Below are 121,896 nucleotides of genomic sequence, written 5' to 3' on the forward strand. Positions count from 1 at the left end.
AATTTCTGGGTAGACAGCAAAACTGAGAAATAACTGGCAGTCAATTTCACCATAAAGGCAATGTCATCATGATTTCAGTGCAATCAGTTTCAGCCCCAAGTGCCCCAGTGAACCGTGAAGTGCAATTCTTGACAGACAGGAAATTGCTGACAGGAATAGAGGAGGTGGTAACAGTATGGATCACAACAGATCTGAGCCTTGAGGGTTATTACCATACATGCTGGATGATGGCAGACTAGCTAACACGACACAACAGAAACCCCACAGCTCATCGCAACTTAAATGTCTCTCCTCAACATTGAGCATCGTACAGCAATGGAAAATAACAGTAAGGGGGTTGGTTGTAACGTGCAAGAATCAGATCTGACTAGAACAGTCCATAACAAATCTCCATGCTTCATTTCCCAAGAAAATTATCTGCAATGAACCATCCACTGTGAGCAGACCAAGTAACAGCAGCTGTGTCAGTAGTGAGATGACCTTGTTTATCAGAAACACTGACTTCCTCAGACACATATTTGAGCTGTACAATGTTCACAAGCTACATTTCACATTCACATAGCTTTTTCCAGTGTGCCTGTCTCAGTGCACCTCACCCGAATCAAAGCTTGTACAGTGAAGGTGTTAAACACATCAAGTTACTTTGTGTATGAACAGACAAAAGGGTAACCACCGTGAAACATATCTGAAACCGATCATAAATTAAGGCTTTTGTAAACTGAAGTTAAAAAGAAAAAATGTCCCTGAAAGACAAAGTCAACATACAAAACTTAACTTTAACTTTTTATGAAAAGCAGTCAAGCTTACATGCACCAATGTTTAATGAAGCATGTGAAGAGAAACATGCATAGTCAGTAACATTGAAAAAAAAAAATCTATAGTTGGTTTTCCTGTCGTGGTTTTGGATACTGCTTCATCTTTCACTTTAAAGTGACTTGAGCTGATGGGTTTTGAATCTGTGCAGCATCCTTTTGCATAACTCAATCATCTCGCAGTGTCCTCAAGAGTTATAAGAGAATGTTAAAACACATTGAATTGCTGCATCTATTCCCATTAGTATGACCATGTTATTTACTTATATTTACCAATATCTGTCTGTGCACACAGTTTCAACCAGCACTCTCAGCAATTCTGAACGAATTTTGTTATAATATGTGCGAAGGATTTACACAACTGTATAAAAGTCCCTCACCAATAAGCATTATATTTCCATCATCTGGGCGGAGAGACACTACCTTCAGGTTAAATTTGTTTACTTGTAGTCTTATCAGCTAGACGACACTGAAGGTTTTGCTCGGCTTGTAATGTACTGAGGCCTGGAAACTATGATAAACTTACTGTGAAGGTACTTCGACAACTATCGCAATAAACTAAATTTGTTACTCAACCCTGGTATGATTAGGAAACGGTATTAAAGCGACTTGACATCGTGTGCGTTTTCAGCGGTTGTCCACAACACCAGTGTACCAGAGGAACTTTCAGTAAGGTTGTGTTACAGGTCAGTGGAGGAACATTTAAAAACACATTTAGCTTACAGGTTTGCTTTGTGGAGATGGAGTAGCTGTCAAACGCCGCAGCAGCGGAGCATATCATGTATCTACATGGGAGCCTGTCTTAAATATACACGCTGCCTTTTCCAGCGCAGCTAAACTTAACGTTTATCCAGTTGCCTTGAAATGGTTCAAACATCGGTGAATATCTGTGACTTCCGAGTCTATTAGCTACACTCCCACGGCTCTGGCGTGTGTTTGAAGACTGTTAGCGCTGTAATGTTAGTTTAACAGTCAGTAACTGTCAAAAAAAAACACATGCTGTTCTGCCATGAGAGTACTTCATTTGTGTCACCCAGAGGAAAGTAGCCTGACATCCAGTCAATAAGGCCTGGCTAACCTGGCCTATGTACACACTGTGACAATAAACACAGGTAAGGAGCCACAACCACAACAGTTATAACATTAGCCAGCTAGCTAGCAAGTTAGGTAGCCAGAGTCCAACTGGCTGATCCGATTAGCGCTAGCTCCACTGACGATCACTCAACACTTTCCTTTCGCTGTGAATCGGTGACAAACTTACCTGTGATATCGTGTAGGAAGCAAAGAATTAGAGTTAGTTTAACAAATATCATATCGAAATTCCCTGTAAGCCCAGTGAACCAGCAAAGCGACCAGGCGGTAACGTTGATTGCTTCTTGTTTCGTTTTTCTTTCACTTAAAGGTATAGCCGCCCTTCCTAGTTAGCTGGCTCTCATCACAAACACCGGCTGCGCCTGTCTCAGCAGCCAGCCCAACGTCAGACAGACACACACACACACACACACACACACACACACACACAGACAGACAGACAGACAGACAGACAGACAGGCCGACACACAGACAGACAGGCGCTCCTCCCTTCCGCTGTTGCCTGCCAAGAGAGCTTGGACGCACCCATCACCAAGCTACGATGGTAGTTATAGGTTGAGCGACTATAAAGAACAACAACAAATTACTTCTACACTAGATACACAAAAGAGCAACAAAACGCTGTGACATGAACTTCTCTGCAACCAACCTGAAAACATGCTGCAAGCTGCTATTCGAGCACTGTTTTCATCACTCACCATCACCCACCGACCAGTTGTTTACTGCCTTAAATCAGGACTTCCGTATTTACCATCTATTTCTAATTACTTTATATATATATATATATATATATATATATATATATATATATATATATATATATATATATATATATATATAGGCCTACTTTAAAATAGCATATAGTTATTTAGATATTTAAGAAAAATATCACTTTCTATCGAAGTTCTTCAACACACTTCAATTAATTGCAAAACTCACCCCCAATACATTTATAAAACAATACACATCTGATCTGATAGTTAAATGCTTTATTTAAATGCATTTTGCTGTTTGTTTTAAACCAGATTTCTTTTTATATGTTTGAATTTATTTTAAACTCTCTTTTATTGACATGTGCATTAGTAGGGTGCAGAGGTAAAAGAGATTCTCACTGGAACAACTTGTATGAATAAAGATATAATTATTGAGCAAGTAACCATTGTTTGCCATAGTTGCACAATTGTAAAAGATGGAAGTATTCTAGCTGTACAGGAAATCAGTTATTACACATTTCCTGAAAGTTTGGTATCTGTTAGATTAGAGATTGATCATTTTAGTCATTCACATTTCTTTTTTTCCCACCCATGAGGCCAATTGTTTATGAAAGCTCACAATACTAACACTAACTAAGTAGACAGCAGAATGATAAGAGAGTAGATGAAAATCACACAATTACAATTACAATTACTTTTACAAGCAGATGAAGTATGTTTACATACTGCTGCCAGCGGTGAAAAAAAAAAGTATTGATTTCCTGGTTGGTTTCGTTTGTCAGCCACAAGGCCACAAGTTATGTCAAGTCTCTGCACTTTACACAAATTATCTTTGAATAAAAACACTAACAACACACATAGATATGTGATTTGACACCGGTAAATCTTTTATAACGTGTCATTACAGTCCTCTCAGCCACCTCTTGTTGCTTCTGTGTCTGGTTGTATCAGATGTTTTATGTCCTAAGACCTGGCCAGGTCAAACAGACTGATGTGTGTCCCCATATTCTGCTGGAGGAAGGACTGTTATGCAGTCTGATAGAAAGTCTGATTTGATGTACCTGTACAGCTCTATCGGGAAAGAGTGCCCATGCTCCTCCTCTGTCCGGTCTAGGAATTGCTGCCACCCAGTGACTCTAAAATGTTACTGCATGTGGATTGACAGGCCAGTCAAAATAACCCCTTTACCCTGTGTCTATAGCCTATATGTGCACTGGAAGTCCGGAGAAATTAAACGCCCCAAATTTAGAAAACAGGAACATTTAAACGTTATAAAGGATTAGGGGGAACTCGAGTTCAAACCACCGTGGTTTAAACCAGTGGAAGCTGAGAAAGATAAGAGAAAGATGTTCGTGGTATCTTTGTTCAAACTCTCAACTAGTAACTTCCTCGTCGTTTCCAAAATCTCGAGAGATCTGGCTACGCGAGACTATACTGAGCTCACAAATGCGCGTACACGCGTACGTAAGCATAGTACGTAAGGCTGTCACGGCCACGGCAAGTTGTCTTTATGCTACGTTCAAGGACCCTCGTAATAAGGGGCCGTCAAATGTTCCAGCGGTTTGAAGATGCATTCAGATACACTGCTACACACTGTACAAATGTTTGAGATTATATTTTTTAAAGTTTAACAACTTATATACACTAACTCTTATCTTGCCTATGAGTTTGAAGATAGGCATGGTAAGTAATTAAATAGTGTCAAAATTCATGATAGACCACATGCTCTAGAAATCCGAAAGTCATCCGCCTCAGCTTTATATCCTTAGGACAGACTCGGTTATCAACATCAATAAAGCGTCTAAAATGAATAAAATGGTCACTGTCTGTCGGAAACACAGTTAACTCGAAGATACAGAATTCGGCCTTTTTTAATGAATCATCAATAAAAAGTAGCTAAAATCTATCCGTTGACTTATATAAATTTATAGGAAATAGTATAAAAATATGAAGACTTATCCCGGATGGGCAAAAACTGAGTAATTTTACAGAATACGAGGGCACCGAAACGCAGCACCGCCTGCCAGTTGGTTTTTCTACCGCCCCCTTGCTCGGCCTGAAAGCAATTCACTCTGATGACGTCACTCGCAGAGTTGTCATGGCGTCTTTGGGAACGAAGCTGCTGCTGCTGCAATTTAGCTAAAATCTGTCGACAGCCCGTAGATCGAAATGGAGAAAAATGCAAACCTGCATCGAGACACTGACGGAAGCTCTTTGTGTGCCACGATTGCGACAGAGATGGGTGATGTTGCGGTTGTCGGCGGAGTGAAAGGAACAGCCGAGAAATGCAAGAATAGTGAGGCTCCTCACAGTACTTTGGTTAACGTTAGTTGTAATGACAGCACCACAAATGTTGGTGCTCCCAGCGCCGCCAATGACACGTCCAGTGCCGGGAAGTCCGACGTGCCAGAAGCGGCCGAAGTCCTCTCCGTACAGGAGGGTAAGAAGAAGGACATCGAAGCGAGCGAATCGTGGTCGGGGTCTGGGGATCGGATAAGTAACGGGATGGGGCATGAGTCGGTGGTGGCTGCAGAAGATAGAGAGGGTGGTGCCTCAAAGTTAGTAAACAACAAAACCGATGGCCCGTCCTCACCTCCCGCTAAGGAGAGCACAGATGTTGGGGCTGAGGTTTTGGCATGTGGAGATAGTGAACCGTCAAAACTTGCCAAGCCGACTCATCTGTGTCCGGACAGTGCAATCACAGCAGACGTCAAGTTGGGGCTGTCCGGTGATCGCAGCTTATCGGAGGGTTTGCCGAGTGGGAGTGACCCCGATCCCAGCCTCGGCGGAGAGTCCCGAAGCATAGATTCACTAGAGTCCTTCTCCAACCTCAACTCATGCCCCAGCTCCGACCTGAACAGCGAGGGACTGGAGGACAGAGGGCTTGCCCTCGCTCTGCAGAACGAGTATGGGGCCGATGGGACAAAGACTTCGTGCATTAAGGACCGGTCCGCCGGCCAGTCTATATACCACATCAAGTGGATCAAGTGGAGGGAGGAGAATACGCCGATCATCACCCAAAACGAGAACGGCCCTTGTCCATTACTGGCAATTATGAATGTCCTTCTGCTTGCATGGAAGGTAAAGGCTCTAAGAACAGCATGGATCGATAGAAACTTAATTCTAACTTAATACAAATAGGCGTGTTTCATAAGGTAGCTCTGAGATCTATCAAGAGTTATTTTATGTAATTACAATTGAACATTTGTATAATTTAACATTTAGATTTGCTAAGGGTTAACATACACATCTAACAATAGATTTAGTTTATAAATCCTGGTTCCTGTCTATCCCTACGCTCGTCCTGTCAAGAAAATAATCTGTCAAGACATGTTCATATACGATTACTCAATTTTAGCATGAGATGTGGATTTATTTCAACATGTCAGCGCATGTTGAATGCTGAGGAGGGATGCAAGGTGTTTTACTGACTGAAGTCTCAACAATAAACGGTTTTGTCCTGTTTTGGTTAACTTTTGTTGCAGGGCATTGCCTGATAAACAAGTAATTAATGAATAAACAATGAGTGCCCGTGTGTCTCTGTTGCAGGTTAAAATGCCACCCATGATGGAAATTATAACTGCTGAGCAGCTCATGGAATATCTTGGTGAGTGTTTGTTGCCGTTAAGCCTGTTACACAAGAGCAAGTTGATGCATCATCATTGATCGAAGGGGAAAATGTAATGAGTTATTACGCCATGTAACCCCATTGAATCTGGTCCTCCTCTGTTTGTTTTTTCCACTTGGCTTGAACTGGCAGAAAATTACAAATTTATAAAGTCTAATAAATAAACTATATACCTCATTGGTCTGCTTTTACAGAGCCACAGCAAGTTGAATAAGTGTTGCCCACAAGTCCACACTTGTAAACATACTAAAATATAAAGCCACTGGCACAGAGTTCCAGCAACCTAGTAAACATTCTTGTGTTTCACATCCCCTCAAATGAGTGGATACATACAGTACTTAAGGTCAGATATATATATACACAAACATATATATATATAGAGGTAGAGACCAGAGCAGGGGAAACCCCATTGAGCCAACCCCCTGCTGTTGCAAAGGAAGATATCTCAAGAGATATCTATTCTTTCTGGCTGTCTCCTTCCCTCCATAACTAAAATTATTCTACAATATCAAAGCAGAGGGTCTGATTACAGCAGGGGCTCTTCAGAGGTAGAGCCAGTCCTCACTAGTGTCCCCTGTCAGCTCTATCAGGGCCTTCAGTATCCACTGGCATTAGAAGACTAAAATGTTCTACATCACAGCACTATATGTGAACTCCTGTTTTATGGCAGACTGTCCCTCACAGTGATTGTTGAGCTTATTTGTGTCTGTTAGCTGTCATGGCTCAAATAGTGATCCAAGTCTCATCTCTAAAAATCACAGTGAAATAATAAATAACGTTATCTTTATCACTTCATTAATTATCTTGTCTGGTACACAGAAGCATGAGTTCACCATAAGTTCACTTACAGCACACAAAGCTGAACTTGTGTAATGTCCAGGGGATGCTGGATGACTTCTAAACTCAGTACAGTTTGTCATAACACGTAGACACAAACAGCAGGGGTGACAATGGGTGATGAAGTTCAAATGTGTCATTTAAAGTCGGGGGGGGCAATCAGCAGCAGCATGACCATGATCCAAAGGCTGACAGATACAGACATTAAGGGAGGGCCAGAGTGAGTTCACAGTCCAGTGGAGAGCAGAACAGTTAGGGGTTTTTCCTTGTTGTCGACATACTGTAGTAAAACCACTCAGCTGGCTTGCCCCCTGCTGGAAAAAATCTTGACTTGCACTAAAATCTTCATCTAGGGTGACAGCATAACAACAAGTCAGAGGAGTTTTTTTTTTTTTAAACTGCCACCAGCAGCATGTCTATTGGTCAGTCCAATCATCTTGTGAAACTTAAGTTCATATGTCCCAGACCACAGCTACAGAGTTTATGAGCCTAACTCCACTTTTTTCAGTTAAAAAAGTGTATGTTTGCTGCGCAAAATCCTGAAAAACCTGCTCATTGTAACATTAACTATATTCTATGCTTACATAAGCTAGTTTAAGATTGGGCAGTTATTTCTCACAGCATGCGCACATAGAAATCATCATGCCTTTCTGGGTCAGCCATTACAATTATTAAAAAAAAATCATAAAGCCTTACTTACAAGAAAAAATACTTTTCAATGAATATACTGCATTCATTCTATTTGCTTTAGGAAAATACATGAGAGCATTTTTTTTAATCTCCGTGTGTATCTGTTTTCACTTAACGCTGATGACAAGAAGTCGATGGCATTCCTCAGAGTAATTCTCAGGAAAAGTTTGTGTTGACAGTGCAGCGTGATACTCTCGCCAGTTCCTAATACATTAATGATTCTCTGTGAAACTCTCTGAAAAATACTTACACCACAGTTTCAAAAGTCAGGAGTAGACCGCAATAAAACTTTCACAGCAATAGCAAGAATGTCTTTTCATGGCTTTTCTTGCCCTTCAAAGTGTGTGAAACGCTTTAAATGTTGCAGCATGTTTGTAGTGCTGAACAGAGCAGGAGCCAGACATCTGCCAGGCTGTGCTCTCTGCCACAGCCCGTGCTGCCACAGAGCTGAGTCGACACAGATCTCAGTTGTCACCACAGTGGACATGACTCAAAGGATCCTACATATTTGGCACAGCCTTTTCTAAAAAAAAAAACCCACAATGAGTATCCTCTACAATTGCTTAAGCTAGGAATCCATAGTAATAATCAGTGCCAAGCAAGTTGTTGTGATTGTTTCACTCTGCCAGTAAAATGTAACTCAACATATCTGGCAACCTATCTCTCTTTCTGTCCCTCTGCAGGAGACTACATTCTGGAAACCAAGCCTAAAGAGATATCAGAGGCTCAGCGGCTAAACTACGAGCAGGTAAGGCCTGCCTAATCAATGCGGAATATTATTATTAAACAGGCATGTGTTTTTGCCAATGTGTATGCATTTGTAAGCTGCTGACTGTTTATGGTACTTGAGGAGCGCAGGGCTTTTGGAATAGACTCGCTCTTTGTCTCCTCTCTCGCTTTCTGTGTCGGAACCATAACTATGCAAGTTTAACATGAGCTCTCACTGACACATTAAAAATTTTTCAGATGTTATATCGCAGCTGTTATTGATACATTTTCACCACAGATCACAATGTGCAACGCACACTTCTCTGATGTGGCACACAGACATTCAGTATAGCTGCATGCCTAAAGCAGGTTTGCACATTTACATAAAGGTAGCAGAGAAGGTCAGCAGATGTTCCATAATATGGAAATAAGCATTGGGTTGATTGCAAACCACATAAACGGCAGCTTAGCTTTTTTTCCATTGCTCTATAGGTTACATAAGATATGTCTTGCAAGGCCTGGGGAACAACAGGGGTCAGGAGTGTCAGATTATGTTGTTTCGCATGGCGGTGAATGCTTAGAGACGCATGGCTGGGTTCAGCTCCCAGCTATTACTGAGGCTGTGTGTGTGTGTGTGTGTGTGTTGCTCACCATGAGAGGCACTTGGAGATGGAGCTCCAGCTCCCCTGCTTCCTCCCTTCTCCACTGCCTGCCTATGGTGTGGGAGGTGCCCTGCCTCTCCTCCTTTTGCGTGGCAGAGCACCAGCACATCTGTGAATGATTTGAAGCCGCACTTGTCCCTCATTTAGAGAGGAGAAAAAAATAATATGCAGTCTCCTCACAGACGCTCACTGAATGGCTTTCTAAATTTACCTTGAGCCAAAATACAACCTCTTCAATAAATCAGTGGTGTCCTCAACGTGCAGAGTTAGAGTAAGGGAGTGGTTAGAGTTTGTGTTGCATAGTTATTATGGTGGTCTAATCCTAGACACTAGCCTGGGAGCTGTGTTGCATGTGGGTGTCCTCATGTCCGTGTGCTGTGGTTGACACAGTGTGTGAAGACTACAGTGGGCAGGGCTCTGGGATGCTGGAAGCTGGGATATAAAAGACGGCAAGTCTGTGAGATGTGTTTATGTACACATCAAACAAAAGGTTTCCTCCTCTGTGCATCCCAAAGAAATGTGTTTTCACCACTTATTGGATTGTTATGAAATACAACTGAAGCAGCCCAGACTTTTTAAAGAGCTGTAGGAGTTCATAACGGAAGTAGTTCTATTTATAAATTCAGCTCAAAAAACATAATCTGTCACAGGAGTGTATGAGGCTTAAAATAGCAGCTGCACGGCTGCTCTTTAGCTATTGTTAAATATTTACTCAGAGGAGCTGTGGAAGTGAGAGTGTAGTTTTGCTCTGCTTTTGTCTCCTTTTGTGGACCCAGCTCAACACCACTCTTATAAGGCAACTCATCCATGATGAGTGTTCAGCCATTGGAGGAAATGGGTTATCGTGTTAAAGAAGCCTCTTGTTTTAATTTGATGTAATTCATAGTAATGGGCGTTGTTCACTAATGTTTTTTAACCCTTTCCTTTGTTCTGACTAAAGCAAATAGAATCTCAATGTGGTTTTCAAAAAGCGTCACTCTCTGATCTTGCGTATGCCCTCAACCCTAGTCTGTTGTCACACATATCTGTTTGGTTGACGCCCTGCTAATCAAATTAAAGGCTTTCCAAATATAAATCCATGAGAAAGCAGACATTAACAGAGACAAAAACATAATGAGAAATTGCTGATGGTGATGTCAGAGATAAAGGAAATGGTTTGTCTTAATGGTTTGTCTTAAAGTAACAATCATGAAAGCTCATAAAAAGAAATACAGCTCAGTTTATTAGCTCTGTATACAGAGCGAAGCATTGAACGGATGAGTAACGGGAGAGGCTGTGCAGCTTGTGGTGCTGGATGCTGATTTAATTCAAGCAGGATCCATCTAATTATAAGATCAGAGATAAAGCTATACACAGGTTTATCAGTGTGTTAGGTACACGTGTTCATTTTAATGCAATCCCATTCGAAAAACTAGGAGCTGATTCACCTCTGCTGTTACTTTTAGGCCATAGTTAGTGGTGTCGTTGCACCGGATGGCATTATATTGACAGGTGTTCTGTCCTCCTTTTGTATTTAAATGGTGGCTGACAACATTACAAACATAAGATTATTTTGATGATACAGCTAACAAAAATGTGGAGCAGCAGTGGCTGCAGATGTGCTGCAGTTTACAAGACTTACAGTCTTTGGTCTTTGGCTCATTGATCTGCTGTGTATATTTTCTATAGATGTTTATATGAATGCAGAAAGACTCATCAACATACAAATGTCAGACAGTTCCATTCCCTAAAATCATCTTCATTGAGCAATGACTTAAATATTTTTGTGGTAGTATCAACCGTAGTATGTATTTCTTAACTAAAAACTTGCTCAATGGTGTTGCTTGGCAGAAACATTGGTGGAGAATGCAACATGGAGAAAGCAGCTCATTCCTCCAAATCTAGAAGCAAGGCCTCTTTCTTTTTCACACATTTATATAGTGTAAGACTTGACCATAGTTTAATTTGTTAGCTGCATTGTGCTTTAATGTGGGAACCGCTTCATGTGATCAACTGGGACCATCATAAAATGAAAGCCTTTCTTTATCTTGGAGCTGTAATACCATATTCTGTGAACTACCAGTTAATTTGATCTACTCGGGCTTTTGTTTTCAGGCAAATTTTGGTTGAAAGTGTTCAAAGTGAGAGAGAGGCAGACAGGCCTGACCATAAACACTTCCGCTGAAGACTGAAAGTGAAATACAGAAAGGCCTCAGCAGAGCACTGTGCTAATGTTATGCCGTGAAAATGCATCCAACACAAGCATCTGATCTCTGTGCGCTCATCTGCTGTTGGAGCCTTCTGCCCTAAAGGGAAGAGATGTGATCCATTACGCCGCCCCGCTAATCCTGCCATCACTGCTGCTCATGAGCATCCTAATCCGCACACTCAGATGGGCCAGCTGAAGGCTTTTCACCTCAGCTCTCTGCACCGGAGCTGGTGTAGCTCACTGCTTGTTGGATGTATAGTGTCTCTACTGAAAGAGAACTGAGTCCACACTCTGCACTGTCAACATTTGCAAATTTGTTTTTAAAATGATGGATTTTGTGACATTTGGAGTCATTACACCCATCGCACAACATGAAAGATGGTAAAAAGTCTTCAGTAAGAGGAAATGATGGATATTACATTTCATAGTACGTACTCACAAACAAAAGGTTTCCTCCTGATTCATATTCATATGCAAGCTAAGCAATACACAATAGTTGAAATTAGTATCACAGTATTAATAAGAATAGGTTTGTAGTATCAGTATGGCAGTATGGCAAATGAATGCAAATTCAGGTCATAGAATAATCAGACAAACTCTTCACACTAAAATAAACGCAGATCTAATGAATCTGCAGTTTGTATAATTATGGTATTTTTTGCTCTTGGGTAATTTTCCTTGTATTGCCACTGTCTCCAGTAGTGTATTGTGAAAGAGCTGAAATGAAATGGAAATTGCACACTCATAATAGAGTTGTAGGGCTCAGCTGTAAGGTTTATCTTGATCTCAGAGTTAAATGGCAGCAGAGGTTTAGAGCCAGCTGGGAAACATAGCTCTGAGGCATAATGCAACAATTAGTCTGTTTTGTTGGGTTCTCAGGTGTGTGCTGTATACATGTGGCATACTTAGGATGTGATGTGTGTATAAAGTATATTATATATGTAGTTCATTCTGTTCAACCCTTGAGTCACTTATTCAAAATAAAGGAAATCCTTTCTACATATGTATATTTTTGACAGCCTTTAAAAACATTCCCTCTACTACCAGAAAAAAAACACAGAAAGAACATATTCGATTCAGACCAGCAACATACATACAAGCACATTAATATCAGAATTAGTGTATTCATTTAGCAAAGCAAACAACAGAAGCAACAGAAGAAGAATTCCAACAAAGCAAGTTGTGCTTATCTGTATTACATATGTTAAATATTGACTGCATCTCACCGAATTGAACTGGCAAAATGAAAAGTCTTCTTTCCAGAGCCGTTTATAGTGGATTTTTTCAACATGAGAAGCAGGTGTAGACAGAAAAAGATGAAACCACCAGCCTTACAATCAATTCGGATGTTTTCAGAGTGAAAAGCAAAAGGCAGCAGAGTGGTATTTTCTTTGTAGTAGTTTTGTTTAGGCAACATGCATACCAGAGACAACAAATCCAGTTAAAACCCCACAGGAGTGGGGTGGTAGATTTATTTTATTGAAAGTTGTAAATACCCATAGCATTTTAGGGAAAGTGCAACTGTCACAACATTGAATGCAATGGTAAAATGTAGGGAACTGACTGGTTATAGTTCCATCAACAATTTGGTTTGGCTTAATTAAACCCAGAACAGCTATTCTTACACTATTTTGTGTTCTGTGTTTGAGGGTGTTCTGGGTTTTACTCAGTAAATGTATCTCGATGAGATGGTAAACCTGTCTCAGGCTTTATGCTTCCAGTCTTTGTTCTGTGTAATGTTACCTCCCTGGTGTGAAGCTGCATACTGTATATACTGCACATGAGGGAGCTAGGTTTCTGTCTACATTATCCAGTCTGGTACAATAGCACGGGCAGTGTGGATTCTGATGGTCTGAAGGGGTAATTATGTGAAAAATTGTGTGATCTTAATGCGGGCCTTCTGCTACAGTGACTCATCTCCCATCATCAGGACAGAAAGGCCCAACAAGTTACCAGAGTTAGTCATATAAAGTTGATATTTACTCACTAACTGACTTACTAAAAGAGTGAATTAAATGTGTTACCCATCCATTTTTATCTCCTCAACTAACTATGGCTTTCACTAGAGGTAGTAGTGACATCTGAGCTACAGGATGAACTCTGTAGTGGATTGTTACAGTGTGGAATAATTCTGCATCTTCATGTTAAAAGCATTAAAAGATGGACCAATATATTGTAGTGTCGTCTAAATGAACAGACTATAACCTTGAAATGGCCACAGGACTGAATCATCGGACATGAATGTATTAAAATTTGAACATTTTAGAGGTGGCCCGGTGGGCTGGAGGTTTAGGTTACTGATCACTTAGTCACAGTGTCGTCCATTCAAGTCCAGCGGAGGACTTTTGTTGAGTGTCATCCCTCCTTTCTCTCTCTCCCCTCCTTCCCTGCCATGTTTCTACTGTCCACCATCAAAAGTAAAGGAAAATCATACAAAGGCTGTGTTTATTGCAGAGCTATTGGACTACATTATATTGTCTCGTGTTCTTGTTATTTTGTCCACTCATAGTTAATATTATCATAGGGAAATATCATGTCTCATGATGATGAGTCTGAAAGCTTGCACAGAAATGTGATATCCTGGCAGAGACTTTTCCTGGCAGAGACTTCTCTTTCTCCCTGTGGTTGTAGGTTGATTGATGGTAAACAGAGTGAAACCTAATAAGTAAATATGAAAACTCAACTTAGTCACAATGAAATAATTGTAAAGCAGACAGATTTGACAAAACCAAATGAAGGGTTGAGTGTGTGCATAAATGGCTGCTAATGGTTTCTTGTAAAGGGAGAAAAATCAATCCTCAATATCTCCCACTATGCTGGCAGTGTACAGACAACCAGGAATAGTGTAAAAAATGGAACACAGCTTAAGGGCAACAGCTGGACTGGACACAACTCTTGGTTCTGTATAATGTTCACAATACATAAGCAAACATATTTTAGACTTGTGTGTGTAAACCTCAGGTTCACATCATTTAATCCCTCAGCTGCATTGTTATCACACAACCCTTATCTTTTTCCTCCTTGTTTCCTAGAACATGAGTGATGCCATGGCCGTGTTGCATAAACTGCAGACGGGTCTGGATGTGAATGTTAAGTTCACAGGGGTGCGGGTCTTTGAGTACACCCCAGAATGCATTGTGTTTGATCTGCTGGACATCCCCCTTTACCACGGATGGCTGGTTGATCCCCAGGTGAGATGGACCTTACCCATCGCAGCTGTTTTTCTGTGCCTCCCTAATAGCCAACCTGTTTTGTTGTGCTTCTGTCTATCCTCAACACATCTCTTTTTCAAATCCACTATACTGAAATACTGAAAACTGTGGTTGCTTTAACATCTGAAGTTGGGTTCATTTGGTCCAGATGAAGGGGAAAAAATTACAGACTTGCTTTGAAGTTCTTGTCTGGTTTTGTGTTCACACTAACTTATTACAAAAAAACCAGGTCAAGTAAACATGCGGTCTAACAGGCTGGAAGGTAACTCATTTTGTTACACCGGTGCGGGTTGTTTGTGCCGTGAAAACAAAGCAGACCACAGGGTTTTGTGACTGTAGATTTGCATGAATTCTGCCAGTCCTGAATTTTAAAAGAAGCAGTCTTACAAGCGTTATTAATATATTTGCCCTATCACTTGGTCGCACAAATACCACAAATCAAAAACTGAATAGGAGTTAAAGTGTCCTGCTTTGTGTCATAATCAGTTATTTTTCATGAGCTTTTCTTGACATCAGAGAACATGAATTAACACATCAGGTTTTGTAAAGTGCAGCACGACTTGCTGTTGGATTTCCCCACATGGATCACTTTAATGGTGATGACTGTGGCCAAAACTGTTCGATCAATATGTCGCTCCATATGAATTCATGCTTATAGCTTACACGCTCAATAAGGAATATAAGTTACCAAAAGGTAACCATATATCTGCCTTTTCCTTAATCTGAACCTAATAAACCAAACTGTAGATGTGAAAGCGCCTCAGCTTATGTCAAACAAACAGCGAGGTGTAGACACGTGTAATGTTTAGTTTTGTTTTGGTGACTGTCATCCTGCAACATCGGTGCTACAAAAGTCAAAACACAGTTTATTCTGGTGACTTATACTGAACTTTCTTGTGCCCTGTGGGTTTATTCATCTTGTCATGTCGTGTCATAAAGAGCTCCGAAATAAAGAGGTGGTTAGGAACATTATTAGTCAAAATTGAAACTTGATCTCGTATGTTATTTAAAAAAAAAAAAACAGACAGCTAGAAACAGGACTAAAACCTGGTGTTTGTACCATGTGAAATGGATACAGTAGTTGGTGTCAAATAGAGTGCGATCGTTTCGTTTTGTTCCCTTAACCACAATTATTGCACCATTAACCACCAAACATACATGTTACCATACCATATTTTCCTTGACGGCTCCTACAGCAGCAGATGGATTGTGTAAATTCAATAGTAGTTTAGCTTTAAAATTTAAACTACTGTCATAGCTACAACTACCTCACAATCCACAAACTAATAACTCCAAAGGTCTCTTGGAACCAGACTACCTCCTTTTCAGGTGGTCTAAATAAATAAAATTTGCAAGTAAATGTACCAGAGTTCAGTTGTACCAAAAAGTAATCAGGTTTACACAGTGATAAAAGTTTCAGCATGAACCCCTTGTTACCAGAATCTTTCTCTCCGTTATAAATTTTGTATAAATCTACTGTGGCTTTTAGTGAAACAGCACAAAAGCCTGGTGAATGTTTTCTCCCACAGTTTTTATCTTTGTTTGCAGATGCATGACATTGTCAAGGCAGTGGGCAACTGCAGCTACAACCAGCTGGTGGAGAAGATAATATCCTGCAAACAGTCAGAGAACAGCGAGCTGGCAGGTGAAGGTGGGTCCTTTCTCTCTTCACTCCCTGTACTTTCTGACCTGCCCCACTCCCCTCCTGCCCCCCCCCCCCCCCCCCCCCCATATCTTCCCTGTCATCCCCTGTGTTCTTGCCTGTGGGAGCAGAAAAAGAGAGACAGTAGTGCTTTTTGGGGAAAATGTTTTAAGAGAAAATCCTGAGCTTCAGAGCTACATCTTGATGAACATCCTCCTTCTATTAATTTTACATTACATAGTGAAGTCAACTATCCCCAGCTTCTTTGTTTCATATGTAGTGGCACAAGTGCAACTTTGCAGAGAAACAGCAGTGTCCACTTGCATTACATGAGATATATGTTTACTGGACCGTGTGGTGAAAACATATTCCACACAAAACCATGGACCAAGTTCAAATAAAACCAGGACGGATGTGGTTGCTCAGCAAATGACCCACCTCCACGGATCACCGTTTTCTCACCAGCTGTCAGTAACTTCTCAACTAAATATTTGCTAATTCAACACTAACTTTTCCTGAGCAGTTGTCAGCTGGGATGCTGCCAAGTCCAACAAATCAAGGCAGATGTCAATGATGATATTGATGTGGGAGGTTCACTCCTTTCCTATTTTATTTCGACATATACAGTATAGATTTGATTTAAGTGCTTTGCTGCTGATGCCACCCATCACTGCTTAAAGGAGCTGGATTTATATCCACTTTAGATGGGCCGACATAACTCTCAGAAAACTCGGAGAAAAGGAAACATCTCTGAGATCCGTTGTTCGGCTTTAATGTGCTTCAGTCTTCAGTCGTTAGTTTCTGTTTCCACCATTGTGGCTCATTCTAGGGTAGCTGCTTCTTTGTCTTTTTGAGTAGCACGCTGCGTTTGTGAGTGTTTGTTACAAGTTGAATGCTGTCCTGTCTTGCAGATGTTGATCGCCATCTGCTACTCGGCCTATATTGGGTTCACTATATTAACTGTGACCAGTTCATATTTGAGCAGGGATTGATTATAGTGTAGATGACTCATCCAGTGGTCTGTGGTCTAATGATGAAAATATTTGTAAATGAAAAAGAGAACCTACAAGCAGCCAGTGAAAGTTATTTTTTGCCCCTTGCTAAGCTAACTAATTAGTTATCTTAAAAACAATTTTAACTTGCAGGTCAGCAGGCAAGTGGCAGGTGAAGGGGAAGGTGAAGGTGAAATTAAAAGTATCACAATTGACACAGACAGAGTGTAGCTCAATTTCAATCAGTCAGATTTAAACCTGTCACTAAAATCATACACCCAAGATACAATAAATTATTCAAGGAACATTCATCATGGGTCCAAGTTTCTGCACTGGCTAATCAATCACTAATTCAATACCTCCTTTGTTTTTCTGTATGTCTCTTCCTCCCTCGCTCTCATCCTAGGCATTGTAGCAGAGCAGTTTCTGAGCAGCACAGCCACTCAGCTGACATACCACGGCTTATGTGAGCTCACATCCACTGTACAGGAGGGAGAGCTGTGTGTCTTTTTCAGGAATAACCACTTCAGCACTATGATCAAATACAAGGTAACCACACTAAAAAGTACTGACAACACTTTCACCATAACTGCTTGCATTGTTTGCATTAGTTAGATTGGGATTCATGTAGGGAGCTTTCAATAGAATTTTCTACAACTTCAATAGATCAGGAGAACATGGTATCATCTGTTCTTCCGCTCAGTTACGAGGTCCAGTTATTGTTTTTTGAGTAAGATATATTACCACCAGGTAAAACTAGATTTCTGCTTCTCTCTGGATCTTCATACAGATATCGGCAGAACTACCTTTGCGATCTTAAACAGACAGCTCTATGTTTTGTCTGTAAGCTAAACAGAATAAAGGCGCTTTAATTAAATGCGTGTCTGTGGGCTATTCAGTAAGAAATAGTTCAATTTTTGATAAATAGTTCATTTTCACAGAAAAGCCTTAGAGTAATGTTTAATTTAACATTTCGATCGAGTGATTATTTGAAGAAGATTCAGAAAAAGAAGTTTCTAGTTTAAGTGTTACCATCCACCTGTCAGAAAGTTTGGAAGCCCCTCATCTCTCTGTTTCTCTTCCTATTCTGCTAAAACTCCTTAGTACTTTCCACTAGTGCTCACTACGTAGACCCTACTGTAACACATTCGTCCAAACTAGTGACAGACATGTATTTATGTGTAACAGATATACAATATTAGATCAATCACTGTGACCCTCTAAGAGGTCCCATTCAGTGCACACATGCCTGCATCCCATCTGCAACAGCCCCGTGCCCACAGCAGCCTCGCCATATCATTGTAGCAGGGACAGACCTTTCCTGTTGTCTACAGGAGGAGAAGTGAAGTCTGCGTACTCTCATTCTGAATAGCCCAGTGTTGATGCCAATGTAAGCAAAGCTGTCTGTGTCATCTATAACGTTAGACAGAGCATCATCACAGCCTCTTGTAATCATTCAGCCGCAGACTTTTGCACCAACACATACATATAGTCACACATGATAAACGCCCATATGCAGGTTGTTTGGGTGTGTGCTAACAGTAGAAACTGTGACATCATGTGTGTGTGTGTGTATTGTGTAACACTGATAAGATATGTGTGTGTGGTTATTTCCTAGGGCCAGCTGTACCTCCTGGTTACAGACCAAGGTTTCCTGACGGAGGAGAAGGTCGTCTGGGAGAGTCTGCACAACGTTGACGGAGATGGCAACTTCTGTGACTCAGAGTTCCGGTTGCGGCCTCCTTCTGATCCAGAGACTGTGTACCGCGGCCAACAGGATCAGATAGACCAGGTCTGAGCACTGATGCAGGCAAGACTAGCAGAACCAGCATTTATCTACCATCACATCTTGATGTGCTTAACCACGATGTGCTTTCCACACCATCAGTGTACCAAAAAATTGAACTGTGCCCCATCCTGGGCTATAAAAGTGTGAGGGAAAGTTCCTAAATAATAGATGTGTTATGGCTCCCCACACAATCTTTTAGATGCACACACATCAGATGGCAGGCTGAATTTCACATCGCAGGGTTGCATGGTGCCCCCCTCCATTCTCATCCGTGGCTCGTTGTACAACACTAATTCCACACTGGCCCTTAAGCAATGTATTGGGTTTATGTCCCCCTATGCATTTTACTGTAATTCACAGCTGTTTGCTCATTGTTTGGCCAGAGTGGGCCAAACACAGAGCTCGCTGACAAATTGTCTGCCTTGTTCCCACACACACAGACTAGACCTGAACACGGGGGCTTTTACTTTTTATTGCTCACTCAGGCCCAACCCTCCTTATCTACAAGATAGGCTTGGTGAGAAAAATCTATTCAGGCAATTTATGCACTCATAATCAATACAGTTAGATTGGAGAAAACTTGTAATTCCCAGTGGGGAAATTGGGTCTTCACATTGACAAAGGACATAACATTGAGAAGAATAGAACATACTGAATATAATATGGATACATAATATATAATGGATAACTTATGATACAACAAATGAAAAGTGCTGAGTTAATAAGCAAGGAACTGGTTGTGGATTGTGGACTGGTCTATAACTTGTTGGCTGAAGAGCAACAACGCTCAGCTGTTGCATAATAAGAACACAGTTTATATACATAAGCATCACAATGGCAACATTGCTCATAAATCATGTGTCTCTCTCTTTGTGCATGTTCATGTGTGTTATCAGGACTATCTGATGGCGCTATCGCTCCAGCAGGAGCAGCAAAGCCAGGACTTACAGTGGGAGCAACTCCCCGAGGGGATCAGTGACCTAGAGCTGGCAAAAAAGCTTCAGGAGGAGGAGGACCGACGAGCCTCCCAGTACTACCAGGAGCAAGAGCAGGAGCAGGCGGCGGCAGTGGCAGCAGCAGCACAGGCACAGGTGGGGAGGGAGAGATCGAAGGGGATAGAAGCAGGTGGGAGAGGGAGGAGAAGCAGGACTTTGAACAAATGTTGGGCATTTAATGTGGCATAGTGGGAAGATGTTACCCTCTGGAAACAGATTGATGTCTGCATTAGAGAGTTTGAACTTTAAAGGAGGAATTGAAGATGAAAAGGGACAGAGGTATTCTTTTTTCTTGTAACGTTGCCACCCTTTACCATGAGGTCAGGACACAAGCTTTGTCTGTAGAGCAGTGTTGGTGCCTAGGACGGTCATTACACCTAATCGTTGCAGCGGCAAGAAAAAGAGTCCAGTCCAATGAACCCTTTGCAGTGATCTGCTTTTCTGCATTAATTGGTCATAAAATGTGATCGGATCATCACAAGTATAAACAGAGACAATGTGCTAAAGCTAATAATAGGCAATCATAATGTTTCATGTCTTTACTGAACACACCCTTTAAACACAGTGCTGCAGCTCTCTTGACATTGATCCAAAATTAACACCTTTGAGATAAATTTGGGAATTCATTTTCCCCTCAATGATGTCTCGGCCCAGAGGCATCAAAGCAGCCTCGCTGTGTTTTCATGGTGGCATGCAGTAGTGTATGGTGTTAAAAGGGTTTACACCATATGTAGAGCTGCATGTTCTTCCAGAACAATTCAACCTTTTTTTTCTTCAGTCCACAAAACATTCTCCCAGCAGCGCTGTGGAGTATCAAGCTGCTGTTTGGCAGCGGACAACAGCGGCTTCCTCCGTGGTGTCCATGGCAGGACAACCATGCACCGTGATTTGCGTATGGTAGACACATGAACAGAGATGTTAACCAGCTGTAATGATTCCCTATAAGTCTTTAGCCCTCTTATCTCAGGGTGTCTGTGTTGTGCTTTTGGAGTCATCTTAGCAGGATGCCCACTTCTAGGGAGAGTAGTCACAGAACTAAATCATCTTCACTTATAGACAGTTTGTCTGACTGTGGACTGATGAACATCTAAACTCTCTGAGATGACTTTATAACCCTTTCAGCTTTATGCAAACCAACAATTCCAATCTGGATTCGACACCAGATTTGATACTTCCTGACTCCGGTTAGCTTTTGCTGATGTCATGAGCTGAGGGGTTCACATGCTTTTTCCAGCCCTAGACTTAAAATGTTTGAATGATGTTTTCAACATGGACAAGAACAATACAATGATTAGTATTTCATTAGTTAAATTAGACTGAGTTTGTTGTGACCACATTTAAGACATAGTTTTACATAAATGCAGATAATTCCAAAGGGTTCACATACTTTTTCTAACCCCTCTATGTGAGATACACAGAATACTGATTAGACGATATCTATAAATGACATAATCAGAACCGATGTGGCATTGCACTTTTTTTTTAAGCTTGTCTGGGGTTTTTTGTTTCATTTTGTTTAGTTTTGCCATATTTTCAACCCAGACATATTTTTTTTCCAGATCAATAAGTAGGTTTGCTTTTAATATACACATCTGTATAATTATATTTCTTTTTCCCCTTTGGTCGTCTGTCCCGTTTGAGCAGCAGGGCCAGCAGGAACCTGCCGAGGGAGATGAGGCGGACAGAGGAGGTGCAGGAGCAGGTGGAGCAGCAGCTGGAGCTGTGACAGCAGCAGCAGCCGGAGCCACACCCAGCCCGGGAAAACAGTCCACTAGTGGGGAGCGCAAAGCCAAGAAAGAATCAAAGGATAAAGACAAATGTGTTATTTTGTAACATACAGCGTGTCTGTGTGAGTGTGCGTGTGAGTGTTTTGTGCATTTGCTTATCTGTGAGCACGGGGACAGCATTTGTTTCTCCATGGACTGGACACACAACGCGGAGCCCCCACTTGATGACAAACAAGGGAAGGAAACGATTGAGGGGAGACGCAACAAGACTAACAGAGGATCTGCTGTTCCCAAACCACTGGTGCCTGCTATCCTCTAAACCTAGACATCAGAGGAAGGGACACGACAACAACAACTACCCCTTATCTTTCATAGAGTCAGCCAAACTTTGTTACAAGTTGCACAGTGCACTATATTTGTGATGTGGGGTCAAGTTTATCTGGGGTGGTATATTTTATAGCAAAAGACATAATCTGAAGAAACAAAATGTCACACTTTCACCGTGTTCATTTCCAAAAACATCATTCATTTCACTAATTTTTCATTATTGCAGCTTATAAGCTTTTTTGTACTTATCAATATTTACAAAACATATTAGACAAACCCACTTTTTTTGGTTTTAGTTGAGTTTTTTAAGTTAGCTGTCGATGCCAAGATTCACATTTTATTTATCTGTGTAACAGGTAGTGTTTGGGAGCAGTTTTATGTTTGTTTTTTTGTAAGATGAAAGGGATTTTCTCATAATATTGCCTGTTGGAAATCAATGTAACACTATTTGTGTCCCCTCTGGATCACTATGTACCTAAGGGTTGCTTCATGCCAGATAGCTGCCAGATACTGTAGCTTCATAACAATACTCATCACAGCTTGCCCTGTTCAGATTTGCCTTAAGAATGGCAGTGTTGTATTCTGCTCTGTTTGAATGTGAATGTGTGTTTGTCTTCATGTGTATGGTGTGTACAGTACACGTGTGCTATGTGGTGTAATGGCGTGCGGTATACATGTCTCATTTACTGAGCATCACTGATGTAACAAGTTTCAAATCGGAAATGGCCAAATCTTTGACGCTGGATTAGTTGAGCTACGCATTCGGGAGATTTAATGTGTTTTATGTTGTGAATCTATTTCACAAAAAACACAACTAGCTTTTGGCGGATTAGATTTGTATTAGATCGCACCCAGTTTAGAGTGTATGGCAGTTCTGAAAGGCCCTTTTCTTCCTCACAGTCTCTTCTGGCAGCTTCCTGAAGAGATGCAGTGTGTGTGTGCAGGCACTATCTCGATCTCCTCTGTTAGATTCTGGATGTAAAAGTTCCACTGCAGGCAGGTTTTGAAAAGAAATACCACAGAATTTATTAATATGTTTGTAATATTCCTCTAAACCAGGAAAGCTCAGTTAATAATTGTGCTCATGTACTTTTCTTTTTCACAAACCCAAACTCCAAATCTGTTACAACATGAATTTCAACTCCTGTCGCAATGTTGAGCTCTGTTGGGTACATATTTTCCACCTTGTTCTCTTTGGTTCTCCCCAGGTTAATCCCAGTCACCTCCTCTTGCCCCTGTGTCGAATTAAGAGAGGGCTAAATTCATCTGTTATTTGTGGAAAATAAGGCTTATTGTGAAATTTCACAAACTGAGCAGCCCTGGAGGTCTTGGATATACACTCTGAATATTGAAATTCTGTGCTATGGCTTTTTTAACTTGTGTGCATTTCACTGCAGCATTGAGCTGCAAACACATGATGTACATATTTACTTAATGCATTCTTATTATGGATTTAGCTAGTGGTTTGTGCCATTATTGTATCATGGGACTGCCTCCTGAGAAACTTTTCTATCTATACATTCCAATTGGATGCCTTGACTCAAGCCTTCTATTACAGACTGAGGGAGACAGTTGTTACAGGAGGTCTTTGCAGTGCTTGTGAAGTAGTCTCCATCATTATTTTGTTCAGTGAGAACAAATTCAATGTGAGGACAGGACGATTACATGGAGGCAGCAGGCTACCTACTGAGTGGGAACCCTTTCTTATGGGTTTTGTGTGTTGGCTGGTGTTACAGTTTGAGCTCTGTGTTTGTTCGGCCCTGACAAGGGTATGTTTTGTGTATATATATATGTGACGCCTTACAACTTTTCAGCATATTTTATAGGACAACAGGAAACAGGCGTATTACCAGAATGAGACAATCCATGCATTTTTCACACGGACATCAAAAATACTCTCAGGCCTTTTATTGAAGGGACATATCCTCGAGTGTCTTTTTCAGATGGTATGCTTTGTAATGGCACAGTTCCTCGGCCTGTAGTCACTTTCTCCATCACAACTTTAAGTATCTATTTATCTATACTCACAGCAACTCTTTTGACACTTCGAAGGACTTAACACTATATTATTTAAGACCCTCGTTGTTGAACTTCACACTAGAAAAACAATGACTTAAGCTGCTCCTCACATTAACTTAGACTATCTGATAAAAATAAAATCCCCTTCAACAGGGTTAAGGAACATTGTTAACTGTGTACACTTCTCATTGACTCCTTAGCAGTTTTTTTTCCATGCAGCTTAAATTAGTAACATGTATAATCATAAGGTGAAAGCAAGAAGGCAGAGGGGAGGCTTTGTGGCAATATTGTGCTTTTTTGTGTCTGTCTTTACCAAGTTTCACCTCATTTATGTCTCAAGTGAACATGCTGATTACACATTCCAGTGGAAGCTTAAAAAATTTAACTTTGACTTAGGGCAGTTTGAATTGATTTGGAAGATTTTATGTTGGTTGTTGTTTGCAAGAGTGAAAAGAGCGCAAGCAACACATGCCACACATCATTATTATTATTTCAGATTTCCTACTGTGCATTAGCTTGCTATCCCTAGTCATTAATACCAGAATTTGATATTTTTGTTGTAATGTGTTTGTTTCACCCTAGTTCCTATGATGAATTGATCAGAAGGATATTGTGTGTTTAGTGTCTCAAAGTGGTTTCTTGTATGCCTTGTAAAAGTGATGGTGGGGTAAATGCTGTAAAATGAGTATTTTGACAAGGTGGTTGTTGAACATATAATCGTTGTAATTGGTTTTGCACTGTTACATTGATATGCACTAACAGAAGAGAAACATACCTCATTTTATACAGAACATAAATTGTGCTATTGTTCTTTGGGTACCTTTTAAAAACTAAATAATGGCCAAAAGAATTCTCTCAAGTGGTTGCTCTTAAGCCAGGTCAATAATATAAATTTGTAAAAGTATGAAAGGGCTGTTTAAATGTTTGGGCTTAAAATGATAAAAGGTAGTGCCACTTCAATAGAACTTGCTGCAATTTGATATATTCAGGTTAGTGGTACACCTATACCAGGCAAAAGGTTACCAGTACAAAGGCCTGAGTACCAGCACACAGCTCATAGATGATGATGAAGGTATGAATTACAAGAGATAGATGGATGTCATTTGAATTGCTTAACAGAAGCAGGTTTTCTACAAAGCACGGAAGAAAATATGTAGACAACACTGGTATCCATTCAATCAGCAAAAAATGGTGTAGGTGCACCCCTAATTCAGGTAATTATTTTTCCATCATTTAACCACACAATGTTCACAAACAAGGGCCATATGCCCAAACTTTAACATACAGAGAAAGGGGAAAAGGCTGCTTTATAAGTCTTGAGTGTTGTCATCTATGTAGCAGAGGGAAATGCTCATTCTTGTTGTATGAGATACACATCCAGAGTGCTGAACAATCTCAAGGGAGACATTTTCTTTAACGCAATATCAGACTCCCAGATTTTACTTTGCGGCGCATGTATAGTGTGGACTTAAAAGTTAGGCAGAGTTCAATTTTATTATTACCTACCCCAAGAACATTATTTCCACTGTGCGGCTCATTATGTTTATATTTCACACATAAAACATACAAGCAAAAGGAACGGGTTTGTGAATATGGAAGGATACTCATTTGTGTTGATTTCAATGTTCATCTATTTACATAAATGACCAAATAATGTATGTAGCCTTTCACATTACAGTCACATATTGTATATGGTGATATATATATAACAAAATGCCTTATAGACGAGGGACATTCAACCTGATTAGAAGTTACAAGGATAATAAAAAACTAAGATCAATAGTTGGTCTGTTGTCATTGTTTGTAATGAGCCCTGATCACTTTCAAGATCAATCTAAGAAATCTATAAAACATGAATTTCAGTGTCAAGGATCTATTGTCTGTTGCATCCCCACCCTTTTTATCCTAAAAGAACCAATTTCACAAAGTCTAAATTTTCTGCTGCTTTGACAGGATGCAGCCACATTACTTTAACTGTTTGTTTTTTTTTCCAGTCATTCAGTTAAGTCATTATTGCATTATGTTGACAGGGATATAAATACAAGAGCCCCAAAAGCACAGCAGCTTTGTGACTTACAAGTTAAATTTGAATACCATTGTCCCCATAACTAATGCTTATCTGTGGCTAATTCAATTGATTAGACATTTTCCTTACGATTAAAAAAACGTATGTCTGAGGTGCCTCAGATGACCACAAATGTCGGAGAAACTGCACGAGAAGTGCAAAAAAACGTGTATGAATAGAACAATATGGAGGAAGGCTAAGGAAGATTAACGTTTTACCACAAGGACCGCTAACACAGTCAGTGTAGTGTATGATACAGCAGCTGTGTCATACAAGACAAAGAAGGTTCAGCCAAGGCTCATCAAGTCCCCTGAAGCATTGTAAAAGTCACTTCAAGATGCTGCTCAAGTATAAAAAAAAAAACAGGCATCCTAATTGTTCACTGCTTTAGAGAATTAGTTTATATTTGATATTATAGTTTAATTTCCCCTGACAATCAACAACATATGATGAGAGCATGCCTGAGATAAGGTTTTGATTAAACATAAATGAAGACTTTTGACTGTGAAAAGGGCTTTTGGGCCATTAATTACAATCACAAAGCACTTTAAAACTATATATCTAGAAAATATTTACAAAATATATGACATTTTAGTTTAGATACATATTTATATTTTTTTATATGCCAGTCATTTTTCCAGTCTGCCAGATGGCTCCCCAACGCCTGACTACTGCAACTGTTTCACCACTTAATGTCAATGACAGTGGATCCTGCACTGTTACCTAAACTTATGGCTGTCTTTACATTTACATGTCATTTACTCATACACAAGTGAGGGACATTACTAAAGCTTCCCTCTTGTAGAGAGAGACCTCAATCATTTTTGTTTATCTTTCATGATACATGTTCCTAAATACAGCTGTTTTATAAAACTGCCACTAGTAGTATTCAGGCAGAGGAGTACTGGTTTTTGGCTCTATGGTAAAACAATGAAGTGGCCGTGTAGTAGATGTGAACATTGAGATGACAGGGAACATATACAATGTGAGAGACGGGTTGAGGAAAGTAACAGAGGTTTCCGGGACTCAACAATCAGCACAAGTCATTCTGCTTCTCACTTTTTTGTAATTTAATCAGGCTTTATCAACCAATTACAACAAGTGTTTAGGTAAAGTGTGTGTGTTGTGAGTCTAAGTATGAGTGAGCAGCCCTGCATGTGTAGTACTGGTTCAACTATAAAAAGGATATTAAAACTCAACAGTTTTTAAATGAAAAAATAAATAGAACTAAAATAAGCACTACAGAGGTACCACCTCACAGAGACAACGTGAGGGTTTAGTCACAGATGACAGAGTGCCTGCTCCACTACAGTGTCAACATCTGGAGTCCTTTCAAAGAGGAGATTTCATGTTGTGTGGATCATACTTTCACACACAAACAAAATGCAAACAAAGTACTTCTTGCTTGTATCATAAGGTTAAATGAAGCAAACAGACCCCAATATCATGCATCTTACAAAATCCCTGTAGGCTGAGAACCGACTGAAAAGCCCAAAGTACCAGATTTTCAGCCAAATGTCCACAATTACTGAAATAACAATAAGCACATATAAAACAATGTGTTGTGGTCCTTTCAGAGTGTGACATCACTGAATGCCCTGCAGGAACAGACTTTACAGTCAATTTTTATTTCAAAGACACAGGCCTGTATGTAATTCAACTCATGGCCTATGAGAGGTACTTTGCTACAATGCAGGCTGTTTTAGAGTTTGATGTTTTAGTAAATCCAAATAATCTTTCAAAAACATCAAACACCAAGTATGACTTTTACAAAAAAAAAAACACAAAAAAAAAAACAAACAAAAAAAAAACCCTATATCATCTGTGTCCTTGCAGAGAAATACCCAAATGAATGTCAAAATGTCACTTCATGAGCTCTAAAATACACTAAAATAAGACATAGTACACAGAAGAACTGAGTGTGACACCGGGCTCGAAAATGTACATACAACACTCAATTAGAGAAGTTGGTAACATCACTTGAAAACTTTACTTACAAAGACCAATGGCTGTACAATAGCTTCCTAAACACAAGTAAAACATATGCACATGTTTTTTTTAAATGGTAACAGCAGAACTGTCAGGAGAACTCTACACAGAGGTAAACACTTGTCTATACAAAATAAAATAGTGTTATCAACACCATGGCTACAAATGTGCCATCTAAAACAGTTGATAGTCTAAAAATAAAGAGTTCAGAAAATTCTCAGGTGCTTTAAAGTGGCAGAATTTGGCTGCAGTTAGTATTGCCGCTGAGTCCCTTTGAAGGGCTTGAATCCACCCACGTTTCCACCACTGGGAATGGAGTTGCTGGTGATCTGTACAATTCGGTTAATTCCAGATGATGAGTGACTGCGGAAAGAAAAAGTTCAAGTTTAAGGTGGCTGGGAACAAGAGTCACAGCAATCAGTTTTCCCATCATTTATTGATAGATCTGCTATACCTGGAAGGTGCCATCATGCTGCTCCGGGTGTCTCCCATCCTGCGATTATCAGGGAAGCCTCCGCCCTGAGAGCTTGAGCCACTGTGCCACTCCTTCCTTAGTCCCTGCTCCCTGCTGTGACGCTCCACCACGACCTGGCGACCAGAGCTGAATGGCTGCAGAGACGGAGGAGATTTGGAGTCAGGAGTCTTCTATGAATTGTGACATGCATAAGTGAGCTCTGGCTAAAGACTGAAACTTAGTGCTTACTCAGTCAAATATGATTAATCTTACAAGTGAAAACAAAACAATCTTGCAGATCTGTAAGACTGGACTAAGTTTGGATCAACAAGAATTACAACCCTGTTTCCAAAAAAGTTTGAGATACTGTAATGTGAAATGTTGTCCCATTCTTGCCTGATACAAGATTTCAACTGCTCAACAGTTTGTAGTCTCCTTTGTCATATTTATCGTTTCATGATGCCCCAAATGGGTGATAGGTTTGGACCGCAGGAAGGCCAGTTTAGCGTCCAGACTCTTCTACTAAGTAGCCATGTGATTGTAATGTGCTCAGAATGTGGTTTGGCATTGTCTTGCTGAAATATGCAAGGTCTTCTCTGAAAAAGACGTTGTCTGGATGGCAGCATATGTTGCTCCGAAACCTGTATATATATATCGCTCAGCATTAATGGTGCCTTCCCAGATGTGCAAGCAACCCAGGCCACGGGCACTGATGTACCCCCATACCATCCGGATGCTGGCTTTTGAACTGTGCGCTGATAACAAGCTGGATGGTCCCTCTCCTCTGTAGCCCAGACGACACAGTGTCCATGATTTCCAAAAACAAATTGAATTTTTGATACGTCAGACCACAGGACAGTTTTCCATTTCACCTCAGACCATCCTAAATGTGCTCAGATGCCGAGAACCCGGCGATGTTTCTGGATCATGTTTAAATATGGTTTCTTCTTTGCATGGTAGAGTTTCAACCTGCATTTGTTGATGAACCAATGAACTGTGTTCACAGACAATGGTTTTCAGAAGTGTTCCTGAGCCCATGCAGATTTCCATAATAGAATTGTCTCTGTTTTTAATGCAGTGCTGCCTGAGGCCCCAAAGATCATGGCCATCCAATATTGGTTTTCAGTCTTGTCTCTTGCACAGAGATTTCTCCAGATTCTCTGAATCTTTTAATAATATTATGAACTGTAGATGCTGAAATTCCCAGACTCTTTGCAATTTTACGTTGAGGAACATTATTCTTAAACTGTTGCACTATTTGCCCATGCAGTCTTTCACAGAGTCATGAACCTCTCCCCATCCTCACTGCACCTTTTGTTTGTTTGTTTGTTTTTTTTTTTGTTTTTTTTTTTTTAAGTATTACACAACTTTTCCAGTCTTTTGTTGCCCCTGTCCCAACTTTTAAACATGTTGCCACCAATTAAATATGGGTTTACATGATTCGAAAATCATCGGATTGTGTGTGTTTTTTTGTTTTTTTTTTTTTTTTTTTAATACATTTTACACAGTGTCCTGACTTTTTTAGAAACGGGTTTGTACTACTTTGCGGTTGTATGCCTCTGCCAATCAGTCCAGCTGTAGTTAATTAGTTTGTGAATTATGGCCAAAAACTTGTCTTGTGTGTCGTGTGTTATTATACCTCCGGCCACAGCTGATGTGGAGGCATAACAAAAACTGGAATGCTAAAAATTTTAAAATTTCATCCTGAGTACAGTGCTTTAATTTAAAATTTGTTTAAAAAAAAACAAAAAAAAAAACAAAACAAAATGATAAAGCAGCAAATATCTCCATTTTAAGACTGGAATCACTGAACACCTGTAATATGCTTGATAAATGACAATCGAAGATCAAAGCTGCAATTAGTTCTGTTTCTGTCAGTCGACTAATCATCAAATTATTGTTAATTTCAGATTCAGTTTTTAAAGAAGATTATTATTATTATTATTATTATTATTATTATTATTATTATTATTATTATTATTATTATTATTATTATTAAATTACAGATTATACAAAAATATTTTTGTATAACCTGTCAGTATCCTCTACCATTAGTACAGGAGAACCTAAGACATGCTTAACGTCAGCTGACCTGGTCACTCATCACCATGGGTCTTCCTCCATCTCTATCATTGAAGCTGCTCCTTCCACGGTTGGCCGAGGAGCCTCCTCTGAGTGCAGGGCCTGGACCCTCTCTGCCGGATCGCTCAGCACGCATACGCATAGGCCCTCTGCTCAAACCAGCAATACATCAGATGAGAGATTTAAAACAAATTACCTTTCATGAATTAGGTTTCACAGATTTTTCATGTTAAAGTGCATTCATTTTACCGTATATCTCCTTTGTTGGAGTTTATCCCTCCGTCATTCTTCCAACCATGCCCTCCATCCCTGGGTGTGCGGTTGTGTGACATGCCAGGTATTGCAGCTCTGGCTCCCATAGGGCGATCGTGCATGGGCACCGGTCGTCTCTCATCTCTGTCCCTGCGGTCAGTGTCCCGGAGTTCGGCACGTGGAGGAGGTGGTGGCTCAGGTCTGCGAACTGCTTCAAAGTTCTTGGGGTAGCGCTCAAAGCCAGAGCTCTCTCTGTGAGGTGCAGGGCGATTTTTTTTTACCTCTGGCTCACCATCAAATCGGTTACGTCTATCGACAAAACAAAGACCAAAAGATTAGCTACATCTCAAAAAGTCAAATCACCCAGTAGGCAACATAAAATAGTTTGTTAGGTCAGGAACACAAAGCTTTAGTACTGCGGACCGGAGGAGAGTACATACATGCTGTGTTCTGACATATTCTGAAAGCTTTCTGGGTCCACACGTTTACGTTCTTACCCAGTATTACCCAGCATCTAATACACAAATAAATCCTACTAAACTTCTTTTATAATAAGTGTTGCTCGCCCCCGAACAAGAAATTATGCGAGTCTGTGACTTCCACTTTCTATAGGTCTGTTTCAGAGCAGACATTTTGACTTGCTATTGCAGGTGTTACCAATAATATTAACAACCTGTTCTAATCAAGCGTCCCAGTAAGTTGTGCCAATGACCCAGCATGAACAACACCAGCACCCTAAAACTAACTGACTAATAATGTTACCACAATGGACTACCTCAGTTCCTATAGTTTCGACGCTTGTACCTGTCGTACGTGTTGGGCTGCTCAGCAGCAGCCTCTGGAAAGCGACCCCTCTCTCGTGGACTGAAGTTTGAAAAGCGGTTCGGCTGTCGGTTGTAGTTTGAGCCTTGGTTCACACGGACATCAGACTCAGACTGCATCTTCTTGTTGCCATTCCAATAGGGATCATCTCTCCGGCTGTAACATTAAATATGGACACTTGACACACCTCATGAGCTATGCTCTTGAATAGCAACACTTAGGTTTGTCCCTTCACAGGTATTCTTTGAGGTATTCTTTGAAGATGCATTCAATACTGTGCTTTAAGTTGTTTTACATTTTCTATTTAAACACAACATTATCTTTGCTTAAAGAGGGTTATGCACTGATGTAAATTTCAAGCACAAAGCAGCAAAACAATGAATATATGTAATGAATGGAAAGAACAAAAACTACAAGAAAAACAAGGAATATTATGGGAAGGAATATAAGTGACAATAATCAACTATACCCATGAAAAAACTAACTCTCTGGCAGACTCTCTGTATCTGGAGGTGATGTGGCCATCAACAGTGTAAACATATCCTATGTCTAGATGTGAGTTAATTTGATACCAGGGAAATCCTCCAAACAGTCATTAGTCAGGCAGAGTGAAGGCAGTGAAGATGAAGAGTCCAAAAAAGAATCTTAAGTATAACAACATTATTAGTTTAATTAAGGTACCAAAAGTCTACTTACAAGAAAAAGATGGATATCAATTTATCAAGTTTGACCCCAGTTTATCCCTTGCCAACTGTTTTGGACCCTACCAGGCAGCTCTCTCCATTTCCCTTTCTATGAGTATGTTAGGTCCTTGAGTTTACTTTGGTCCCTCAGTTCAACTGAATCCCTGATAATCAATATATTTCTTTGATAGGATACATTAATTACAAACAGAGAATAAAATAAAGCATTGAAGTTTGCGAAAAACAGCCTTAAGTCCCAATTGAAGTCCAACAATTTTAGTCATAATCACTCCACCGCCATGAAACTGCTGAGGGACAGAAATTCAAACAGTACATACCCATGTTCCACTTCACGGCCTCTTTTGAGGTTGTTTCTCTTTTCTTGCTCATAGCGGAGCTGTTCCTGCTGCCTCCGCAGCTCCTCACGTTCACGTGCCATGCGCTCTGCCTCCTTACGGCGTTCCTGAAAGAGGCAATATTAAAATACACTAATTAAAATTAGTTACTGAGAGGAGTGAATATCATCATACAGTTACATGCAGTAACAAAATAAAATGGCCGTAGGCTTTAACACCTTTACAGAACTTATTTGGAAGCATTTAAAAACAAGTGCCAAGTTACAATCCAATTAATGACTAACGGCTAATTCTTGCAGACAGTCATATAATGATGTCTATCCCCTTTTTACTGCCTTATACCTGAAATCCTGAGTGCAACATCATTACTAATCCCTGAGGTAGACTAATTCCAGAGAAACCTGAAGATTTGACTGTTTTTACAAGCAGCTGAATTTGTTCATGCTCACTGTACCTGTTCTATGCGGATTCTCTCTCTCTCTAGCCTCTCTCTCTCCAAGCGCTCCCTTTCGAGTTTTTGTCTCTCCATCTCTACTCTCTGGCGCTCCCTGAGCAGGTTCTCCCGTTCTTCACGCTCCCGCAACAGACGGACACGCTCACGCTCCCGTCGTTCTTGTTCGGCAATTTCACGTCGCCTAAAAACAAGAAAACTACCTTGTCTTACAATAATAATAATGATACAAGCACATCTTCATTTTTAATCTACAAAATAGGTGTGAACTGTGCTCTGTTCCAGGATACCTGCGCAACTCTACGGCTCTACGGACACGCTCCAGACGAGCCATCCGTTCACGCATCCTCTGCTCCTTCATCTTCTCAAATGGCAGAATGTCTTTGCCGTCCCCCTTGTTGATAAAAGGTCGCTGTTTGTCTTTCATCATCTCCAACTTTGAGGGGGAAATAGAAGTTCATGTTTAAAAAGAAAGCTTATAGGTGAAGCAAGAAAGTACAGTTATATGTCCAAGGTATCAAGAGTTTTATACCTCTTCAGGAGGAATCAACCATTTTGGTCGCCTTTGAATATTCATGTTGGGGGGCTGAAAAAAAGTTTCAAACAGAACTTCATTTAACATCTTCTGAAGACAAATTTTAAATATCCTTTAAAAATATAATCAAATCAAACACAAATAGGAAGGTCTTACTCTATCAAAATACCTTCCCCTTCTGAAAGGTCTCATTTTGCCAAAATTAAAATCTCCTTTGGTGTGATCAACCATCATCATCTTGCCTGGGCTCTTTGTCCCTATAGAAGAAAATAAAAATCAGTGAGAATAGACATACGTCTACTGATAAACTGAATTGGATTCTCTAAATTAGTGATGAGAAGAGGGATAAAACTTACGCCCATGCTTTCTGTCATCTTTCTTCAAAGCATCTTGTCCCAGGTTAGATGAAACAGACTCAGATTTTCCACTTTTGACCTCCTGCTTCTTGGATAAATCTTTGTCCTTTTCTGAAAGTTTATCTGATTTTTTCTCTTCTTTTTTGTAAGATGGCTGTGGTCTGTGTGTGAGGAGAACAAAGGGTTAAATGTGCTTTCAATCCAAAAATGTTTTACTTCTCAACTTTTTCAGTCACTCACTTATTCGTCCATTTCATCCCTGTGGAACTGCGCTTGTCACTTGATTTGCTGGACATTGCTTTGTCCTCTGCTTCTTTCTTTGAGGGCTCTTTTTTGAATGGATCATTTTTTGCCTGAAAAACAGCAGCAGACAAATCTAAATTTTTCACAGGTCCAATGTTTTTCTATAAATACAAGGATAGTATTAGACCAAACAAAGTCTCTTTGAAAACGATTTTACCTGCTTCCGAACTTACCCTTTCAACATAAATCTCCTGTCCATGGAGCTCTGTGCAGTCGAGATGGGAGACGCACCGTGTCACTTCTGTACTCGAAGACATAGTCACCAAGCCGTAACATTTTGAACCAGGACTGCGAGCATTTGTAACCACCTTGGCACTTAAAACCTGTTGCCAACAAATTTCATTTTAATATTTTTTTACGACGCTGAACATAAAATGACTGATATTTTCAACCATGTTCAAAATAAGCAACAAATAATTGCAAAAAATAAATAAAAAAAATTGCACATGTTCTTTACCTTCCCATATTTGCCGAACAGGTTCTTTAGATCAGCTGCTTTGGTGTTTGAGGACAGGCCACTCACCCATATGTTGCGAGAAGAGCTGCTGTTGCTGCTGACAACTCCTGATAAAGATATTTCCAAAACACATTCAGCAATTGCACTGAGCAATAAAAAAATTAATTAAAAAAAGATAAAAGTTGTGAAAAATGCTTCCCTTGGTTTATATCTAACTACATTTGGACAGTATCTTACCCTTTTCATCTTTTGCAGCTTTCCCATCTCTGTCTCTTGAAGAGCTACGAAGCAAATGTTGCAACAACAAACAGATGAAAATGAGGCAAGGTAAATGAAACCCTGCTGTAAAGTGATACAAGCAAACATCTAGTGGAACAAAAAACCCAACATATTTTGTACTTTTCAGGAAAAAAATCCTGTAGGCAAGGCGTGGATCTGAACCAATGTCTCAAAGGCTTCATTGCTTTTCCAGTGGTGAGATGGGTCAGGTTGTCAGCCAATTTTTTCCCTTGACCAATGAAATCTTCGGAGGTTTGTTCAACTTCACAGCGAATCATTTGACCAAAAAGAAAAAAAAACTGCCATCACGGGGACTAATGCTCTTTTACAATGCCTTGTGTGGAAACTGGAAAAGGCTTTAAAACAGCTGGAAAGGTCAAAGTAACAAAATAAGAGGCGTTTTCTCAGCTCCTGGTTAATGTCACAATTTAACCAACTTCAGAGAAATAAATCAAAGTAGTAAATGGCAGGATTAGGTACATCAGTGAACATATCCCTTATGGCAAAAAAAAAAAAAAAATCTTGAGGCTACCCACAATGTTGCGTTCTTAGTGAGCTGGACTTGGTAGTAGTATCAAAGAACTGACATAGAAAGACAAACCTCTTTGCTTGACCTGATGCCCCAGTAGTGGAGGGGCCTTTCTTCCCAGAATCCTTTTCTTTATCTCCCGTTTCAGCTTTCTTCAAGGAGTCTCGGCTGTCTTTCTTCATGGGCTCACACCTGGATCCATCATCTTTCTTACCACCTTTGTGGCCCTCTGTCTCTTGCGCCTTCATGTCATCATCTGGGCCCATCTCAGCAGAGGCCTCTGGCTCATCAGTGCCCTTCTCGGCCTCTGGATCTGGAAGTTTCACATGTTTACCTGTTTCCAGGAGATCGTCACCATCAACATCTAGGGTGATGGCATCTTCATTTGGGATTGAGACGGATAGGTGATCGTCCTCAGCTTCTTTAGAGGAATTCATGGCTTCAGCATCCATCTCAGCCAGTTCGGCCTCCACCTCTGGCTCAGCCTCCCCATCCACCTCTGGGTCAGCGTCCTCATCCATCTCTGGCTCAGCGTCGGCATCGACCTCTGGCTCAGCCTCCGCATCCACCTCTGGCTCAGGCTCTGAATCAGCCTCAGCCGCCACAGCTTCTGACTCTGGTTCAGCCTCAGCCAGGGCCTCAGCCTCAGGCTGAGCGAGGCTGTCCTCACTGGGTGCAGGCTTAGAATTTTCACGAGTACCATCATCTGTATCAGTTACATCTGAGGGATTTAATAAGGATAAACATGGCAAAACACAACTTTTAACATTCACATGTCGCATGTTACTTGACCTAAAAAAGTAGAATAGAAAGCACATTTAGTGTTAATGGTCATCGAGGGCGTAGACACCACAGGAAGACACAAAACACACAATCTTCACTGAAAATGGGGGGTGATTCAGTGCTCTTCATTTCTTGACACATGTAAAGTACTGATTCATTTTCAATTCACACTGAACGTGCAATTCCAGATGTTTCCTACAAAGTGTGGCAGTCCTCCAGGTTGGGATCTTGGACAAAGTTCAAATAAGGAAGAAAAACTCATCAGTTCATCCTTCAGTTTTCTCCATTATGCAAAATGCATCCCCAGCTGGTCAGTCTATGGAAAGTCATCTGAGTTTTAGGAAATCTTGAACATCTTCCAATGTTTCTTCAATAATCCATGTCATCAAAGTCTTATTAGCAGATTTCAGAACACTGAAAAATGATCTTTCATCATCGAATCCAACCTACTGTCATGTGTCCCGTCAACTGTACAAAACAGGAAAGTGTGTCGCTTTGGTAATGCGTCTGTCCTTGGCAGTCCCAGGCCGTGCTGTATGGCCTGTCTCTTCACTGCAGACATCATGCCGGGGTTGCAGTCAGCTGGTTTATATGCAACTTTAATGGATGTCTGTGATGACTGTATGAAGTCTCCTGTCTTTCAGCTGCCTCCTGACACAAGGCCTTTACAAACTGTTTTGAGGAGTCAAATTCCAGGCTTGTTCACAAGCCGTTTCACCAGGCAAGACATGTGATAACTCAGGTGTCTGATTCCTGTGGTAAACGGAGTGAAGTATTCAGGCCTACCCAGTGCGCTTGTCACTGGTCTGTCCAGTGTTGTCAATCAAAATGTCAACAAGAAAGTGCAATGATCCTCGAGTTCTACAAGTTGTTGCTTGTCCCAATTCATTGGATATAATAAAATGTCAACTTGTTGTGAACCTTCACTCTTCGTTTCCATGGGGAATGGGGGAAGTTGAATGTCATGGGCCATGGAAATCCACAGAAGCAAACAGAACTTTTCTTTAAAATATTTTGAGTAATCCCAGGAAATTGGGTACCTTAGTCTAGGCAACCCACATCCAATGATTCATTTGTGTACCAATTATGAAAAAAACTGGTGTTGGTCTTCAGAAATGTCTTCATCAAGCATGTCCTCATTGATCCATTTAACATATTGTGACCTAGACAGTGCAGTAGCTAGTAGAAGCATGAAATACCACTGCATCATCATAAGCTGTTAGCTGTAAAAAAGAAACCTTAGGTTAGCTTTGGGCATTAGTCTGCCAGCATACATACCTTTTTCTGATTCATACTCTTCAGTTTCCTAGAAAAGAGAACAATGAGGTGAGTCCAGATATGTTTCAATGCAATAAGCACAGCAAGAAAAAGTGGTTCTGATATTTTTATAGAAATTATTTCTTGCATTATCATTATTTTACTGCTTTTCCTATATAAATAGATATATGCTGCTATTTTATGACTCCATGATGCAATGCTACAGCTACAAGATGTATCTTAAAACTAAGTGCTGACAAATACTTTTTCCCATAAATCTTACAGAAATTTTTTACCCTGTATTCAATTATTGTGTGTTGAATGGAACCAAGGAAAAGGAGTCTCCAAACAATAATTCTAAGCATGTTAAAAACGGTAAAGTATCTTAAATGCTTCCTGTCATCCATTTTTTCCAGGCAACCAAGAACCCTTGTTGGAATAGATAGATGTTTGTGTGGGCTCCCTTGATGACCCGAACTTTTAAATAAGTTAAGATTTGAAGCAACATTGGTTCCAAACAATTCACCGCTAAATGTCTACACTCAACCATTTTCTACAAAAATGGCTTAAGACGATCACAGTGAGAAGTTCTTAGATGTGTATATAGACATTTTGGATGGAAAGGTAAAGAAGATGAAGACAAAAAAAACAATCACCTTGGAAAACACATCTTCTTCTGCTGTGGTGTCTGCATCTGAATCCATTTTTCTTCCTGAAATGTAAAAACAAAAACAGGAGAAAGGACAGAAGAAAAAAAAAAACATTAAAAAGATACGGACTTGCTTTGCCACCCTGTCTCATCAGTGAAATTATAAGCAAAATTACCTTTGGCTTTTCCACCTTTTCGAGGTGTATCACTTGAAAGCTGGATTTCAAAGTTTTCTGGGTCACCACCTTCATCCTCAACCGCCTTAAAAAATAACAAATAATTTAATTTAAAAAACAGTTGAAATCTTCCACGGATCACCATCGAACATCTTCATTCTTTGCTTTAATGTTCATAGTTCATCGCTATCAATCGAAAAAAAAAGAACACAAATCTGCTACAGCTCTGTTTAAATCCACACTAAAACATGCATAGTTCACCACGCATTTAACGCCACAGCATGCGACACATTATTTCAACAGCTGAACTCAATCACGTCGACTCAGCTGCTGTGCGGTCACTGTGCAGCGTTAATGCTAACAGCGAGTGCTCAATTTATTTGATAACGTACATAAAAGTTCACAAATATTCACATTATTCAAGTCTTTTCGATGCCTTTCGTGTCTGTTTTGACCGCTGCTCTCTTATTAACGCCAGCTTTATATCTTAAATAACGCCAGTTATGGTTCATGTATATTTTTTTTCCCGTTAATCACCCAAGAAGCTCACACACACTTCTTCGACGACAGGTACATGTGCAACTGTTTACCTCAAGTCTTGGTTAGTTAAGTTGACATATATAAAGATAAACTGAGTCGGCGGTCATGTCGATGGTTCACGTTGACTGGGTTTAGGAGAGCTGTAACAACATTAGCTAACGATAGCAACTCTGCATCGCATTCACTCTTTTTGGCATAAAATGGCTTCGATTTTAAGTTACCTGTCTCAGTCTTGCAAGAAGAACACTCTTTACACCAGAGGTGTCCAAATTCCTTCGCTTGAGCTCGGATTTAAGATCAACAACTCTTAATTCTGATATTTTCTTGGACTCTGTGGAAATGGCACCCGACGCCATTTTACCTCAAGCTTACATAGCAGTGCGCCTGCGCGTATTCAGACCGTTTTGCCAGTCCTCTTCTTCGCTGTCTCTATTTGTCGTCATTTAATACCACGCCGCCACATATCCCGGCGGAGGAACCAATGAATAAATAAATTAAAACAAATCCGTGTCCCAGGAACAAAATCTCAAACCACGGTCGCAATTCGACAAGTGAATTCTTAAAATCAGTGAAAATTAAAGCAGGGTAAACTGTGCGGGGTTTTTGTTGTGTTTTTTTTTTTGGTTTTTTGGCAAAGAGTGTTAACTTCAGGTAACCTTCAACTCAACCCTGCAGCATGATCTAATTACGAACACCCAAAATCAATACAAAATCACTATAAAAAATCATTTGGGGCAAATTGGTTCATGTATCAAATATGTTAATATTATTCTGTGTATTTTCAGACTGCTGGAAAGGCAAGGAGAGATCTTGCAGACTTCAATCATTAAATTACAAACTCTAATTTAACCCCAAAATTAATTCAGTCTAAATCACCCCCTCCTACTCAACACTACAACTTGATCTAATTATGAGTTGTAAAGTAATTACAATTATTTATAATCGTTCCTTTTATCTCAACACTGCAGCTTCTATCCAACACAGTTGGAACTGTGCACAGTGGGCACAGTTTTTAATTTAATTTCGAATGCTTTGCAGAAGAAGCTGAGAGGCTTCCTTTATAGCCTACAGCATTTTTGCTGTTACATACAAGCAGGTAAACAGGCCTTGTGATTTACAGTATGGAATATAATCTTTAGCAAAGAACTGAAAGTGTAGAGTCCAAAGACAGAGGGATTCCTCCCTTCTTCAGTCCACATGTGCCCAGCTGTTGCTATTACACAAATTATCCTCAGTTTCTTCCCTGGTCATCTGTTTTCAAAAGACATTTAGGATCTCCACCTAATCCTATACTAAATTTGCAACAGGTGTAAGTCTGCTGGCTAGTGTTCTGTATGATAAGCCTGATCTTGCCTTTGTTGTCTTACACCTGTACTTTGTCAGTCCTGCTCTAAATATCTTCTTGTTCCTATTCTGTAGCCATCGTCAAGTTATTTCATCACACTTTACAAGACAGAAATACGTTCCCTGTTCCTCTGGACCATAGGTCTCTGTTAAAGACTGAAGCAGACAGCACATCACGGATGCAGTCAATAATGTCTGTAATATGTGTTCGGGTGATGTCATTACCCTCTGGATAATATAATTCACAATGCTACACATATGCCCTAGTTATTCCTTACCATATATTGATAGGTAACAATTACTGTCATGCTGAAGGCCTGTCAGGTCAAAAATCCATTTTAATTCCATAACTTTACACTCAGACATGAGCTTCACCCCCAATGAATCTCACATGCTCGGCAATGTATGTGGCACTGAAATCTCACTGAAACTGAACATGACTTGTATTCATATAATCATAATAAAACATTACCAGCCATTTCATGTTTTTTTATTATATATGACCAGGTTTGCCACTGTCAATGTTTATGCACCAATTAAATCTTTACATTTTAATTACAGCTGGTAAAAGTCAGCAGCCGCATATACAGATGATAATTACATCCAAAGGTAACTGCTGCACCATCTCCAAATCCAAAGCATTGCCCTTCCCTCCCTATTTAAGTGTAAATCTCAGTCTACAGTGTGCTTGGCTGATGGTCTCCTGACGTAAACCTGAGGGATGCCCACGAGGGGTCACAAGATAAATACTGGGACAACTTACTTAAACATTAGAAATTAAATGATGTTTTGTTAATTTCACCAATATTTTCATTTTTCTTGTGAAGATTCATAGATTCATGTTAGATGTCTAGAATTTATCAATGAAATATGAATGAAATTAATCTTAAGAAGGGAGAACCCCTCACAACTTCAGGTGTCATATGTGACTTCATATTATTAACTAACATGTATTGTCAAGTCATTGTGTTTCTCTCTCACTATTGTTAATCACTTTATGACTCAATCTGTATTTGTCATAAATGAAAAGAAATCCTGTGTTAAAGGGGCTCATATGGTCTGTTCAATTTAAATATACTTATTTCTGCATTGTGTCAATATTCATGGTAGTGGGAAAAGTCACTGTTATGTGAATGGTTTTTCAGCAACAGCATTTCCGTGCAGCCTGGATAGGGATTGTTGGTGTATGTGTTACATGAATAATTTATACTTTGCAGGATTATTTATGCTTCTCAATGACAGTGTGTCATTTGTCAGATGTATTTAATAATAGATCATTTGATTCCTGCCTTCCATTTACCTTATCACGCCTCTGCTCTTGCTATAACATTAATTTGTGCAATTACAAATGGTGGAAAGCAGCTTTTCAAGAACTGCTTTTAAGTATAATTTGAGGTACTTTTCTATTACTTCATACTTCTACTTTACTACAGTTCAGAAGTCAATCCTCTACTTCTCCCCCCCCCCCCCCCCCCCTACATTTATCTGGCAACAATATTTACTAAGATTTTACAGAAGCCAGAGTTTTTCCAACTTGTTTGGTTTATGACCCCCTAGCAGTGGCTTATTCAGACTGTCATATTTTAGAGATCTATGAGTTGAATCACTCTTGTGTAGTAGTTTCACCAAGAGTGATTTCATCTATAAACTTCTTAGATGGTTTCATTTAAAGAACTGAGGCAGGTAAAATGATTGAATATTTCAAAAGAGCAAAGATTAGAGAAAAGTCCCCAAAAATTGAAAACAGATCTGTTTTTTCTTCTTTCATCTACCACTAATTATGTCATGGCCCCTCAGATTTATCTGGTGACCCCTAGAGGGGCCAACTCCTTGGCTGGTAACCAGCGGACTACATGTGAATATAAAGTAGTTTCAACACGGTCCACCTCAAGCAGCTTCAACAGTGAAATGAGAGATTCAGATTTCAGTCTCAGGAGACATTTCAGTTTTACATTTACTCTTGATACTCAAAGTAAATCGAGCTGATAATACTTTGACTTGAGTAGGATTTTGACTGCAGGTCTTTAATACAGACTTTAAAACATACTTTAATTGCAGCATATACACTGGTGTGTAACACTTCCTCCAGCCAATCACACATTTCTTGAGAATGATGTGTCAGGGTTTATCCAGGGCTCCTCTTTTATTTCCATGCATCCAACCTAAATCCACTAGTGGGCGCGCTAGGATTTGAAATAATGGATGAGAGGTGAAACATGCAAAACAATGATGCATCAATTCCCATCATCACCAGTGACACAGGAGTGCAGTGCTGAAATCACACGGCGTGTCTTGTGAGCTCTAGGAACAAGACGAGGAGAAAATATTGGGGTGGGTTTTTTTTCCCCCAAACCTTTTGCCTTGAGAGGAATAAAGTCAAGCTGTCGCAAAGTGTCGTAAAGTAGCAGATAGTTGACAGCGGAGTCGCGCCCCCTTGCGGCGCTCAGGGTAAAGACTGTATTTTCTCCAGCCGAGAGCCGAAGCCAGCGAGCAGACGACCTGCCGAGTAAACAACAGCGGATGCCTCGGAAGGCAGGAATGGGAACTTCGTCGAGGGCTAATAGTGAGACATTTCTATCTTGTCAAATACGAATGTGATAGAGAAGTCGTGGTGCTTTTTAAGAGTCGACAGGATTGATGTGCGAGTCAAAATGGCTGAGTATAATCGGGTATTTGATGGGTGAAGTGGAGCTAGCCTTTACGTTAGCCTAGCTCGTAGCTACCCAGGGCCCGTTGCCTTCGATTTTGCCTCTCGACTCAGCTCAGGACTGTGTTGTCAGTTTCTCTCTCCGGGCCACTAACGTCCTCGGACTGCGATTCATGCATAGGCCTGTCTAGTTGCAGCTACGGCTAACATTAGGATCACTGTCCGCTTTCAACGCCTGTCATTGTTTCCTACAGGATCTAACCTCACATGTTTGAAAAAGGACGGTGACACATTTTGAAAAAAGGACTTAGACCCAGGTACGTGTTGTCTTTGTTGTCTTCTGTCTGTAGTAATGTGTCAGGCTAGTTGGCTAGCCGTCCACTTTGGTTTCTCTTTTTTCGTTATGGAAATAACTGTAACTCAAGTTTCTAACACTGGATGTTCATATTTAAGTGCTTCTGCCTTAACATGAGTTTTATCTGGTCTTAGTCACACCAGCAGCGTTTGTGGGACACAGACAGACAGACAGACAGACAGCAGCTGATTGTAATTGTTAAGCGTTGTAGAAACTATGCTTAGCCTCAGTTTTAGGCTCGACATTGTCAAGGTAAATAAATCTACGAAGCTCTGTTTTTGCTGGCCTAATCAGAGTGGTTGGTGCTCGTTTCACAGACAGAAAGCACAGTGGGCATCGTTAGCAGCAGCAGCTCAGCAGTCCTTGCTCAGTCGTACATCTTAAACTGGTTTCCATTCCTGTTACACCATATATTTTCTTATAAAAGTTGTATCGAGTGGTTCAGTCGGTCGTAGCTGCATTATCTGTCGCTTATCCTTGTTCGACCCTCTTTATGAGAAATCTGTATTATTCAGGCTTGATGTGTGGAGATTTTTTTTTTCTTTCAGGGCTGTCCTCTGAGGCCCCTGTCCTCATGTATGTCATTGCGCAGCTTTCTCTGTGGCATCTGAAGTACTCTCACTCGTCAGTGAGTTGTATGTAAAAGCAGAAAGAGCATTATAGCAAGTGTTATTAATAGCAGACTCACTAAATTCAGTTTCACTAAATTGGCAACATCAGCCTCAAAAGCCCTGTTTCACAAAAGTTAAATGAAAACTAGCTCCTTATGAAATAAGCAGTGAATTAGGAATGCAGTGGCATTAATCTGTGTGTTTTTTTCCCCCCACCCTGTTAGCAAATGAAATGCATTGCAACTTACAGGAACATCATGCACACCTGTACAATCTAATGAAGTCCACTACAGTTAACCTGCAGCAAACACTACCAGGAATGTTGTTGTTACATTTTTTACTGAGACAGTGAGGGATCGAAAGTGAACGCAACTGTCTCCTGTGTCTGAAGGACACCATATGAGTCTTGAATTTGTAAACAACTGAGCTCCTCTGCAAAGGAATACAATGTTTTAAAATTATCTTCAGCACAGTAGTTGCATGTTCAAGTTTCCACCATGTTTGGCATTCAGGCTTTGTTTATAAGAAGTTTTATTTTAATGCAGATCAAATACATGTGGATTTTGACACTCTTTAGGTGTTTTTTTCAAAGCAGAACTAGGAAGCAAGACATCCAAGTTCCTTAATGTGTCTTCTTGTTTGCTAAATGTGTAGTCTCAGCAAACAATGTGGACACTACTGGCAAAGCATTGGTTTTATTTTCTTATGTTGTGTTACATCACATGTACTTCCAGATGGCTTCATGCAAAGGACCAGTACAATATGTTCCTAAATCAGCTGCTGAAGTAGTAATACCATGATTTTCTTTTCTTATCATCAAATCAAGAAGTGTGGTCAGCTTGTTGCTGTGTGTGGTATCACTACGTGCTTATAGTGCATAAGCCTGTCCTTGTGTCATTTTCTTTACACTGTCACTAACGTTAAGTGACTGTTTGCCAAAAAACAAAGTGCATTCAGTGAACATGCAGCACCCTGTGTGATTAATGACACAATGGTATCTGCTATAGAGATAGCCACAAAAATTTTGATAACTCCATCTAGGAGTGATCAAATTTAATGTGTCTGCTTTAGAATTTTTTGAAATCATTTGTACTATTTGCAATTGCATGAACACTGTGTGTGTGTGTGTTTGTTGCCCAAAATACACAGTTGGGATGTCTGTTGGATCAGTATTGGGGTACATCTTTTTAAGGATCTTTTAATGAATTATCATTATTATTATTAGCCATATAAAGCCTGATCTATTATGGATCTTTGGTGTGCTATAATCCTTTTCAATCCAGGTACACCACATGTGGAAAACAAATCCCTCTTATTATATTTCATTCTTGTTTCCAAATGTACAACAATACGATATCTTGCCCAAATGAATTGTTGTTGTATATGTGATATATTGCAAGAAGGCCATCTACTTTAAATCATGGTATCAGTGTAACTGAGGAGTACATGCAACAAAATTGCACAGTTTCTTAAAAGCAGCAGTCAGTAATCAGTAAATTAGTATTGCATTAAAAGGGCTTTCAGTTTTATTGACAGTTGCGGGCACAGAGACTTTGATTATTTCTGCCAATTTGGAAATACCAGTTCCTTCATATTGAAACCCTTGTCAATCCTAACACCACCGTTGGCTGGAAAAGCGTGCATCAGCCATGTGCCTTCTGAAAATACACATGGAGTCTTAACATGGACACAAACTTTTTGTTTCATAATTATGAAGCAGCCTAAATGGTATTTGGCAATGCAGGAATTTAGTGTTGCTCTGGGAGATCTTCCACCACTGTGAAAATCTTTGCACTGAAACCTACTTAAAGAGTCTTTCTCTAGTTAGTCACTTGTTGGTGCACACATTATATAGATGACTGTCCCAGTGTCTTGACATAAACATGAGAATCACTGTTCATGGTGGATATTCCCTTTTGAGACCCCATTTGTGTTCAGTCTGATTCATGCATTGCCTGGAATCCACAATAAAACACATCAGTATTGACTCAGCCTTTTACTTTTGACTCAGTCAGTGGGTATTTATTTTCTATCTTTACTCAGCAGCCTTGGGTCACACTCTGTTGATTTATAGTAACAAACAGAATGTTACAGTCATATTAATGTTTTTATTTTTATTTTAGCTTTGTGTGATGTTTATTGGTCAGTAAAATATGAGATATGAGTTGCATTGTCAGCTCTTTTCTAAAGTGTTGAACAAATTAGTGCAGACAGAATAATGAGAACTACAACTATCTCATCTCATTAACTGCCTGATGGAAAAATAAAATAACATGGATCTGGACAAAAAATGTAAGATAGATGACATTTTATAGACTTTTTTCATGTAATCATTTATTTACTGATTATTCTCCTTCTTTCATGACCCCCTTTTATGCATTATCTATACATTTCTTACCAGGCTGTTAACTAGCTCTGTCCACTGATCAAAGAAATTTGGTCAGATTGTCTGATTTACGCTATGCTGTCAAGTTGATCTTAACAGGCTTCCTGAATTTATCACTGATATTTAAATGGACAATTGGTAACTTGATTTTAATTTATTTACTTATTTCAGCATTACATTTCATGGATGAATTTCAACATAGAATGTTTTTAGATTATCATCAGGCCCATTTTTAGATTTGAACATTTTTTTCTTTTTCTTTTTGCTGTGAAATTGATTCTTGAGTCTTGATATTCCAGGACCCTTGAAAGGTCTTAATTCTGTCACTGACATATTGATCTGTCCTTCGTCCTTTGTGTGGATAGACCTGCCACCATGAAGAGTGAGGTGCCATCTGAGGCTCCCAGCAGGCAGGAGCATCTGAAGGAGCCACTGGTTAACCCAGAGCCAGTGGACGCAGCCAAGAGCTTCCCTAGCAACATGGAGGTGATTGGAAAGGCAGGCAGTGAATTTGAAACCCTGTGTGAGTCCAGGCATCGGCCGCTGAGGGACACGGGCACACACAGAGACTCAGAACGGAGCCTTCCTGGACGCAGAAAAAGAAAAGGCCAACAGGCAGGGCCATCAGACTGCTCGCTGAAGGAGGACCAAATCAGTGAGAGTTCACTGACCCCTCAGCGTCCAAGGGTAGAACTTTTACAGCACCCCAGTGAGGATGAACATAATCATGAGTCCTCTTTTAGTGACTGTGCTTCATCCCCTTCCTCTAGCCTGCGATTCGGGGACTCGGACACTCTCAGCTCTGAGGACGAAGGGGAAGCTGGAGCAACAGGGGGCCAACATAAAGCTCCTGCCCTGACAACAGGAGGAGCTACTGGACATGGCCTGCGCCCTGTTCTCGGTCGAACTAGGGGGAATCGCTCTCATAAGTGGGTGCGGTCTGAGGCTGAGCCAGTGCTTCTGAAGCGGCCGTGTCTGAGCAGCCGACGGCCTCTGCATAGGAAACGCTTTGTGAAAACAACTCCTGGAGGGGGTCAGCGGACTCAGAAGCAAAAGGAGCGACTATTACTGCAGAGGAAGAAACGTGAAGTGATTGCACGTAGGAAGTATGCTCTATTCCATAGCACCAGTAGTTCCAGTGAGGAGCTGAGTAGTGACTCGTCCTCCCCCTCTTCTACTGAAGCAGAAGATGAGCTGTATGTAGATGTCAGCAGTACCAGCAGCCAGCCCAACAGTGCGACTGTTGCTACAGGTAATTACAGACCCTCACTCTGGTACAAGTTGTATCTTTGTGTTGCATTGTAATCTCTGTATTGTTTCTAACATATGTTGTTTTACAGCATGAGGTATGTTCAAACAGGCTATATCATATGGTTAAAAGCATTTTAAACCAACAGGGAAGGCTTACAAAATAGACTGTGTTGTTGCAGTGTGATCAATATAACACTGTGTTTCTATGTTTGGACTTTCAACATTCACGTTAGAGTAGCTTAAATGTATTTGTACGTCTTATTTTATTGATAACCCATCAGTAAGAGAAAATTTAGAGGGTTTATATAGTATGTCAGGGCCTTGTTAAATGTCATTAGACAACATGGTTTTATAAATATCAACAGGCATTATGGTACACACGGTGTGGGCATAAAATGTGTATCATTTGTTTTTTGCACAGTTGAAACATTATAACGGGGATGATGTCGCCTAAAGCTCAGATGATTCTGGATCTCTAATGTGGCAGAAAAAAAGACTATCCAGCATTAATTCACCTCTTTTGATGTACATTTGATTTGAAGTACATTCATGCAATGTGAATTAGTATGCACTGAATAGCAGAAAAGAAAAACAGAATGGCTGCTGCTGGAGAACAGGTCCACACTTTCAGTGAGAGCTTGACTTTTGTTTTATCAGAAAAAAACATGTTAGTGTGATGTATTTTTAAAATGTTAAATGACCTAAATAGGCATGTATTGTCACAATTTGTCAAACCTTAGACTTCCAGTTCCCCCCACTTGCACAAAAAGGAATTAACTGGCAATAGCAGAAGTGTGATGATTGTAAACTGTCTCACTCAATGTGTGTTTACTGAAGCAGGATCAAGAGTCTACAGGTTTTGATTCTCCACCAGGTAATTTATTTTGGCTCTCACCCAGTGAAGTAAAGGGGAAGTAAACAAAAACAAAATTATTCATATCAGAATTGAGATTCTTATTCCCTGCAATTCTATTTAGAAATACCAAAAATCATTTTTTAATAACAGCATGTATCGCTGCCTCAGTAAGTTTCCCCCAACACATACACTGACCACACGATTTACTCTATAAGAATGTCTTTTTTTGTGACCTCTGCACACACACACTGTGTCTGCGTCTGCGTGTGTGTGTGGGGCAATCATCTGTGGTCCAGCATGCTACTGAATTTAAAGGAAGAGTATGATTAGGTAACAGGCAGCAGCCGATCAATCAACTCACCTGGCACTGCTCTAATAAACCATCTCTCTCTCTCTCTCTCTCTCTCTCTCTCTCTCTCTCTCTCTCTCTCAGCTGCATGCCAACTATGCCCATCCCCACAAACGTTATTTCGATAAGTTAAAAGAGGTGGAGCTTAAACTGCCACAGCACAGTACAGCACCCAGATGGCATACAGAGTGCACATATTAGAGTAATCTTGTAGTTCATCTTCAAAGTGTTTCATTTGAAAAGCCCTGCACCCGTATAGGGTTTTGCATGATGATGGTGGCTTTCCCCAGCACTAAAGCTGTGACAGAGAAGCTGTTCTCCTCTGCTGGAGACATCATGTTAACAACAAGACGGAGCTGTCTGCTTTTTCTCTACTTCCTCCTTAATAAGCTCCTTTTCCCCTTTACTCTTCCCCAGGATACTCCAGAGCACAAACACTAACTTCTATTTTTACAAAAAACATTTAACCAGGAATGTTCAGTAAATTACACTCTAATTTCATTATTCTCATACAGAAAGAAAACTGTAAGATACTTTCAAGTAAATGCAGTTAACTTAACAACTTCCAGCTCAGGGGGTAGTGTCAATGGTTTGGCACCCAGCTCACTGGAGTATGAATCAAAATATAGTGCCCAACCATTTTTGTTATTGAATAACGAATCTTTTTGAATTGAGAACCATTTCTGAATCAAATTATGACACCAAAAATCAGAATCATGAGATTGCTAAAAATTCCCACCCCTATAAACAGAGGACCCATCGTGCATAGTGTTTGTCAGGAGTGAAAATGCACTCACAAATGGCTCTTGCCCTCCACTTTACATGGCAACCTACAGCTTCTGTGTGTCCCAGGTCTACGAAAAACAAAAAAACCTTGGTGAAAAATGTAATAAACCATATTAATGCTTTTGAGCTTTCCATAAACATGATAAATGTTGTAACATGTATAGGAATATTGTCTGTATGTTTTTACAATGGCTGCACCAATGATAAAGGAATAGCTGCTCCCCTGGGCTTCTCAGGGCCCCACACCTGGCAGGCTGTAATGGAAAGCGTTGTCCTCTGTACCTGTTGGAACAACAGGTTTACACAGCTTCTAAATCTAAACCATCACTTTCTGCTCTTATTCTCAGCAAAGTAGCACAGCCCAGTGCGCATATTATCAAGGGCACCTTCTACTTTCTGATCTGAAATGTTTTTAGTATTTACAAAAGGAGTCAGTACATGCTGTGAAAAGCCCCACCTTTAGTGTGGCTCACTGTTTTCCTCATGTAGCCATTTAGCCTCAGCAATATTTCTGCTGCTGTGGCCCTAGGGGAGAATGGAAAGTTATTTGTTGTGCCTCTATGGTGGGAGGCAGGTGGGAGAAATCTCAGACAGTGTTGAGGGGTGGCCTTGGCATAGAAACAGCAGGTCTCGCAGGGGAAAACAAGGCATGTGTTTACGGCAGAGGAAAGCAAGGAGGCAAGTGATGAAACCTGCCTTCATCAGATAGGTGTATGATATAGCCAGGAAACAGGTTAGTCCAATTTCTAACCTAAATTCAACAGCATATATGAAGATGTGACTCCACAACAAATTTGAATGGAGGTCCCAGCTGGATTGTTGTTTTATATATAATAGAAATTCTATAAATTTGTTAACTCAAACCTATTACATGTCCCCTTGCTACCAACTGATCAAGTTACTGACTTGAGCGAGTACATGTGCTTTTAAAAATATTAATTCCAGATTCTGTTGTACAGTCATAATAGGAATAGAAGTAGTAGGTGTTGTTTACCTAACCCAACACTGCACATATTGGTTACAGTTCTCTACCAACTTGAAAGGTGTTGTTGTTTGTGTAAGCACATGAAGGCTTCACCTGAGTGCCACACAGCTAGACTTGCAGAGGGTGCTAAGCAGCAGTTCTCAGGAGACATTGGAATAGAAATCTCGGAGGGAATTTATGGACTTCACTAGTATGACAAGTCACTTAGTCAAAGCACACTCTGCACTACTGAAGCATTAAACTTGCACAAGTAACTGTTGTTACTAATTCATATAAGTAATGTAGCAGTTACTTAAAAATGCCTTCTATCTGTGATTTTAAAACCCCTTAACTAGCTTTCACAGACTGCAGTGCATTAAATTCTCTGCTCAATTTCAGTTGAAACCTACCAAACCCTACCAAATAGTGACTGAATGTGGTAAGGCTTTGCTCAGTCACCATATTGTTAGCAATACACAGGTGTAACAAAATCAGTTCTTATAGGTTGACATACAAATTTAGAATTTAGGTTGACAATGATATAGTTAACATTTGCTATCTACCAGAAAGGTTTGGCGTGAGATTTACACAGAGAGCTTCAGAATGTAACTTTGACTCATACACCAGATGCATGAGTCAGCAACTCTCACTTACACTGAGAAATTGTGACAATAATTAGAAACAGGCATGAGACTGTAAACACACAGAAACATATTTTCTGAGACTACATGCTGCTGTGCATTATCTTCATCACTGGTGAGGGCTAAAATTATAGATTTATATCTGACCTTAACCCTAAAATCAACCCAGAGATAAAGCTGTGTGTTCAGTTATATTTGAGGAGGCATTGCCCTCATGTGGCAAAGGCAAAGTCTCCGTTAAGAAGGCTGAGAAGAATGGTGCATTTGTCTCAAATTAGCTATGACGAATTTGTTTGAGTTGTGCCTGTGATGAACTGGGTTCATTGTTTATGATGTGAATGACATTAATACACACACAGGACTCTTGAAGATGAGGCATTGACGGTGATCTTCATAGGTCAAATTAATGCTGAAATATACAGCTCAGTAAAAGTTTCAGGCACTAAAAGAAAAGTGAGGAAGCTTTCAGAAATAATGCTATGAAAACTTTTTTATAGTTTTAAGTTTTAAAAAGACCATCCTTTACCTTTTAAAACAACTCTGATTCTCCTAGGAACACTTGTGCACAGTTTTTCATGGTACTTGGCAGGTAGGTTATTGGACAACTTCCAACAGTTCTTCTGTAAATTCAGGCTGTCTCAGTGTCTTCTGTCTCTTCATGTAATCCCCAATGGACCCAGTGATGTTGAGATCAGAGCTCTGTGGTGGCCAGACCATCTGTTGCAGGACTCCTTGTTCTTCTTGTTGCTGAAGATAGTTCTTTATGAATCTCACTGTATGTCTGGGGTTGTTGTGATGCTGCAGAATGAATGTGGGACCGACCAGATCATCTAAAGCACCTAAAACTTTTGCACAACACTGTACATAAGACATCATGTCTGTTTTTAAAATGTGGAATACATAAAATTGAAAACACTAGTATGAATATGCATTTTGATGCTTAAGTCTTTGAATGTTGTAACCCTTTTTAATATGAAAATGAACATTAATTGTTGTGATTGAGAAAAAACCCTACACTTTACTTTCACCTTTCTGATCTTTCATTGTGACTGCTGACTCTTGGTAAACACACCTGAGGGGTTTCTCATGGGCAGAGAGCAGGTAGAGATGGAGTAAGATCTGTTGCATAGGTAACCATTCACTGGGCAGATTTGTGAAAGGTGAAGGAAGAAAGACTATCTCTATGCAAAGTTAATCACTGCTGACCTATATTTCTCACGTGCCCAGCATTGAACTGTTAGCCTGATGATACTGCTATTGGAGAAATATTAGTTTGTGTATACTTATCAGAAACTATTCACCCAACTTTAATTGTAATATTTCTGATTGAGCAAAGTGTCAAAATAAAGCAAGGAGTAGCTAAAAATGAAAATTTCATTTCAAGTACATATATTTCTGTAAATTTTATGAAAACATTTATTAAAACTTATTTTATTGTACTTTTTTTACCTTTTTTCAAATTGTATGGTGTATGTCAAAACTATACTAACTTCCCCTGATGTGTTCAGGTGCTCTAGATGAGGATGTGGTGGTGATTGAGGCAACTCCAGCTCCAGCACCTGCTGTCCCTGCAAGTGAGGAGATCAACGTCACCTCAACAGACAGCGAGGTGGAGATTGTCACAGTCGGAGATGGTTTCAGGTAGGAACCTCAGCTTTTTCAGCAAGCTTTGAAGTTGCATATTTGATGATATGACTTCCCCTCGGGAAGTATAGGTTGGACTGTGGCTCAGATATAGAGTATAAGAGTTTAGACACTAAACAGGGTACTAAGACTAGACTGAAAATTAGGAGCTAAACTCACCTTTAATAAGAAGATATCACTCGATCATGTGACTTCACTTCATTTTTCACTTGTGTGTAATCAGATCTATTGAAACCTGGGGCTGAGGACAAGCTTTCCATCGGTATCTTTTGCATGACTGGTCATGTGGTGTTGTTCTCCTTTCTTGAGAGCAAGATGAACCCGGATTCCCTATACTGCAATTTCATATTGGTAGTGCCGTTTATGTGTTGCTTATTGGGGCAGTCTTATGTCTTTTTGCTTTTATGAATCAGTAAGTTGAAAGAGTTTTACAGCTAATGACTGCTGTTGGTGCTATATGTGAACTTGGATGCCCTCTCTTCATTGAGTAATACTCACATATCGCTCATCACCGAGCACCAGTGCACAGGACTGTCTTGGGGAAATACAGGGGTGAGAGTTGGTGTTATGGGTTTATGTGCTTGTGAGTCTTTTGATTGCACATGAGCAAGCAACAAACGGAAACAGTGTATGTAGCAATATTCAGTCAAACTGATGAGTGTTTGCAACAAACAACTGAGAAGTGGATGATATAATTTTACACTGTGAAGGTACACTGTGTCTGTATATTAAAGAGTTGACAGCTGTATGTGACGTCTTTCTTCTTTCACCGCTGTTTTTCTTGAAGTTGCTTACTCTAAAAGAGCAGAGATGTTCACACTTTGTGCTTTTAGACCTTTTACTTTCAGGGTAAGACAAAAATGGTAAATTGTAATCTTCTGCCATTCTAACCATTCCTGTATATTAATGTCCACATGGATACTCTGGTGTAAAACCTTAACCCAAGTATTTGCTTACAGGTGCATAAAAATTGTGACATTATGACACAAGTATGGAAAGGAGTAAGTGCAGATTGCTGATTGCGAGCATTAAAGGATATGTATAGTTCTTTAGATGAAAGAGCACAGCGAGGGGTGCGGTGTAGTGCTCCACTGGATCTGCTTTACATAAGATTCCATAGCTCTGCTTCGATTGCCCAGAGACCGCAGACATCATGGAGCTGCATGCCTAGTTCTTCACATTAGTGAAAGGAATTAACTCTGAAGGGACCTGTGCAGTGCTCCTGTTAACTCTTTCTAGAAATCATCACACATAAAATGTATAGATTTTCTGATTAAATCATGTGAGTAACTCATAAAGTGACAGCTTATGTGATTAAATGTGAACATTTTTAACTTGACCAAGATGTCCCAGTCCTATGAAGACAGTCTGACCAGTGTGGCCTGGAATCCCGATGGCAAACGTTTCGTCACATCTTGGAACATTTTAACTGTAGTTTGTGTAATGTGACTTGTGACAATTAATATCCATTCTACACCAGAACAAATAGTCAACACCATATCATCTATCTAAAACTACATAGTACCATCTGTAACTGGTATGAACCTTTTTAAAGAAATTGGTTAAAGAGGGCAGCTGATAAGGGCATTCTGCCTTGGCTTTAAGAAACATACAGGACGCTTAATGAGTGGATGAATTGGAACATGGGCCTGTAGTTCTCAGAGGAAATGCTAAATATTTACAGTGTGAGAGCAATACATTTGCAAAAGATATGTCCTACCACAATCTACTTCCATTTTCCTCACCCCATTGAGAATCTTCTTTCGGCGTTGTCATAATGTGACTTACTGTCTCAACACTTCCCTAATTTCTTATGAAGGTAATTAATCAGTTCAATTCACAAACCTCTGCCTCTGTGTTAACCTCTTTCTGTTTCCCTTTTTGTAGCTCTCCTCTAACAGTATCTTTCCCTCTCTGTTCACTTTATATTAATGTGTCAGTAATATCTGAAAATAGTTCCCAGAACTGTTTCCACCAACCTAGAAATACCATAGCTTGTCTAATCCGCCCATTTTCCTGACTTTCAAAGATGTCCTGGCTCACTAGAGAATGTAGAGATGAGCCTCACTGACTGGGGGGGGATGGGCAGCAGTGGAGCAGGAGGGCGGAGAATCAAAGGCCAACAGAAATCCTTGTTTACACTGCCAGTGGGCCAGTTTGTGAATGTGAGTTTGTGTGTCGTTTATGTCAACGCTGGCTCTGTTCAGACCTGGCATTAACATGCGTCTTGGGTGAGCTGATCACAAGGTGATAGCTCTAAGCACATCAGTTCACACCTGGTATTAAAATGCGTCTCCACATGCAATTCGAGTGACCACTTGTGATCGGATCTCACTTTGCAGCTTTATATACAAACAAACATGCATGAGTTATTGTTTTTAGCCAATCCGACTGTGACAGATGGGTTCGTTGTCAGTGAGTTTGAGAAAGAGACAGAGATAGAGGTAGCGGGGCAAGGAGGGGCTGAGCAAATCATTACACTGCACACAGCTCTACGATGAAAGACGGTTTTAGCCATTTGGAATAGTAAAATTTTTTCAGTCCATTATGAAGCTGTTGGGACTAATTAGACTGTGGCAGAGATCGTCAGTAGAGTAGGCGGTCCTTCAGTGTGGCCCAGAATGCATTTGCATTCACATTGCTAAAAAGAAATGTGGCCACATGTGGCCTAGACAACGTCCGAATGGGGTCTGAGTGATCGGGTCTCAAATGTGCTCTCCATGCATCTCAGTTGCGTTTTCAATGTGTCTGGGTTGTGTTCCCACCTGTACTCAGAGCTGTCCACTTGTGATTGGTTCACCCGAGACGGATGTTAATGCCATGTCTGAACAGTGGCAGTGGCACAGTACATGCAAACACCCACAATCACATACATACTGTACTCATGGCCCTGGCTTTGTTATTGGCAGTGTTTAAGGATGTCTTCATCAAGTATTTCTTATTTACTAGTTAGTTGTTTGTTTGGTTGCTTCTGATCCCATTGATTAAATTTTGACCATGTGCAAATACCATGGTTAAAGTGGTATTTACATTCTCCTGTGTAAACTAGCTTCACAATGCACTCATAGTCGCACAGGCTTACTTTGATTAAATAAAAATCCCTTAACATTAACATAAACAAATAAAGCTTTTCTTTTCATGGTATTTTGTATGTGTCTAAAGGTAATTATCATAATGAAAAGGCACAAAGGCTTGGGCAGGATTTGGACAGCCTCTCTTCATTCCCAGCTTGTACAAAATGTGGAAGTTCAAATGCAGTTTTCAACCAAAAGCAATTTAGGGGCATTGTGCAAAATGTTACTGAAATCAGGCTAAGACCATTATTTTTAATCCAAACCTGCTCTTCTCACATTGTTCAGTGACACACCCTCACTGTCAGAATTTTTAATGTCAACTTTTGGCTGTTATTTATTTGTTCCCCCTCCACACTTCATTCACTTGCATTAGTAGAACATTCCAGTGTTTTAACAGCGCACTGTGGGGCATGTTTGGCAGCTGCTGTACCCAGAGCGCAGTGAGACACAATGAACAAGGATTACATAGCTGATATGGATCAATTTAAAAAGACCTTGATCGGTCTCTGCCCTGATTCTGCAGCTCAGCTGAGGACATGCAGTAGTAGGATCACAGAACTTTCTGAATGTCATTAGAGTTTCTTTAACTTCAACACATATTGTCATCATGAATCCAGTGTAGATTCTGTTGTTTAAAATGATAATGTTGTACCCGTATTTGAGATAGCTTAAAGTCCACTTACCCAAATTTAACTTAGAACAAAACATGATGACTGTTGTAACCTCTCACATTTTCCTTATATCATTATCATTTTTGAACCCTCTACCTTTATAAATGATTTATATATATTTTAAATATATCTTGAAAAAAAAAATCTTGTGTGTTACAGAATGTCCAGCCAATTATGGTCTGTGTCACCAAGTAAAAGTAAATTTGAGAGAAAGTTTTACAATTGTTGCTGACTGACAGCTGGGTGATATAATATCAAACCAAGACATTATGACCACTCACAGATGAAGATATTAACGTTGATTATCTTGTAACAGCGGTGCAAGTAAACTTTTAAGATATATTAGACAAAAAGTGAGCCGCTGGGTCTTGTAGTAGACTTTGATGAGGGCCAAATCATTATGATCAGACAAGTAAGTCGGAGCATGTCCGAAACTGCAAGGCTCTTTTGGGGGCTCCTGGTGAGCAGTAGTGAGTACTTGGCAACAGCAGTTTGAGGAGGGACAAGCCATGAATCAGTGACAGGGTGTTGGGAGATGTGCTGGTTCAGGTCTGAGCCGCAGCAGGTCAACCTCACAATATAGAGGACTTGAAGGATCTGTTGCTAACGTCTTGGTGCCAGGTACCACAGGGCAGCTTTAAATGTCTTGTAGAGTCCATGCCTCAGCAGGTCCTAATTGTTTTGGTGGCAAGGGAAAGACCAACAGCATATTAGGCAGAGGTTGTCATAATGTTTCTGCTCATAAGTGTATATATCTCTTTGTGTTTTCACATCGATAATCCAAAGCAAAATGCACTGTGTCAGCATGAAGGGCTGGCATGCTGCTCTGTATTTTCTTTATATTAGAGAAAGGGATAAGTGCTATTCAGTGCTCACAAAGTTCTCTACTCAGTGCTGAGAGTTAGAAAGTGATGCCATAGTATCCTTAATTGTGAAGACAAACTCAATACTTTCTTCCATGTAAAGCTTGATGCCTCAAATTGTTTACTACTACTACTACTACTACAATTGTTTACTATTCCTCCACAGTGCTATTCCTGCCTTGTATAATCTCCTCCCCTTTAACTCCCAGACTCCTCCACTCCTCAGTATCATCCCAGCAGTCCCAGCAGTTTACTCCACATTACCACAGTGCTCAGTCCTGCTCTGATCCCTGGAGCATGTGGCTCACATCTTGTTGGCTTGGCACAACCTCAGCTTTGCCAAGCCACCCATTCCCATAGTGTTCATGTTTACAATGTACTTTGTTTTCCTCTTGGTCACCCCCCACCCCACCCCCACCCCACTCCCACACTCTGGGGGGTTATGGTGGTAAACATATATTTACAAAATAATCCCAGGTATACTTAATTAGGAACTCATCCCTGGTGGGTAGACCTGCTCCCTGGGACCAGAGCTGAGGAGCCTGGCCAATTAGACCCCAACACAACCACAATGTGTCTGCCCCTGCGTAACACCTTCATTGCTGTGTGTTTTGTGGGTGGTCATAAGTGTGTGTCTGTTTGTGTATACATGCACACACAGTTAGCTTTTGTTATTTGTGAATTAAGAAAGTTAATCAGCTTCCTCCTTAATTCCATGTTCATTGTTGCGCAGCATTTCTCACAAGAAATTGAATTGGATGCAGACAATATGAGTGAATGGGAATCCCCCTTATCATAAACAGCAGAGAAAGGCATTTCCTGAGTTGAGACGCTTCTGAGGAATGTGGTCAAAGCCAAACTCTTAATTGAGCACTCTGCATAATCTGGAATAGATCAATAATTTAACAAGTCTGTAAGGTTACATTCTATTATTTGTGCATTAACACTTTTAGTATAATCTTTTGTTTTGTGGCAAGATATCAAACATTTTTGTAAAGTTAATTGTTTCAGTTACCAAAGTTGTTGAAATGCTGTCATATAAACACCACCAGTCACAAAACCTTAAAAAATAAACTGAACTGAGTCTAGTTTAGAGCTCATGCTATAAAGGCAGAATAACAAAACAGAAAAACAGACACAATAATTATTCCATGGATTGTTCACTGTCTATCGCAGTATTCATTTGGGGAGTCTCAGGGTAACGCCCACGCTGGTTGCTAGTCTGTCACAAGTCTAACGTAAAGACACAAACATTATGTTACATGTACTCTGACACCAAGAGCCAGTTTTAAATTCCTAACCTCCCTTACCTGTGTGACTCTGGTCTGCAAGAAATCCATGTAAACAGATCCTCACTCCAAGGAGTAAGGATTTTATTGAATCACTTGATCATTTCTAATGTGTCTATGATTTAATCAATAAGAATCACTGAGCTGGTCTATAATTTAGCTTGACACATCAGAAGCTGTGGTTAATAAGCCTGTGCTGTTGGCACTCAGATATACAGCCTTTTCCCTCTGCTCCGGTGTGTTTTAAAAATCCCGCAGGATTCAGCAGTGAAATCCCCTAGCCACAAAGCTTCATGGTATCCAGCGTTACGGCACTCCCGTACTCTTATTCGTGTCCCTCGGGCTAATCCCTCCCCCCTCTCATCACCTGGCTTTATGGCACTGTGGGGGGAAATGTGACTATTCCCTGGCCTCTCATTCCAGTCTCAGGGAGCAAGGGGTAGAGCAACAGGAGCCTCTGAGAGAGAAAATTAAAAGGAAGAAAAGAGGAAGGGCTGAAGGCAGGGTAAGAGAGGTACAGAGCATTTGAGGAAGATGTTGTAAAAAGGAAAGCATGTGGAAAGAATAGTTAGGTTTAGATGGGAGTGGTGGGGTGGTTGTGAACGGTGGCAGAGAGCAAGCAATCTGTAGTTTATGACAAAGCCACAGACCACAATCAGTTTTTTGTTTTTGTTTTTTTTGTTTGTTTTTTTACTTGGTCAGTTCTGATATAAAAGACAACAGAAAGCATCTTCAAATGCATGTACTTTCATAATTAAAAAAATTAAGCTAAGCTTGGGTTCCCATTTCAGTTTGTATTAAACTAAACCTCCTAAAGAGATGTCAGAGAGCACACAAGTCTTAGCGGCAGTCCTTTTGAGTTAGGATAATTTAAGTTCATAATTGTCTAAATGTCCTGATGTAAAACACAAATGCTGCCTTAAAATAGATTCATTAGTTTGTGCCTCTATTACTATAAATGCAATTGTAGTATACATTGCATGTGAGCTTGAGAGTCTGGCTGTGGTGAAGGAAATGCTTCACTCAACTTTGGGGATATTCCTACTGGTGCTGTGCTACAGTTTGGTGTAATAGGTGTTTTTTAATGTCTGTATGTCTACAGGTCACGCTCAGTGGGGGGTATTGGCAGGATTTGGGCTAATAGTTGCTCCCAGAATCGCCTCCAGGAGCCACGTGGACGTCACAGACTCTCCACTGTCATCCAACCACTGCGTCAGAATGCTGGGGAGGTGGTGGACCTCACTGTTGATGAAGATGGTAAGAACGAGCCTAGAAAAGTCCTCCATCCAAGCACATTTTAACCATGTCTGATTAAAGGATGACTAAACATAGTTTTAATTTAGGGTTAGGTTAGGTTAGGTTAGGTTTTAATTTATCTGTTTCCTCCCAGCTGTACCAAAGTGAACAGTATTGTTATGTGATACCTTGAAGTCTTTAAGCGAGCTACTCATAAAATCATAGTAACTGTTCCTCTTTGATATGACAGTCTATCAAGTATCCTTATTCTGAGGTGTTTTATAACTGTCAGTCTCACAGATGTAGTTGTAATCCATGTATTTATATAGTCAAATTCAAGACATTAGTGTTAAGGAAAGGAGATACAACTTTTCAATGTGAACATGAGATAAGAGATTTATAGAGGACTTAACAGCAATCATAAAATGTGGTTTTACAAATATGCGCCATGTTGTTTGCTTGCAAAAAAATCAACTTGTAAAATATCAATGGGTTGTTATTATGCTTTAAATATGGACTCTAATAGACATCAGTTAGCCACCCTGTTCTGAGAATAAAAAGTGTATTGTTATGCATTAACTATTAACATTAACCCCATTAACCTTAAGCAGTATCATATGTATTTGAATTTGCATTTCTTCTCACAGTACACAGGGACCTAATTTCATGTAAAAGAAGGCTGCTTTGTGACCTTGTGTGACTTAAGTCCAATGTGTGTCTCTTTATCAGCCCACACCCATTATGGGGTCGCAAAACTATAGAGCACTGAGTATTAGAGTATTTGCATTTCTTAGGAGAAAGAGGGGAAATTAATTTGTGAATGTGAAAAGCAGATGGAGTTCACACACCGGAATGCTAATAAGGTCTGCTCTTCTCCTTGGCTGCTAAGCCTCTGCAGACAAGTACACACATGCTACAGTCCACATTTGGACCATTCTTTTCCAGACAAAGTGTCAAGATGGATTTTAGGTGGTCATATGAATTGTGATCATTTTTAATCTACAAGTAACAAGTGGTGCATCTGCATGTTGTCATATTATTAGTGTAAATTTGTTTGAAAACTAATGTAATACAAAATCGGTGATTATAGGATAATTTGGAAAACAAAACACAGTCAGATCCCAGACTACACTAATTGTAGTGACTTTTCTGAAATATTCACAAATGAAACATTTGCTGTTAGCTGTTGTTTTGGCAAGGGGGTTTTGGATGCTTTTTTATTTCTCTTCTTTTTATGCCTCCATTCTGGTGACAGCTAGGCGGAGGCATCATGTTTTCAGGTCGCCTGTCTGTCCGTCCCATTCTCATGAATGCAATATCTCAGTACTGCCTCAAGGGAATTTCTTCATATTTGGCACAAACATTCACTTGGCCTCAAAGATGAACTCATTAGATTTTGGTCTCTGATTGGCTAAAGTGGTGAAGTGTTGACATATATATCCAAATGGTCAAAGGTCAAGGGACAACTTCATGGTGACTCCTCTGGCCATTATTAAATGCTTTAACTGATAAAGGGAGATTGTGACCATATTTCCTGCAACTAGGCTGGTTGGCAGAGGCGTACAACTGTTAGGTAGTAATACTAGTTAATGCATAGACTCTGTTTAAGTGATACCTGTATCTTTCCTACAGAGCACAATTCTCATTAATCGTCTTTACCTCCTCCTCTGTCTAAAGTACCACTTCATTTTTTTAATCCCCAGATCTTTCAGTTGTGCCAACAACCTCTGGCAGCATTCACCCTCAAACAGTCAGGTCGTCCTCGTCATCATCTTCCCATCATGCCTCTACCTCAGAGCTCAATGATGCCCCAGGCCCTTCCACTAGCTGCCCAGGCTCAATACCTGAAAGTATGCACACGCACAGGCCAAGTGGCTCTTCTCGTACAGCCACAGAGGGTAAGACAGGAAACGCCATGATGAAACCAGCTGCTGTAGACCATTTCATTTCAACTCTTTTGCTCAGAGGTAGCGTCAAAGTTACTTCCTTTTAACTGATGATATTACATAAGATGTTCTTAAATTAAACTGTGAAATGGCCTGTATTGGGCAGTTATATGTCACCATAGGTCTAACTGGCTGTCTCATTCTGTATTTTTCCTAATCATATACCTTACTTTCATAGATGACAGCAGACCAGGTTTGTCAGGTACAGCAGGAGAAAACGCCGGCACAGCCATGCCCAGACTCCCGTCCTGCTGTCAGCAGCACTCCCCGTGTGGAGGCCCCTCTCCTGGTCACCTGTCCCTGAGCCACTCCCATTCAAGCTGCTTGCAGGCCTCATCTGCTCAGCAGACCAGCGGCTCTCAGCACAGCCACGGTCACAGCCACAGCCACGGCAATGCTCACCACTTCCTCCACCATGTCCATCACCCAGCACCGCAGCCCCCGGGCTCCCTGCCCTTTCAAGAGCCCAGCTGCCCCGTGGAGCGGCCCAGTGCTCTGCCCGCACCCTGCGCTGGAGTCAGCAGCAGCAGCAACAGTAGTAGCAGCAGCAGCAACAACACGGCTCACTACCATGACCAGGTAAGGCTATATTGTATTCAATACCAACATGCTCTAGTTGTACAATAGCAGTATTTTTGTTTCCTCCTATTTTATAGCAGTATAACCTACATGAGTATTTGGAAGGACAGCACAAATTTATTTGACCTTCAATGACTAGTAAATTCCTTCATTGTTTCTTAAGTGTAATACTGTGTGGATACATTTGAAGCATTAAAGTGTTTAAAATTGTCTTCTAATGATTTCATTCAATGCTAACATCAAATTAAATCATCTAATTTCTATAACGTCTCTGCCTTCCTCCCACAGCAAACTCTGCCAGTGGACCTGAGTAATAGCAGTGTTCGGAGTGGTGGCAACAGCGGGGCTAGTTTTCATGGCAGTACCTCAGCCTTTGACCCATGCTGCCCAGGCTCCACCTCACGGCCTCCTGCTTATGTTTCCCAGGCCACCCCTGGGCCCAGCCAGCCAGCTGTGGTGGACTCATTCAGCTCCTCCATGGTGGCTCAGCCCCAGCCACAAACGCAACCCCAGCCCTGCAGACATTACATCCACCCCTCCTGTGAGTACACTGGCCACCACTGGCTTAATTTCTCTGAATTTTTCAAATCATAAAGTCAAGTCCTTGCAGCTGCATTTGAAAAACTGACTCATTTTCAGTGCTGTACTTATGAAAATTGGCAGAGAGCTGCACTCCTAAAACCTAATGCTAATAGTAATTAAAAGAGGCTGATGGTTTATGTGCCAAGTGCTGTGGGAGCTGCACCAGGCAGAAGTAGTTAATTGCTCATTCTACTCAGAATAGCTCAGTATGGAAAGTGAAGTAGTGTGACAAGGCTTTCTCGTGTGGATGTAGTAAGAGAGTTAGTTGCTGCTGGTGGCTATGCTCACCTCTCTTGCCTGCCCCTTTGCCTCATTTCACTGCTGCTTGGTAAGAAACAAGGAAGCCTGCACCAGGAAGAACTAAAATTAAAAAGAGTGAATATTTAATAGATGGATGACTCACAGTCGTCTACTCAGACAGTTTAGTTTTTGCCAGAAACCTGTTGTATTGATAGCAGAAGGTTTGTGCCAAAAACAACAAAAATACTGCTACAAAAGCAGCATCTGTAACATGATGAGCCAAATTCAGTTTACTGACATATAGTATAAATGTAGAATCTTTGCACTCCCATTTTGACTGTTGCATAAGAATAGAAATAACTAAACTTTATTTTTTTCCTTGTAAGGATAAGTCAGGTGACATTGTATATTTAGTTTATTGTCAACAAATCCCACACATTTACAAACACCAAAAAAGAAATGATCCTATGAACAAGTATTTCCTGTTTAGCCAAAGTCTGATATAGCTTAATCCTTAGTATCATGTAACTCCACTGTTATCCAAAACATAGTGTAGAAGAAAAAAATTTATGCTCAACCAAAGACAAAAATGGGGAGCTGGGAATCCAAAAATGATAAAAAGGGATTACAGTGAGCATCGGCACTGTAGTTTATTTTGGTTCATACTCACCTTTTTTAAAAATGTATTTAAAAATTTCCATGGCCTGTTTTTTAAAAATGTATGCCCTCAGTAAGAACGAATGGGCTTGGGGCTGAATGAAAGTATTGACAGACTTTTGCATTGTTGGATTTGGCCTTTCCATGGGATTTGTTCACAGTAACAAAAATAGACAATATTGTTAGCTTTAGCCTTAAGTGTTAAGTGATGTTGCACTTTTTTTTCCCCTCTTTCCTCTAATCCAGATGGTTCTCTAGCACGCTCACTGCATCATCAGCCCTCCTCCGCCTGTCCTCACTCCCATGGGAACCCCCAACTTACACCTCAGCCTGCTCCACAAGGCGATTATGTCATTCCCCATACCGTCACCTTTCATCCCCCACTGCCATCACACCCTTCAGGCCACGCCGTGCCCCCTGCCCCTCCCCCTCCTCTGTCTACCCACCACCTCCCTAGTTCAAGTGCCCCACTGGCCCAGCACCTGCCAACGGACCACCAGACCCTGCCACACCATATGCCGGCACTGGGAGCTTCCGTACAGAGGCTCCATCAACACGAGATGCTGCAGAGGATGGAGGTCCAGAGGCGCAGGATGATGCAGCACCCCACGTGAGTATTCTGAGTATTCATGTTTCTGACAAGCTCCAGCCGTGAACCACCTCCTTGTCAAACTTGCATTTTCCTTTCCTTGCAGACGGGCACATGAGCGTCCGCCTCCACACCCTCACAGAATGCACCCCAACTATGGCCATGGACACCACATCCACGTGCCACAAACTATGTCTTCCCACCCTCGCCAGCCTGAGCAGAGAACGGCATGGTCAGTACCAGAAGCAATGAGGTTTGGCAGATGGTTGGTTTTAGTCCTAATTCAGCTCAAGTTTGATGTCAGCTAATCAAATATTACAAATGTTTAATGCGACTCTACGGTTCCTTGGTTTTACTTTCAGGTCTAGTAGAGATGACTAATGGCTGTTTGTGTTTGTCAACAGGGAGCTTGGCATTGAGGCTGGAGTGACTGTGGCACCGTACCCTTCAGGGCACCTGCACTCCCACTTGCCCCACTACCACCCTCCCCCCAGACTGCACCACTTCCCCATTCCCTTCATGGTGAGAGAAGCCCACAGCACACATGCATACATTAGCATAAATGAGAAAGAATCACTTTTATATGAAGTCTTGCTGAGATTAATGGTGCTGGCTCCTTATTTATAACATCAGTTATTTCAAGGATGGTTTGGTGAACCGCATGAATTATGCATTAGCAATTAATAGTGGCTCATCAGGCATTTCAAATGCACACTCGACAAATCCAGAAGCCTTAAGTCAGATCCTGTGCAAATATAGACAACACTTTCACAGTGTTGCTATTTTTTTTCTCTGTTGTCATCCACAAAAAACCAAACATTAGTTGTCTTCTGTAATTAGTTCTTCTCTGTGGCATCAATGTAAGTGCAAAAAAGTCAGGGTACTGTTGAAAGTTTCCCAGATGTTTTGAGTGTATCTACAGTTAATCACAGCTCGCATGCTAAGAATTAGGGGGTAGAGGAGTGGAACCAAAGGATACGCAAGTGAATTTGGATGATCGGTCTCGGCAGAGTTCATTGGTTTAAATTTGGACACATCTGTGACCTTCATCATAACATGTGCCATGTGAACACTTTTTGAATCCCTTCAATATCTTCCTTTAACACCACCATACCTATGTACATCTTGCAAAGAGGTTCTTGAATTTAGGAATTTGCAACTATTCTTTTTATAGGATATAGGTAAAGCAAATGTTACCATCTGGGAAAACATACACATTCCCTTCTTTATGAGGAAGGTGTGCTATTTATCCACATGCACATACAAATACACTAATGTGGCATTGCTGAAAGTCAAAGTACTCCACCAATGATTCCTTTTTTGAACACTCACCAGAAGTGTAGGAGCCTGTGAAATCAAATAAGGCCTGCAAAAATTGTTTGGTAAAAATATATGGCAGTCTTGTGTTTCAGAAGGACTAAATATGTCTGTGTAACAAAGCATTTTTCCAGGTGTAAAGTGTTGTGCGTGTTTTGCTTTTTCCCTCATAGCACACTGGCATATCTGAAGTGACCTACCCGCACATTCGGTACATCTCATCTAGAATGACTGGCTTTGGAAGAACCTATGAGGTGAGGACTGTTTTTTTTTGTTTGTTTGTTTTAATTACCAGTGTTGCTGAATGAGTACAAATAAGAAACCATCTGCCCAACAGGGCAGCGTTTCCTGCACAACAAGAGAAATCGCTTTCTGTACAGAGCGAAACCCCTGTGCATGTGTCTGTCAGTCTCATGTTGGTTTGTTTGTACTGCTTCCATCAGGACCTGCTGCATTTAGAGGAAAGATTGGGGACTGTGAACCGAGGAGCCTCTCAGGGAACCATAGAGAGGTGCACTTACCCACACAAGTACAAAAAGGTGAGGACCTGTGAGAGTGTGTGTAGCTATGTACTGTATATGGTGTTCAATGGATTTTGTAGATACTGTATGTAGTTGTGCATGTTCTGTTACAGTTTATTCTGGGACAGAGTGGGCAGTGGTCTTTTGTGCTCATTTCAAACGTCTGATGTTTTGCCAACATTTAGAAAATACTGTAGTGTCTTTTACCAGAGATTTGCAGCTGTGAAGACATTGGTGGGGAAAAGTTTCCTTAGAGGTTTCCAAATGTATCTAAATAAGCAATCTAACACCCTGCCACCCAATACAGAAGGTGTTGGAGAGAGACATTGACCAACAGTTAACCCCTGAAGCTTGGGCATCTATTGGGAAAAATATGCACGCAACCCCAGAATCGGTGAGAAATAATGAACAAATCAATTTGGAAACATGTCTCTGCTCACATGTACAGTAGATGTTAGTATTAGTCTTGGGGGCCAGGGAATTCGGCTAATAACTTTGATTTGAATAACTTTGATTTGTTTAGTATAGAGACAACAGATAGAAAGTTTTTTTCTGTTTTCAGGACAAAATGACCATTCTCTCTGTCCCCAAAGGAATTTAATGTTTTTGTTGAAATGTTTGTTCTGAATCTAGTTACCTCTTTATAGGCAATATAATATTTTTTATAGAAATGTAATATATGTATTTGAAATGTTACCACAGGGTTTTAGTAGAGCAGTTTATTGTTTTTAACAGATTAATAATGAGTAATATGATTATTAACCAAATGTAATGAGTCTGTTGAGGTTGCTTTACTGATTGATTCTACAAATCAAAAGTCATGTGTCCAAACCTTTCTCACAAACAGAGAAAGCTGCATGGTAAGCAAGACGAAGATGAGGGGGCAGATGAAGACACAGAAGAAAAATGCACCATCTGTCTGTCAATACTGGAGGAGGGGGAGGACGTCAGGTAAATGGTTGCCCTCCTGGGTATTTTCTTGGCTTGTTTTCACAGTTTTGAGTGTGTTCAATTATGCTGTCAGGAGGGTGTGTCTGTGAGCCTTTAAACACAGACATGTGGGATGGCAGGTGTAGTTGTTCCATTTTACCACCGTCTCTCGAGATATCATTTTTAAAAACCCAGAGGTCTTGTAATCAGCAGAAAACCCCAGAGTGCCTTAAAATTACCGGCCTCAAGGAATTGATTTTTGGCACTCACTCAGGTTTTTTTTAAGAGGGTTTTCTGCCCTCTGTTGGTATAAAATGAGATAATTGGTGTAATGCCTCAGTTTTTACCAGTTCTACTCTTTCTTTCTTTCTTTCTTTTTTTTTTTTTTTAAACAGAAGTTTTTGATAAATTATTTACAGTCCTGATGTATAAGGAGTTAAATGATTTTGAGTATATGTATGTATTAAATGTTTCTGGTCATATTCAGATAAAATTGAGGTTTTACACATTTCTGATCCAGTCACACTGATGCTTCACACATTTCTGATCCAGTCACACAGTTTGAAGCATCAGTGTTTCCCTGATCACTCGTGTATTTTCATTAAGGATAAGGCGGATCATATTTTAATGTCAACATTTCCCACGAAAAGACCAAAACTAACAATGTGTTACACTGTCTCACAGCACTCTCTGTTTACCCTACCCCGTGTGTGGCACTCATCCCCAAGGCTGTGGGTTCCTACTTAAAGACAGCTACAAATATATAGAGTTCAGTGGTTTGTGGACAACAATGGAGCTCTATGACACAGAGGAATAAGCTATTTGTTCATTCGTTGTTGGTTTTAGTCTTTTCATGGGATGTGGTGACAATAAAACTATAAAATATCACCAGTTTAAACAAATAATAGGGATAATCAGGAAGTCCATTATTATGACCAAAAACAGCAGGTTAAACATCAACAGAACAGACGGACCGCACCGTGTCCAACTGATGGTGAGGCACACCAGATGATAGCAGATGCAAGTTGATAAAAGACATGTATTTAATTACAGATGTGTGGCTTCCAATATTCAGTCTTTACTAAATTTGTGTTTTCCCTTCAGACGCCTACCATGTATGCACCTCTTCCATCAGCTCTGTGTGGATCAGTGGCTCCTCACCAATAAGAAGTGCCCCATCTGCAGAGTGGACATTGAGGCGCAGTTGTCTGCTGAGAGTTGATGCTGTTTTTCTAACAACCCTTTTGTTGAAAGTTTATTTTGAGATCATATTAATTTTCTCTTCAGTACTGCAGTCAACCAAAGATGGCATGAATTACCTGTGCAGCTCCACTACGAGAAAATAAAAAATATCTGACAAAAAAGCATTGAGCCTAGAGTGCCAGCTATCACATATTACTACAACAGCTAGAAGTCTCCATTAAGGGTTTAAGATTTTATTGTATTTATAAAGCTTTTATGTAGCTTTTGATTGTTTCCTCAAGTGTCATTTTTGTTTTTGTTTCTCTGCATGTTTCCTTGCAATGCATTTCTTTGCACATATAACGTGGGCTTAACACAGCCTAACAATTTGCAGGTGAGGATAGCTGCTCTAGTAAAGATGCATTTCTGTAAACCTAATGCCTTGCTTTACTAGAATAGAATGTCAACCTCCAGTTAAAAAAAAAACATTGCAGGATTCATTTTACCAATCATTGTATTGATTAGTTTATGTTTAGAAGATGTGGATTGTTAGTGAAAGATGTTTTTTAAGTAAATCAAGACATTCCTAACTAGGGAAATATGTTAACAGATCAGCTGCTGTATTAGTGCACACCCAGTATTTCTAGAGTGGAAATAAACTGCAATGTTCACCTCACTCCCAGAATATGCACATGCTTTGCTACGATTACACCTCCCTCCAGCACCTTCATTTGACTAAAACACCGTTATCACTACCATCTGATGTATTTTAGAGAACAAGAAAAAGAATGTCACGTCCCTCTCTTGACTGTTCTTTCTTAACTGAACGATTGTTGGGATCTGCTGTGAATCTTCTCTTAATTTTGTTGGGGTTCCTCCCCTGCAGACAGGCCTGTGACGGTTAACTAGGTTTCTGTAAGATGAGATCTCAGGTCTACATGTATGTGTAGGAAATTTCACATTAGTCTGCAACCTGGGATCGTTTTGTCAATTTGATACTGGCAGTGGTGTGGACTTTTATTTCCAGTGTGTGTGTTCAGAGGGAAATACACAGCTCAATTTGGGATTAATATTTACTGTTTGTTCTCACACTTCAAACCATTTTATCCACCCTCCCTTTTGTCTCTCTGTAGTTGAGCAGCAGCGTCCATTTTGGCTGCTGCAGAAAGAAAAACACTAATACTGTTGACTAACTCACTCGCATAGACTTGCACAAGAGAGAAAAAGGTAGGAGAATAGTAGTAAATATGACAGTGCGCTGAGGCCATGTATTTCCACTCTGATGAATATGAAAAAAGAAGAAAAAAGATATTTTGAATGGAGTGTTGAAATGCAGTACTTTAAGCAGGTATCCATGCATTCATTGACTTAAAGGCACCAGGATCATATTCTGTGGGATTTATATTAGTTTTAAAAAAATAATATTAATAAACTTGGATAACTCTTAATTGAGTCTCTTCCGTGTTGTCCTCTTTGAAAATCAGATGTTTGCGTGAATGTTGAGTTCTTGATGAAACAGTCATGCTATTTTATGAAATACTGAAAACATGGTAAGAACAAAAGATAATGAATCTGAATTTGTTAATATTGAGTTTAAAGATATTACTCTCATCCTTAAAACATCCTAAGTTTGTTCAAATAAGTACTGAAAAAGATTTTTCTCACCAAATGTGAAATGTATTTAGAATGCATATAAACATAGTTACCCTGAGTGGAAAGCACCTTGTTTACACAGAAAAATAATTTGTAATCTGTAGGATAGGGCAGCATGGTGGTGCAGTGGTTAGCACTGTCACCTCACAGCATGAAGGATCTGTAGAAGGTTCTGGGTTCGAACCCACTGGATCCTTCCAGGAACTCCAGCGTCCTTCCACAATCCAAAAACATGCGGGTTAAGTAAATCATTATCTGTGAATGTGAGTGGGTGAATGGTTGTTTGTCTCAATATGTCAGCTCTGTGATTGACTGGTTACCTGTCCCTTACCCAATGTCAACTGACATCGGCTCCAGCTCCCTAAAAGAATATGTGATATGGCTAATACATAAATTCTCTGGATATGGAGGTAAATTCCTCTTTTAGTGTCCTCATAGTCAATTGTCAAGTCTAACATGTTGCCAATTTTTGTCATTAAGTTCCTTATTTAAGAAAAAAATGCCTCACAGCGAAAAATGGTATGAAGCATTGCCTACTTGCAAACTTCGGTAACCGGTTGTTACTAATTTCCACAGGTTAGGAACCACAGCCTTAGATTAAGAGTTGAGGAATATGTACATTTTAATAGACAGTATATTCATATTTCCTCTATTCAACAATTCCAGTTATATCCTGATCAACCCCAGTATTCTTTTTTTTATCCTTCTCAATATTCCCAAATTTAGTACAGTAATTTTCTTTTCTCCCCAAATCTAAACCAAATGATAAACATGATTGTAATGATAATAATGAAATGAATTCCATCCTCTAGAATTTCCACCTTTTTTTCTGGCCTCTAATCAATGCTTAGGTCACCTAGCAGTGTAGAAGAAGATTAGTCTTGTGTATGAGCCTGGATTATGAACCAGGTGTAAGGGATGATCCTGTTTAATCAATCGGCATAATCCTTTACTTTCAAGGCAAACAGAAGAGAAGGCCACACAAAAATAGAAGTGATTCACTATTCTGGCCTTTAGGACAGATGAAGCTGATAAAATACAGGATGTGATTACAACAAAGCTGAGTGATGATTAAATAAAACAGAAAGGGGGGGGGTGGTCAAGAGTCCAGACCAGTACAAAGTCATTGATGTTACAAGAGAATTACAAAATAAAAGAAGAGTGGTTGTGGAGTGCAAAAAGGATGTAAGTCGGTGGGTTTCAAGTTTTTGTCTAATTGAGCAATTTCATTAAAACCTATACTTTAAAGCTGACACATGAAACTTATTGGCCACAAGCAGAAATAAGGAAATAATGACAAATGTTGGCCTGTTGTGTAACAGTACAAGTACACAAAGTCAGCAAAGTTAATGTGTCATGTCAGTTGTACAGCAATACATCTCTGTCTAAAGTTTCCACCATATCGGACCAAGAAAGGCGATACAGAATGATACAGAATCTACAGAAATCAGCACCTACTGCAGCCACAGGGCGGACATGAAGCTCAGTGGATATCACAGTGAAGCACAAAGGACTCATTGAGAAGCAAAACTAAAAGAGTTGTACCATGTCAAAGATGTGTGTTTTTTGGTTTCATTGGATCCAAACAAGATACAGTCCGCGATGTTCTGCCCTCAACCTTAAGGCCATTTGTGATGATTTGTTACTACACGGCCGTGCTGTAGGAGCCACTCATGGCACCAATGACACAGCAGTGGTGGCAAATAAGAATGAAAGATTTTTTTGCAGTGGAGCAGCAGCAGTCTGGCTGAACAGTCAGGGCAAATTAAGTTTGTCCTCAGCTACGGTTCATACAGCATTAATTCCATGTACTTGGAAACAAGTTTGCTGTTCTTAAGGCAGTAGGGGAACCTGCTGTCCATGTCCACCTCTATCAAAAAGGGTTTGATTTGGCTCGGTTTCTCTACAGGTAGGTTTTTCACAGGACACACAGAGACCTGTCATAATAGGAAAAAAGCACAGGTGTTGCTAATAACATCAATGATGGCTCTGTTCTTTTCAAGTGTCCCAATAAATCAAAACAGTGACAGACATCATTAATCTTTCAGCTGTGGCATGTCATAATGTTTTCCATGGAAAGGCCAGTTGTGTTAATTGGAAACTAAATAACTCCATCAGCTTAGTGAAAGGTGTCACGTGAATCTAGACAAAAATGTATTGTCATGATTTTTACCCCCATTAATGTTCCAGGCATTGATAGTTCATAAATTTGACCATTATAGTCCAAAAATGAAGAAATACCTAAATTAGAGAAATACAATTGACTGCTTTCAGTGATTTCCTCATTAGGACTTTATTGTCTGACAGAGTGGAGAAAGTTTTCATACCTGTCAAGTTGGGAAACTTTGTGGCTCTACTTTGACATAGCAACCACATTTACCAAAAACCATATATTTTCATTGTTAATTTAGGTTTAAATAACTTAGCAAAAACATACAGATTTAGTGGGGTCTGGGCAAAATGTATCTGTAATAGCCCAAACCAATGATCTTGATGTATTTTTAAAAGGTTGGACTGCAGTCCCAATGGCATGTGGATATGGTAATAAACATAAAAAAACAGATTGGTCATTGTTCATTTAATGGGTTCTCTTTAATAAAACAAAAAGCAGTTAAATATACAATATTACATGCTTTATTAAAAGATTCATCTACTGTCTTGTATTGCACAAGGATGTTTTCAACCATCCAAGATCAAACTATGTTTGATGATGCAGAAGATCTATGACAGAAGTCCCAGCAATTTTTACTGACTAGAGAGTAATGTGGTTATTTAATGAAATAACAAATTACTAAGGAATGTGTAAGTAATGCAACAGCAGTGCAAAAGATGTGCAGAGACAGTCAAGCAGGAGCAAAAGGAATCCTTTGTAGTGCCACAGAAAAATGGTAACAAAATTCTTTCACCTAAAACAACTTTTGCACAAAACAAAAATCCATTCACCTTTGTCTGTGATAACCCTTTTTAGCTATTTGTAACTGAACTGGAAATAAAGCAGCCCTGTGAGTATCAAAAGCAGAAAAAATAGAACACTAAGATCCTTCAGAGAAAATACAAAAAATTAATTTAAAATCTAACCAACAACAGGCATACTCCTAAATATGAACACATATACAGAATCAGATCTAAAATGCCTGTTTTTTCATTTCATGTAAACAACTTTTTCTCCTCAGTGACTAGGCATATTGCTAGCTTGGCAATCTGTCATAGACTTGACTTACTGGCTGTGGCATGAACGAGTGACGATGTCTGTATCCAAGGTAGTACCTGTACCAATAAAGTGCTAATACACCACAGACCACATGCTCAGGTTACAGTATACATGGCCTCTACTCTGTGTTTAACATATACTGATGTGATAGAAAAACAAAAAAAAACAACAACAACAAAAAAAAAAAAACAAAAAAAAAACAAAAGGTGAAGGTGGTTTTCCAGGTGATTCACCACTTTGCTGCGTTGCCTTCTGTTAAAATTTACATTACTTTGGTATTTAAAATCATTAAAATAATCACAGTGAGGTGATTTTCTGAATGTCCATTCCCGAGAAGTAGTTACAGTTTTGCACCAAAATAAATATACCTGGTAAAACAGCAGTCTCTTCAGTTTTGACACTGAGACATCCACCTTTGCTTCAGCAATCAAACCTTCATCCAAAGACAACATGTTAGAAAAGACAAATCACAGCCTGGTCCCACAGATTAAGCATACTTCATTCCAACGCTTCAAAATGTTTGAGCTCTAATCCTCAGCAAGATATAAATGACAGTGAGGAGAACACAGAAAGCTATAAATACAATAAATAGTTTTGTTCAGTACTCAAAAGGGGCTGTGGAGGAAAACAGACCCCGGAGTCAAATAGTCTTGTCTTTAAAGCAGGGCCTCATTTCAAGCCTGACGGTCTTTTGGTTTTGTGGTGTAACCCAGAGTTACATTCATTTACCACAAGGCAGAGGTGGAGGAAGTGTGAGTTTCTCTCCTCAGGAAATCTCACAGTGCTTTTCTCTCCGACTGTAAGCCCCATCCCGTCCTCTGAGAGGGTCAGCAGGGACGCAGGAGGCTCTCCTCCCCGTGCTGTAAACCAGCAGCTCCTAGATCTTGGTGACATAGTTGTTGGGGAAAAGTCCCTGCTTTCCACGAAGTCGTCCAGTCCACCATCCGGATGCATCTGATCAGCAAACACGACTAAATTAGTGTTCTGTTGACTGACTGACTGAAAATATCACGTCATGGATGAAAAATGCAAATACCGTCATGTCGTGCGCTTACCCTCCTTGATGATGTCAATAATGTCATCAGCATTGAAGCTTAGCTCGTCTGTGTCCTGAGCGTCGTAGGCGTACAAAGCCTTGCACTGGGGCACCTGGGGTTTGGGTTTGGGTGCAGGTTTGGGTCGTCCTCCTCCCGGCGGTGGCCTGCTGGCTGATGGTCTGTGGGCTCTGAGGTATCATAAGACAAAGAGAGAAACGGCACAGCTGTCAGGAAGAGCTGCCCACAAGAGGACGCTCAATGAGAGATTCAGTTCACTGTGCTGCAGTGGCTCTGAAGGTAACTCAGAAGTACACACCTTTTTTATGGGATATAACAATGATATAGATTATATCCCAAAATACAAGTGCATGCATAATCACCATCTTGTTAAACTGTATGAAAAATGTTGATTTTTACATTTTTTTTTTATTGTGTAGTCAACATTGTAATCAAGTGCAAAAAGCAAGGTGTGTGTTTCTTTATGTGCACCTGACAGCAACTGTAAATCCTCCTGGGTAAATGTGTCAGACACAGAATGATGGAGCATAAAAACATACTTGTTTGTCTAGTTAACGATGCATCCTGTCTCATTTAACAGAATGCAGCTGTTCACAAATAAGCCACAAGATGGTGATGTAGTACATGCTGTATCTTTGCCCGCACAGAAGCGGTGAGACTAAAACATGAAGCCTTTCAGAGCAGAGTGTGTTGATCCCGGGTCAATGGTACCTTTAAGATCTCAGTTTATTATTCTGTGTACTGGCTGTGTTCATTTACTGGCAAAACCTTGTATGCATCCTGTTTATGCCGTATATTGTCTTTTGAAATTAATCTTTAAACACAATGGCAAATATAATACAGAAGACTATGACAAGGAACTACTTAACTAACTGAGGATCAAATAGTTAAAGTGGCATCGCCCCAGGGAGCAGTAAGCAGATAGTGAAGTCGTTAGTTTATACATATACAGTATATGTATTTACTGAAAAAATATATACGCTTCCAGTGATGTCTGGGTACTTGAAAGTAACTTTCATCCTTCATGTTCATTTCTTGAGTAAAGAGGATCCCTGATTACAAATGAGCTGTCAGAGGAGGTGCACAGCAGGGATTCTTTCACTAGAAAGAACTCCTACAAGGATCTTTCATCACAGAAATGAAAGATCCATCATACTAAGGTGAGTTGTAAAAGAACTCCCCCTTTCATATCAATGAAATTGAGCAGCAGCAGAAAATGAAATATTAGTTGCGTACTACAGTGAGCTCCTTTAATGAGTCTGAACTTTGCCTAAGTTGCAGGTAAAAAAAAAAACAAAAAAAACAAAAATGTACAAGAGAAGAAGCATCAACATGTCCTGCTGCTGAAAGCTTTGCTACTCCTGAACCACCACCCAAAACACTGCAAACACTCCAACTCACATTCCTCCATTTGAAGCTGGCCGTCTGTCTCCATGACTACAAAAGAATAAATTATCCAAATTATGTCAGAAACAAAAGTATGTGTATTACTGTGTGTCCATATTTACTTATAACAGCTGCATAACAGCTGTTTACTTTATTGTTAGAAAATACACGTGTAAGCACTGCATGTCAAGATGCATGGAATCAACACAATATGAAATAGAAATTATCTTATACATTCCTTGGTGAGTTCATACATTTATTTATACAGTGTGGTCGCACTCATGTAAGCACTTCATCCAAAAGGACTTTAAATCGAACTGACTGCTACAACATTGGGTCATATTAGGTTTACAGACAATTAGCAGCACTTGTCTGCATATTAACTGGTATATGAGTTGATGTATATATCTTATATCTTCCAACTTAACCTTAATGGAAACAGAAAAGAGGTCTGCTCTTATGGGGGAACGGAAATCAACACTGGTAAGCCACACTGAGTTTAAGTTTTCACCTTGATGTTCAATTAGAAAAACCAATGATGCAACAAGTTTCTCTTAGTGTCAAAGGAAACAAAACTTGCTGTGCCACTGTTTACTTTGTTGCTTGTGATTGCCACATCACAGACCGGCATTTTATCACTCCCAACACACACTATTCACTTCTCTTCTATTTTCAGCTTTTAATGTGGCACTGGGAGATTTTTATTTCAGAGCTGTGGGATGTCAACAAAGTGTGTATGAAGTAGAAAACATGACAGATGCAGCTGAGTTACACAAAGTTACACGGGATATCAAGCAGAGCTCCCACAGTACCCAGATTATAACAAAACTGCAACTAGTGTGTGAAGGGGAGAAGACTCAAAAATCACAACAACATACTGCAAGCCAGTGACAAACAGGAAGAGTTGTCACAAGATGACACTGACAGAGATATGATAAATGTTTGCTGGAGAATGAAGGGCTGACAAATTTCCATTCGACCTGATATGACCCATCCTTGTAGCAGTAACAGTAAAAGTCCTTTTTCCTGACACGTTTTGTGTGTGTATTTTATTTTGTCTACTCCTGCATGTACTGTGTGGGTTTCCAGTTTCTCACCCTGCAGCTCCTTGCTCAGGCACTTTCAGACAGTCCAGGTTTGGCTGCGGCCGGCTGCTGCCTCGCTCCTTCAGCTGGTTTATGTTGCTGGGCAGGAAGGGGCGCGTTGAGTTGCTGGATGAGGGATGCCTCTGGTTGTGATGCTGTGAGTTTCTCTGATTGGCTGCGTGGTTTGTGTTTTTCAGGCTACCATTCTGGTGAGCAACTGCAGAAAAGAAAAAAAAAAAAAAAGGTATGGGTTGGTTATGCGGTCCACATGGGTACAAGACTCAAACACTGTGAGATGTGACTGTACCTGGAGGTCCTGGTGCAGCCCGTGATGGGATGTTCTGGTGGGTTCTGGACGTGTTGGTGCGACCCTGAGTGATGTTCTTCCTGGTGGGGCCTGAGCATGAGATTTTTAGCAAATAAGCATAATGTACAAACAGTAAAACCATTCAGATTGACATGATAAAATAGATATGAATAGAAAGAAGTAATGGCTGATATTTTAAGCTACGGTATGTCTGAAATGTATGTGTATATGGTAGAGTGCTGAGTCATCACAGCTTACTGTAGGAACAGGTCATTTCGGTAAATGGATCCATTGATACTCACGTGTATTCTTGGGAAGCCCGGGGCCGATGCTGACCTGCAGTGATTTGCTTGAAGGCTTCAGCACAGGCATGTCTCCCTGACCCTGAACAAACACAACCTGCCGAGAGCCGCCTCCACTCAAGAACCCCCAGTTCTCCTTCTTTAACTTCATCTCCAGTCTGAAAATGACATACATTTAAGTTTCATACCACAGTAAAGGTCCAATTCTTTTTAAGTTGACCGTGTTCAGATTCTGTACATTCAAGTAAGTGTTTGATTTAACTTAAATCATTGAGTGATGATTTTTTATCTCATGGGCCAGGGAAGGGGCAGATCTGAACCATTTACTATGAATTTTTATTTTTTACTCTGATGTCTGGTGAAAGCTGTTGATGTTGTCCTTGCTGGAGGTCTACGCTCTCTGAGTGGCCTTCAAATCTTTAAAAATATCTTTAAGTTATCTTTACAATAACAATAAGATGAAATTTAAGTACAAATTATGACCAAGATGTAAGCGATCATCCATTGTGGTTGATATGTGTAGTAGTAACTCCTGCATTGGTTTGGATTATGTTGCATTTGTTTACTTACGTGTTACTAAACTTGAGTGGAAGCTTCCTCTGAGTCTTCTCCTCAAACCTGCGAGCCAGTAAGCTGATGAACTCTGTCTTAAAGACGCAGTCCAGCAGGCTGTCGTACTCCTGCTCATGCAGGATCATGAAGTCATCCTGCATTGTGCTGAAAAATATAAGGAAGTGCTTCGTAAGAGGCTCATCTCTGATACAAAATTTAAATACCCCTGACAGTAGCTGTGACAACAAACAAATCTCACTAAGAGTATGTCAAGAAAAATGACATTCACACATTTGTTGTGTTGATTCTGTCCTGCTTTCTGTTCAGCTTTGATAAAAGCTAAGATGGAGAGCCAGGATCATCTTTCACATTTGCATAGACACAGAGGGAGCCTCACAAAGCAGCTCACATCTGAAGAGGGAAGACAGCTTATGCCCCGTAACCCACACAAAGATACTTTGTTCCTTCCAGTGAAGTGGAGTTTTTCTCTGATGAGCTTTTTACAACTCCTGCTTTCGTTCATTGCACCACCTGGTCTACATTACCCCAGTGACTCAAAAGCCACATGCTCGCACCAACAGCTCTGTGATTTCTACCTCTGAAACTTACACAGCGTTCCCATCAACAACAAAGGCCCCACAAGTCTTTCAGTTCCTTGTATTTTTTTCCTTTCTTTGTAGTAAACCAGTCTGCATTCTTTCATGAGAGTGTTTTTCACTAGATATTATTTCAGAAACATTTCTGAGCTGTGGACCAAACTGCACTAAGTCAGACCTGCACATACAAAGGAACAGGCACACAGTATATACAAGAGGTAGTTTTAATATACTCCACATGTTTTCACTGTCCCTTGTGTGACATTTACAGCAACATAGGAGCTTGTGTGATTGGATATCCAGACTGTGGCTTTTAAGTAGATTCATGACTTTGTGCAGTGCAGTGTCTGCAGAATATATGGCGGGTCTCTGCCTCTGCTGCATGTAGAGCAGCCACTGTCTTGTTTTGGAAACAACTTATTACCTACTGATACCTACATACTGCCTATGCCCGTACAAATGGGTTCACATTCACAACAGCACATAAAAGTACAAATTCAATCTTGAGCAATATGAGGAGTAAAGGTATAAGATGGCAGCAGGTCTTTTGTACAGTCAACAGGACCCATAATGCCTCTGGTAAGGCATGGTCAGGTTTAACTGTATTCAGCAGAGATTTATCTTTTTTATCTTTTATTCCACTGATATTTTTATTTCGTTTTCAGCTAAACCTTAGCCAAGAGACGAGCAACATGTAACGCCTCATTTAAAATTACATTTAAGATAAAATAGTGGTATGGAAAAATATCAGTGAACAATTACGCAACATGTAGCAGCAGGAAGCAACGCTGAAAGTTGGCTTATGTAGATAGAGTGAGCAGCAAATTTGTTTATATGGACGGATTTTGTTTGGCCTATATGGTGATTATAAATGATTGGATAGTATAAGGAACATGTGACTGGTTGAACTACCCTGAGGCAGTGAGTAGGTCCTACCTGAGTGACACTGCCAAGATCTTCTCCACATCAATCCGTCTCTTCAGCACCTCTGTCACCTGCCCCTTCTCTGGCCCCTGTTTCACCTTTTCTCTTCCAATCAGGTACACGGATTTTGGAGTCAGGATCAAGTCTCTCTTAATTCCCTTAATGTTGCAGAAAAAAACAGACGACAGCTCCATGAATATTTAGTTTGCTTTGTTGCTGGGCCAAAGAAGCAGGCTGCAAACGAGCCTGAAGAATAAACCCACCTTGAACCGGCGGTCATATTTTGTGACTTTGTCCGCAAAGTCAATCTTTTCTCTCTTTCCCAGAAACTGTCGAAGCTCAGGCCTGTCATCCATTCCCAGGTAGTCACCTACAAAGTTTCTGTTGAGGCTGTGTCGCCGCCTCTCCTTCCGGTTCAACAGTAGGTCAGAAGCTAGATAAGCCCAGACAGAGAACAGAGTGAGAAAGAGAGAGATGGGAGATGGAGACAGACTGGTGGGCAGACAAGTACAGCTGTAAGATGCTACTTCACTCACCTTCTTCCCTCATCTGGACGTACTTCTTGCAGGCAACATATTTCCTCCAAGCTTTCTGGATGGTCCTAGCATAGCCGTCAAACTTGCGCTCCCTTGTCTCTTCCAGCAGAAACAGCTGTGAAGACAAACAGAGAGACTCAGCACAACACAAAGTAAAAGACAGACAAACTGTACCTCAGTGCACAAACCCTAACACGCACACACCTTAACAGACAGAATGGAAGGAACAACCGCACAAACATCCTGAACATGCCTGTGCGCATTTTAATACACAAAACTCTTTGTCACTGATAATGTTTAGATTTATATTTTGCTTGTCAGTGGAAGAATGAAGGTTTTACACCAAACTACTGTACAGTCCGGCTCATTATTTGACACCAGGACCAGCAGTTGGTTGGATCAAATCGTTTTGTACAAAAATCACTGTAGTCATGCCTTTATCTGCTGAGCTGTAGAGCAACAATGTACAAACTGAAAAAAAAGAGATTAACAGTGTCACCCAGACAGCCACGGGTGGGAAGCTGAACACTGATTCTGTGTTTTTGTGGACAGAACTTGGGATGGTAAAAAGCTAGTTCGGTCATCTGCTCTTGCCAAAACAAACGATTACTGCCTTTAAATCATACATGCTTGTATTGGATTGCCTTGTTATAATCACTGGTTACTAACACAGATAGAGATTAATATTTCAAAACAGAGGTTAAGCAAGTGCTGCTCGGTCCTCCCACCCCAAAAAGGCCTGAATAAGCAAACAAGAAGAACATAATCTCTGATAAACAACATGGCAAATGGTATTAAAGGACAGGTTCATGATGTTTCATGTTTGCCCTAAGACAATAGTCATGTGCCTGAATGAACACTGAAACAGGTCTTTATTTGCTGTGCTCATTCATCCATTACAAGATCTCTTTCTAATGAAGTCTCAGTGCAAGTGACGGGGAGACAAATTCCTCAGCCCTCATTCTGTGCAAAAATGCATTCTTCAGTTATCTGATGCTCAAGTTTGAATTGGACAAATCAAGACAGTATCTTCCAAAGTTACAGCCTTTTTACTATGAAATTCTCTCTTTGCCTCCACTGCAGCTCAGCGAGGAAACACTGGAAACACAGGGAGAGGGAAGCTTGTAACTTCAGAAGATATCTACTTCATTTGATGATCTCAGACTGTTTAAGCCTCATTTTAACTTTAGATAAATGTTGGAAAATACTGGGAATATTTTAGAAAGGGATTTTTTGGGCAAATTTAACAGACTTGAAATAATGTCTACCTTTCCTTTTATGTAGGATAACTTATAAATACTTTTACTTAGATACTTGTCTGTTTTAAACAATTCTGTTTTCAGATTTGTTCATACTTTTGGCCCTGTACAATTTTTATCATACATTGTACTATGTTGTTCTGTATAATTAATAAAAAGAAATATTTATTTTTCTTGTTTGACTGTAAAGTCATTTCACCACTTCCTGCAGAAGGAACTGACTCTGAGCCAAAAGACCACCGGTCTTCTTCCTGATGGGCCTCTAGACATGCAATCACACTCTCTGTCCTCTCCCTCCCAGACTAAACATCCTGCCCACTGCCTCACTAACAGGCCTGGCATCGACACGGCCAGCCACAGGCCGCAGTGTGACAGGGCAGGAACAGACCACAAGCAAGACCCACACACATCATGACAGATCAAACTTCAGCTACATAAGCTGTGAGAAGAAACGGGTTCTGAGTCACTGATTGAGACAGGGACGCAATCACCAAGGTTTCAGTCTTTTTCACCGGAAGATGACAAATCCCAGAACAAACAGCAGGTGGGATTTTAGTTGATATTACATGAAACTAGCTCAAAGAGGAAAATAAATAAAGTCTGTGAGAGTTAAAAAAAAAAAAAAAGTTTCAAATTTTCCAATATGTTTGTTACACAAACACCTGACTGGCATGTGATATCAAAGCAGTAATGATCATTATTGGGAATGCAACTAAGGATAATTTTTCATTCTAAAAAAATTACATTTATTCATGTGATTGATTAACTGATAAACAAAAATTGATGGTTTTAAGCACATTATAATGTAGTTGTAAGATGATATAAATGCTGTATATTATATTTATTAAGGAATTCTTACATTAATAAACATTCACAATGTCCTTAAAAATATGTTTACAACCACATCAGTGTATTGTACACCATGTATTACATGTTTGTATGCTGCTTCTAAATGTTTAATAGAGGGATTTAAAGTAAAGGGTTTAGTCTGCGAAATGAATGACGTCCTGTTTTCTCTCTCCAACAGTCCCAAATCCTAAGAAAAACATCTCAAAATCATTATCACAATCCTGACAAACATATTTTCACACATGAATGACAACTCCCTGTAGTCTTAACTGTGCCGTAATGCAGCACTTCTGAGACCTCTGACAGACAGTGAACCAACAGCTCATCCATCACCACTTTGGGGGAGAAACTCTTCTGCAACATCTGGCTTTGAGTCAAACAAACTTAACTTATTCTATCCAGCAGAGAAAAAGCTTCAGTCATGCTATTTATTAGCTGGTGTCAGTGTCTTATCAGACAGCGAGACTTGTTTTGAGAAGCCTGGCAGCTCATTTCAGCGGTCCGCCCTGAGTGATATTTGTGTTTTATAAGCACACCTCAATGACTTGGACTCTCAGTCTGCCAGTGTGGGGGGATGGGAGAGGCTCTTGGCAGTGCATGGCTGCAATGAATAAGTAAAGGCATTCAGGATCAGCTGTAAGGCCTGAATTAAGACTAAGATGTCTGTGTATTAGCTTCTAAACATACATCTGTGTGTGTGTCTGTGTGTGTGTGTTTGTGTGTGTGTGTGTACGTGCACGCTCTTTCGTGCATGATGTGTACAAATGTTAATAAATGAGAGCACAGGCATCACACAAGTGCTGCTTTCATAGGAATCATGAAAAAAAGTAGTTATGGTGGAAAAAAGACAAGCCTTTATGATGTCCCCCCAAACTCTGCAACCACAGCCTGTGCTTGTGTTTTAGTTCCAAAGTGGTGTTGACTCAGTGCTGACGTGGTACAAGGGTCGGGTTCAATCTCCTCCCCTCCAACAAGGAATCGAGCACGATTTAGGACATTAGTGCCCTTTTATGGTGTTTAGTGTAAAAATGGTGAGTTGAGTTTTTTCTCTGCATACAAACAGACCTGTTCATGCCAGCAGACGTTTCGACATGCAGTTTGAATTTTACATCTATACAGGAACAACATTTTAAAAGTGGGCCTGCAAGTTTTTGCTCTGTAGTACATTTTCCTGAAGAGCTTTCTTATAAAGACATGATATTACAAAGGTGCAGAAACAAAGCAAAAGAACAGAAGACTTGACAGATGACAAACATACCGACTCAGGGGCTTTGATGAAGATCTTGGTGCGACCAAGCTGGAACTGATCCTGGTCCATGTTGACCGATCGTAAGAGATGAAGGACCCCTTGTTTCTCATCTCCTCGCCACGTTGGCCAGGACTCTTTGGTCAGAATGGCATACCTGAGGAACAGAGGGTTTAGCAGAGACAAAGAATTTTATGTAAGGAGGGGTAAGTTGCACAGGTTTGGAGGGGGGATTATTTACATAATATGACACAGGTTCCAAGATGGACGAACTTTAATGTTGATGTTGTGCCAATCCAACATTTTCTCGCCTGTATCTGCTTCCAATACCTAAACCCAATGAATATGACTGTGAATCTGAGGTGTTACCTGTTGAGGAACTTCCTGAAGATTCTGCGGTAGGCGTAGCCAGCACGCCTCACCCTGATGTTTTCCTTCAGACCCAGATACTCCACCTGGTGCTTCACTCTGAAGATGAGAGGAAGGTCCCAGGATCAACATTAGCATACAATTAAAATGCTTTTCTCTGTTCTGGCAGTTTGCCAACAAATAACTTATTACAACAATGTGTAAATGATCAAAATCTTTGCCAATTAATTTTGTGTTGATCGACAGATCATTTCAGCCTTGAATGGGAGTAAAACACAATATACAGTCATACTGTACATGCAGACCCCTCTGAATGTGGGATTGTATTGATGGAAGTTTACTCATGCCGGTTTTCCCTTTCCTTCCTTTTTTTCATATCCTCCCTCATTTTATAAAGTTTTGTTTTCTAGTTTTAATAATGTGACATTTTTGTATTCATGACAGCTGGCTTGCAGTTTACCATCGGTGGTTAGAGATATCAGCTATTAGCTTTAAGTCAAACATCTTTTGCCAGGTCTACAGTACAAAGAAGCCCCGACTCCAAAAGCGGAAGGAGTTATCACAGGTCATTGTATGCAAAACAGCTTCATTTTGCTAACTTTTTCCTCAAACAAAGACCTTAAGTACTACTTAGTACACTCAGACTTCCTGTGAAAACAGTGGTTCCGGTGCTAATTAATGAGCCACCCTGTGCCACACTCACAACAGGAAGGTCATAGACTCTGAACAATACCTCTGCACTCTGCATCTGAACATGTAGTGCCCAGAGCCAGTGAGCAGGGAAGAAAGAGCGGGAAACTGAACAAAGGGATTAAGAGGGGGGAATGTCTCAAACATGTCTCACATGACTAAGTCTTCAGACGGACAGAAAACATAAAAAAAAAGAAAAAAAAAAAGAAAAAAACAAAAAGGGGGAAGGCAAAACAAATCAGAACAATGATCCAGTGTTTACCTTCTGAGAACAGCTAGAGGCCTGGGCTTGTGTTTATCAAACTGTGAAATTTTGGACTTAAGTCAAAGAGTGATTGTACAAAATATCATTGGTCATGGTGAATAATACAATAGCTGAAGGAATATTTAGTATTACAGGAAAGGCTCATTTTAATATACTATTTATATTTGATTTGAACATCTGACAGGATGTCACACTGTCTTTTTTTAAATTTGTAAAGGCTCCTCAACCAGAGGCAGAATTTCAGTAAATTTTCTATAATTTCAGCCTTATTTATATATCATAAATATATTGGACTGTTGTTTATATAATGTGTTAATTGCTACTAGAGTCTTTAAAGAATTTACACAAATGAAAATAACTTTACAATTGCTTCAAAACTCAAAACTTGAGAGGATTGAACAATATGGCAGATGGAAGATCAATCCTTGTCTCTGGTTGTTCCTGTTCCAAGCAGGATGATGGTGATCACTTAGGAGTTACTATTAATTAACAAGAAGTTTTTATTCTAACTGATTTGGTTCTTCAGAGCATGTAATGCATAGATGTTTTTATATATACAGGCCCTGGGTGGTTTAAATGTTGGCATGTGTGACTGTGAGGAGACCCACTGAATCAGTCACTTACCGGCTCTCTTCCCAGTCTCTGGGCTTCTTGGTTTCATTAGGTTTGATGCAGCGGATGTAGTGTGGAGTACATTTCATCAGTGTGCTCACCAAATCGTTGGCTTGTCTCTACAAAGTGCAATTAGAGCAAATATCAAGAAAGGGGAAGAAGATAATGATGAGCCTGATGATGTTAACGATGTCAAAATCATGACTAACTGGCCTGTTCTTGTCAGGGAATGCTGAAGGACACTCCACTGAATAGCAAACACACACAATGGCCGTTCCCACAGCTACTGTGATAAGGAAGATGGACAAGTACACACACAAACAAAACCTTACTGAACACACACCTTTATTTTGCTGCCTGCAGTTGTGGGTCGACCCTTCTTGTCAGCGTTGAGGTTTTCTGGAAACAGTGCTCTGATGAAGGCGCTGTCAGAGAACAAAGGGAGGAGACTGAATAAGTACTGATGCAGAAAGGCTGGTATCATCCCCATATCAACAAAAACAAAGTGTCTTAGGCCTAAAAAAAAATATGCCGAGCTTCCCTGGCAGCCAAAAAAATGCAGTTAATGATTAAAGACCGAAGGACTTTTGACTAAGGTCACTGGTTTAAATTCCTGAACCACTTGGGAAGATCTGAGCTGGGAGTGTGTGTGTGTGTGTGAGTGTGAAGTATTTGTACAAACACTTCTCCCCAGGGCCACTGCTCTATAGATATGCTGCTGTTATTTGACAACATACTTTTGATTCAAATTTGGCCTTTTGCTCTGTAAAATGAGAAATGAAGAAAATGTTTTGATTTTTTTTTTAAAGAGGGAATTAATCTGTCTTTGTTCCCATTACATCCAGCATTTCTCATGCATGTCTTTCTGTAGCTGAAGAGTGTACGTCATTCTCTCCATGAAATGTAGACAGTCGACTGTGTGTGTGAAAAGGTCCATGATGGGAGAATTATTCTGAAGCCAGCATTTGGTAACAGTGCTTTCTGTCAGTCAGATATAAAGATGCAGGACTCAGGAGGTAGATGTCACTTTGACACAAACCTTTTATTCATACCTCCAAAATACAGAGAGAAACAATACGTCAACACTGAACTACAATATCCTTTACATAAAATGCTCCACTATCTCCCAAAGGCCTGTATATACATTTTAATAATATATATTTAGTTGCAGATGAGGTATTTTAAAGGACCATCATCACTACACTATGATGTGTTGCTGCTGGTCAGAATGTAACAGATATTTGTGAAGTTTCCATGTTCATGCTTCTCTCAACTGAAGACACTCAACTAATTTCACACATTAAAGGAAATTTATACTTTTGAGCCCCTTTTAGTTTACAACTATATACAAACAGTGAAGGTTTAATCTTTTCAGAGAAACTCTAAAGAAAGAAAGTGGGTGTTTAAATTGTATAAATATTTATAGTCACCTGCAGCTATGGACTGAGCCATAATAACACACCCAATACAAATAATATCTCATAGTAATCTTATAGTAAATGGTGTCTCATCAAAACACACTTTTTACCCAAATCTCACATGCTTGTGTATCAACCAGCACTCAGGTACACTCAGTAACAGAAGCTCTCCCATGAGAATGAATGACACCAGAGCCATAATAATAAAATTAATGGTGATGTTTTGTAGTTTTTCCCAGCACATTGACACATTTAAAAGGCAAGAATAATAATACATCAGATAATCTGATGCAGGTAAAACAAAATAAATGCAGTCTTGATCTTCAAGACTTTACCAGAATTATTTTCACCTCTGTGGTCAGGACATCTGTCATTCAGACATATATAGATACATATATAGTTGGCCTCTTTGACCCATGTCAACTGTTTTTGAAAGTCTTTGAAAAGTATCTTAAAAATGTGGTGACCATCAGGCCTGGTCTGCAGTTGACACGCACAGCTGCTTAGCATCCAACTTATTTCAACTTGCTTCTTTCGCTGCCTTTGGTGTTTATTGTTTTATTATTTCAAAGTGCTTTTTCATGTTTGTATTTTTTTTAAATTCCAGCCCCTTTCTGGCTTTCTCCCACATCAGTATTTGTTTAATTTTAAACTTCAGACTCAAGGCTATGGACACAGAAGAAAGGATCAGCAGGTTGTGTGTACAAACAGACCAGAAGTCTGCTAATACTGTCCAGCTGACAATACTGGACACTCCTTTCTTCTCTATTCAGACCTGCTGCTGGAAGGAACGAGGCTGCTTCCTTCCTTCTCATGCTTCCTTTATGTGTGACTTTGCCAAAGTCTTTTATCTATGTGCATATGTAAAGTGAACTTCATATATGTATTTTACAGCACATGTCTGAATGGGACTTTGGCATAAGCTCCTTTCACGCCTCACAAAACGTGCCCACAAACGGGGCGAGCAGTGGCTGAGGCCTGCGGGGGTTACACAGACAATGCAGGCTGTTTGCACAGATGGCCACTTTGACAAAAAGAAAGGCCAAGAAACCAAAACACAGTGGGACCAGACTCCACAATGTGTCCCTGCAGGGGTCTCCCTGCACTTCTAAGGTCAGACTGAGTAGACCCCCAAAAGCTGCACATCGGGGCAGCAGCCAGACGTGATTGAGGGCAGAGGGCAGGATGTAACCCAGCCCCACACACTTCTGCTACGTCCCGCCAGCTTCCAGATGCACTGGAACGTCTGACCCTCTCATTCTGATGAAGTCAGTTATAGCCATATGTGTCACAATAGAAGACTCCCTTCAAGTGAGCACCATAGAAATCCTTACCACCTGTTGCTGCAAGGAGCAAATAGGAGTTACTTACATTTCACTGCTCTGCATCAACTCAATGAGGTCAGTAAAAAGAACGTCTCGGTTCCTCTCGCAGAAACCCTCTGCGTCGTAGGACACCTGGAGGAGAGACATAGAGAAAGATTTTTAAAGAGTCATAAATGAAACCTCCAGCAAATGAAAGACGACACCTGTGTGAAATTAAAAAAAATTGTAACTAATATTCTGACCTAAAGCAGTGGCTTAAATTTTATGGGAAAAGAAAATGAAGGGTTACAGATCCAAGCTTTACACCTCCCAGGATTAGCATCCTTATAAAACCAGCAGTGGTTTAAAAGTGTATAAATGAAACCATGTTATTTCTGCTATACTGTCAGCTGAGACTGGGGGAATGTTTTGAGCCCAGTCATGGGAGCCCTTTAAGTCTTTATGGTACGGCTCATTAAGTCTGCGGCATGTGTGCCAGGCTGCAGCCACCACACATCTGGTGAATGACATGGGACAACCTCGGCCCAGACCACCAAAATTAAAATGAATACAAAACAAAGACATCTAATGAACCGTAATGTATAACTGGAATACAGCTGATTAACATGTATGGCGTTGTTAGACATCGTTGCCTACGGCGATGGGACTGCAACCATAAATAGTCAAAAGAGAGAGAAGGGAGGGAGAGAGGGGCGTTAGTTTAGAACTGGAAAACTTAAAAGGACAAAGATGACGACACAAACTCCAGAATTAAAGTACCAGCTGCATAACTGGTATTTATGACAGATCATACAAGTGGGAAGCAACAGGAACAGCTCCCACACCAACACCATAAAGAATGACATTCTAATAAGTGTCTGCTTCCAGAAGTCACCATCAGCTCCCCAATGCAGACTGTATGCATAAAACATCCATTTACAGTTGATACCACAGCAAAGACAAGTGCATAGAGTTGCTGTAAACCTATTGAATGTTGTAAAAGCTGTTTCTCTGTGTGTGTTCATAAAGATCTCCACTCCAAACATATGCGGTGCTAAGTGCATTCAAACTGACCTTGCCAGCGTAGTGGTGGATGATGAAGCCCTGGTTCCAGCTGTTGAAGTGTTCGTGGGTGTTGATCTGGACTCGGAGCTTCTGCAGCATCGTCTGGTCGGCTCCTTCACCCACTGCGTGCATGGTGGCACACACATCATCCAGGATGCTCATGATGCCAGGGGGATTCTGGGAAAACAGAAGTAAAACATTTCATATTCATATCACAACACTTGGCTCTGACACTCACGAAGAAGTTACTAGTTCACACACGGAGACATGTCCTGAAGTTCATTTTTGACCTATTGCAGGTTTTGTAATAACTGAGGATGAAAGTTAGAAAATTAAATATAAACTCCAAATGTGAGTGAGAGAGAGCTTGCTAAAAAAGCTAGTTGATCGATGATCATTTAAATCAGTAAAGCAAAAATGCTTAAAAATGTGGTGGTTCTAACTTCTAAAATGAAAGATTTTACTGATTTTCTAAGCCTTCTATGTAAAACTAATAAGGCTCTAAGAAGTCAGGATGAGCATTTTATAGACAAAATAATTAACTCATCACACTGATTAATTAGGTTGATGATGAATAGTGGGTATCATGAAAAATGTAAGCCATCTGGCATAATGAAATAGTAAGTCATGGTAAGGTTCAGTTCAGCAACTGCAAAATTATTTCAAGTCGGTGTAAATTTTTTCATACAAAAAATCTTCATTTCTGACATTAAATAAGCATCTAAAGGAACAGAGGTGCAGCTTTAGCACAGCCTTTCACTCTCTGCCCTGTTTGGCTCCATTATGTCCAAAGTCGATCAGTGGCCTTCAGTTTGCACAGTGGTAGCAGTGTCTCCAACTCAGAGAACACAAGTTTCTGTCAGTGGATTAACTAATGTGGGTCTGGTGTAAAGAGCTGGACTGTCAGGCACCGATACAGATCCCCTGCTCCTCTCAGATGGAGGCTTGTTTTAAAGCCCTTGTTGTGGATTTCATGGATTAGACCTCTCAGTGGGACAGATAAATCAAATTAAGAGGCATGTCGGCACGTTTGAGGATATTAAGCTACAAGTCCTGCCAACAGAGCAGAAACTTGGCAGGAACTTGTGCAACTCAGTTTACAATGTGATGAAAATGAAACAAATAAATGTTTATTGAAAAAAAAACCTGGTAATATTCCTGGTAAATATTCCAGTTTGTTGTGATAGTAAACAGATGCAGGGAATAATGATCATTTCCTTTATTGGTTAATCTGATGTGACCTCCTTGATAAACCAATGAATCTTCTGGACAATAACATGACACAGAAATGCCTCTGTTAATCAACTAATTGTTTCATCACTACTCAGCATTGTATATTTTTCATGAGTTTCCACATGCAGGTTTTCTATCAAAAATAAATATAATTAAGAATTGTGCATCCTTGGTGGGAGTTTAGTTTGTTTAGATACATTATTATTCATTAATGGTTTGTTTACTTTGCTCTCGATGAGATCGCAGACAATCTTGTTGTTGAAGTACTCAATAGCAGTCCACTTGATGCCCTCTTGCACATACTCCTCCTACGAAGAGAGTTCAGAGTCAGAGCATAAAACATCTGAAGACGCTGAAAATTCAAAAAGAAGGTCAAAAAAGTAGAAGAGTGTGGGGGAGCATTACCTGCTCTGCCTTTAGAGTCAGCTCAATGAATATCTGCTGAAGCTTCTCATTCACAAAGTTGATGCAGAACTGTTCGAATCCATTTTTCTAATGAAGAGACAACATGGTTAATAAAATCAGGACAGTCTAAGTGAGCTTCATCTTCAGTAGGGAATGGATCTCCTTTGGGCTCAGTGGGCATTGTTTGGAGTGGGAGCTATACACAGACTGTCTGGTGGTAAAGGAAGGGCCATACTGAGCACATACAATGGACCTCCAGCCTGAGCCTTATAGGCAACAGTGGTCTGCATCTTCCTGTCTAAAAGAAAATGCAGCTGACCTTTTCTTACATTGTATATACAAAGACAAAACCCTCAAACTGAAAGACAAACCTGGCAAAGCAGATTAGATATATATATTTTTTTTACAGTGCATAGTGTTATGTAGTGTCATGGTACACGTTAACAATCTTGTAATTAGGATCTAGAGCTCCTTGCAAACCAAAATATTACAAAAACACTTCCTTTTGGTTTGTCCAATCCTGTGGACAAGTCCAGGACTTCTCATTAAGCAAACTAAACAAACAAGTAATCAGATTAGAAAAGCATGTTGAAGTCTGCTGTCTCAATCAGGAGATGGGACCTAATCCACATGCTTTATAAATTAGTCTTATCCTCTGTGTTTAATCTGTTTAAATGCACAAAGTTAATACCTGTTAATCTAATTTATGTGTTGCTGCAGGGTAAAATTCCAGTAGCCATGTGTCAGCTTCTGAAGCAGGCAGAAACACTTACTTGGAAAATTTCAAATCCATAAATGTCCAACACGCCGATATTTAACTCCTGATGATCTTTCACCATAGCTTTGTTGATGGACTGAAATCAAAGAATTGGTGAAATACAGCTTTATTAAAGGCTGCCACAGTTTTACTACCAATGAAAATTTTGTACCAAACTTTAAAGCAGCGTAATCATACCTCGACCAGGAAGTCAAACACACGTGAATGCAGGGCTTTGGAGAGGGCGTCTCGAGTGTAACATGCCTGCTCCACGTTCAGTGTCACGTCAATAGACTCCACTGCATTTCCCCACTTGCTGTCCATCTTTCTGCTTGTCAGTTTCTCCTTCAGACGGTTCTGGTCAATTCCAAGCAGAAATGCAGGAAAGGCCAAAACTATTAAAAGACGACAGAGAAAAGAGAGTAGAAGAGAGAAAGGTAGAAAGTAAATACAGACAATTTAATTTTAGAAATGTTCATTTTCCTCACTGAATCTGTTTTTGTCATTTTTTTCCAGACTGCACTGGCCAAAAAACAAATAAATAAAGCAGCATGTTAGTGATGGGTACTCCTCTGAAATAGCAAGGAGACACTTCTCTAAAGACCAGTGGGTATCAATATGCAGGTTTGCATACATTTGAAAGGCAGCCTTCTGTTACTTTTTCATAGCAGAGAACCATTGCAAATCCAGTGCTCCAACACACATTTTGCACTCTATTTACTCTTATCATTTGGTGATAAGGTCTCAGAAAAGCTTCTACTGATAATCACATTGCATGCAACTGTGGGGTGTAGCCACAAAACTGGAGCGCTCCTATGGCTAAAGCTGAAACGAAACATCCTCTGGAGAAAATTCAGTACAGATGAGCTTTGAACTACACCTGAATGCAAAGAAGAAGAATAGTACTAGTACTAGGCTAACCTTGAAAAAAAAGTGTTGCACAAACCACATATCATTTGCCCCCGACCTGGCGTTGATATTGTCCCCTGAGAGCCCCTCCCTGCCTTATTACAGTGACTCACTTCCCCTAAAAGGAAATAGCTCTCAGGCCTGTAGACTCAGTGTGTCTGGGAATGCATCAGACCACTGCAGTAGCTCCCCTTTTGGGACTTTAGGGTGTGACTGACCATACGCCTGCTTAAGTCATGAGGGAAAGTCTTCCTTTGTGTTTGGCAGGAAAGGTATGGATTGTATACTCGATGCATTTAACGCGTTGTGTGTGTGAATTTCAGGAACAATGCACTAGTTCTCCTGCAGGAAATTTGTTAGTCAAATCAGCAGTGAATAATGAAAGCAACAGGAGGGAGTGTTGTCAGTACGCATGTGGCCTCTCTCATTCCAACATGATGTGACACATACAAAATTTCTGTGAATTTCCTTATACAATATTGACTCTGCTTAGCTCTTAATGAAAATAATGTTTGAATAATAAAATGTTGGATATTTGAATAGCTCAGTTTAGGTGTGACAGTCCTTCTGTAGTAATATTGCAGTCAATATGCAGATCTGATGAAGCACAGGAACACGCAAATGCATAATAGGCTATAAATGCAAGGTTCTCAAACAGAGTCATTTTGAAACTAAGATTTACAGGGAATGTTTAGACTCAGTTTATACCCATTGAGAAGTCGTTTAAAAACATTCATGCCAACAAATCCAAAATGTTTTCCTCCTCAAACAGTCATTTACTAAGTACGAAAAATCTCTGTCAGGATCAAGTTGCCTCATGTCCCAACCAGTCTAATAATATCCAAATCATTAGGACAAATGCCTCAATGCTTCTTTCAACAAGAGATGACGCACTGACTGATTCTTGCTGAGTGTGAGTTGATATTTATGTGAACTTGGCTGGCATAGATTTGTATGGAAAGCCGAGGTACGAGTGTGCAGTTAAAGCACACAGGAAGTGAAGGGAACAGGAAAGGCAGAGATTATGAAGTGCTGCTGTTTCGTCTGCACAGAACAGACCAAGGCTTTGTACACTGCATCGTACAGATACAGCATGAGAAGGAAGGAGGAAGGGAAAAAAGGGGGAGAAGAATAAAATGAGGCAGGAGAAGGCGAGAGGAAAGGGGACAGAAGGAGAAGTATTTTTCCAAGTAATTTTAGTCTCTGACGAAATATGCCCAGACCTTCAATAATAGCGTTTTATTTTCTGGTAATCTAGCATGGTCTTGGATTACTCCAGACAGTTGGCTGCAGCCCTGCATTAACACAATAAAACTTTAGGGAGTGAAAGTGGTAAGAGAAAAAATATCCTCCAAAACCAACCAGAGAAGGGCAGTTCAGGACACTGAGGAGAGGGGAGACATTCAGAGATAGAAGAATGCAATGGGAAGAAGAGATTTACCGCATCCCAGACTCAACCTGAAGATCAGCACCATCATCTTTGGCCTCAGTCATAACCACACAACTGTGTCTATGTCATCGTAGCCATGCCAGCAACGTGACTTTATGGCTGGCGATAGTGGTCATCCACCACTTTGGTCCAGGTTGAAATATCTCAGAAACTTTCACTTATGCTTACTCAAAATTTGGTGCTAGCATTCATGGTCCCCAGAGGAAGAGCTGTGTAATAACTGTGATTTCCTTACTTTTTCTCCAGGACCATCATCAGGTCAAATTTATACTTAGTGCTAATTAGCAACTGTTAGCTCGCCGGTACACTAAAATAAGATGGTGAAGAAGGGTGCTGACATTTAGCTCAAAGTACAGCCTCACAGAGTCACTAGCATGGCTGTAATCTCTTAGTCTGGTTGTAACATGCATTTATGTTAGCATGGTAGCGTTAGCTTTCATCTCAGGGCAGCTGTACCCAGAGTCCACACCCACCATGTGAGTTACAGCCACTAACATGGCTGTGCATGCAGACTTTTAGTGTTTTAATTCAAATTTGATACTCATATTCATATTCATTTGAATTCTTTATATTCCTTTAAAATTGCTTCCTGCCAATGACTTGAGACATTTCTCTCACAGTCTGATTAGCTTTAACACAACATACTATCCACACCACTGTTTTGAAGCGGAGTGAAACATTGTTGGAGAGTTGACCATTAAATAGCAGTTCAGTCCCTTTTCCAACCACACGCACAGTTAACTGATAGTGTATTTTTTTTTTTTTTTTTTTTGTCTGGGACAATAGTTAATAATTGCCAAAACAAATTAGAATGTGCCAGGATAAAACCTGAAGGTCTGTTTTATTCGCCTCCCTTAGCTAAATGTTAACAGCAGACTAAAAATATCCCAAGTTCATTTTCATAAAAGTTTTTATGTGAGCTTTCGTCGACCCGTTTTAGTGTGAACCACATTAAGCACAAAACAAAGCACTGTTAAGATCTCTTGTGAACAAGCCCTGGTGTGAGACTACTTACACTCCTCACTCTCCACAGCAGCGTAGTTGCCTGATTCCCTGAAGGTGATATTTCCCAGGTGCAGGACTCCAGCCACAATCTGAAGCACCATGCCACGGTCTTCCGCTGAGATGCCAATCACATCCATGGCATGCTGGGAAAAGCAAAGGGAAGAAAAATCATGCTAAATCGAGGCCACAGTGTGGGTTTACTCACTCCTGCGGTACCTAGCTCATGTCCTCTAATTACTCCTGTTGCGGTCTGACTGGTAAACAAAAGCAGGAGGAGCTCGTTGGAAAAGAAAACAAAAAAAGGACTTGGTAAGAAGAGAGAGGAATGTGAAGACTGTGAGCCACATGAACGCTGGTATGAGATTCAAAGTCACAAAAACACCAGTGAGAGTGTTAAGTTGATGCCAGTTATAAAGAAGGGATCTGACTGTACCACTGTCTCCTGGAAGTCACTCTTGTCATTGATGTCGTCCACTTTGTAGGAACCAGACTGATTGAGGTAAGTGTAGTAATCCAGGCTTGTGATTCCCAGGCTGCTCTTCTGCTCTCCACTGGCTCCTTCTATCAACTGCAGAGCAAAAATTATTCATGTATAACTGTGTATGCACCAGTTATAGAGATGCCATTACACAAATCCTGTAGTGTAGTGATTTTTATGCATTTTATGTGCTCCATCTGTTTGTGAAGAAAATTGCACTTTGGCAAAACTGAACAGTTCTATCTTTTCCAGAGACCTCAGGCCATGCACAACGAAAACAGATTGGCCGTTCTCCTGCAGCCAAATGGCACATCTAGTCCAATGTGTCCTGAAATTCCCTCACAGACCCTCTCCTTGAGCCAAATGTGTCCCATTCATTCTTGGGCTTGAAAAATAAGTCTCACCTGATAGAATATGTGGAAACTCCTTTCTCCAGGATTCCTCATGACAACACGTGACTTCTCCAGAAGGAAGTTGGAGATTTTCCCTCCGTCTGGTTCGCCACCGGAGCTGAACTGGATCTCAAAGTATTTCCCCTGATGGATCAAAGCATGCTTTTTTTCAGTATTGGAATGGGCTGCAATAATGCTTAAACCCAGAGCTATAAGATCTGAAATACTGGCACCTGACTGCTCTAAGGTTACTGGTGATGTGTGTATGTGTGTGCACACTTGTGATCCTGCTTTTTGTCTTGCTTTCTTCTCCTGACAAGCCCATAATGTAGAATCTGTTCCAGTCAAACTGGGAGCAGAAGTCCAAGTCTGCACAGAGACACTATTTATCCAAAGTCAGTACCTTAAAAGTAGTGATCTCAGGCCATTAGTGACAACCAAAGTATTTTCCCAAAAACGTCATCTAAAAATATCCTAAGCACTGACATAATTCTGCTTTCTATGCTCTACATCAACACTTACCCAATAAACTCAGCTGTAAAAGGTTATTTTTAAAAGGGTGCTTTGCCTTAATTTTGCTGACTGACTTCCTTTATAAGCGGTAAAGGATGTGCCTCAGTGATTCTGTATGTATGTCTTTCTGTGCACTGTGTCCTTACAGCACAGCTCTGGTTAACCAAGACACACATGAGGTTTGCTGCCTCATGCAACGAAACAGAAATCAGAAGAAAAGCTAATACTGTAAATTTTTGTTTTTTCAAAGACTCAGCTTGGATCCAAAGGTACACCACAAAAAAGATGAGTCCTCAAATTATTGTGGGGTAAATAGAAACTACTGCTTGTATCTATCACAGGATTTGCATTGAGAGGGGCGTTATTCAATTTTTTTTTTTTTTTTGTGATTACCCAGAGTCATCCTCACTTACATTGCAAACCCGATTTGGCACACAAAAAACAGGTTCTGTTGGAGGTTTCTTCCTGTTAAAAGGGAGTTTTCCTCCCCCCTGTCGCCAAGTGCTGCTCTTTGTGGAAACTGTTGGGTTTTTCTCTATAACAAAGTAAGGTCTTGACCTTACCCTGTAAAGTGCCTCGAGATAATGTATATTATGATTTGGCGCTATACAAATAAAATTGAATTGAAAAACTGAAAAAAAAAAACAACAACAAAAAAAAACAAGGCTGAAAAAAAGGGGCCTTGGAGGAAGAGATTTAATTTCATATGTTTTCTTCCATTAACAAGAACCATAAATTGAGCTGTGATGTTAGGCATGCTGATTCACAAAAAGTGAAATGAAAGCCTTACAAATCTGCTGGAGTTGTTGTTCCTCACTGTCTTGGCGTTGCCGAAGGCCTCTAGCAGCGGGTTGGACTGCAGGATGATGTCTTTGACGTGCTGCGAGGAGACAGAAGCAATGAGCTGCTAGCTACGTCACAGACGGGCTGTGAAGCAGGTACAGACACCACACACTTCACACCCTCGCTGACAGGCTGGTGTGTGAATCTCTGAAACTTTCCACTCAAATATGAGCATGTGTGTGTACATGGACACACACACACACACACACACACACACACACACACACACACACACACACAGACAAATACACATGCACAGACAGACACACAAAGTCTGGAGGACATTATCTTTCCTGTGAGCCATCTGCATGTCACAAACACATGAGTTTTAAATATGTGCGGCAGACAGAGCTAGTTCCACTCCCATTCCTGTACACAGAAGTTGAGTGGAAATATTTCTTGGAATTTTTTGCGTTACTATACTTAGTACTGTATTAAAGGAAAAACAAGCACTGCCCGTCACACTTACAGCTATTTATAGATATCAATATAGTTCATATTTCTATCATATTGTACACCTCTAAGACAAACCATGCTGAGGTTCATCTTATACTGATGTCTCTTAGATTTTGACTTCAAAACACAAACTGAAAGTAATAGCACATTTTCAGCAAGTTGTTGAAATACATACAGTAATCGAAAAAATTGTACTTTGATTTTTTTTTAATAATTACGTATGAAGATGAATCAATATGATTAGTCTTTGTTAGGATGATAATGATCAAACAGATAAACAGGTATTACTGGCAGGAAGTTATTATCTATTCAAAAATGTTCTCACACAAGTGTGAACACACACTGTCAATACATGGCATAAGAATGCATGTGCTGTACTGAGATACTGCACAGTGTGTGAACCATGTGAATGAAAGTTGGTGCTCAACAGAACCGGACAGGGTAGAAGAGAGGTGAGCATTTTCCACTGTGACAGCCAAAGTTATTTTTATAAATTGCTTTAGAAGTGTGCATTTTTACTGTAAATTACAATTCTGAACAGCCAAAACAGCAATAATGCCGCAGAAGAATAACATATTTTAGTCTAACCAGTCAGGCTACCAGCTCTACTGTTCATTTTAATTTCAATTTGAAGATGATTTCTGATGTTGCCTTGGTGGAAGCGGCTCTGTGTGGATTAAATGTAAAAAAAAAAAAAAATCCCACTGCCATCATGGCGCAGGCATTTCCTCATCAAACTTTAGATCTTTATCGTGCTTAGGAACTGGACATCTGCTGATTTGGGGGGCTGCCAGGTGGCTGAAGGGGGGGGTAAACAAGAGGCTGCTGATGGGCTGATAACAGGGTATAAGGATGAGGGTAATGAGACAAGGATTGGATGTGAGGAGAGGAATAAGTGCAGGAATTAAGTAGCACCAGGCTTTTAGAGGTGTGCTGTGATATTACAAATCATGCTCAATTTGTTAATGATTCTTCAAGCAGGACTGACAAAATATATAACAAATTATTTTGTTATTGATACTTGACTAATCAAATACATTTTAACTACATTTAAAGTATTGTAATATAAATAATATTACAAAACCATCCACAGGCTTCTAGTATGGATGCTAGAAGAAAGTCGCTGACCAAATTTGTCCCTACATAAATTAATTTTGCAAATGTTTTTTCTCTTCTTATACAGTGAATCTGAGCTTCAGCAAATATCAAGTTTTACATACTTAATTTCATTTCAGTTTTACTTCCTTCCTGCTATTTACTATCAGCTCAGAACAAAAAATTTGAGCATAACAGTATAATGTTATATTCAATCTGTGCATGTCAGCATCTCAAATGTTTCATGGATCCTTTACATGCCGTCCTGAGAGAAAAAAAAAAAGCTGCTTGTCTCACCTGTACTCTGGGTCCGCCCCCTGACACTCTAGAGATGTAGCCCATGATATATTTGGCTGCCACAGTCTTCCCTGCTCCGCTCTCTCCACTGAAAAGCAGAACAAATGCAACACATGAGTATATGCTCAGACGTCAAGTTAAGGAAGGCCTGTACACCTGAGTGATTCTTAGGTATTATAGCCTATGGCTGCTACTGTGCCTTTTTTTCTTAAAAAATCAGTCTTATGTCTATGTATCACTGCCACCTGTGTGTGGTCTGATGTCTTACAAATAAAATGCAAAGAAAGGCCTTGGCCCGATAAGATCTGTGGATTAAATAATACCTTAACCATTTCATAAAAAAGAGTCCAGTGTATATCTTAACATTCATGTTCAAAAACTCAAGGGAACCAATATCCTCTGATTATGTTTTTTTGAAGCAGTAAGTGGTTTGTTTACACATTTTTTCTGAACACACAGCACCAAACAGGATGCTTAAAGCAGCTGAATAAGGTAAACATTGTCATGATGATGAGTTTACTTTCGATTTCCAGGTACAACTTATCAAAATATTATATGTACGTATTTGGATGGTGAAAATCCTGCTTTGAATCAAGTCACAACTGTTGATCTTATTCGTAAGAAACGTTTACACTTTTAAACAGGAAAGATAAGTGCAATTTACTAATCTGAAGGTTTATGTATGTGTCAGTGTGTATGTCTGTTTTCAACTACGCAAAGAAACCATCAGTCACACTGAATCTGCTGAATAATCAGGTAAGGTCCCTTCTCCTGACTTTATACATACACACTCCATGTACTGTATGGAACAAAAAGCAACTAGAAGCAAATTTCAACTCAAGAGGCTAGATGAGTGATTGGCTACAGCACATCTGGGCAGATGAATGCTGCAGTAATAAGGACATTTATTCTGTTTTGTCACATTTACAGATTTTTTTCCCATATCTCCCTTCCCTCACCCTACACTTGTCTATTTTCCTCCTTGCCTTTCTCTTTGCCAGGGTCATACTTATTTTGACATATGCGGTTTGGCAGTGGATGACAGTGGAGTCTGTTTTTCTTTCTGTGCCTTAAAGTAGGGTCAGGTTGGTAATGCCTCTGTGAGAAACACAGCTGCAGACTGTTAGAGGCTGCCAGAGGAAGTCATGGGAGACACTCTATTACACAGCAGTCTCTATATGGTTGTAATCCTCCCCCTATATACCTCCTCATTTCTTCCAAATCCTCAGCATTGTCTGGGCTACCTCGCTGCAGAACAACCAAGTAACAAGAGTCAGGGGAACGAATATATGATGAGTTTCAGCATATCAAGTTTTAATGCCAGAAAACCATGTGAGAGCATTGTTTCTGCTCCTGAAAGTTATTCTCTGAAGAGCTATTTTCAGCACAAGTTGCTGGGAGTTTGAGTCCCATTCTGTGTCCCCAGAAGGTCGAGTCTCATTGTTAAGGAGCTCAAGTGCTGAAAGGCATTGTTAACTTCCGCAGAGATTTATTAACCAAACAAGGACATGAGTTAAAAAATGCCATGCAGAGGCAGGGAATTTTAAACATTAACTTTCGTCAGGATCACACACACTAGCCATGAGGAGGATGCACAGTCAACACTTAGCTTTAGTTTCAGTGGTTTTATAACTAATAAGGTGCACTACATTTTCACAGAACTAGTTGATTTTGTATGTACAGTATGTTAAAGTAGACTCTTAAGATCTCTTCTGTGATAATGTGAGAGTGCTTTTTGCCCCACACCTTAAAAACATTAACTTCTTCAAGCTACAGGAACCTTTGTCCATCTGTTTTAAGGCTCAATCTACTGGTCCAAAAGAAGAGGATTGTGTTGGGGAATTGGAAATCTATGTGCACTGTAGAATAGGATTTATATGACATCGTATGATGACACAGGCTTGGTAGCAGAAGTGTTAATTCATGCTGCCCTCACCTCCTTTTATTATCGTTTTACACACATGCTTGAGTTCAGTGTTGACTGGCCTCAGTTTCTCATCTACTGTTTGGTCAAGTCAACAGGAGTCAGACATCTGATTGACACAGTATCTGAACTGCTGAGTGAGCCATTTAAGAGCAGCGCAGTCAATCATCCATTTGCCATGGATATGATGGATGATAGAGCAGATCAATTCAGGCAGGAAATTATAGGTACAATTAAACTAAAAAACGCACATACACTTACCGGTATATATAGAATTGGGCACTGTAAGTAAAACGCTGTGACTAAACCTGTATTCAAAAGGACCTTGACAATCTCTCAATACACATTGTCCTTTTTAAAACTGGTGTTATTATAACATAACCAACTCTGGCACAGCCATGTCTGGAAATGAGCTCATGGGTGATCATTAAAAAAAAACACAGAGAAAAAATAGGAGTCCAGCCAACACTGAATAAACCTGCTTTTTATAGGATTAAGGAGCTGTTGTTTGGGTGACACATGCTGACAGAAAGACTGAAATTTAAGCCTCCTTCGAGGAACACAAAAATGTTTTTTTCTGACAGGACCCTGGTCTTATTTGTGCTGGAAACAGATGTGAGTGGGTTCATTCTCAAATGACAAAAGATTTGGTTGAAACTCTGAAGGATGTCATGGACCTGATGAACTGATAACACCAACTACACGTACTAGCCCCTATTTGTCCTTTAAATATCTGATGGGGATTTCTAGTGACAGTCACATCAGTCACATGCTGTAGTCACCAGATGGAATAAGATAAACTTCTCAATGCAATCAACTTCTTACAGAAAAACCTGTTGAGATTGCACAGAAACTGGGAAAGTCACAATTTCCCAGCAAGTGTAGTCAAAACTGCTCGCGCACTTCATCCAAAATCCCCCTTATGGTTAATTTACACATTTTCTTAATAAATGTGAAAAAGCGCTAACACAGGCCAATACTGACCACACTGCCTGGCCAGCAGTTCACAGCTGCCTTTGTTTGCTGAGACCTGGTTCATCATAAAACCACTTCCATGCTTTTGTTTGCTGATTTAGTCAATCACAAAGTCCACCTCAGTGCCTTTATGTGGGAAACTGAACTGGCAGTTGCTGGCTGTCTAAACAAATGGCAAAAGTGCTGAAGCAGGGGTCATTCGTCACGAGGTAAGCACTATAGTAACCATGCTGCTCAGGTGACTGGACCGTAGCATAAAGCCCCAATCATGACACCACACTTTTCTCTATGCAGCTATGTAGCTCAAAAACATTCGCCAACAAACTCAAACAGGCTGTAAAAGTACTTAAAAATCATCAAATATATAGAGAGAGAGTGATTCTGAACCACAGATCATGCAGGTGTTCTTCCTGTTTTTTTAAACCCGGAAGTTCTTCAAAAATAGCCACTATAACAGCTGCTTTGTTTCCAACTCACATCCTGAGTTAACAGAGGCCAGATCCAGCTGGGAGCTCTGCATTGTTTTTATGGGCATTAGGACATTTTTTTCTTTCTTTGCATTTAACCAAAGCTGAAAATGATATGATGGAAAAACACCAAAGAAACACATCACTCTCAGTCGGTCAGCTGTGCCAAACGATGTGGTGGAACCTGTTAGGTCTGTTTTTCTGTTCCCCTCCCGACTATTATCATGACCTGCACAGTCTCAGCAGCAGTTCAGCTTTATTATAAAATCTCACAGATCACATTGCACAGATTACTATCTCCTGTCTTTGTCTCATTCTCCCTGCACCCCGCGCATTTAGAGATTTGACTCACTGACACAAAAGGGCAAGTGACAAACTTATCATAAGAGCTATCATATTAATTAGAGAACTTCAATAAATGATGTCTCTTCTGCACGCCACTCCATATTTTGGCTGTCACAAGTCATTAGTTCACGATATGTAAAGAAGGCGGAAAGAGTCTTACCTGATGATGACACATTGATTCTCACGATCAATCATCATGTTTCTGTACATGTTATCTGCCAGAGCGTAGATGTGAGGAGGATTCTCATACTGAGCCTGAGAGTCGACAAAAAGAATTTCATTTAAGTCAGTGGTTAAACAGCTTTTGTAAAACTGTGTGGTGGTTGTTAATCTAAAACTAAAGCCTGGAACAACGATAGGTCTGGTGATATTCTATATTTTTCTTATTGTCAACAATTATCATGTAAATAGTCACTAGTGCATCAAATGTGTACTAATCTACCTCTGAAAACAGTCTTGAACAAATGCACAGTTTAATCCTGTTTGGGTAAAGTATTGGTAAAAAGTATTGAGAAAGATTTGAGATTAACACATGGTTGGTTTTGGTCTTTTTATTGTATTTGTTGACAATAGAAATGTAGAATAATTTCTATACGAACTCCACTGACCATGATGACTTATTTACAAGACTGTGTGAAGTCTGCACTGATTTGCACACAATAAGACAGGATACCACAGTCAAATCTGTTGCCCTTCAAAGCAGTAACAAAGTCAGCTCCTTCATGAATGTTCCAAATTATTCTGAACAAACCTGAACTTTTCCTTGTATTTTGAGCTGGTATGCTCTGCAAATCTGAACCCAGTGCACTTATGTACAATGACAATCTGCCAAACTGTTAAATCTGGCATGTGTGATGCTGAGTGTTTTCACAGTCAGTCAGGATTTTGAAAGTCTTAAAGTGTGCTCCTGGCTTAAGCAGACAAGCCCACTCTCAGCAGGCTGGCCAAGAGAAGGCAGATTCGAACAGGCTGTTCTGTGAAGGTGCTGCCAGGCCTTCTCAATGGTTGAGTCAAGTTTCTGACAGCAGTATCTGCGCCAGCCCGCTGGAAAGTTCCCACTGCATCTTACCCAGTTCATTTAAAAGCCTTTGTCCTTCAGACTGTTACCATCTTAAACCCCCAGGCACTTCAATAACACATCAGTGATTCTAAAATGTGTTTATAAATCATATAGCATCATACATACAGTATGTCCTCTAAGAAAAGATGGAATTCTACTTACTGCACCCTGATACATCTCAATTTCCTTTTCCCCAAAGTACGGCATCTGCTTGAAGGGGTTGATGGAGATGAGCACGGGACCGATGTATGTCTGATGACGTTATGAATTAAGGATCATTACTGGAAGTGCAAATATTGCATATGAATCAGAAAACTGTAACTGATTATGTAACTGTATAGGAAAGAAATGACTTAATCTTAGGCTGCCATGACGTCAACAGAGTGTGCAACAGTGCAGCAGTAGAGTATCTGGTGATCAGGCCTGAGCCTAAATAAGTATCCAGTGCTTACAAATAACAGAGAATATACCGGCCATGTAACACTGTGAGGTTTTATGCCCTGAAGCCAAAATGCCGCTCAAGGCAAATAAAGCTGCTATTGTGGGTGGCCTACAGCGACCCACAGCCTTGGCAGGGAGACCTCGCAGTTACAGCTATTTATTGACCCAAATCAAAGGCCTGACTCAGAGCTGTCAAACCTAAAACTGCCAGCATTTACTAAACTTCATAATCCTGAGCACTGCCAGAGCGTGGATGAAGTTTATGTAATGAGCTGCTTTGAGAACGCTCAGCTTTGCTTTTCAAAGGGGTTATTCATTCAATAATCAACTCGTTTCACATCACGAAAAGCTTACGTGTTTCTGTGTGCAGCCACAGCCATACTTTAAAAACCTAAACCTAGTATTTGTGTGATGTGCTATATGAAAATGATAGTTCTCAGCACAAGTTTAAATTACTTCCACAATAAAAAATGATGGCTGCTCAAAAAAGATTGCAGCAATGCTCTGATTCAAAAAGATTCCTCGATTATGCAATCTGCTACTCCTCACACTGCTTTGTTGACATTTTGCACCAAAGTGAGACAAAACCAGAGAAAATCTGACATTGGCGAAGGAGCAGGAGGCAGAGGTCTGGATGGAGGTATGAACAGAGAGACCCTTTGCCCCCTGCTATTGGCAGAGTGTCAGGGGGAGGGCGTCACCTTCCAATACTGACCTATTACTCACTGCTACTATGTCACTGTGAATGACCATTCAGCTATTCTGGAAATAGCACTGATGAGACAGGACTCAGCTATTCCTCACTGGGGTGTGAACTACGATTGTGAGCAAAGGATACAAAGATGTAGTCATCCATGTATCTCTTCTTGAGGTTGTCCACAATGGCGTCCTCATTGATCTTGCTGAGCAGCACCATGTCATCCACGCCACTGTGTTTGACATTGTGGCTCTGCCAGTGGTACCGGTAGTGCCCCCGGCTCCCCTGCAACAAAACACACACAATGTACAATTGTTAGTTCACTGAGAAAGACACAATTGGATTGTGTGGACAGATCGAATGCCTGTCATCAAAGTTCATAGCTACATGACCGAATTGTGGCTTTAAAGCCAACTCAGGGGCTGAGGTGGTGTGGTTTTATCACACTGTTGAGATAACCAGACAAAGTGAAAGCCAAGCAGAAAATGGTTATTATCACTCGGCAAAAACCTCAACGTGTTCACATTTTCTGATCCCAGCAGCATGATGAGCCATGTTTATTTTGTAATAGTGCAAGGTCAGATTCCCAGAAGTGCTCTGTGTTATTTGTCCAAGTGTTAAAGATGCTCTGAGCCAGCTTTTATCCACATCCGAACAATTTGGTTTCTCCCTACATTCCAGTTTTTGTTGTAGCTGAGTGAGTCTCTGGAGAACTGAGGTCATTCATCATGTGCTATGAGTCAGTGTTGTCTGGCTACTGTGGACAAGGGTCACGATGTGCTCTGAGGAGTGAGTCTCTTTCTCCTGGACGAAAAACCACTCAGAGCCACAGAGAGCATCGAGAACATTAGTCAACACATGAGTTAACTCTTGACTTCCTCCCTCCTTAGTGAGGAAGTGTGGGAAGAGGAAGGAGCTAAGAGGCATTTTAAACAATACCGTTAAAGGAAAAACAAAATACTTCCTCAGTGATACTTCTACAGCAGGATACTGTCCATTATGTAGCAAACAGTGATAATGTTGTTAAAGAAAGTAGCATTTATCTGTATTTTTCAGTCTTCTTTTTGGTGGCTCTTTATGAGAAAACAAGTTTAATGGAGGTTTTATATTAAAATGAACATCAATCATTTTCTGTTATTTAGTATGTGTTCTGAAGCTTTCAATCCTATCATCAATCACAAAATATCAATCAAAAACCGCACCCACTGACTAACTGATCGAGTTTTTGGCTTTTTAGGCAGAAGTAACTTGCTTGCTCTAAACAATAGATGTCAGCTGGGTGTTGTGAATGACAACTGGCAGACAGTCGAAAGTAACACAGCGCAGTTGATTATCATAGCAGCAGTTTCAAATAAGATGTCAATCGAGTTTATCAAAAGAGTTGACTATCTATTTCTATTCACATACATCTTATCTCTTCCATTTTTTCAATTATTTTTTGTTAATCCCATCCATGAGGCCACTTCTAAAATGTCGTCTAAAATGATTTTAAAAAATGTGATTAAATGGTGAATGACAGGGAAATTGACAAAACATGGCTATTATCATATTATGACTCATTTAATCAAATTGGCTTTAAATTAAACAAATCATTTGAAAACTTATCACTCCATTTTTCAATTCACATCTATTTTTACTGCTCAATTTTTCAATTCAAAACCATTTTAATCACCTACATTTTTATCATTTCATTTTGTTACTTCCACCTTTCATAAGGAAACCAAAACAGTAAAAGACAAAACCCTGATAGAAGTGATGGTCAATCAAAAAACACTGATAATTATTTCTACACTTTATTGTGATTTAATAGAATTTCAGACTAAAATACCGTTCTATGAAAAACAAAATGAGAACTCAGTGAACTCAGGATTGAATGAGGTCTTAGGATATACAATTTCCAAGAATTGTTCCAGTTTATACCTGGGACATACAACTAAAGAGGTGCTGAAGGGAGATAATTACTTGGTCAAAATTCTTCTCACAGCTGGGAGGAAAGTCATTACCAGAAACTGGCCTTGATACAGGCCAACCCAGACGTGGACAGTGGCTAGATATAATACAGGAAATATTTGTGATGGTGAAAATGACTTATTCTCTATGAGTGAAAGAAGATGAGTTCAGCAGAAAATTGGAAGAATTGATTATGCATAGAATGTATGATTTTTGTAAGTTATTGTATAATATTGTTATTGTATAAAATTGTAAAAAAAATAAAATAAATTATAAAAGTTTTAATGAGAAAATAGTACTAGTTGTATAATGCAACTAGCATTCTGCATCTCCTATGTTCTGATGTTATGTGTTTGTTTTATTTGTGTGTGTACATTACAAAAGCGATAAAGACAAACATGGAAAAAAAGACAAAACCCTGGTAAATATCTAGGACCACAAAACAACACTGCAGCACAAAATAAACCAGTGGAAAGTCATTGTGCTTTTAGTAATTAACTTTAAATTACTAAATCAAGGAGGAGGGCCAACAAGCATTTAATATACTCAGGGGTGACTTTATTCTTTACAGCAGCAAAATTAAAACCACTTTACAGACTCGGTCATAGCATGGGAGATCGCGAGGAATGTTAACAGCTTTTCGGCCTAATTCAGTGGGTATTTACCCTCTGGAGGGAAGCAGCAAATTATAGCTTGATTAATTCTCCAGATCACACCCATTAACATGTTTTACAGCATTTTAGGTGCGGCAGAGGGAGATGCTGACTTCCTTCCTTCCTTAGAAACGATGACAGGGTGATGTCAGTGAGCTTTAGGGAATCAAAGACGCAAATTCATGATGTAAAGAAAGCAGAAACAAAGAGAAACAGGCAGAAAACAAACAAATATACTTGAACACTTGCTGCATCACTGTGCTATTCTGACACAAAATCCCAAATTTGTCTTGGGGTGCTCTACAATCTATAAAACCCTTGACAAAGATAAAGAAAAACAAAACTTCAAGAAGAGCCACAGAGAAGAAATCCCTCTTTCAGAATTCAATGGGTCTTGTTTATACAGAGATTGTAGGATTATAAAATGAAGACACAGAATGACAATATTGAGAAAATTAAGTGCATTACTTAAGGGCAAACACTAAGTGTAATTTAAGTGTAATAAGAAAGTTTCAGACTACGCGTAAATGTTTGGTCTGAATATTGTGGATGTGGATGTTGAACAACTTCCAAGAGTCAGCGACAGCTGCCCTTGCCTGTGGGTTTAGGGCACTGTCATGCGAGAAAAGCGCATTACCTACTCAGGATAGACAATAAAATTTTCACCAGCAAGGTGAAGCTGATCTTTCAGAATAGATTTGTGTTCATTTGGGTTTACTTTGTCCCCTGAGGGGCTGACTCGGCCTCAATGATGACCAGAACCAGCAGAACCAGACCCCGGCATTTCCTGTTCTACTGTACTTTATACCAAATGTTCTTTTTATTCAGGCAATTACTAGGTATCCTTTTGCTGCCACCTGCTTATTAAAAGGAGTACATTGGCAGATGAAAACAGATGAAAACCTTTTTCTGTAAAAGTCTACAGTTAAGAGAGTGCTGGCCCAACCACAAAGTGAAAACAATTGAACATGCTATATTTAACCTCTCTCTGCTATGTCTGGAATGACAGTGTGCAGATTCAAGAAGGGAGAGGTAATAAGCTGGAGACGTAGGAGGTAAATGTCAAATATTCTGAGGATTGTTTCATCTGTTTTGACTTAGGCCTTGTTTAATGAGGCACAAGGAGTAAGAAAATATTCTTACTTACAGACTAAGGGAGTAGCTGCCCAGGGAAAGAGGGCTGCACACATACACACAAAGACGTCTGGGAGGTACCCAAATCAACCGCACTCCTCTGCTGCTGGCTGCAGGGCTGCACCAGAGCAACCAGGGGTTAAAGGTTGTTGCACTCAAGTGTATGTAGTATGGCTATAGGGTGAGCAGGTCACTTCCCCTACAAAGATTTCTGTTCTGCAGCAGATTTTGAATTGGCAACTATTCATGAAAATGCTTCTCCATGCTGCCATTAAATTTAAGCTGCTCTGCCAGTTTAAACCCAGACACTTGGTGTGAAAAGCTAACGACACAGTAATATTTTGCACTAACAGCAGATGGTTTTCACCATTGTAACAAAATGTACTTTTATGAATGTGGAAAATGGTGAAGACATTAACCTTTTCCTAAGTGTTTTATTGAATTCTGAATGTTCTTGTAATAGTGCTGACAAGATTTTTTAGTGGCTGCTCACTATCTGCTATATTTCTTTTTCTAAACCTAATGTTACACTGTGATGTTGCTGAGGTTGTATATGCATACAACTTTTGGAATTGGATATACTGACTTGGCAGCAGCAGCTTATATTACAGCAAATAACTGTAACGATTAAATTTACAGGCAGAAAAAACAGAACAAGAATATTAATTTATTTACATACAAGTGCTCGGGGAGATGAAGTCCGATAGGTGTTTTGCTGACCAAAGTTCTTCCATTTCATACCAGTAATCCTCCAACAAATGTTATTCTATATGCAACCATAAAAAATGAATGCAGACATCATGGGACATCATGCACTGGTGTATGTATACCTGCATACATGCAGACATCATGTAATTTCTTTCATTAAGCTGTCTGTTATGATAAGAAATCTCTTTGGCTTAGATTAAAGGAAATCTAAGTTACTATCAGTCTGTGGTGGAGGCGTAAGAGTGCAGACACAGACACACACACAGACACACACGCACGCACACACAAGGGAAATCTGGCACGACTGGTGACTATGGTGGCCATAACAACAGCATCGCCATGGAGCCACACAACTTAGCAACACACAGACATAGTAACGAATTGAGCATCTGACATCAACAAAACACAGTGATAAAAAGATCCAAATATATGATAGTTTGACAAGTATCATAGTGACAGTTATTAATGGAAGTATAAAAAAATCAGAGAGGAGAGTTTTGTGTTGATTAGTTTTCCCTCTGGGAATCAAAGATATTCAGATCACCAAAAACCAAACTACAGGACCAGACCTTTTCCCAGAAGTTAATACAAAGGAATTTCAACACCAGTCCTGATCTATAAGCCCAGGCTTTCCCTTCATGCAAATACCATTACCATATATGGAGAGTGCCGAGCAGCTCTGGCTCGGTGTACAGGAAATGACTGGGTTTGATTCAGCATCATAAGCGGCACTTTTCCCCTCATTTCTCCCTTCTGTGTTGCTCTCCTTTTCCACACCAGGATTTGACACACAGTCCACCATGTGTAAGGACTACGTTTCTGCTCTGCCCTTTGAGGCAAATCTGGATAAAAGCCATGTGAATGAATTCCTCTCTACTAAAATAAGAAGCAACTGAAGTCGTTAATCACTGTGTACCAAAAGTCTGGAGAAATCGCACCGCTTCCATACAATCTTTGAAAAGAAAATCTAATACTGGTCAAATGTCTTAACAACTGAGGCCCTATTTGTCCCACAAACAGGTTTAGTTACGGTACAGAAACGGGCCTAGTCTCCTGTTTGTCAAATTAGTTGAAGCCTCTGAAGATAAAACAAGCTTCAAGCTACAAGGCAGACTAATAGGTCATGTACTCATTGTGACTACAGGAAAGTGCCCCACCAAGCATTTCAGAGGATATGACTTTGACTTTGGCCTGGAACAGACTGCAGTAGCAGAGAGACCATGTCTGATAAGCACCTCATGTATGAGATTAGTGGTGGTGCCATGTAACAGCTCACTTGACCTAATTTTAAAAGTCGTTGCTGTCTTAAAATGTCTTATCATAGAGACAACATGACAATATACACATACAGCATATGTTTTTGTGCTTGTGTTGGAAAAAATAATATTCTAAAAAAAATCTGACCTTACACAGACCATCTATTTCTTGTATGCACTGGTGTATGTATAACATTATATTACTGTTCCTCAATTTACACTTATGCCTTTAAATCTCAAGCTTTATCTTTACTTTGTCCTCTAGAAAAGGTAAAAGGCAAGTGGTGGTCACAGAAGATAATGCTAGAGATGGCCATGGATGTAGGACACTGGCCTGCAGCAGTGATTCAGATGTGAAGGCCATTTCCAAATTATAATCAGCACTTGCCATTGACTGATGAAAAGGCTGCTGCTGAAAGACTCAAGAACAAAGACCTAAGTAATCTAATTTGGTAAACATGTGTCACAAATTAAAGCACAAATTAGGGATAATTCCAGTCATGGTGAACAATTCCAAAGAGTTTCCAAAGGGACTCTTGACCCCATGAAATTGATTTTATGTTTTTGTTTTGTTTTGGTAACCTAAAGAGGGATTTTATAAATACTTTCATTTATGTGTACTTTTTGTAATTTTTGTAATGGGCTTTCTGTGGGAATCTGTGGTCCAGATGTAGACAAAAGTGTTGCCTCGCCATCAAAATTAAAAACAGCAGACTGGAAATCTGCTATTGCTCCCAATGTGATTAGCAGGTCTTGTTATTACACAGTCTAACACTAGACAACAATGATACACAGGTCATTAATGCTCTCTGAGGATGTCAATTTAATACGTGAATGTATCTGTGATTTTCACTGATTTGGCCTCCAGTTCTTACCAGTTTGTGCAACATAAATATTGTAGAACAAAGGTTGATTTTACACTCAGGGTTCATGCACCATAACAGTGATTTTGTGTGTTTTAGTCCATTAACTGCCAATCATGTATTCTTTACGCGACATTTACACAAGGTTTTTTTAATGATTTCCTACCTTCAAGGCAGCCATTGCCAGCAGCTCATTTCAGTCCAGTATGAAAATCCAAGTACAGAGACTTAAATCTTGCTGTGTTAGACAGTCAATGATAATGAACACTGAATCAGCTTTATTCTGTTTGACACAGTTAAAGAATTGTCACATATTACTGCACTGTAGCTGTGGCAGCGACCATTTGAAAATGTCAACCTCATTGATAGGGTCAAACATCTCTAGGAGACTTTGTCCTCCAACCTCAGAATAACCTTTTTAATGTCTGACACCAAATAGACATCATCCATTTCCTGATGTCGTAGTTCACTTATCATTTGTCTCCCTAGCTTTACTTTTCTAACAATCCGAAAACTTCCTTGCTTCCTTTTGAGCTTCCTTGAAAGCACCAACAAGAACTACTTTTCAAAACAATCCGTGCTCACAACTGTGTTATCACACAGCCATGTGGTATCTATTATCCAAAAAGGCACAAAAAATGTCTGCTTTGATAGATTACCCATCTCACAAAAAGGCTGAAACAGATGCAAGTTCACTGCTATGAAGCAAGAATATGGTGTGCTTCAGAAAATGGTATGCTGCAAAGAACTGGTTATAATTTGAAGTGACTGTATATAATTTGCAGTAAACTGTCTTAAACATACAAAATAACTGATCAAAGAGTAAAGATTGGATATTTGTGTCATGAGTCATTCTTTTTGTCCAGTACGTCTATCCATTATCCATTAGTCATATACCCACTTATCCTTGAGGGTCACCAGTGGGCTGCAGTCTATCCCAGCTGACATTGGGCAAGAAGCAGGGAACACTCTGGACAGGTCGCCAGTCAGTCGCCCGGACAGGGCTGACACACACAAAACCGTTGACGCCATTCACTCATCTGGTGTGACTAGTGGACAATAAATTTCAAAAAGGGCTATAATTGCTCCTAAGACTGTTCACTCCTAAACTGTGCCAAAAGAAGTCAGCAAATAGCTTCAACACACTCACAGCAATACTGTGTAGGTTGATTTTGACAGATTTTTTCCCCTCTTGTTGGAATCCAAAACAAATTTGGTTTGATCTTAACTAAAAAGAGCTTCGGGAGGTATTACTCAGTAAACAGCATTTCCACCTGGTCTCTGTTGCTATCGTTTGCACTTCGTCCAAGATCACTCGCTATAATCAGGCCAGATGTTGATAAAACTGCTGACTCTGATGGTTGACCTTTCCAAGGTAGAGGGGGAAGATAAAAAATGATGAGAAACAGAGTAGAACCTCAGAAGCGGAAGCAGTGTTTGTGTGTGTGTGTGTGTACTTGTACTTGCTACATAGTAAGGACCAAAAAAAGTATTTTACTAACAGAGTGAGGACATTTTGGGAAAGTGAGGACATTTTGGCCGGTCCTCACTTTTTAAGACACCTTCAAATCACATTTTGAGGGTTAAGACTTGGTTTTAGAGTTATGGTTAGAATTAGGGTTAGATTAAGTTTAGGGTCAGGGTTAGGCACTCAGTTGTGATGGTTAAGGTTAGGGTAAGGGGCTAGGGAATGCATTATGTCAGTGAGTGTCCTCACAAAGATGGAAGTACAAGTATGTGTGTGTGTGTGTGTGTGTGTGTGTGTGTGTGTGTGTGTGTGTGTGTGTGTGTGTGAGTGTGCTTGCCTATCCCACAGAAGTTCAGACTGGATTAGACTCTCTCACACTGTGGGTCATTGCTCCTGTGTGACGCCACACACACACACACACACACACACACACATACACAAGCCTCTTTCTCTAAAGCGATGCTGAAAACTGAGGAACTTGATTAAAGAGTAAATCCACACTAGATTACACAGAGCAGAAAACTGTTGCTGTACAGCTCTCTTTAAACTGAAGCTGTTAATGAGGTTGAAACTCTGGTAGGAATAAAGATATGCAGTACCTGCAAAAAATAGTTCTATATGAGTAGATTTTCATTTTGTCTAATACCTCTCCGGGTTATAAATCCAAATCCTGGTGCTGCTGAGTTAAAGACAAACAAATGCTTGTTTGTAAAAGCCAGTCCACATTTTGTTGTACCACAGCCAACATGCAGTCACATTTGTCTCAACACCACATAGAGTGGGAAGAGAGGAGGCAACCTGCCGCTTCACCTGCCAACAGAACAAGGAGAAATATCTGCAAGGTCTGCTCTGATTTTATGGACAAATAGAGAGTACAGCCTGCAGCCTCACATATTAGATATCAGAAATGAACTGCTCTCTTTTTAGACATTTCAATATCACTGGAAATGTCAACAAATTGCTCTGTTTTCCACAGAAATCTCCAGAGGGAGATGAATCATACAATTGCAGAATTATAAGAGTGAAAAGAAAGAAATATGTGGTGAACCAGCACTAAATATCAATGTTTCACTGTACTGAAATAACAGAAATAACTGCTGATTCAAGCACATTTGACCAAGGCAGAAACTGCCTTTCAATGCTAATTTATCCTTTAAGGGAAATTCTATCTATCTTCATCTGAAAGTCCAACTGATGCTTCTTAGCAGCTCCACTTCTAACCTCAGCTAGAAACTTTAAATATGTGATGTCACTGCTCAGCTGACAATCAACTCTGCTCTGAATTTGTGGAGCTATAATATATTTCTGTGATTTCTTAGATCCAAAGTGAGTTTGAATTTTGGTTCATACCTGTTATGCTATGCTAACTTATTTTTTAGTACCTCATGGCTGCACTGTCAATTGGCAAGGCCATTCAGAGACAGCACATGTTCAAGCGTGCACTAGACATCTACCTAAAGGAAAGAGTGATAAAAATTCACACACATTGACTGGGAAACAGAAATAACAATACGTGAAGTCTTATAATGGGTGACATTCCCCTTTCGACCCTCAACCGCAGCCACAATGCCAGTGGTGCTTGCCTGAGTCACTTACATACACACAGTGAGGCAACTAAGTAGCCAGTACAGTGATCCAAGCCAAAACTCACTGGATTTTGGAGAAACATTGTCTTGCCAATCAAAGCTCTGACCTGACAACTATTGTCATATACTGGTTATAATATTTCCCTACCAATACAAAGATAAATTTGAGATTTATGCAAATGTAAACTTAAAACTTTTGCCTGTAAGTGATCAACCTGCACATACAGAAGAAGATAGTGGTGAACAGAGATCATGAGTTCTCTTGGCATCTTTGTACTTGATAACTTGAACGGTGACTTGCATGTAAATGGGACACCAACATTAATAATTCAACCAATATGCCTTGCCCATGCCTAGATAACCGACACTGTTATCTGAACTTCCAGAGGTCACATACAATGGAAGAATGAAAATATTGATCTGCTAGGATTTGGTAACATGAGACCTGGGTGGTTGTGATGATGTTATAATACTGTGCCTGCAGGGCAGGGCTGAGCACCTCACCTCCCAGAGAAAGAGGACATAATGATCAAGTGTAAACAGATACTGTATGACTTTTAACATGTCTCACACTGACAACTAGACATTTCAGCTTCACAGTAACAGCACTTTTCATTATCTCAGTACAGGAAAATTGTGGATACTTGGGAGCTGCTTGTTTTAAACATCTCAAACTGAATCCGCCTCTTAAATGGATGACAACAGCAGTAAGGTTGCTAATAAAATATGATATCAAAGATAATGTGGTTTAGGGTGGAACTCAGCTGAAATCCTAGACAAGAAACATGCCACAAAGTGTTGTGTTTCCTTTTTAACACAGCCTCAGTAGTGGTTGAATGTAAACAAGCCATCACAGTGGAAATCCAAACCAGCATCTTTTCTAATAGCAGCTGAAAGGATGTTAGGACACAGATTGCACTCTCTTAATCTAAAACTGAAGATGGAGGAGAAACATGACAGAGTGAATTGTGTTTAACAACAAAGCAGTACTTGGTAAAATGCGACCAAACCTGGCAGGGCATTTAGAGAAGAAATCTTTTAAAGTGGGCTGTTAAAAATTCACCAACCATGGCTATGATGATATCACATTCGACCCTGTTTGTTTCTGACTACATAATAATGCCATTATTGCCATTCCATTATTTTATACTGACAAAAACAGAATCTCTTGTATCAGTACCGAGAAACTAGCAGCTCACGTTATTAAACAGTGGCAATTATAAAAGTTGTTGTCTCCAGAAGGTCTCCCAGAGAGCTTCCAGCTGAATCACAGTGGCTGTATTCAGAACAGATGCACTGCATCTGTTTTTTGGGAAATCTAATATCTCTATTAAAACTGATAAACCTCAATCAGAAAACAGAGGTAAAGCTCTGAAAAACACAGTGAATCATGGGAATGTTTTTGCTGTGAGCCACAACTGTTTGGATCTTGAGTACAGTGCTGTTACAGACTGGGAGGTCAAAGGTGCCTCACGTTACTGTGAGAAAGGTCACTGAACGTCAGACAAGGTCAGCCCTCTCGTTTAACCTATAAGAGCAAGAATGCATTTGCCTGACACTATGTGGTTTCAGTAAACACTTGTTCCCCAGAGTTTTTAGTTTGTTCAAAAACTATAGGAGGCTTTATAAATAGTTTAAACAGAGCTGTGATATGACAGTACAGTTGTTAACCTTTCTTACTGTATCTGAAACAAAAAACAAAACAAAAAAAACTTTGCAGGTTCACCCGGTGAAAGGGTGTGGTGCAGGCATATGATGAATAGGAATTTAATGAAGTTGACTTTATGCACTCCACCAAAGTGAACGCTGTAATAATGCAGTTAAAAGAATGACTCAGCTGTTTAATTCATACACTAACAGGGCGAACACAATCACTGAGCTGCTTCCCAGCATGTGGTGAACGGAGCAGCAGTCTGCACTGGTTGATAGTACATACTGTATTTCCTCTAATTAAAGAGCAGTACTAAAGCTGTTCAATAAAAATACAGATGCTCTCATCCTGAGTATCCAAAAAAGCAGGGCAAGAAATGTCTGCTACTTTGATAAAGGAGTCAATGTGAAATTATAGGTGGTGACTTAAAAAAAAAGAAGTTTGTCAAAGTTTAAAAACTACAAACACTACAGGAAGCCAATTTCACTCAGATCATCAAAAAATAAAGCTGGTGAATGTCCTGTTAATTAAGGGCATGTTACATAGTACATATCACCCAGCTGAAATACACATGTGGATGAAGTTCAACAACAAAAAGGTCCAAGAACCAAAAAGGGATTTTGTTTCATTTTGGAAATTTATTTAGTTTTATGAATTTTATTGTGAACTGTTCTAAGTAGGCCTAACCAGTTCTGTCAATGATGTCAGGAATCCAACAGAAGCAGCCAAATCCAACACTGATCATATCCAAGTCATTTGTTTTGGCCTGTTAGTGATATTATTATTCACAAAAAGAGAAATCCACATGGAGAAGTAAAGTGATTACATGATAGCATTACAGTCCAGTGATGACTCATATTGATAACTTTGCTACTGAATTCTACAGGACAAGGAGTAGCCACTAGTCTACTGATAAATACAGCTAAGGAAAAAGATCATGTGGTGTCTATCATTCAGCTAAAGGCAGGAATCTAAACTGATTGGAAATTAGTTTGTAATGTCCCCTCAATTAATGCTATTTTTTACTCTACCAGTGTATGTAGCTGGCCTAGTTAGTGTTTGTGAATGAAAATAACATCAAGTTTAAGAGGATACTATTTTGATGCTCCAGTCACTGCATGATTCCACAGTGAGAAATGCACTGACTCAGCCATGCCACGGGACATGAGCCAGAAAAAACAACTAATTCGAACCCGCTAATTTTGACTTTGTTTCCAGTCAGTTCATTTATGTCTTTCTATACAACAGCTGACAACACTCTTAAAAAACTTTAACATAGCTCTTGTTCCTCATTGATCACTGTCTTCCTTTCTGTGACTTCCTTCTAGATGGTCTGTGCCAAAATTATGCATGTGCAACTTAACATTTTGAGGATATTGTTGTAAGACATTTATTACCACTTACCACTGCCCTCAGAGAAATACAGGTCCCCTTTTAACTGACTCTAGATTTAAAATAATAAAAAACCAAATGTGGCATCTAATTTTGACTCATGGGCCTTATGTTCAATTCTGCAAATGGCTACAAAAGAAAATTACTTTAAGATTAACAAAAACTGTCATTCAGCACGATAATTCAGCTGCTTGTAAACTCAACCATAAAAACTAAATTTTTTTATTCAGGATATAACAGACATTTTAACTCCCTGTGCTAGTACAGTGTCTTTATGAGGAAGTAAGGTTAAACAATAGCAATCTACAAGCCAAATCTAATGGAAATGACAACATAAAGACAAATTAGGTTTCCATTGGACAGAGTGAGAGGCTTGCCACTGAGTCAGGGGCCAAACACTAGTTGGCATGTGACAATGGGAAACTATTAGAGCAGATAAGCGGAGCACAGCTGCAAGAGTCTGACCTTGTTCCCTGTCCATGATGAGGGAAGTCATACATGCAAATAGGCAGCTATGCCAGGACAGTGCTTGGTTTATTATCTAAGAACAAGGAAAATAAACTAAACAAACACCAAAGGACATTATATGGATCAGTTATGTTGTCATAAATGACATTTACAAAAGCTATAATTTATCCTTTACATTACTTTTTTTGCAGTAAGTGAGAAATAGTCTGTTCAGGCATCAGGCAACAGCTGAGCAAGACAATTTAGTTTAACACCCTACAGCTTTTTAACTTGACACTAAGTAATTCATCAGCTCTCATCTGCTAGCATGATGGGTGTGTTTATCTGCTGGACAGTGAGCAAACACAAACTAAGAATCATCACACTTCAGCTGATGTGCAATTAAATTTACACCCCGGGATAACTCCATAAAATATTACAGCTGTGTAATTATTGCCCAGACAGGATTAAGTTCACTTCAACTCTGTGCAGCACTCTGTCCAGTTGACCTTTGGTGATCAGCTGCGTCCTCTCCTCGTCAACTACAGAACCGGTACTACAGCAGAAGTTGGTAAAGGGCACTACGGAGCTTCCCTGGCTGGTAGTCACTTTGAAAACAAAGTTGAAGCACACACACAAAGAGCCAAACTGTGCAGCTCCATTGCATGGTGGGAGAGAAGGGAGAGAAAACCGATGGGTGATCCCCACCTCACCACTTCCAATATCATGTTTCACAGTTACAAGAATACTGGAGATCTACATGTCACCACTTCACAGCGATGATATATGAATATGAATATAAAATATGCTTTTATTCTAAGCGACTACACACATCGAGCCTTTGGTTTCTGTGGAAATAATGCTTAGCCATCATGTGGGGAAAAACTAAAGTATTTTTTGTTTAACTGATTCTGGATAAAACAAAATCAAAACTACTGTCTTATTTCCCTATAATGTTTAATTTGGCAAAGATGAAAGCTACTATACAACAAGACACAAATAAGAGAGAAATTACTCCCATAGTAAAAAAATGATTTGCTTGCAAAGTTGTGAAAATGTTACTTTTCCATTAAAAATAGAAGTAAGAGTTGCATAAAGAAGAAACACTAGATTTGACTCAAATGCAGACTGATACAAAGAGAAAAACTTGATGGTAGCTGACAACTTGAATTTACAATGTGCCATTTATATGCTTCTCTTATCCAGAATGATTTACAAGTGCAACAGTAGAATAAGTCAACACTCATGAGGTCCGACATCTCAGACAGTAAAGCAGTGAAAACAAAGTTGTAGCTTTGTCACAAAGACGTATGGTACTGATCAGGAGGAGTGTGTGAGTTTCTGAACCACCACAACAAGCCTAACGAGTTCCCCAGGTCCTCAGAATGGGTGTTCGTCCTGTTTTCAGAGAGAGGGCTTGAATTCCTGAGCAAATCTCTACAGCAGTGATGGGTTTGAAAATGGAGCGCCAGCTTTGAAATGAAGGGAGAGGGGGGTTGCTCAGTACGCACCTCCCTGTAGGAGAAACTAATGCAAACCATCTGCTGTCATGCCGACTTGCTATTCAGCATCTGGCAGAGAAGGAACCAGTGAGTGATGCTGGTGTCTGCTGTTCCAGACAGTCAGGATGACAATCAGACTGTTTTCTTTCTCTTCTACTCTCTACATGAGCTGGTACCATCCTTAACCTCCTCTAACAAAATATACATTATTTTGTCTGAGAAACAGTTCTTGAAACGTCCTTCCTTTTGTTTTTATCCCTTAACACCAATATATTAAAAACTCTGTCATTGCTATAGAGTATTTTCTGCTGCCATTTAAGTTACTTCACTGTGAGAAAACACCTCCTGCTCATTCACTCACAGGCAAATGGACAAAAAATACCGCAGTAAAAATTCCAACTTTAACAGAGTGTGTAGGCATAAGTGATAACAGCTTCACAAAAGCAGAATTAAAACAGGAATGCTGCATGAATATATTATTTTTTTTTGCTCTTGACAATTTTGTTGTGCCTCAAGTGCACAAGCTCTGTTATGCTGACCTTTGGCCTTTGGGGTTTTTCTATGCGTTACCCGACCTACAGGTTCCATACAACATTTGAGATGGCAGAATGCTTACAGGTTTCAGTTCTACCTGTTTTAAATAGACATTGTGTGTACATGTGAGTAGGTTTGAAGATGCCCTAGTGCATGAAACATACTGTACAGAAACGTGGGATTATTCAAGAGAGGATAACCTGTAGTTTTGAGTGTTCACAATAATCCTGACGGTAAACTTAAACCTAAAACAAACATATGTCTTGGGTTCTTAAGGCAAATTACAACACCTTAAGTTAAAAGTGATGTCTCCCTGCTGTAAGAATGTGATGAAGAGGTGCATCGAGCTGTATCATTATGTTCAAAAGCCAGAGTGGGAATTCTGCCATATAGGACAGTGACTTGAGGAATTGTTGCCAAAACACGAGGATGAGGCCACACAATGTCCTCATAACTTACTGTAGCTTTAGGCGTGTCAGGAATGGCATTCAGTAACCAGGAAAAACCTGTTTCCATGTAATGCACAACAGGCTTCACACATACACAGCACACACAACACCTGACACACACTCCCTAGCTGCCTCTTCCTCCAAGACTAACCGGTTTTTTAAGACAGGGCTGCATCTAAGGCACCTGACTGATGTTTTTAAATGACAGCTCTCTGGGTGTCACTCAGTCAGTGCCTTCTCTAATAACCTTCACTACATCCATTACAAGTCTGTGACTGTCAGGACTGCTACTTATTGTGTGATTCATGATAAATGTGAGAAGAACAGTGCCAAAAAATACATCTCAAATTAATACAGAGCACCAACACATTTTCCAAAACAAGGCAACACGCAATCTGCTAAGGAAACTCGTTATTGACTATATATTAATTACACATGGCTTTGTGTTAAATATTTGTTCTATATTATCTGTACAAAACAAATAGCGTCATGATACCTCAGCCAGTGTAAATATCACTCACCATCCTCTCACTTCAACAAAACAGTCGCAGTCTTCTCTATCCGCAGTCCAGTCTTTGGGGCCAACCTCAGTGAAGTTCAAACTGTTTCAAAAATCTCTGAGTTGTTTCACCTAAAGCCAGACGACAAAATCCACGTTTGCAGAAGATATTCCCGATAAAGTCCCGGCAGCACGGATGCGGCTCCTCAGCGGTGTCCTCCGTCCATCGTGCGGTCAGATGTGAGTCTGAACACCGTCAGCGCCGGAGCGGTGTCCAAGCACTGAACTGCCTGGTGACTTACAAAGGGAGCTGTGCAGTGCCCTCAAAAATCGCCTCTCAAACATAACATATGAAACTGGGCCAGGAGGTCCAATCACAGGGCGTGGAAAATGCTTAATTATTCATTAGTTACTGGGAGTGAAACAACTGGGCATGCGCAGCTTTGGGGCTTCCTAACAACAGACTGAAATAAAGCAGCAGACATCTCATACATATGAGCTCTCTGTTCACTCACTGTCTGTGCCCTCGGCTCCAGCACATCCTCAAGTACAATAATGTAGACTACATGCTGGAAAAAGTACTCTGATCTTTTACTTTAGTAGAAAGTAGAGATGCTCTAAAAGTCTCACTCATTGAATCTAAATGCCATGCACTCAAAATTATACTGAAGTACTAAAGTGTAAGCATCAAAATATTTTATCTTGATAAAAGTCTTATTTTATTTCAGTCTTTAAAAATTCATCATAACTCATTTGTTGATTATATGTTGTATCATTAATCCAAAGCAGGAAAGTAACAAGCTACTAAAATTATGAA

At 40.0% G+C, this 121,896-nt stretch overlaps 5 protein-coding genes across 15 annotated transcripts in view; 2 read left to right on the forward strand and 3 right to left on the reverse strand.

The window, feature by feature from the left end:
* The window catches only part of adam10a (ADAM metallopeptidase domain 10a), a 25,247-nt gene extending 22,959 nt beyond the window's left edge, over positions 1-2,288 (reverse strand). Inside the window, exon 1 of the mRNA XM_071488378.1 lies at positions 2,074-2,288. Coding sequence (XP_071344479.1) covers positions 2,074-2,125 — 52 coding nt within the window. The 5' untranslated portion in view covers positions 2,126-2,288. The remainder of the gene's footprint in view (positions 1-2,073) is intronic.
* Positions 1,847-21,927, forward strand: mindy2 (MINDY lysine 48 deubiquitinase 2). 4 transcript variants are annotated; one of them, XM_071488382.1, is made up of 9 exons: positions 1,847-1,924; positions 6,167-6,224; positions 8,456-8,520; positions 14,363-14,521; positions 16,091-16,193; positions 17,583-17,725; positions 18,795-18,968; positions 19,862-20,056; positions 21,605-21,927. In XM_071488382.1, the coding sequence occupies exons 2-9, from the start codon at positions 6,173-6,175 to the stop codon at positions 21,791-21,793; spliced, it is 1,080 nt and encodes a 359-aa protein (XP_071344483.1). In that variant the 5' UTR covers positions 1,847-1,924; positions 6,167-6,172; the 3' UTR covers positions 21,794-21,927. The 4 variants fall into 4 exon arrangements, with proteins under 4 accessions (XP_071344483.1, XP_071344480.1, XP_071344481.1 ...); XM_071488379.1 differs by lacking the exon at positions 1,847-1,924 and adding an exon at positions 4,680-5,698; XM_071488380.1 differs by lacking the exon at positions 1,847-1,924 and adding an exon at positions 4,680-5,698 and having other exon boundaries at positions 21,608-21,927.
* Positions 21,928-27,144: 5,217 nt separating this feature from the next.
* Positions 27,145-39,439, reverse strand: sltm (SAFB-like, transcription modulator). 2 transcript variants are annotated; one of them, XM_071488376.1, is made up of 20 exons: positions 39,273-39,439; positions 38,512-38,596; positions 38,343-38,398; positions 37,708-37,735; positions 35,719-36,367; positions 35,076-35,119; positions 34,839-34,945; positions 34,555-34,704; positions 34,319-34,431; positions 34,079-34,239; positions 33,879-33,979; positions 33,720-33,773; positions 33,478-33,623; positions 33,191-33,386; positions 32,719-32,843; positions 31,680-31,853; positions 30,873-31,184; positions 30,634-30,772; positions 28,542-28,696; positions 27,145-28,450 (listed from the first exon to the last, which is right to left on the reverse strand). In XM_071488376.1, the coding sequence occupies exons 1-20, from the start codon at positions 39,405-39,407 to the stop codon at positions 28,339-28,341; spliced, it is 3,042 nt and encodes a 1,013-aa protein (XP_071344477.1). In that variant the 5' UTR covers positions 39,408-39,439; the 3' UTR covers positions 27,145-28,338. The 2 variants fall into 2 exon arrangements, with proteins under 2 accessions (XP_071344477.1, XP_071344478.1); XM_071488377.1 differs by having other exon boundaries at positions 33,191-33,371; positions 39,273-39,438.
* Positions 39,440-42,820: 3,381 nt separating this feature from the next.
* On the forward strand, positions 42,821-70,009 carry rnf111 (ring finger protein 111). Of its 6 annotated transcripts, none has more exons than XM_071488574.1 (16): positions 42,836-42,958; positions 43,297-43,359; positions 46,760-47,646; positions 52,750-52,882; positions 59,885-60,039; positions 61,722-61,985; positions 62,143-62,543; positions 62,832-63,084; positions 64,269-64,632; positions 64,718-64,843; positions 65,016-65,133; positions 66,102-66,182; positions 66,372-66,467; positions 66,757-66,843; positions 67,297-67,400; positions 68,484-70,009. In XM_071488574.1, exons 3-16 carry the CDS (start codon positions 46,770-46,772, stop codon positions 68,599-68,601), a joined length of 3,177 nt encoding a protein of 1,058 aa, XP_071344675.1. In that variant the 5' UTR covers positions 42,836-42,958; positions 43,297-43,359; positions 46,760-46,769; the 3' UTR covers positions 68,602-70,009. The 6 variants fall into 6 exon arrangements, with proteins under 6 accessions (XP_071344676.1, XP_071344680.1, XP_071344675.1 ...); XM_071488576.1 differs by having other exon boundaries at positions 61,722-61,916; XM_071488575.1 differs by lacking the exon at positions 43,297-43,359 and having other exon boundaries at positions 42,821-42,958.
* A 2,768-nt stretch (positions 70,010-72,777) lies between these two features.
* myo1ea (myosin IEa) lies at positions 72,778-121,379 on the reverse strand. Of its 2 annotated transcripts, XM_071488471.1 has the most exons (29): positions 121,102-121,379; positions 105,129-105,272; positions 104,012-104,101; positions 102,950-103,044; positions 99,079-99,166; positions 97,178-97,267; positions 95,887-96,018; positions 95,438-95,572; positions 95,015-95,147; positions 91,839-92,035; positions 91,657-91,737; positions 90,884-90,970; positions 90,703-90,786; positions 89,255-89,422; positions 88,248-88,333; positions 85,802-85,883; positions 85,471-85,577; positions 83,892-83,990; positions 83,535-83,679; positions 80,169-80,283; positions 79,896-80,065; positions 79,645-79,790; positions 78,131-78,277; positions 77,561-77,718; positions 77,259-77,348; positions 76,964-77,168; positions 75,882-75,917; positions 74,481-74,650; positions 72,778-74,379 (listed from the first exon to the last, which is right to left on the reverse strand). In XM_071488471.1, exons 1-29 carry the CDS (start codon positions 121,102-121,104, stop codon positions 74,303-74,305), a joined length of 3,360 nt encoding a protein of 1,119 aa, XP_071344572.1. In that variant the 5' UTR covers positions 121,105-121,379; the 3' UTR covers positions 72,778-74,302. The 2 variants fall into 2 exon arrangements, with proteins under 2 accessions (XP_071344572.1, XP_071344573.1); XM_071488472.1 differs by lacking the exon at positions 75,882-75,917.
* Between the last annotated feature and the right edge of the window lie 517 nt (positions 121,380-121,896).

The sequence above is a fragment of the Trachinotus anak genome, unplaced genomic scaffold (genome assembly GCF_046630095.1).
Source record: "Trachinotus anak isolate AG129_WGS33_773 ecotype Australia unplaced genomic scaffold, CSIRO_AGI_Tana_v1 ptg000011l, whole genome shotgun sequence".
Taxonomy (NCBI): domain Eukaryota; kingdom Metazoa; phylum Chordata; class Actinopteri; order Carangiformes; family Carangidae; genus Trachinotus; species Trachinotus anak.

Bases quoted from the DNA above. Each gene is read 5' to 3' on its own strand.
- rnf111 (XM_071488575.1), top strand. From the start codon at position 46,770: ATGAAGAGTGAGGTGCCATCTGAGGCTCCCAGCAGGCAGGAGCATCTG. The intron at 63,085-64,268 runs GTGAGTACACTG...CCTCTAATCCAG, and splicing joins ACATTACATCCACCCCTCCT to ATGGTTCTCTAGCACGCTCA. The intron at 66,844-67,296 runs GTGAGAAATAAT...TCTCACAAACAG, and splicing joins TGCACGCAACCCCAGAATCG to AGAAAGCTGCATGGTAAGCA.
- myo1ea (XM_071488471.1), bottom strand. The intron at 97,268-99,078 runs GTGAGACAAGCA...GTCTCCTCGCAG, and splicing joins GGGGCGGACCCAGAGTACAG to CACGTCAAAGACATCATCCT. The intron at 88,334-89,254 runs GTCAGTTTGAAT...TCTCTCCTCCAG, and splicing joins TCCACCACTACGCTGGCAAG to GTGTCCTACGACGCAGAGGG.
- mindy2 (XM_071488379.1), top strand. From the start codon at position 4,787: ATGGAGAAAAATGCAAACCTGCATCGAGACACTGACGGAAGCTCTTTG. The intron at 14,522-16,090 runs GTGAGATGGACC...CTTTGTTTGCAG, and splicing joins GATGGCTGGTTGATCCCCAG to ATGCATGACATTGTCAAGGC. The intron at 17,726-18,794 runs GTAACCACACTA...GTTATTTCCTAG, and splicing joins GCACTATGATCAAATACAAG to GGCCAGCTGTACCTCCTGGT.
- sltm (XM_071488376.1), bottom strand. From the start codon at position 39,407: ATGGCGTCGGGTGCCATTTCCACAGAGTCCAAGAAAATATCAGAATTA. The intron at 38,597-39,272 runs GTAACTTAAAAT...TTATTTTTTAAG, and splicing joins TTCTTGCAAGACTGAGACAG to GCGGTTGAGGATGAAGGTGG. The intron at 32,844-33,190 runs GTACAGTGAGCA...TGCCTCTTTCAG, and splicing joins AGAGAATCCGCATAGAACAG to GAACGCCGTAAGGAGGCAGA.